Source organism: Bufo gargarizans, chromosome 9, assembly GCF_014858855.1.
Source record: "Bufo gargarizans isolate SCDJY-AF-19 chromosome 9, ASM1485885v1, whole genome shotgun sequence".
Classification (NCBI taxonomy): Eukaryota; Metazoa; Chordata; class Amphibia; order Anura; family Bufonidae; genus Bufo; species Bufo gargarizans.
The window spans coordinates 186,129,231-186,233,219 of NC_058088.1; the positions used below are offsets into that span (position 1 = coordinate 186,129,231).

General features: G+C 46.4%; 6 protein-coding genes across 11 annotated transcripts in view; 2 read left to right on the forward strand and 4 right to left on the reverse strand.

Moving 5' to 3' along the window:
- LOC122946373 (ficolin-2-like) overlaps positions 1 to 4,829 on the forward strand; it is a 6,642-nt gene extending 1,813 nt beyond the window's left edge. The window contains exons 4-9 of the mRNA XM_044305949.1: positions 125 to 160; positions 283 to 321; positions 2,153 to 2,280; positions 2,663 to 2,792; positions 3,451 to 3,585; positions 3,665 to 4,829. Coding sequence (XP_044161884.1) covers positions 125 to 160; positions 283 to 321; positions 2,153 to 2,280; positions 2,663 to 2,792; positions 3,451 to 3,585; positions 3,665 to 3,915 — 719 coding nt within the window. The 3' untranslated portion in view covers positions 3,916 to 4,829. The remainder of the gene's footprint in view (positions 1 to 124; positions 161 to 282; positions 322 to 2,152; positions 2,281 to 2,662; positions 2,793 to 3,450; positions 3,586 to 3,664) is intronic.
- Positions 4,830 to 29,041: 24,212 nt separating this feature from the next.
- Positions 29,042 to 38,899, reverse strand: LOC122946863 (rho guanine nucleotide exchange factor 3-like). The gene is made up of 12 exons (XM_044306724.1): positions 38,222 to 38,899; positions 38,058 to 38,115; positions 37,207 to 37,260; positions 36,306 to 36,413; positions 35,952 to 36,113; positions 35,800 to 35,862; positions 34,593 to 34,689; positions 32,712 to 32,788; positions 32,341 to 32,598; positions 32,086 to 32,256; positions 31,176 to 31,365; positions 29,042 to 31,022 (listed from the first exon to the last, which is right to left on the reverse strand). The coding sequence occupies exons 1-12, from the start codon at positions 38,287 to 38,289 to the stop codon at positions 30,784 to 30,786; spliced, it is 1,545 nt and encodes a 514-aa protein (XP_044162659.1). The 5' UTR covers positions 38,290 to 38,899; the 3' UTR covers positions 29,042 to 30,783.
- A 134-nt stretch (positions 38,900 to 39,033) lies between these two features.
- CCDC115 (coiled-coil domain containing 115) lies at positions 39,034 to 44,318 on the reverse strand. 2 transcript variants are annotated; one of them, XM_044306730.1, is made up of 6 exons: positions 44,174 to 44,318; positions 41,408 to 41,553; positions 41,191 to 41,294; positions 39,817 to 39,929; positions 39,482 to 39,643; positions 39,034 to 39,402 (listed from the first exon to the last, which is right to left on the reverse strand). In XM_044306730.1, exons 1-6 carry the CDS (start codon positions 44,268 to 44,270, stop codon positions 39,290 to 39,292), a joined length of 735 nt encoding a protein of 244 aa, XP_044162665.1. In that variant the 5' UTR covers positions 44,271 to 44,318; the 3' UTR covers positions 39,034 to 39,289. The 2 variants fall into 2 exon arrangements, with proteins under 2 accessions (XP_044162665.1, XP_044162664.1); XM_044306729.1 differs by having other exon boundaries at positions 39,817 to 39,932.
- Positions 44,306 to 52,934, forward strand: IMP4 (IMP U3 small nucleolar ribonucleoprotein 4). 3 transcript variants are annotated; one of them, XM_044306726.1, is made up of 10 exons: positions 44,306 to 44,423; positions 45,019 to 45,127; positions 45,199 to 45,282; positions 46,310 to 46,419; positions 47,887 to 48,019; positions 49,973 to 50,127; positions 50,213 to 50,307; positions 50,385 to 50,458; positions 51,445 to 51,534; positions 52,696 to 52,934. In XM_044306726.1, exons 1-10 carry the CDS (start codon positions 44,421 to 44,423, stop codon positions 52,719 to 52,721), a joined length of 879 nt encoding a protein of 292 aa, XP_044162661.1. In that variant the 5' UTR covers positions 44,306 to 44,420; the 3' UTR covers positions 52,722 to 52,934. The 3 variants fall into 3 exon arrangements, with proteins under 3 accessions (XP_044162661.1, XP_044162662.1, XP_044162663.1); XM_044306727.1 differs by lacking the exon at positions 52,696 to 52,934 and having other exon boundaries at positions 51,445 to 51,606; XM_044306728.1 differs by lacking the exon at positions 51,445 to 51,534 and having other exon boundaries at positions 44,307 to 44,423; positions 52,696 to 52,932.
- On the reverse strand, positions 51,602 to 58,534 carry TUBA3E (tubulin alpha 3e). The gene is made up of 5 exons (XM_044306725.1): positions 57,594 to 58,534; positions 56,896 to 57,118; positions 56,115 to 56,263; positions 53,550 to 54,230; positions 51,602 to 52,042 (listed from the first exon to the last, which is right to left on the reverse strand). Exons 1-5 carry the CDS (start codon positions 57,594 to 57,596, stop codon positions 51,749 to 51,751), a joined length of 1,350 nt encoding a protein of 449 aa, XP_044162660.1. The 5' UTR covers positions 57,597 to 58,534; the 3' UTR covers positions 51,602 to 51,748.
- Positions 58,535 to 62,001: 3,467 nt separating this feature from the next.
- On the reverse strand, positions 62,002 to 103,744 carry PTPN18 (protein tyrosine phosphatase non-receptor type 18). 3 transcript variants are annotated; one of them, XM_044305507.1, is made up of 17 exons: positions 103,552 to 103,744; positions 83,650 to 83,758; positions 82,278 to 82,354; positions 81,515 to 81,610; positions 79,098 to 79,136; positions 77,799 to 77,867; positions 77,655 to 77,717; positions 77,079 to 77,221; positions 76,841 to 76,907; positions 74,907 to 74,984; positions 74,600 to 74,686; positions 72,984 to 73,072; positions 70,676 to 70,764; positions 66,811 to 66,866; positions 66,698 to 66,725; positions 65,874 to 65,948; positions 62,002 to 62,283 (listed from the first exon to the last, which is right to left on the reverse strand). In XM_044305507.1, the coding sequence occupies exons 1-17, from the start codon at positions 103,645 to 103,647 to the stop codon at positions 62,219 to 62,221; spliced, it is 1,326 nt and encodes a 441-aa protein (XP_044161442.1). In that variant the 5' UTR covers positions 103,648 to 103,744; the 3' UTR covers positions 62,002 to 62,218. The 3 variants fall into 3 exon arrangements, with proteins under 3 accessions (XP_044161442.1, XP_044161440.1, XP_044161441.1); XM_044305505.1 differs by having other exon boundaries at positions 70,451 to 70,764; XM_044305506.1 differs by having other exon boundaries at positions 70,451 to 70,764; positions 72,984 to 73,049; positions 74,598 to 74,686.
- Between the last annotated feature and the right edge of the window lie 245 nt (positions 103,745 to 103,989).

Below are 103,989 nucleotides of genomic sequence, written 5' to 3' on the forward strand. Positions count from 1 at the left end.
CTAGTCTACTTTCTTTCTTCTCTGTCACTGTTTAACCACATCATACTCCTCCATGTTATGTCTTGTACCTTCACATTTACATGGCTCTATGCAGATATCATTTATAATGTATTTTTTAATGCAGGAGACCCAGGTGCTCCAGGGCTTCAGGGACCAAAAGGTAAAGTGATAGACTCTGATATTTAGAATTTTCAAGGTATTACAATTTATTAAACTATGCAAGATGTAAGCAATATCAAACTATGAGAGGCTCCTAAAAATTTTCTTTCTTTTTGAACACAGGAGATAAGGGAGATCCAGGCTCTCCAGAAGCTTTGTATAGTGAGTGAGATTTCTTTGAGCATTAGTCCTTATACCTACAAGTAAATTGCATGATAATTTTGCCATGTCTTTGTATTTGAGGATCTGTTGGTTGTTCCATCACATTTGACAGCAAGAACACTGCAGGACGTAGTGCTGTTTTTGCTATAAAAATGATTGACTGTACATTATAAGTCAATGGGGTCTGTTAGGTAGCGTTTTTATCCTTCATATGACACAGTAACTTGGTTTTAGAGCTGGATCTATCTCTAGAGTCAGAATTTTTCATAATATACAACTGAAAATATGTGTTCTGGAAATAGCAGCCCCATGCTGCTACAATGTAGAAACCGTACTGAAACACAGAATGCAAGGGAACAATTTAAAAGTGGAGTTTTTTGTGGCCTTTTTTGTCAAAACGTAAGGCAGATGAGCTTCAGCAATCAGTAAGTATGAGCAATGAGCCGGACCGTGGTACGGTTACACGGACGCCAAATTATGCAGTGGGTCAGGATATATGTGTAATAGTCTATTGTTTGTTTGTGACACCAATAGCAGCGTGCGCAGGGTACTAACACAGGGCCCTTTAAGGTGTTGTAACTCACGTACAAGATTAGGAATGCCAGAGTGGTGTAATGTCTCTGTGTGGTAATGGCAATAGTGTCAACGGCGTCTCCTACCTGGGTACGGCTTGACTCCTGGATCCTGGCTCACTTGCAATAAATTGAGTGTGGTGCTAGTAGGAGTAATAGAGGGATTTGCAGCAGTAGTTGAGATCCAGACCTTGGGTAAAGTTCAAACTTGTCTTTACTAGTTGCAGCTTTCATCCAAGCGAGATACAGCATTAGTCTTTGGTCCCAGCAGGTATTGGCAATGTGTGGCAGGAATATATCTTCTGCTCTATCATGTGTCTGGAGCTTGCAGGAAAAGGACGTCTGCTTGTGAGCTCTGTAATGTGGCAGGAATTTGGCTTCTGCACTATCTATCTTCTGCTGTCTTGGGGACTGACTAGCTGAGGAGGAATATGTCTTCTCCTGGGGTTTCTCTGGACGGTACTCACAGTTATTGCCTCAGGGTATGCTTCTTCCTGTAACTGGAGGTGGCTGGTTGCTTTGTTCCAGCTGAGGCTGCAAGGCTCAGGCTGGGGATGATGATCAATGTCTCAGCCGAGACAAGATCCTGGCTTTGGATCCCTATATCTGGGAGCTCCTACTCGCACACCCTACCCCTAGCAGGTGTGGGTTACACACTCACCTAACTTCCTTATCTCCCCATGAGGCAAGACATGGGCCAGCCCACTTCTGCTCATAGAGGGGGGAACTGAACTGGAATGAACTATTCCAGTGCAGAAACACTAAACTGGTTAAGTCCTTGCTGAACACATTGCTGCCACCTGCTGGTGAACATAGAAACTACAGCAATATATATGTACCAAGGATTTTCAATGCACATTTGTGAGAATATGATGTGAAATGACATTAGATGACCAGGTAAATACACTTAACAGGTTGTAGCGGGGTAAAAGAGTTTAGTAACACAACTCTGGGGCGTTACATATGTAGTAGGGTTCTCCTTCTTGGTGGGAACTTCTTGGTGGGAACTCCAGGGAGGGGAAAGTGTTAAAGGTGAGGTGGATAGTGGTTAGATTAGAGATTATTGAAAAGCAAATTGGATGTAAGGATGATGAGAGAGCCAAGATGGTGGAGATGATTGTGTACAAATCAAATTCTTCATGTGTCTACTGCCAAACCAAATTCCAAACTACCTTCAACCCTGTTAGAGAACTGACATATAACATATTGCTTTCTCATAGCTTGCACCTCTTCCTTTTACTTCTTCTTGTGTCTTACAGCTGCACGGGACTGCAAATCACTGCTGGAGAAAGGTTTTACCTTCAGTGACTGGTACATCATATATCCAGATGGAAACCGACCGCTAAAAGTCCTATGTGATATGCACACTGATGGAGGCGGCTGGATTGTACGTCTTCAATTTTCATGAATTGTTGGGTATCTTTTCTATAAATAGAAATTACATTTATTGGAACTGTTAGTTAGAGGGGAGAGAGTAAGAATTGGGGCTGTCCTATAAGTGGGGCTGTCCTTCTTCTGTCTACCATCAAAGTCGACATCAAAGTCGTTCTTGGCCAACCACCAAATAGGAACGAACATTACCACCATCCAAAGATGAGATAGTCAATGCTTCAGATGCTTTCAGTACATCATGAGCCCATGGTGGGCGCTATCTATGAACCGGTTATCTTAGTTTGGTGTAATCAAACAATAAAAAATTAAAAAGTTGGACATGAAACTTTCATAACCTTAATACGATTGTCCAGGTTTCAACCTCTGTTCCTTTTCAGATTCTCCAGAGACGTTACGATGGCTCAGTTGATTTTCAACGTGATTGGGCGTCTTACAAGATGGGATTTGGCAACCATCTATCTGAGTTCTGGCTGGGGAATGATAATATTCACAAGATCACTTCATCGGGTAAAGGATTATTAGGCCTTCCTATGACTATGCCAGTGGGAGGTGCCAAGCAGGGTCAAGATGCCCCATCATTGGCAATTCTAGGTCCTTATAATTACACCTATTAAAATTAAACTTGAAGAATTTGCTAGACTTTAGCATTGATGGATTTACGTAATGTCTCGATCACGGACTAGAGTCCCTATGTTTTCAAGGACTGAAGAAAAGCAGGAATCATCATATCTAAAGTGATGGTCCACCCTTGAAAGTATTTTTAATCTTAATAGATCATATCTCCATTGAGCTCCATTTTTCTCATACAGAGCCCATAATCTCCCATATAGACACAAGCTTAAATGGTTACGCCGGTCAATACAAGATAACTGTTATATCTGTGGGGGTCTGACTGCTGGGACCCCCCCACTGACCATGAGAACAGAGGCACGTGTCCCCCATTTCAATGGAACAGCAGAATAAGAATGTTTCTTGTGATTTATGGATGTCCCAATGGTTGAGCCCCATAGATGAGACATTTGATCAGTGGGGGTGCAGAGTGTTTGACTCCTACTGATCTCATATAGATGACCTACCCTGAGGATAAGTCATTATTAGGTAAGTCCCAGAAAACCCCTTTTAAGTGAAATATTTTTGTAAATCAATTCTTCTGCTTTCGTCACAGGTACATGTGAGCTGCGTATTGACCTGCAGGACTTTGATAGTGTAAACTATTTTGCTAAATACAGTTCTTTTAAAATCATGGGAGAGACCGAGAAATACAAGCTGGTACTTGGAGATTTTACCAGTGGTAACGCAGGTGAGGAACGGTGATATGATAATGCCTATGTGGTAGACTTGTCATGGTTGTCACTATCATGTATTGTACCCTTCTCCAGGAGATTCTCTGTCGCCTCAGAATGGGATGATGTTCTCCACCATGGACCAAGACAATGACGCCGATACTAGAAGTTGTGTGGATTTGTATAAGGGAGCCTGGTGGCATAATCAGTGCCACCAATCCAACCTCAATGGACTGTACCGACCTGGGAAACATGAAACTTTTGCTGATGGAATTAATTGGTATTCAGGAAAGGGTTATAATTATTCCTACAAGAGATCTGAGATGAAAATCAGATCTGTGAAGTGAAAGAAAGTGCTCAGAACTTGAGTTGTCCTCTTTTCTGAACATCTAAAAAGTCTGTCTAGATGTTTCTAATTTATCTGTTACTTCGGAAAGCTGGGAGACAACTAACATGGCCATTGTTATATTTACTGTAGGGGCTGCCACCCAACTAATGTCATAATCTGCTTAGTTCTGCACCAGATAGGGAAAGCTTGACAAAGGGGTGAATCAAGGCTTGTATTTACTGCTGATTGTAAGGGAATTACTCATTAATGAGGTTTTCCACGAGGCAGCGAGTCCCACAAACCCATCTTTATTACACTAAGAACACACGTAGGAGAAAGTTTGTAATATACTTACTGTTCTATAGTTGTGTGGATCAGCCTCTCAGGAACCCAGTAACATAACACGGGAAGATCCTGCTCCTGCCAACTTCACATCCTTTACCAGGCTTCCAGCTGGGCTACGGACGGGTCGTTGTGTCTACGTTGGATGGGTCCAGAACTTATCTTGTCCTTGGCTCCTGTGCAGATGAGGCAGATTGGGAAGTTTGAGCATTTTCCAAGGAGAACAATAGTTCTGGCCCCAACCAGAGCCAAAGGGATCCTGGCAAAAGGCATCTCATCAGCCATCAGAAACAGGAATTTCAGAGGAGTAACTTCTCATGTTCGATTTCCTGAGCGGCCGATCAACGCAACTTTGAAATACTATATTACAAACTTTCTTCTACAAGCAAGTTATGTGTAATTAAGGAGAACTTGTGGGACACGCTGGAACCTGGAAAACCCCTTAATCTACAATCTATTTAATATTTACTTAAGCCAGTATATTGCGCGGACACCTCCTCTGTATAGATCTGATTGTATCATAAATATATATATCTTGACTGTGAGCATTCTTCTACAGAAATAAATAAAAATAAATATATCACAAACCTCTTTTCTAATTACTGTAATCTCTAAAATCAACTCCTTTGCCACAATCAGTTATTCTAGCTTTACTGTCCCTTCCAGGGGACTACTTAAAATTAGAGCCACTTCTGTCATGCCTGCTGCACGGCACAGGAGACCAAAGAGTACACACTATGTAAAGTACCGGGCTGCTCTCAGATGATTGGATGAGAGGGATCACCTGGCCTCCTCTATTGGAAATTAGTAATATTGGTACTGAGGATAAACTACAATGAGGGGTGGCAGGAGGCAGGGAGATGCCTGTGTAGAATGAGCCCGACAGAAAATGATTTTACACAGTCTAAAAAAAACACAAACAAGCATCAATTCTAATGTAGCAGGGACAGTGTAGGAACAGAATTGAAAGAAATAATTGAGGGACTTTGATCAGGGAAAACTTCGAGAGAGGGAGGGAGTGGCTGGGGCACAGTGCTTAATAATACAGCTGCTGCAGAATCTCACATGACACAAGAGGACCAGATCGCTGCTGCTTCCTGTGATTGGCAGCAGCAGTCACATGTCCCCCTATCAATGGATATTATTTTCAGAGCTGCAGGGAGAGGAAGCGCAGGGCCAACAGACACCGAACCCAGCGGGGCAGAGAAGATAAGTATGATGCCCACTATAGGTCGGACAATCTGGGAGATCTATATTAGTCTTGGATAACCACTTTAAAATAACACAGTAGGCAGAAATCTTACACCAATACTGCAATATTCCCAAAGTAAATTGTCAATAGCAGTGTTCAGTGTGTTTGTAGAAGAGGAAGGACGTTTAATTACACATCTGTCTTTAAATTACAGAAAACACACTTGCAGTTTGACTATAATATTCCATAATTTGTGTGGCTGTGTTCAAAACCCTTTACTTTTCATTTAGGAATATTGTGAGTTTTCATTTGGTCTCATAATAAAGCGTCTGGAATACGGAAGAGTTGAAAACGAAAGACCTAGACCTTGGCCAACCAGAGCTGGAATGTGGGTAGTAGCAGCACCAGCCATCTGGCCAGAAGTAGTAGTACGCAGTTCTCCCTGGCTTCTGAAAGGCACAACATTATTATTATTATGGACAAATAGGATAAGATTGTGGATTGGATGGAACATTCCTCCTCTGTCACAGCAGGATGAGGTAGATGCCACTTCTTAGTCTGACACCGCGCCTTGGAGCCAGGGATCACAGCATTCCTCCTTCTTCTCCTCCTTGCTGCCCCAGAGAAGCCTTTTAGGAGCATCCGCTTTGTCTTCACTGCCCCTTCCTAGTGGTGTACCTTTTTTTTCTAAGAAGAGGCAACAAAACCCCACCATGCACTACGGCAAATAGTCAAGACAGTCTCTATTTTGATGTGTGATAGCAGTCAGCATTTGGACTTCCATTAGGAGGAGGTTTCAGGGGAGATGGGAGACCCCATGCATAGCTGTGTTGGTGGTAGTGGTGATGGCACTTGTAGCCCCTTTGGTGGAGTTAGGGGCGGTGGTAGCTACAGTGCCACTCTGTGCAGGTAAAGAGCAGAAAATCGGGAGGGGGGCAAGGAGTCCACCATGAGATATCATAGTCTGATAAAAGTGGTTGGGATGGTGAGAACTGTGGCAATGATTGTGTATTGAACAGGACTTTGGAGCCAGATTGGGGTGGATTGGAGCAGGAGAGATGTCAAAGGAGAAGGGTGGTGGCCACGGTGGCAATGAAGAGTGGAGGCAATGCACGGCCAAAACCTCTAAAAGAATAGGTAGGGCCAGATCTGCTTCTATTGTTGTCAGCTCAGGAACTCGTAATGCCTCTAATACTGTGGGCACTGTGTCCCAGACCTAGGCCAAGCTCAGCTGCATCTGACTCTGTGCAAGAGCTGCAGGATTAAAATAAGCCGTGGGCATTCAAACACAAACGCAGGTACCAGGACTCTATTGCAGCACACAAGGCATCATCACCAAATCTTGTAAGAAAATAGAAATGGCCAGCATTCTCAATGAGAACAAGTCTGTCTTATGGTCTTCTTTGTGGCAGCCAGCCCACATCTCCAAGCAATACAGTGTTCTTGTCATGATCATCAGCTGCTTCTTCTACGCAGACTCCTTCTCCTCCACTCCATTGCAAATCATCTGTAATGGAATGTGTGGCCATGAGAAAACTATTCACGACCAGCAATTCGCTTATGTGCAAGCTGAATCCCACCTGGCCAAGTTGCTGACAGTTCAGTTGTGGTAAATGTAAATGCGTTGCACTTCCGTGCCTTCACCCAAATTTAATTTTTTTAGGCTCTGGCTAGGGCGGTGTCGTGGAACTTTTTAACGGGAAAGCTAGAGTACCACTGCATTTAGAAATAATTGGCTCTCGTTGATATGCAAATGTTTCCTTCTGTGATCCTCTTAGTTCCTATAACCAGAGGATAGCGTTTTTTTCGTCCCTGGAAGAAGACCAAGCTAAAGAGAGACATCAATGATAACAGCCATTACTTAAGGCTTAATGGGCACCTTTGCACATGGTGGAGGACAATCTAGCTACAGGCAGCCTCACCATAAATTGAAGAATACAGATTAGCTACATGTTTTAAGGGCTTGGAAGATACAGAAGTAATAGGACTAAGCATACCAATAAGCATTACAGGCAACCTCACCAAATTACTGAAGGGACCTGAAGCAAAGTCACCTACCAGAAACACTTATACAGAACCACAAGCTAAGTCTAAACCAAGCCAAACCTATTAATAGTGGATCAACAGAATTCCTCTAAATTGCAAAAGACTGTATTCTGTCTGGATGTATATGCAACTGGAACCAACATCAGTAAAAGTTGTGAGTTGTATCCTACCACTGTCTACTTCATTCTTATAATTGGTTGTACCACCATTAACGGTACTGGCGTCACGACAAATACCACCAAGCGACCCAGCCGCCACAAGCACCCTAAACACCACTCCATCTAGGCTGGTGCTTCCCTACCACAGAGTGTGCCCCGGAGGATTTCGTGCTGCCGGCCCAGGGAGGCTTTCTGCTAACCGTGAGTAAACCGATGAACTGTGTTATTATTTGGCCCCTCATCGGCCCACCGTGCACCTCACGTGTTGCCCCTGCGGTTCTGGCTGGCTGCACATTGGTAAATGCAATTGACAATATATGGGTAAACCCTCACTCTGATATTAAAAATGAGACTTTTGCCAATATATTCTTGTATCAAGAACATACCGGAGCCCGCGCACCGCGTCAAGGTCTCTCATAGTGGCACGGAACCTAACGCTAACCTACCTGTGCCGTATGGGCAATTACAGGGGCATAAGGTCTGACACACAGCAAACAACTGCCTCTTAAGACCAATTTGTTCTGTTATTTTGTTTATCAAGAAATCTCACCCTTGGCAGCTGATATCTAATCTTTATATGTAGTAAATGCCAGACATTCTTATTTCAGTTGACAGATGATATCACAATTTTAAATTGGGATCCATATAAAATTACAAGATAAGAAACTATTTTCATAAATCTTCGTCAGCGCATAAATAGGGAGATCGTCTTACTACAGACCAGATTCTGGGCCTAATACAGATCTCAAGTTTGAAGCTGCGATGGTCTCCTCAATATGTATGATCCTTTTCTTTGTCCTCACCCTTACTAATAATGTCAAGGTAAGTTAGGCTATGTTCATAGTCTGAATGGATAATACTGCTTAGAAAGTCATAGTCCATGCTCACAGTTATATATTGTATAAAGCCAACAAATATCAATATATTACGAGATATTTTGGGAATTTACAGATGGCGGAGAAAAATTGACCTTTCTTCGAGGATGTCCTGGTGCCCAAGGAGATAAAGGAGAACGTGGATCACCAGGAGAGAGAGGTTAGTGTCATTAAGGCTACTTTCACACTAGCGTTCGGCTGTCCGCTCGTGAGCTCCGTTTGAAGGGGCTCACGAGCGGACCCGAACGCTTCCGTCCAGCCCTGATGCAGTCTGAATGGATGCGGATCCGCTCAGAATGCATCAGTCTGGCGGCGTTCAGCCTCCGCTCCGCTCGCCTCCGCACGGACAGGCGGACAGCTGAACGCTGCTTGCAGCGTTCGGGTGTCCGTCTGGCCGTGCGGATCCGTCCAGACTTACAATGTAAGTCAATGGGGACGGATCCGTTTGAAGATGCCACAATATGGCTCAATCTTCAAACGGATCCGTCCCCCATTGACTTTCAATGTAAAAGTCTGGACGGATCCGCTCAGGCTAATTTCACACTTAGCTTTTTTTTTGCCAATATAATGCAGACGGATCCGTTCTGAACGGAGCCTCCGTCTGCATTAATATGATCGGATCCGTTCAGAACGGATCCAATCGAACGCTAGTGTGAAAGTAGCCTTATACTGGCTGGACTGACAATTAATAGTTCTAAAACAGGGATAACAAAAATAAAAACTTACACAATTTAGTTCTATGTATTGTATTATAGATGAAGTACAGGATAGTTGAGGGTACTAGGTTAAGACTTCTCCAGGTACTATTTACTGGAACATCTTCATGTAGTATCTACTGAGACTTCTCCAGGTAGTGTTTACTGAGACTTCTCCAGGTGGTATTTACTGAGACTTCTCCAGGTGGTATTTACTGAGACTTCTCCAGGTAGTATTTGCTGAGACTTCTCCAGGTTGTATTTACTGAGACTTCTTCATGTAGTATTTACTGAGACTTCTCCAGGTTGTATTTACTGAGACTTCTCCAGGTGGTATTTACTGAGACTTCTCAAGGTAGTATTTACTGAGACTTCTCCAGGTGGTGATTACTGAGACTTCTTCATGTAGTATTTACTGAGACTTCTCCAGGTGGTATTTACTAAGACTTCTCCAGGTAGTATGTAATGAGACTTCTTCATGTAGTATTTACTGAGACTTCTTCATGTAGTATTTACTGAGACTTCTCCAGGTGGTGATTACTGAGACTTCTTCATGTAGTATTTACTGAGACTTCTCCAGGTGGTATTTACTAAGACTTCTCCAGGTAGTATGTAATGAGACTTCTTCATGTAGTATTTACTGAGACTTCTTCATGTAGTATTTACTGAGACTTCTCCAGGTGGTATTTACAGAGATTTCTTCAGGTAATATTTACTAAGACTTCTTCTGGTGGTATTTACTGGAACTTCTCCAGGTAGTATTTACTGAGACTTCTTCATGTAGTATTTACTGAGATGTCTACAGATGGTATCCATGAAGACTTCTTCAGGTAAAATTTACTATGACTTCTCCAGGTGGTATTTACTGTGACTTCTTCAGGTAGTATTTGTTGAGACATCTCCAGGCAGTAACTATGCTATGTTTGTTTTTTCATTAAGGTCCTCCAGGAAGTCCAGGAATGGATGGGCCACGAAGGATAAAGCGTGAGTGTCAGCTGTCTGTCTTTAGAGTGCATAGATAATTGCTCCAAAAACACACAACCTCCAACCTTACCGTACCAGCTACTATCATAACAATAGACATCATGGAGGCTTGTCTTCACTGATATCTTCACGTGTATTTCTTTTGATGGTGTCCCCTAGACTACTTTACTTCTAATCTCTACTAATTAGCCACATAGTAATCCAGGTACTTATTTTATGCAGTGTATCTTTCATCTACATGGTTTTATACTGATATAAATTGTAATTTATATTTTAATGCAGGAGATCCAGGACCTCAGGGCCCAAAAGGTAATGGGATGGACTGATATTTTGTATTAGCAAAGATTTTACTCTGAACTCTGTAGAATGTAACCGATAGTAAAGCTTCTAAAATATTTTCTTGCTTCTTGAACACAGGAGATACGGGAGATCCAGGTGCTCCAGAAGCTGTGTATGGTGAGTGAATGTAATCAATTTTGTCATGTCTCTTGCTTGGGAACTCCTACCATGAAGCTGGTAATTTAAAGCAACTCCAGGTCTTTGTCTACTTTTAGGGTTTGTGTGCAAATCTGAAGTAGTTTTAGGTCAAATTTATGCAGAAATATATAAAATTCTGAAGGGTTCACAAAATTTCAAGCACCACTGTAAAAAACATACTGTAACAGAACACAGGGGAAAAGTTTAAAAGAGGAGTTTTCAGTAGTCTTTATTGTGTTGAGGTTCTGTAATCAGTAAGTATGTAGTAGATGGGACGGCAAAGAAAAAGTCTTCAAAGTGAGAGGACTTAAGAAGGTCGTGGACAATGGAGGTTCTGGTTAGGCTGGAGGTTAACAAAGAATAGGTTGAAACCAATGTAAAGATGGCCAGAGGGCCGAGACGTGGACAGAGAGGGCCGGTGTACTGATCAACCATAATACCCATCCCAAACTCTATCTGACTCTGTCAGAGAACTGAGCTATAACATATTATGTTCTCATAGTCTTCCATGTCCTCCTTTTTGTGTCCTTCTTGTGTCTTACAGCTGGTCAGGACTGCAAATCACTGCTGGAGAAAGGTTTTATCTTCAGTGACTGGTACATCATATTCCCAGATGGAAACAACTGAGAAACATCTCTCCTGACGTCAGTGTCTCAAACCAAGGTTGTCGTAGAGATAAAACTGAAAGGATTTGGACCTTTCTGAAACCAACTGCAAAAAGTCCTATGTGATATGCACACTGATGGAGGCGGTTGGGATGTATGACTTTTCATGAAATGTTGGGTAGCCATCCTTCAAGTAGAAATAGAGAATTATTGGAATTATTAGTTGCTCATAAAACTGAAAATGGGGATGTCCTATATGTGTGAACCTTCTTTGGTCTACCATCAAAGTCAATCACTCATCTCGCCTTTGGCCGGCTACTAAATATGAACAACTTCACTACCATAAGATGAGATAATCAGTGCTTCAGATGCTTCCTCCAGTTAGCATGCTGGGTGGTACCAAACCAAAATTCAGCCCTTACACATGCTGATCCACGTATCCATGAACCAGCAAGCTTGGTTTTCTGTAATTAACTAATGTAAAAAGATCAGATGGATCATGGTGGAATTTTCATAAGCTCAATACAATAGTCCAGGTTTCATCCTCTGTTTCTTTACAGGTCATCCAGAGACGTTACGATGGCTCAGTTAATTTTCAACGTGATTGGGAGTCTTACAAGGTGGCAGCCGTCAGTCTGAGTTCTGGCTGGGGAATGACATTAATTATAAGATGACTTCATCAGGTAAACGATCATCAGGCCTTCCTATGACTGTACCAATGGAAGGTGCCAAGTTTGGTCAAGTTGACCCATCATTGGCAGTGCTGGGTTCTTATCAGAAAACCCATTCAAAATGGAACCTGATCCATGTATATTAGAATTTAATCTTGAATAACTAGTCAGACTTATCTAACTTGTTAGCGTTGACGGGTCTATGTAATGTCTCGACCATGGTCCCTGTGTTTTGAAGGACCGAAGAAAAGCCGAAGCCATCATATATAAAGTGATGGTCCACCCTTAAATTTTTTTTTTTAAATAATATTAATAGATCATAGATCCTTTTAATCTATCTCCATAGAGCTTCATATTACTCCACTATGTAGACACAAACTCAAATGGGTATGTAGGTTAGAACAGGATAACTCTTAGATCAGTCAAGGTCCGACTACTAGGACCCCTTACTGGTGAGGCACGTGTCCTCCATTTAAATGGAATGGCAGAACAAGAGTGTTTTCTTGTCATTCATGGGGTCCCAATGGTGGGGCCACACAGATTAGACAGTTGTTCACTATCCAGCTGATCGGTGGGGGTGCAGAGTGTTTGGCCCCTTCCAATTTAAAATCAAAGACCTATCCTGAGGATAGGTCATCAATGTCTAAATTCTGAAAACTCCCTTTAAGTGCAATGCTTGCAGCAAACTTGTGTCTGTGTGTCCGTTTTTTGCTCTCCGTGTTTCACTGACACTGACCAGCTGAAAAGTAATTTTCAAAGCATCTCTTCCTAATGATCCGTGAAACGCGGATGATACACGGATGGCATGGACCCATAGTCTATAATGGACGTGATTGACGGACAAAACAGAGCATGCATCCGTTCTGAAAACACGGCCCCACGGACTGATATCTGAATACGCACACTGAAATAATTGGTGACGTGTGCTGTCCGTGGAGAACACGTACAGCACACATCCGTGGAACACTGACGTGTGCATGAGGCTTAAGGGAAATACTTACTATTGGGGTTCTCCAGGACCCAGCGAGTCCCACAAACCCATCTTCATTACACTAAGCACACACGCAGGAGAATGTTTGTGATATATTTACTGTTCCGTAGTTGTGTGGATCAGCCTCTCAGGAACCCAGACACATACTGTAACTGTCACGACCCCTGGTCATGGTCGTGACTCCTTGGGAGCCGCATGCAGTTATCCGCGGTCTGGTGTTGTCGCAACCGCAGCTGGGGGCACTTAGTGGTTTGCCTCAGGCGCGGTTGCCGCGAATAACAGGCATGCGTGCGGTTGCCCTTGGCAACGTGTTTTGGTGTGCACGTCCTTCGTCTGTGTTTGTGTGCACTCCCTGGTCTGTTTGTTGTGCACGAGGTTGTATGCACTTGGACACCTCCCTTCACCTGCGGTTGTTCCGCGGCAACGTCTGGTGTTGTGCATGTGGTGGCAGGGTCTCTGCCTGCTGGTTGTTCTGCAGGACACGGTGACCACGCATGCCGTTGCCAGCGGTGACAGGTGAGTGAGTGTGTGTGCTATTCCCCTTTAAGTTGGTGTTTTCCCTTCTGTGGTGTAGGAAGGGTTAACTCCCTTCCCAGTGTGTGTGTTGTCACTGGGTGTGGTTGACTGGTGGGTGTGGCCTTTTGGCCTATATAGCCTGAGTCTCTTGCAGGCTTCAGTAGGTTGCTCTCAGCCATGCTGGCTGGAGCAGCCTCCTGTCTCCTCCATCTGCCTGGTGAGGACCATCCTTCTGGTCATAAAACCTTGTTAGTAAAACCTTTGTTACCTTGTCTGATGTTATGTTTATGTTTATGTGGTTCCTGGTAGTGTTGTCTGTGGCAGGTGAGTGATGAGTTGTTTCCATTTGCCTGCCACTGCCATAGCTGTTTTTGTATCCCCCTGTGTTGCTTGGCCGTTGAGACTCCTGCTCCCCCGTGCCTAGGAGGAGCAGGTCGTCTCACTCTGTCCCCTAGTACAGGGCCGACTTGAGGGCTCGTAGGGACTTTAAGGTTCCGGCGTATGAGTCCTCCTACCACCAAGGTCGGCTCATACAGATAGGAGACAGGGTCAGCGTTAGGGACGCAATAGGAGGTGACCTGCTCCCTAACTCTGTAGTCCCGGCCAAGGGGTAACCCTACCATCTCCTGGCACCGCACGGCTGGGGGTTTCCCCCACCGCCAGCCGTGACAGTAACTCTCGTGTTCTGAAAATTCACGTCTTTCACCAGGTTTCCGGCTGGGCTATGGATGGGTCGTTACTTCTGCTGTGGATGGGTCCAGAACGTCTCCTGTCCCTGGCGCATGTGCAAATGAGGTGTAGTCAGAACTTTGAGCATGTTCCAGAGAGGACAATAGTGCACAGGGGAAGGGATGTCCTGTCCCCATCCAGACCAGAAACCTGGCAAAAGACGTGACGTCAGCCAGCAGAAGCCGGAGTTTCAGAGGCGTAGCTTCACATGATCGAATTCCTGAGCGGCTGATCTACCAAACTTTGAAACGGTAAAGTATTTTACAAACTTTTTTCTACAGGCAAGTTATGTGTCATTAAGGTGGGACCCGCTGGATTTTGGAAAATTCCTTTACTCCGCAATATATTTAATTTTAAAGGGGTCCTCACACTTCAGAAAGTGGCATTTATCATGTAGAGAAAGTTAATACAAGGCACTTACTAATGTATTAGGATTGTCCATATTGCTTCCTTTGCTGGCTGGATTCATTTTTCCACCACATTATACACTGCTCGTTTCCATGGTTACAGACCACCCTGAATTCCATCAGTGGTGCTTGTGCTTGCACACTGTAGAGAAAAGCGTCAGCCTCTCTGGTGGCCAGGACCATGGGAGCGCACGTAGGCTGGTTCTTTTTCCTATATTGTGCAAGCGCGGCCACCACTGCTGGATTACAGGGTGGTCGTAACCATGGATACAAGCAGTGTATAATGTGATGGCAAAATGAATCCAGCCAGCAAAGGAAGCAATATGGATAATAACAATACATTAGTAAGTGGCTTGTAGTAACTTTCTCTACATGTAAAATGACACTTACTGAAGTGAGACAACCAGTATATTGCACAGACACCTCCTCTGTATAGATCTGATTGTATTTACCCTTGGACACTCCAAGTTTTTGGATATTTTTCTATCTCTGCAGAAAAAAAATAATATATATATATATCATCACAATCCTCTGTTCTAATTGCAAAAATCGCTACAATCTTCTCCTTTGCCACAGTCAATTACCAGTATTCTAGCTTTACTGTCACTTCCAGAGGCCTACTTTAAATTAGGGCCTCTATTGTCGCACCTGCTGCACTGCACAGGGGACGAACAAGAGCACAGGGGACGAACAAGAGCACAGGGGACGAACAAGAGCACAGGGGACCAAAAAGAGCACAGGGGACCAAAAAGAGCACAGGGGACCAAAAAGAGCACAGGGGACGAACAAGAGCACAGGGGACGAACAAGAGCACAGGGGACGAAAAAGAGCACAGGGGACGAACAAGAGCACAGGGGACGAACAAGAGCACAGGGGACCAAAGAGAGCACAGGGGACCAAAGAGAGCACAGGGGACCAAAGAGAGCACAGGGGACCAAAGAGAGCACAGGGGACCAAAGAGAGCACACACTATATAAAGTACCGGGCTTCTCTCAGATGATTGGCGAGAGGGATCTCCTGGCCTTCTTTTTGGCACACTAGCAATATTGGTACTTTGATACGATTGAAAGCTGTGGCATCAGGTACCAATTTAGCTTGAGAACATTGATGATCAGCTACCTCAGATCTGAAGCCTTCTTTCCAGCCTACTCAGACCAGCAAGGTGACTCAGAAAAGCTGGGTACTAGAATCCAAAAAGCACCAGGCTAAACTGCACATTTTAAATCTGACGCATTTTGGGCTACACTAGCCCCAATTAAATAATGATGATAACACTTGAACCAGTGAGGGTAGTCAACCAAATATGATGTCACGTCAACCAGATATATGGAAGGAGAAAAACGGACTGATAATGAAAAATAAAATAACGTCGACATGCTCCTCCAATACATGGAAACATAAGGAGAAGGTGCAGAAATATCATTATTGAACCGGTACCATAAAACTGACCATTGTAATGAGAAGCTATGCATATATATGCGGAAACACTCTTACTAGACTGAGTATATATTACATCCTGAAGACGGTTTGCTAGGGTTAAGATCCAGAAGGTTTCCCGATCTAACAACTTATGTCTCTGATGACCACCCCAGGGGATTTCATGCAGTGGGGCCACCCCAACCCTAAGCTGGGTCCACCAGACACTGTTGAGGTGTCGCCATGTGTTGTTGCTATCCGGACCGGAGGGAATGGTGAGGCGTGGTGCACCCAATGGGGAATAAGTCCAGAGAGTCAGGATTTGCAGTAAACCAGGGTGCTTCTTTACTGGAGGAGCTCAAGTGCAAAACAATACAGGAAGTGCACTGGGCTGGCTTCTCCAGTCTCCTCCCGGGCAGAAGAAGGCTTTGTGCTGAGCAAAGGCCTGAACTTGCTGTCCCGGTCTCTCTCGGTAGGCTGGCACCCTGGCTGGTGGTCCAGAGTCTGTGGCTCAGTCGTCCAGCTAGTGGACTTCTGACGAGTCCCACACGTGTACAGTGCTTCGGTAGATTAACATAAAGCTGAGGAATGATAGAGCGGGAAGACTCAATATTTGGTAGACCACCCGTTCTTCCTGCATTATGAATGTAGCACCGGATGCAATCTATGAAACAGACAAGATGAGCAGTATGATGTGCCCGAGATTCATGGCAGGAGGTAGAACCCAGGGTATAAGAGCTGTGAATGAAAAAGGAGATGTCACACAGACAACCCCAACAACTAATGAGCAGGTCGTCTATGTAACAACCAAACCACTCTAAATCTTAATAATGGGTTAAAGGCTATGGACACCTTTAGGAGCATTTTACTCATTTCGGGTAAAAATCATTTTTTCATTTGGTCTTTATTAAAAATGTTCAGCAATTTTTGAGATACAAGGGTTAAAAAAGTCAGTCTGTTTGCAGAGTATCACTTCTCAGTCCTATCCTGAAGCCTTATGGCTGACCTCCTAAACACTCCTTTAAGCAGTATTCTTATCAGTTTGATAAGAGTTTAGCTACCATGAGTGTTTATGTGGTCAGGAGGTCAGAGATAAGGCTGAGAAGTGATACTCTGCAAACAGATTGACTTTTTAACCCTTGTACCTCAAAAACCGGTTTTGATAAAAAAAAAATAATATTTTTTTTGTAGCTCGAAATTAGTCAAATGCAATCATAAAAAATGTCCTCAAAGGTATCCATAGCCTTTAACTTTATTAAATATCTTTGGTCCTCCTTCATGCCATGAAGATATTAGCTAGTGACTGATAATCTATTGCACTTTGTATAATCCTTCTAAAAACTGTAGTAAGATAGCACCACCATCGATGAATATTGCGGAATTCTAGAATAAAGCCATGAAACTGTTGGGGCAAAACCCCTACTTCTATGACCTGCTGGGGTCCAAATCAGGTAAAGGCGCGAGTACTCGGAAAAAATAAACGACACAGACTCAAGGTTGTATCAGAATAATCTCTTGACTTTATTGACTGATTCTGTAGTTTACAGAAACACCCCATATGTGGTCGTAAACTACTGTACGGGCACACGGCAGGGCGCAGAAGGAAAGGAACGCCACATGGTTTTTGGAAGGCAGATTTTGCTGGACTGGTTTATTTACACCATGTCCCATTTGAAGCCTCCCTGATGCACCCCTAGAGTAGAAACTCCATAAAAGTGACCCCATCTAAGAAACTACACCCCTTAAGGTATTCAAAACTTATTTTACAAACTTTGTTAACCCTTTAGGTGTTCCACAAGAGTTATTGGCAAATGGAGATTAAATTTCAGAATTTTGATTTTCCATTTTAATCAATTTTTTTCAAGTAACAAAGCAAGGGTTAACAGCCAAACAAAACTAAATATTTATTGCCCTGACTCTGTAATTTATAGAAACACCCCATATGTGGTTGTAAACTGCTGTAAGACCAAACGGCAGGGCGCAGAAGGAAAGGAACGCCATATGGTTTTTGGAAGGCAGATTTTGCTGGACTGGTTTATTTACACCATGTCCCATTTGAAGCCCCGCTGATGCACCCCTAGAGTAGAAACTCCATAAAAGTGACCCCATCCAGGACGCAGAATGGAGGAGAAGAGCAGAGCTGGGGGAGGTCAACCCGCCCGCCCGCCCGCCCGTGCAGCCAATAGGAAGCGATCCTGAGGTGATGTCACCATCACCTCTCAGGATCTAAGGATGGTGATTGGTAGTGTATTATCACACCACCGATCACATCCTATTTCGGGTTATCGGGTCACCAGAGACCCGAATAACCCGGAAACGCAGCAAACCGCAGGTCTGAATTGACCTGCCGTTTGCTGCGATCGCCGATACGGGGGGATCAGAGGACCCCCCTCGGCATTGTCACAGAGTGCCTGCTGAATGATTCTCTCCTTGTTCTCTTTCCTTCCTTTCAGCTCAGTAAAGCTACAACAGCCAAACAGGTGGTCAACCAGGCTCCGAGGCTGTTACTTCTCACTAGAAGACCCAGACTGGCTGCTGCCTCCCTCTCTCAGGTTAAACTAAAACTAAAGAGGCAGATGCCATACTAGCTTGAAAACTCCTGCCTCAGAGGGGAAAGCTAGTTCCCTCTGCTGAGTCAGATCATAATTAACCCACACCTACAGACAGTTTATGGGAATACATACAAAGCATGAACAGATTAAATAACATCAAATCAAGAACAAATTGCAAGGACCCTGTTCTGGGGTACTGTATGTCCGATAGTAGTGTGTCCCAGAGGTGAGGCCAGCACCTATCTCGAGAATGGTGCTCTGTCACTTCCAGCTGGGAATGGAGAGGTGGCCATGTATGCACATCTGTCTCTGTTCACTACTAAAGCAGGGCCACCTATCCATTCTCACCCTGGAATGACATGGCTGTGTTCTGGAAATAGGAGCAGGTCCCAGAGTTGGGGCCTGAACATATTAGAAATTTATGGTATATCCTGTGGATAGGTCAGAACTGTTCCAGGTTGGACAACCCCTTTAAGGATATTTAATTGTCTAGGCAAACACATAAACTATGCTGGTGGTATAGACAATAAGAGCCTTCATCATCTTTGTATCTATTCATAATAGGCGTTGCTAAGGTCTCAAAAGATCCGGGGCCCAAGCCCTAATGCATATGGCCCAATTCTCTAAGTCATCCAACCGACCCCTAAGCCTGCTATAGCTATACAGCAGCACATACCTCTCACATCCAGGGCCTACCAGGTGACGCCTCCTCTGATGTAGATCTTCTCTGTCATCATCTTCTCCATTCCGTCCGGAATACTTCTCTCAGCCGCGCCTCGTCTCTGCAGAGTGTGACACATGGACATCTTAGCTTCCTCATTTTTCTGTACCCCCAAATACTATCCTGAAGAAAAAAAGAGTGCCCCCCATAGTAATAGTGCTCCTCATAGTCCCACCAATAGTAATTCACTTCTAGAATGCCCTTATTAGTAATACTGCCCCCTACAGTGCCCCTAACTGTGATAATGCTCCCCAAGAGTGCCCCCATTAGTAGAAGAGCCCTCCAGTATTAATAATGCCCTTATAGAGCCCCTAGTAGAAATAAGGCCCCCCTATTGTTCCCCCAGTGGTAATAAAGCTATCTACTGACCCCTCAGTAGTAATAAGACCCCCACAGTGTCCTTAGTAGAAATAATGCGGATCTATAAGTCCCTCCTATAGAGCCCCTAGTAATAATAAGAACGTCTAATGTCTCCTGGATTTAAAATGCCCCCACAGTGCCCCCAGTATTTATAATACCCCCTACTGTTAATGCTCACCCTGAAGTGCCCCAGTATTTATAATACCCCCTACTGTTATAATGCTCGCCCTGAATCCCTCCTAGTATTTATAATGCCCCCTGCAGTGCCCCCTGTAGTTATATTCCTCTGTTTACTGTCCTCAAAAATTATAATTCCTCAGCCCGTCCACCATACAGTCCCATGTAAATAACATTATTTCCCTTCTCCGCCATAGAGTGCCATGTAAATACCATTACACCATCTCTCCAGCCCCCTCCAATATACAGTCCCATGTAAATAACATCCCTTTCTATCTACAGCCCCCTCTAAAACACAGTCCCATGTAAATAACATCACAACATCTCCCCTGCCCCCTCAATATACAGTCCCACGTAAATAACATTACCCCCTCCCCAGCCGTCTTCAACATACAGTCCCATGTAAATAACATCACCCCCTCAATATTCAGTCCCATGTAAATAACATCACTTCCTCCTCCAGTCACTTTCAACATACAGTCCCATGTAAATAAAATCACCCCCTCCCCAGCCACCTCCAACATGCAGTCCCATGTAAATCACATTACCCCTCAACATACAGTCCCATGTAAATAACATCACCCTGCCCCAGTCACCTCCAACATGCATTCCCATGTAAATAACATCACTCCCTCAACTTTCAGTCCCATGTAAATAACATCACTCCACCCCACTGTCCCATGTAAATAACTTCCCTCCCTTCAGCCCTAACATACAGTCCCAGTTAAATAACTACAACTCCCAGCATTGCTCTGCCTCTCCCGTCACTTACCTCTCCTCATGTAGCAGACCTCACCACAGCTTCCTCCCAGGACTTCTCATCACTGCTGAGCCGTCCTCTCCTGCACTGGTCACATGATGGTGACCTCATCGCAGGTCTTTTTCAGCTACTGCATTTAACACTGATCACATGACCTGTGATGTCATCACAGGTCCTTCAGCTCTTGCAGGGCATTAGATTCAATTGTATTGCCGTCCTGAGGATGGCAATACAGTTGTATCTAGCAGGCAGGCAGTACATTCGGGGCCTGGGACAAAACATCAGGGGCCCAGGCCCCAAATGTTTTAACCTAGCAGCGCCCCTGCTATTCATCCATCCAATGTCGCCTTCCTAAAGTTGTAAGACCGAACAGACTTGAGATCCTTGAGGCAAGAGACAGCAGGTAGATAAAGTCCACTCCAACAATGCAGGGCTGGTTTTATCGACGAATGGCCCCCACCTCTACTTGTTAGGGTTTTTTTCTTCATCAGTCATATCTATCTATATTGTGGTGATGTGTACGGTATGAGTGCTGGAAGGGGTGTATATCCCACCCAGATACCTCAGCTGGGGGAGGTAAATTAAAATACAGAAAGCTGTATGCCATCCGTCCCCCGGGGAATAGATTCGCCATCAGGTCACATTAATGATTCAATCAAAAAAATTTTTTTCGTTTTGTTTGGTTTTCCCAACTTTATGGATTCTTAATTATACACGAGGGGCAGAACGTCAGCCAGGACGGAGGTGGGGAACGTATAAAAGATCCCAGAGAGGATCACTGAATGGAGATCTACCCTCCATAGAAGGAACATCACAGACTCCCTGCCCCTCGTACCAGTGGCGAAAGTGAATGGTAACATCATGGACGTGGCCAAATTCTCGACTTAAAATAAGGTAAGTTCATAGAAAATTGTTTATATCAAAAGATGATTATTACTATTTTATACCTTTTTATCATTATTACCATTGTTTAAAATATCTTTACTACTACTGCTATTATTTATACCAGTCATGCTCAACCTACGGCCCTCCAGCTGTTGCAAAACTACAACTCCCATCATTCCCAAACAGCCTACACCAGACCATGGTGGGAGTTGTAGTTTTACAACATCTGGAGGGCCACAGGTTGAGCATCCCTGATTTATATCATTCTTCTTATTGTATATCTGCCACGAATATTGCTGTTATATTAACTATTTTTGCTATTTTGACTCTAACTATTGGTTTTATTACTTTAACTAACATTATTACTGTTGTTATTTTTACTATTTCTATTATTATTGATTTAAATGCATTTTGGGTTAAAAAAAAACAAAAAACATTTTGATTTGGTAAAAAATCAGCTTACAAGATGATTCAGGTATATAGCAGCTATATACTGTGAAACATAGACGATGAAGCAATTTTTTGTTTCTTTAAATGTATTTATTTGGTTTTACAACCGTTTTTTACCCAAACCAAGCCATCAAAAAACAACACAGACCCTAATCTAACAAAAATGTATTTACCTGAAATTTTTATTACATAGTTAAATTATTATTATTATTTATTATTAAAGCGCCATTCATTCCATAGCGCTGTACATATGATAAGCGGTGCACATACATAATACATACAATTGCACTAATCATAAACAAGAGGAGTTACAGACTGGTACAGAAGGAGAGAGGGCCCTGCCCGTGAGGGCTTACAATCTACATGGTATGGGAGAAGGACACAGTAGGTGCGGGTGAAGTTGGTCATGGCGGTATAGAGGCAGCAGGGTCACTGGTTGGAGGCTTGTCTGAAGAGGTGGGTTTTCAGGTTTCTTTTGAAGGATTCCACTGTAGGTGAGAGTCTGATATGTTGGGGTAGCGAGTTCCAGAGTATGGGGGATGCACGGGAGAAATCTTGGAGTCAATTGTGGGAAGAGGTGATAAGAGGAGAGGAGAGAAGGAGGTCTTGTGAGGATCGGAGAGTGCGTGTGAGGATGTATCGGGAAAGAAGAAGTCTATTCCACAGATTCTCAGTTCTTACAGTAAGGAAGCTTTGACGCTTCCGGACACTAAACTTCTTCTTCTCCAGTCGGAGGCAGCGCCCCTTTGTCTTTTGAGGACATTTTACATGGAACAGTTTTTCTCAGTATTTTTTGTATGGCCTATTTATATACAGTCATGTGAAAAAATTAGGACACCCTTTGAAAGCATGTGGTTTTTTGTAACATTTTTAATAAAAGGTTATTTCATCTCCGTTTCAACAATACAGAGAGATTAAAGTAATCCAACTAAACAAAGAAAACTGAAGAAAAGTCTTTTCAAGATCTTCTGTAAATGTCATTCTACAAAAATGCCTATTCTAACTGAGGAAAAAGATAGGACACCCTTGTCCCTAATAGCGAGTGTTACCTCCTTTGGCTGAAATAACTGCAGTGAGACGGTTCTTGTAGCCATCTACCAGTCTTCGACATCGGTCTGAGGAAATTTTACCCCACTCCTCAATGCAGAACTTTTTCAGCTGTGAGATGTTTGAGGGGTTTCTTGCACGTACAGCCCTTTTCAAGTCACCCCACAGCATCTCAATGGGATTCAAATCTGGACTTTGACTTGGCCATTCCAGGACTCTCCATTTCTTCTTTTTCAGCCAATCTTTGGTTGATTTACTAGTATGTTTTGGGTCATTGTCATGTTGCATGGTCCAGTTCCGCTTCAGCTTTAATTTTCTAACTGATGGTCTCACATGTTCTTCAAGCACCTTCTGATACACAGTAGAATTCATCGTGGATTCTATGATGGTGAGCTGACCAGGTCCTGCTGCAGCAAAGCAGCCCCAAACCATGACACTTCCACCTCCATGCTTCACAGTTGGTATGAGGTTCTTTTCTTGGAATGCTGTGTTTGGTTTACGCCAAACATGTCCTCTGCTGTTGTGTCCAAATAATTCAATTTTGGACTCATCTGTCCAAAGAACATTATTCCAGAAGTCCTGGTCTTTGTCAACTTTATCTCTGGCAAATGTCAGTCTGGCCTCGATGTTTCTCTTGGAAAGCAAAGGTTTCCTCCTTGCACACCTCCCATGCAAGTTAAACTTGTACAGTCTCTTTCTGATTGTAGAGGCATGTACTTCTACATCAACAGTAGCCAGAGCCTGCTGTAGTTCTCGAGATGACACTTTAGGGTTTTTGGAGACCTCTTTTAGCATCTTGCGGTCTGCTCTTGGGGTGAACTTGCTGGGGCGACCAGTCCTGGGCATGTTGGCAGTTGTTTTGAAAGCCCTCCACTTGTAGACTATCTTCCGGACAGTGGAATGGCTGATTTCAAAATCTTTTGAGATCTTTTTAAATCCCTTCCCAGACTCATAGGCTGCTACAATCTTTTTTCTGAAGTCCTCTGACAGCTCTTTTGCTCTCACCATGGTGCTCACTCTCACTTCAACAGTCAGGAGCACACCAAACTAAATGTCTGAGGTTTAAATAGGGCAAGCCTCATTCAACATGCAGAGTAACGATCTACTAATTATGTGCACCTGGTGTGATATACCCGTGTGAGATCTGAGCCAATTTAAGAGGGAATACATGTGAGGGTGTCCTATCTTTTTCCTCAGTTAGAATAGGCATTTTTGTAGAATGACATTTACAGAAGATCTGGAAAAGACTTTTCTTCAGTTTTCTTTGTTTAGTTGGATTACTTTAATCTCTCTGTATTGTTGAAACGGAGATGAAATAACCTTTTATTAAAAATGTTACAAAAAACCACATGCTTTCAAAGGGTGTCCTAATTTTTTCACATGACTGTATTTGTACAGGTTAATCATGTCCCCCCCTTAGACGTCTCTTCTCAAGACTAAATAAATGTAATTCTTTTAATTTTAATCTTTCTTCATAACTAAGACCCTCCGGGCCCCTTATCAGTTTAGTCGCTCTCCTCTGTACTTTTTCCAGCTCCAGGGCGTCCTTTCTATGGACTGGTGCCCAGAACTGAACTGCATATTCCAGATGAGGCCGCACCAACGCTTTGTAAAGAAGTAATATTACATTCCTGCCCCGCAGGTCCATGCCTCGTTTAATGCATGACAATATCCTGGTGGCCTTAGAAGCAGCTGATTGACATTGTATGCTGTAATTTAATCTACCATCCACAAGGACACCCAAATACTTCTCTATAAGTGACTCTCCCAGTGTTACCTCCCCTAGGACACATGAAGCACAGAGATTATTACTACCGAGATGCAGAACTTTACATTTATCCACATTGAACCTCATTTGCCCAATTACTCAGAGTATGTCACACTTCGGTGTGGGAGGGAAACACCACACTGAGCATAAAAGGGAAGGGGGGAACAGGGAATCAGGCCTGAGAACTAAGAAAGGAAGATGGACACCTCCTAGTGAAAACCCTAACCAAATCCTGACTGACTACCAGTATGAACAGACCCAAAGGTAGGTGAGTTCATATGCAGGAATACCTAGAGTCCTATCTAGCCCTATAGGACCCAGGTACTAATGGCAGGGACGAGACTACCTGTTCCTCCAAAAGGAAGGACGAACAGGAGTCTCCTTCAGGCCTAATACAAACAATATGGAAATGCAACACACAGAACCCAAACAAATACAAAAGGGAAAGGAAAGACTTAACTTCAAAAAAGCAATGGAAGCACCAGGAACTCAGCCGAGATCCAGCCACAATCTATCCAAAGGTCCAAACAGAAGCTATAAACCGCACAGCATTGTGGGAGAAGCAACTATAAATAGATAAGGTCAAATTACCCTAATAGCCACACCTGGGGAAAGAAGGTGAGGTAGGCACCAGAAACAACGCAGAAGTTATTTGATCCAAACGGGAAACATGTCAGATCACACCATGTGTTGCCAGACTTGGACATCTTCCATAGACTGTACAATACTACATAGCTTAGGGTCATCTGCAAAAATAGAAATGTTGCTTATAGTCCCATCCTCGATATCATTAATAAATAAATGAAATAACAGAGGGCCCGGCCCTAATCCTTGGGGTACACCACTTATAACCCAGGACCATTCTGAATAAGAGACATTGACCACAACTCTCTGGACACGGGCCTTCAGCCAGTTTTCAATCCAATTACAGACTGTACTTTTCAAGCCTGTAGACCTTACTTTACCTATTAAAGATCTATGAGGGACAGTATCAAAAGCCTTTGCAAAATCCAGAAACACTAGATCTACAGCCGCCCCTCTGTCCAGGCTACTACTTACCTCACTACATCCACAGCTGCCCCTCTGTGCAGGCTACTACTTACCTCACTACATCCACAGCCGCCCCTCTGTCCAGGCTACTACTCACCTCACTACATCCACAGCCACCCCTCTGTCCAGGCTTCTACTCGCCTCACTACATCCACAGCCGCCCCTCTGTCCAGGCTTCTACTCGCCTCACTACATCCACAGCCGCCCCTCTGTCCAGGCTTCTACTCGCCTCACTACATCCACAGCCGCCCCTCTGTCCAGGCTACTACTCACCTCACTACATCCACAGCCACCCCTCTGTCCAGGCTTCTACTCGCCTCACTACATCCACAGCCGCCCCTCTGTCCAGGCTTCTACTCGCCTCACTACATCCACAGCCGCCCCTCTGTCCAGGCTACTACTCGCCTCACTACATCCACAGCCGCCCCTCTGTCCAGGCTTCTACTCACCTCACTACATCCACAGCCGCCCCTCTGTCCAGGCTTCTACTCGCCTCACTACATCCACAGCCGTCCCTTCTGTCCAGGCTTCTACTCGCCTCACTACATCCACAGCTGCCCCTCTGGGCAGGCTACTACTCACCTCCTCATAAAAACAAATCAGGTTAGTCTGACAACTTCTGTCCTTCGTAAACCCATGCTGGTTATCACTTATTATTTATAGTCACACACTCTTGTATATAGTCCCTTAAGAGTATATAGTCCACAACAGAAGTTAAACTAACTGGTCTATAATTACATGTAGAGGACCTAGATCCTTTTTTGAATATGGGCACCACATTTGCTTTGCGCCAATCACGTGGCCCTGTACCAGTACCTAGAGAATCTTTAAAAATTATAAACAGGGGCACAGCAATGACTGAACTGAGCTCTGTAAGCACTCTTGGGTGTTATCCATCTGGACCCGGAGCCTTGTTCACATTTACCTTATTTAACTTCTCTTGGACCATATCTACAGTTAGCCAATTGAGTATGTTACAGGATGTACTAACAGCCCCAGCACCACAGATATCAGCTCCTTTCTCTTGTTTTGTATACAGAGCTAAAAAAAACATTTAGTAACTGTACCTTTTCCTTATCTTCAGTGAATAAACCCCCTTTACCATTATTTAGGGGACCTACCTGCTCAGACCCTGTTTTTTGGCATTTATATATTTAAATAATTTTTGGGGATTTGTTTTGCTCTCTTTTGCCACCTGCTGTTCGTTTTGTATTTTTGCTAATGTTATCTTCTTTTTACAGATTTCATTAGGCCCTTTGTAAACTTCAAACCCTACACCTGACCCCTCAGATTCGTTTTTTTCAAATGCCCTTTTTTGTGTCTTTGCTCTGCCTGATAGAGTTTGCTTCTTATAATTTAGGGGGAATATAATTATATTGTGGTCACTATTACCTAGTGTTTCTCGAACAGTAACATTTCCAACAAGCTCGGCATCATTAGAGATTACCAGATCCAACAGAGCATCGCCCCTAGTGGGAGCTTCTACAGACTGGCCCATAAAGTGGTCCTGGTGCAAGCTGAGGCATTTCCTGTAGTTCATCCAGGAAAGCAAAAATGTATTTTATTTATCTGAAATTTTTATTTCCTTTAGTCCATAGACAGCACAACTTTTGTGACTGTGCTGCTGTAGAGTCTACAGGAAATTAAAATTTGAGGTAAATATATTTTCATTTTCCTGGATGTCCTACAGCAGCAGAGGCTCAAAAGTTGTGCTGCGTATGGACTACAGGAAATGAAAATTTCAGGTAAATAAATTTTTGTGTTTCCTGGATACTCTACAGCAGCACAGTCACAAAAGTTAGCGGATGATGAGGAGGTAAAGAGATTGCAAGGTTCCAGCTAAAGGCAGAAACCCAAGATTTGTATAGTATAAAACATACGAGTGTACTGTAGTTGTACTATATTATGCATAGTTGTTAAAAGTGCTACATCAATATTGTCACTATTCAGGAAAGATGCATATTACTGAATAAAAGACCTAAATATTGATTTCAGAGGTACCTTTAACTCTCCGATTGAATAATTTCAATCCATAGTCAATACCAGGCATGATAATTTATAAGTTGTGTGACCATCCTACCCGATTATCCGAGATTTGTCATGGTTTGTGCAGAGCAAGCGTTCGTATCTATCCTTTAACATTATTACGTTTTTATATCGAAAAATTGTTGTCGAGACGGATTGTATTATATTCTTCTGTCTGAGAGGTACTGTGTTGTACACGCTGGTATTTGTGTTGGTGCCATCTAGTGGCAAATTTTGGGTACTGCATATCACTGTGTATTATTGAACTTTACACTGATTAAGCTATGATTGTATTTAAGTTATTGTATAATAAATAATTTATATTTTTGCATAGACACTTGTACCATGATTTACTGATTGCACAACATAATTAAATTAACAAAGATCTATTTTTGAGGTGTTTTATATGTCCACCTCGAGGATCAATACCCTTTGAAATTTTTCCTTTGATCCTTTCTTTTATATAAAGCCATTTGCTTTATATCCCCGACAACTAGCAGTCACGACACATCGCTGAGGCCAGTGAATGGTTGCAGTGGTGCACATGGTCACAGACGGAATGTCAGACTTTAAGCCCACAGGAAGCAGCGGTGACGAGACACTCGCTCGGCCGCTCCATCCTCAATGCGCCTGCGCCGATGACGTCACATCTACACCCGGCGCAGGCGCACTGAGGAAGGAGCGGCCGAGCGAGCGTCCTCCTCTCAGTGCGCCTGCGCCGACTGAAGACCGGTACGGTGCAGGCGCCAGATTTTGAACGCAGACAGGGCTAGCCAGAGGACGAGTGCGTTCGCTGGCCCTGTCAATCAACATGAGGAGGGGGCGTCTTTATGAAAGGAGGATGCAGCTGCTACCAGCAAGTAACCGCCCTACTTGCTGGTAGAGAGGTCATTTGCATATTATAAGAGTCAGTTTTTTTAAGAAACTGCTGAACGAAAATGAGTAAGAGCATTTTATATTGATATATCGCAGTAGAAGGAATTTAAGTAGCCCAAAAAAAAATATTACTTTAGTGGGGTGACAGAAGCCCTTTAATGGTGTTATTAGAAAGTACAACTTATGCCGCAAAAAATAAGCCCTCATACAGCTATGTGACTGGAAATATAAAAAAGTTATGACTCTCGGAAAATAGGGGGAAAAAATTTGAAAACGAAAAAAAAACCTCAGGTATCTTATAGGGTTAAGAGTGTAAAATTTGCGTTTCTTCTGAAATAACAATAAGAAAGAGCACAGAAGACAGACAGTCATCATTCCCGCGTCTTTTATTGACTACAGTAGGCTGTAACGAGATCGTATCAGCGTATACAGACACATTGATAGAAGTACATGTATAATGCCATCTAATATTCCAGATGTAGGTCTTCATCTGTAACTTTGCAATTTGGATCCTGGGTGGTCCTGTATTTGAACTGTTTATGTAATAGTTGTCCATTATTGGTTCGCATCCTATGAGTTTGCGACTTTTTACAAAATTGTCGCATCTCCCGGACTTTACGCTGCCCTTGCCATTTTCCCAGGTGAGCTAGATTCTTTAGTTTATACGTATTCCTGGCCTTAAGGAGGTTTTCTGTGATTATAATTCATGACCTACGCTCGAGATCGGCGGGGGTCCGACTCCTGAGCCCCCTGCCAATCAGCTGTTGGAAGAGACCGCAGCTCTCCGGTGAGTGCCGCAGCCCCCTCCTCTCTACCTACTAAGCACAGCGTCGTCCATTAGATAGTGGCCGTGCTTGGTGTTGACGCTCAGCTCCGTTCACTTGAACGGGGCCGAGTTGCAACTAGGCCACGTGACCGATGAACGTGATGTCACATGGCCTAGGAAAAGGCCACAGCACTCACCGAGCACCGCAGCTTCCTCATACAGCTTCATCAGCAGGGGTCCCGGGAGTCAGACCCCCCACCAATCTCATACCGATGACCTATCCTGAGGATAGCTCATCAATATGACAATCCCAGATAAACCCCTTTAATTAATTTTATCTTAGGCTACTTCCACAGCTGCGTTTTTCCTTTCCGGTATTGAGATCCGGCAGACGGAGAACAACGCTTCAGTTTTGTCCCCATTCATTGTCAATGGGGACAGAACTTCACGGAATGCTCCAGAATGGATTCCGTATGGTTCCTTTCCCATACTGGAGAGAGAGAACCACTGCAAGCATGGGATACGGCATGACACGCAATGCAAGTTAATGGTGTCAATGGATCCGTTTTCTCGGACACAACAGAAAACGGATCCGGCACCCATTGACTTACAATGTTTGTAATGCCGGCCATTTTAAAAGATAATACAACCGGATCCGTTCATAACGGATGCAGACGGTTGTATTATCAATAACGGAAGCGTTTTTTGCTGATCTCTTCCGGATCAGACAAAAACGCTAGTGGGAAAGTAGCCTTAGGGGTCCACAACCTGTCTAATGTTAGAGTCAAAGGAAAGGATACCTACCGGTGCCTCCGATGCTGCCCATAGGATGGCGCTAATCTATCTGGGTTAGTGATGTTTTTATCTATTATTCATCCTATCTGCTCCCTGTAATTCATTCTACTCAAGAGAGGATGAGGACTGGAGTTGTTTGGGGCAGGGATGGGCTGTTGTAATACTACAACTCCCAGTATGCCCAGTCTGCCTACAGCAGGGCATGATGGGATTTGTAGTCTTACAACAGCTGGAGAGCCGCAGTTTGCCCAGCACTGGTTTAGGGGCATTAAACAACAACAGGTATCACATATGATATAAAGGATGTAACCCCCGAGTAAAGTAACAAATTCACATCGAAATCCAATCTACTGGGATTAGGAACTATCCCATAATGCATCCTGCCATCAAAGAGCCCAACATTAGGATGTGGGGAAAAAAAACTAAAAAGTCAAAAACTATTTACATCATTACAGTAAGAAATATGGAGGAATGGGAGGGGGGCTCCAAGTCCTGATGGAGCGACTCATACGTCAGACATTGCAATAGGTCCTTGTCCCACATATGGTCCTCTATCTATCTTCCATCTGGTCACGGTCTTCACGGCAGTTCAGACTTAGGTCTGAGAGGTTAATCAGAGTGCTGGGCGTGTCCTGGGAGGTGGCGGGGCTGGCGTTCTGCTCCCTACTTGCCACCATAGCATGTCGGATGCAGCTGACCCACTGCTGTTTGTTAAAGGAATCGTTGGCTTGTAAGGTGTGAGCTTGTCCCCTGGAGCGATCTCGGAAACTCACGCGGAAAAAGTTTTTGGCTGAAAATAAAAATGAGACCCTATAATTAAAAACAACACGCTAAAGCACCGATACCCCAAAATATACATGTTCTCTCCAGGCATAGAAGGACAGAGTGACGAATGATTGCATCCAGTTCATGCGTCATTGACCTGAACAGGCACATGGTTTACCTCGCTCGTTGGCCGTAGTGAAAGCCCCTCGTATGGAGCCTCCCACCCGCACCTCTCCATCACAGAGATCCTCCAGGACAAGTTCGGGCAGCGGGATGGGCTGACGGTAAACTTGGAACTCGAGCTGATCGTTGTGCGTCACCAGGCGTGTGAGGACAAGGGTGGTCTCAAACAAGAAGACATGGAGCCTCTAAGGGAGGAATATGAAGGGGGGTCATACATAGGTGATCTGTCTGGGGTGCAAAAACTTTAGCCTCTACAAGAAGCAGCGTTTTGGTTTCCACCTCCAAAGCGGAATGGAGACTGATCGGAGGCAAACGGATGCGTTCTGAGCGGATCCTTTTCTATTCAGAATGCATTAGGGCAAAACTGATCCGTTTTGGACGCTGGTGAGAGCCCTGAACGGATCTTGCAAACGGAAAGCCAAAACGCCAGTGTGAAAGTAGCCTAAAGCTGGCTTTACACATTAGACAGCTCTCTCTCCAGACACATGCATCTTCGGCTCAGCAGAGCATGCATGTGTCCTGAACAGGGAGAGGGGTGAAAGCCACTGGCAGAGGCCTACACCGAGAAGAAAAAGGATCGGGCAGCTGAAATCCAACTGACTAATCCCTATCGACCCTACCGGACATTGAGGGAGAGTCGGGAGTCTCCATACACATTAGATGGTTGGTCAGTAGCCTTATTGCGAGTCAGGAGGTCCCATACACAACAGGCCCTGCCGAAATCAAATGTGTATGGCGAGCTTCAGTCCAGAGCTTGCAGTCCGATGTGACCATGTGTTGGATCTAAAAGTGCCCATACACCTTCAATAGCAGTTGGCTGGCATCTACGTAAGACAGCGCCAAAATCAGCACTTTCAGCCAACGATAATCTAATGCACCTGTGAGGTTGATGATGGATCACTCACTTGGCTTTTATTGTTCTTCAGCTCTCCATGACAAAGTAGGAGCCGTGAGCGAGACACGTCCTCTTCACCCTGGTTTTCGTACAGATAACACAGTCTCTTCCTGTAATATTCGCATTCAGCCTCCCCGGCTTTGCAGTTTATCATACTAATAATTGCCTGGACGACGGACACCTGGACAAAGAGTAGATGGATGGGTAACAATGTCCATCACCTAAATAATCTATTAGCTATGGCCCCCCAGAAGATCGGACTCACCGCCTGGCTCAGGGCGGCATGGTCGGGGTGCTCCGGCACGGTGTGCTTCTGCAGTTCTTTCAGCAGTAGAGGATACTTCACCAGTCGGCTCCGCGGCAAGTCAAGGAAGCTCCACACATCTAGTTTACGACTGAAAGCGGATTCTTGACACAGCTGGAGGAAGTTGTGCACGGCTGGATTACGTCTCTTGTGGTCCAGCAGAGCTTTGGCAGCTACTTGGTTACAGCAATATGCTTTGTAGATGTGAAGATGAGGAAGCTGTAGAGCAAAGAACCACATCTGTATGCCGCATGGAGCCTCATGCTGGTGCAAGCTTAGCAATCAAGCCTGCTGTTGGAAATATATATGTGAAGAATGCAAAGTATACTCACCCAATCCAACATGGTGGGCCCCACCTGCTCTACGGTACCATCCTCATGTCGTAACTTTACCAGGCGATCAAAGAGGTCTAAAAGGAATTATTGAATAAGCAGTCAGTGACGATGATTGACAAGGTTCTGCTACCAGAGACTGCGGTTTAAGGGTGCTTTCGTCTGGGTAGGTCATCAATATCTGATTTTCAATGATGTACAGATCAGGGAACTGTGAGGGGCATGGTAACACCTTCAGTTTGCGCCTTTTGAGGTTGTTTCATGCTGCCATTTCCTCAGTTTGAATTGTAATTACGAAATGGCATTTAAGAAGAAGAATAGTGAAGGTCAAGAGAAGGTCTGAAAGAAAAATATCAGAGACAGCTGCTCGTAGGATTGCTAGAAAAGCAAATCAGAACCCCTGCTTGACTGCAAAAGACCTTCAGGAATATTTTGCAGACTCTAAAGTTGTGGTATATCATTCTACTGTTCAGTGACACCTGCACAAATATGGCCTTCATGAAAGGGTCATCAGAACAAAATCTATCCTGCGTCCTCACCACAAAATTCTGCATCAGAAGTTTGCAAAAGAACATCTAAACAAGCCTGATCCATTTTGGAAACAAGTCCTGTGGACCATTGAGGTTAAAATAAAACTCTTCGGCCACGATAAGAAAATTTATGTTTAGAGAAAAAAGGGCACAGAATTTCATGAAAAGAACACTGCTCCAACCATTAAGCATGTCAATCAGGCTTTGGGATTGAGTTGCAGCAAATGGCACGAGGGACATTTCACGGCTAGAGAGAAGAATGGATTCAATGAAATTTCATCAAAGTCTGGAAGCAAAAATAACATCAACTGTAAAAAAAAAATGAAGTTAAAAAGAAGATGGCTTCTAGAAATGGATAATGATCCTGAACACACCTCAAAATCCACAATAGACAACCTCAAAAGGCGCAAGCTGAAGGTTTTACCATGGCCCTCACAGTCCCCTGATCTGCTGAAGGTTTTACCATGGCCCTCACAGTCCCCTGATCTGCTGAAGGTTTTACCATGGTCCTCACAGTCCCCTGATCTGCTGAAGGTTTTACCATGGCCCTCACAGTCCCCTGATTTGCTGAAGGTTTTACCATGGCCCTCACAGTCCCCTGATTTGCTGAAGGTTTTACCATGGTCCTCACAGTCCCCTGATCTGCTGAAGGTTTCACCATGGCCCTCACAGTCCCCTGATCTGCTGAAGGTTTTTACCATGGCCCTCACAGTCCCCTGATCTGCTGAAGGTTTTTACCATGGCCCCCACAGTCCCCTGATCAGATGAAGGTTTTACCATGGTCCTCACAGTCCCTGATTTGCTGAAGGTTTTACCATGGTCCTCACAGTCCCTTGATCTGCTGAAGGTTTTACCATGGCCCTCACAGTCCCCTGATCTGAACATCATTGAAAATCTGTAAATACAACTCAAAAGAGCAGTGCACACAAGATAGCCCAGGAATCTCACAGAGCTGGAAGACATCTGCAAGGAAGCACAGATGAAAACCACTGAAGCAAGAATTAAAAGATTCTTGACCAGCTACAAAAAAACGTTTATAAGCTGTGATACTTGCCAAAGGGGGTGCTACTAGGTACTAACCATGTAGGGGGCCCAATTTGGCTTCGGGCCCTTCTCCTTTTTTGTTATTTTGAAAATGTAAAATATAAAAATATATATGTTTTCCTTAAAATGCAAAGGGAATGTGTCATCTTTAACCTTATGCCTTTTAGAGATTTTTTTTAATCTTCAACTTGGTTAACTGCTCACAGTAACTTTAACCAGGGGTGCCCAAACTTTTGCATGCCACTGTATATCAGGTAATGTACTGCTTCCAGGGTGTGAGATCATCCCAGACCTGCAGAAGACTGACCTTGGTGCAATGGAGGAAGGGTGTCCAGGATGCCAAAGATCTGGTTTAGTTCATGCTGGGTCATGATGGCCAACTTTAACATTGGTTCATAGTAATTCTAAAAATACAAGAAATAAAAAGTTAACAAACATGAAAGATGAGATAAATCAAAAGGTCTACACATGAATAAGCTTATATACCGGTCATGAGACCAAAACCATAAAGAATCTGGCCCCGTACAGAACATGTTCATGGTTGTTATACCCAGTAGGGTCATTATTGTTATGCCTATGGCCAGCTCTATTAAGATCTTCCATCTCCTGGGTCCATAATGGTTTTAGATCAGTTACTCTTATGCCAGCAGAGCTGTAGATCCAGAGGTTAAGATTTGGCTCTCCGACATCTCCGGATCTAGTCAAGGATGACCGACATCTCCGGATCTAGTCAAGGATGACCGACATCTCCGGATCTAGTCAAGGATGACCGACATCTCCGGATCTAGTCAAGGATGACCGACATCTCCGGATCTAGTCAAGGATGACCGACATCTCCGGATCTAGTCAAGGATGACCGACATCTCCGGATCTAGTCAAGGATGACCGACATCTCCGGATCTAGTCAAGGATGACCGACATCTCCGGATCTAGTCAAGGATGACCGACATCTCCGGATCTAGTCAAGGATGACCGACATCTCCAGATCTAGTCAAGGATGACCGACATCTCCAGATCTAGTCAAGGATGACCGACATCTCCAGATCTAGTCAAGGATGACCGACATCTCCAGATCTAGTCAAGGATGACCGACATCTCCAGATCTAGTCAAGGATGACCGACATCTCCAGATCTATTCAAGGATGACCGACATCTCCAGATCTATTCAAGGATGACCGACATCTCCAGATCTATTCAAGGATGACCGACATCTCCAGATCTATTCAAGGATGACCGACATCTCCAGATCTATTCAAGGATGACCGACATCTCCAGATCTATTCAAGGATGACCGACATCTCCAGATCTATTCAAGGATGACCGACATCTCCGGATCTATTCAAGGATGACCGACATCTCCGGATCTATTCAAGGATGACCGACATCTACAGATCTATTCATGGATGACCGACATCTACAGATCTATTCATGGATGACCGACATCTCTAGATCTATTCATGGATGACGTGCTGTGTGAACGCCTTGGGTTAGATACATTTCTACACTTACGTTACCTTCTTTACCAAGTGCAGATCTTCGACAAGCATGCGCTCCCCCTGCATCAGCTCGAAGATCACCTGCAGGACATATAGAAGGATACTGATGTCATGTAATATATAGACAGCTGCAGTATACAGGGGCCGATATATACCGCAGCGCTCCGTACCTCTTGCCTCTTAATCTCACGCGCACACAGTTCCTCCCCCGCGCTGTCGAATGTTTCGCTCCACAATTTGCTGCTTCTCTTCTTTGCGGAGCCGCTGTCTCGGCTCCGTGTCCGAGGAGAGAAGCTGAAGAGGCGGTTTTCATTCCGGCTGCCTATGGAGCGCTATAAAGATGGGAGAGGTTAGCCGTAGGGTGAAGGTGGGTCAATGCAGAACATAGAAAGCCAACAAGGAAATGCTCGGCCACCACCCAAGGCCTACTCCTCGGAGGGCAACGAGGACGTCAAATCTGTGCTCTCCGTCCTGAGGCATCATGGGAATTAAATGAAGAATAAAGCAGCAGAATCCGCCATTACCTGGATGGACAAGCTGAGCTTCTTCAGTGGGGTGACTTTCACTTGTTGGGGGGTGCTGTTTGCAGACAAAGTCTTGGTGACGGGTTTGACTCTCTTGTTGCTGGGCTCCTGCAGGGAGGATGACGAACAATTCATTGATTCCTATCTGCAAATGCAAACTCTCTCACCCCCGACCCGCAGCAATCACATGTGATTTATAAGATAGGCGTCAATGGGCCCCGTGGGACACCAGGGCCCCGGCCTGACTACCACCTATGCTCTACTGAGTGCCCACTACAGGCCATTATTCCACACAACGCACCGGTGCGGTCAAATACCCTACAGGAAAATAATGAGGATGCGGCACAGGTTCGCTGTAACACTACAATTATACCGCAATGCTGTGCCACATGGCGCCAAAATCTATGAAAATGTTAGCAGTGTACAGCTATGAGGGTAGAAGCTTGTTGTCTCCAACCTGTGGCTCTGAGGGCATGCTGGGAATTGTAGTTTCACGAGAGCCACATTAGGGTAAGGCAGAAGTGACTGATCAGGTCTACCAGGTCTGATAGCGAACTCCCGGATCTGTCCCCTCAGAGTACCGGGTACGATTTGGTCGCCCAGTTCTAATATGCACTCGCTGGGTTCGCGCTGGTTAAAAAGGAGGAGGATGTGGTTTTCAGGTGTCCTAAAATTACCGAAACTAACCCTCATACAGGAAGTCCCAGAGCTCGAGGAGCTCAGCAGAATCTTCTCCACCAATATTCAGATGACAACCCAGAAATCTACAAATCACACTCATCAATGGCTTTGTGGAACGACGATTCCACCTTCATTCACTTATCGGTCTGCATCTCGCCCATCTGCCAGTGAGATCCCTACATTACAGGAGGGAGGCCCAGACCCAAATTCAGTGGCTCACCTTCTCCTCTGCCACCTGTGCCCGAGCGCGATCACCTTGGTTCCTTCTCTTCAACTGCAACGGAATAGAAAAAGGATCACTAATGGGATTTCAGTATCACACAAGACAGGCTTGGATACGCAACCGTTTAGCAGACAGCATCACACACAATAGGCTTGGATACGCAACAGCTTAGCAGACAGTATCACACATGGCCGGCTTAGATACAGAAGCTCAGCAGACAGTATCACACATGATAGGATCAGATACCGCAGCTCAGCAGACAGCATCACACATGACAGGCTTAGATACAGCAGCTCAGCAGACAATATTACACATAAAAGGTTTAAATGCAGTGGATCAGCAGACAGCATCACACATGATAGGCTTAGATACAGCAGCTCAGCAGAAAGTATCACACATTATAGGATTAGATACCGCAGCTCAGCAGACAGTATCACACAAGATATGCTGAGATACAGCGGCTCTGCACATAGAAATCAAAATGATAGATTTAGATACAGGGGCACAGCCAATAGAATTACACACCAAGCTTAGATACTCCAGCTCAGCATAAAGTATCACACATGATATGTTAGAAAGAAGGACTCACCAGACAGTATTACAGATTATAGGCTTAGATACAGGGGCACAGCTGACAGTATTACACACTAAGCTTAGATACACAGCTCAGCAGACAGTATCACACATGATAACCTGAGATACAGCTGCTCAGCAGACTGCATCACACATGATAGGCTTAGATACAGGGGCACAGCTGACAGTATTACACACCAAGCTTAGATACTCCAGCTCAGTAGTCTGCAGTCCCTGCAAGGACTGTCAATACACCAATAACAAAATGGCCTCACCCCTGAGCTCTCGGATAGAGACCCGGCCGTGAAGGAGCGTTCTCTCTGCACAGGGGTCCTGTAAGAGGAAGGAAAAGTGTCACAGACGTATCTAACCCCGCACTGCACCCCCACAGTCACCGGAACCTGCCCCGACGGGACATCACGTTCTCATAGAATCCTACCAGGGCTCCCCTTCATCCAGAGCTTCAGAATTTCCCATCATGTCCATGGTCATCGCACTGGGTCCCATCAAGTCTGGTCGTCATGGTAAACGCTGCTCCATCGTCGGTGATTGTGAAGCTACTTTACTGACATTTCCGTCCCTGACCACATCTTCCTGTCATAGGTGGCCGCCAGAAACATCACTTCCCGTAGCGAAGCTGCCACCCTCGGGTCTGTGGGCTGCTCGGTGACTTCCTGACTGAAGGCGACAGCCTTGTTGCATCACACGGTATTAACACTACATCATCTCTACTACTCCACTATAGTACCAGTACTGTGACCTCTTGCCTGCCGGACTCTTCACGGGAAAACAATGAGCAACTAGTAATGAATTCTGTAGAATCTCCAAGAACGTCTCAGATAGACCAGGTGTTTCTGTTCCTCAATTTTAAGATCTCTGCTTGCAGTCAGTGCTCCATATATGGTCCTAACGACCATATAGCGAGTTTATTGACGCAGGTTTACACTGGATTATTATCAGGAGTCAACGTTCATAACCTACCAGGGTTTGTGCGATCATTCGTTCCCATCGTTGCCGGCAGCGCGTCTTGCTAAAGATTCCTTCACCTGACCAATGAGTGTTCGCTCATTTGTCAGGGGGCCGCAGAGCCTTTTACATGGTATGGGCGCCCCTACAAATGCTGGACCGATGGTCAGCCTGCTCAAGATCTAAGGACCCTGAAATTGGTCACGCTTGGGCCATCAAAAGCTCAGCCTAAGGATACCCACTACGGGACCATAAAGTGCCCAAATAATTCCACCCCACAGATCATACAAGTGAATGCAAGTTTATTAAAGGAGCTCTGAACTTGCAGCTTCACAAGCCGGTCTCGAAAATGATCAGACAATACAGAAATCACCCAAACGGTAGATACAGCGTCATCGTGAAAAGAACAGACATATCATCTCCCAGACCACTAAGCAGTGCAAACCCACCACTGTGAACGTCCCCAAGTCTAACGCCCCCTATTGGTAGGTTAAATTTTTGGTCCTCCATCAAGGTTTTTGGAAAAATTTATGGCCGACCCTCAGCCGGACTGAACTTCTTCCCGTTTCTTCTGGGCAAGCAAAGCCCGATACTGCTTGCGGGTCTCATCGATGCCGCTCTGTAGAGAAGCCATGTCAGCAGCCAGAAGGATCCCTGGAGGGGAAGAAACGAGATTGTTGATACCTCGGCAGGGGCAGGACTGGGTTCACAGTCGCACAGTCCACTGACGCACCTTGCCGGAAGTTACTCTGCGCTTGTCGTAAGCTCTGAGGGACCAGGACGCCAAACCAGCGGAGGGGGTCATTGGTCGAGGGTGGTTTGGGCTTCTCAGGTTCTTCTGTGGTAGTGGGTTTAGGTGCCTCCGTGATGCCTTTACGACCTCGATGCCTCAGGACTAGAAGAAAATGAGACAAAATAGGAAAAAAAAAAAAAAAGTATAGACTCTGGAAAGCTGGGTGGCAACGGCTACGGCAGATGACTGAAGCCTACAGTCTGCTGCTTGTTCACCCTCTTCCATCACCAAAGCGCAGTCCATCATCTGTATCATTCAATAAAACATGGACGCACCTTGATCCGCAGCGCCAATGTTTTCCACTTCCTGTAACGTCTCTTCCTTCCCTTTGTCCCGATTCCCCGGCTGAACACGTTCTACGGTGAAGGTCGTCACTCCATCCTCCGCACTGCTGGTGAAGAGACATGGAGGAATTACTGTATCTGCTGTATACACAGGGGTGTGGGATGGGACGAGGTCCCACTGAGGGTCCATTCGCACGTCCGCAAAACACGGACACCGGCCATGTGCGCTCCACATTTTACGGACCGCGCATGGCCAGGCCTATGATAGAAAGGCCTATTCTTGTCTGAGATTGCGGATAAGAATAGGACATGCTCTATCTATTTTGCGGGGCCGCGGAACGGAACTACGGATGGGGACGGTACACGGCGTGCTGTCCGCATCTTTTGCGGCCCCATTGAAATGAACGGGTCCGCACCTGTTCCACAAAGATGCGGAACGGATGCAGAACCAGAACGACGAACGTGTGAAGGGACCCTGAGAATAACAGGGTGATGTTTGCTGAGCCAGCTGTATCTAAGTCTATCATGTGTGATCCTGTGTTCTGAGTTACAGTATCTAAGCCTATCATGTGGCATCCTGTCTGCTGCGCTGCTGTATCTACACCCATCATGTGAGCTATTTTGTCTGCTGAGCTGGTGTATCTCAGCCAATTATATATTATACTGTTTTCTGTATCTAATCTTATCGTATATGATACTGTCTGTTGAGCCGCCATATCTAATCCTATTATGTGTGATACTGTCTTCCGAGTCTGTGTATCTAAGCCTATCATGTGGGCTATTTTGTCTGCTTAGTTGGTGTATCTAATCCTATTATATACGATACTGTCTGCAGAGCTGGTGTATCTAATCCTAATATATATGATAATGTCTGCTGAGCTGGTGTATCTAAGCCTATTGTATAGATACTGTCTCCTGAGCCTGTGTATCTAATCCTATTATGTATGATACTGTCTGCAGAGCTGGTGTATCTAATCCTATCATATAAGATACTATCTGCTGAGCTGGTGTATCTAATCCTATTATATAAGATACTGTCTGCTAAACTGGCGTATCTAAGCCTATTGTATAGATACTGTCTGCTAAGCTGGCGTATCTAAGCCTATTGTATAGATACTGTCTCCTGAGCCTGTGTATCTAATCCTATTATATATGATACTGTCTGCAGAGCTTGTGTATCTAATCCTTTTATATAAGATACTGTCTGCTGAGCTGGTGTATCTAAGCCTATTGTATAGATACTGTCTCCTGAGCCTGTGTATCTAATCCTATTATATAAGATACTGTCTGCTGAGCTGGTGTATCTAAGCCTATGAGATAGATGATACTTCCTACAGCAGGAGATGGAAGCGGTGCAGTGCTCACCTGTCCTGGACACGCACAGAGGGCGCCATCTCTGGCTGATACTGCAGGGAGGACACCGAGTGATTCCCCATGGAATATCGAGACTGGGAGAGGCAGAACCATCCCTGCAACAGGACACAGAGCGGCCGGTTATAGAGGAGACTCTGCAGGGGGGCTGAGTACACAGAACGGGGCAGTGTCCCAGAATGCTTTGCAGTGACTCGGGCCCAGGACTCACCTCCTCCACCAGGGCGTTCAGACTTTGTCTCTTCTCCTTCAGAGCTTCCAGGTCGTCCAGGAGTCGCAGCAGCAGCTGGTCCAGACGCCGACTCACGTCCACCGCGGTCTCGTCCACAGACGGCGCCATGTTTGTGGTTGGAGAACCTGGGGAGAGACAGAACAAAGCGATGTCACGGTCACATCTCTGCTGAGTATCTAAGCTTCTCATGTGTGCTGAGCCGCTGTATCTAAGACCAACTGCTAAGCCAGTGTATCTAAGACCAACTGCTAAGCCAGTGTATCTAAGACCAACTGCTAACCCAGTGTATCTAAGCCGCTGATAACATCTGCTGAGCTGGTGTATCTAAGCCTAACATGTTTGACACTGTGTTCTGAGCCTGGCATGTTACATCCTGCCTGCTGAGCTGCCGTATCTAATCCTGTCAAATAGGATACTGTCTGCTGAGCTGTGTATCTAATCCTATCCTGTGTGATACTGTCTGCTGAGCTGTGTATCTAATCCTATCCTGTGTGATACTGTCTGCTGAGCTGTGTATCTAATCCTATCCTGTGTGATACTGTCTGCTGAGCTGTGTATCTAATCCTATCCTGTGTGATACTGTCTGCTGAGCTGTGTATCTAATCCTATCCTGTGTGATACTGTCTGCTGAGCCGTGTATCTAATCCTATCATGTCTGATACTGTCTGCTGAGCTGGGTATCTAATCCTCTTCTGTGTGATACTGTCTGCTAAGCTGTGTATCTAATCCTATCCTGTGTGATACTGTCTGCTGAGCTGTGTATCTAATCCCATCCTGTGTGATACTGCCTGCTGAGCTGTGTATCTAATCCCATCCTGTGTGATACTGCCTGCTGAGCTGTGTATCTCATCCTATCCTGTGTGATACTGTCTGCTGAGCTGTGTATCTCATCCTATCCTGTGTGATACTGTCTGCTGAGCTGTGTATCTAATCCTATCATGTGTGATACTGTCTGCTGAGCTGTGTATCTAATCCTATCCTGTGTGATACTGTCTGCTGAGCTGTGTATCTAATCCTATCCTGTGTGATACTGTCTGCTGAGCTGTGTATCTAATCCTATCCTGTGTGATACTGCCTGCTGAGCTGTGTATCTAATCCTATCCTGTGTGATACTGTCTGCTGAGCTGTGTATCTAATCCTATCCTGTGTGATACTGTCCTGCTGAGCTGTGTATCTAATCCTATCCTGTGTGATACTGTCTGCTGAGCTGTGTATCTAATCCTATCCTGTGTGATACTGTCTGCTGAGCTGTGTATCTAATCCTATCCTGTGTGATACTGTCTGCTGAGCTGTGTATCTAATCCTATCCTGTGTGATACTGTCTGCTGAGCTGTGTATCTAATCCTATCCTGTGTGATACTGTCCTGCTGAGCTGTGTATCTAATCCTATCCTGTGTGATACTGTCTGCTGAGCTGTGTATCTAATCCTATCCTGTGTGATACTGTCTGCTGAGCTGTGTATCTAATCCTATCCTGTGTGATACTGTCTGCTGAGCTGTGTATCTAATCCTATCCTGTGTGATACTGCCTGGTGAGCGGTGTATCTAATCCTATCCTGTGTGATACTGTCTGCTGAGCTGTGTATCTAATCCTATCCTGTGTGATACTGTCTGCTGAGCTGTGTATCTAATCCTATCCTGTGTGATACTGTCTGCTGAGCTGTGTATCTAATCCTATCCTGTGTGATACTGTCTGCTGAGCTGTGTATCTAATCCTATGTGATACTCTCTGCTGAGCTGTGTATCTAATCCTATCCTGTGTGATACTGTCTGCTGAGCTATGTATCTAATCCTATCCTGTGTGATACTGTCTTCTGAGCTGTGTATCTAATCCTATCCTGTGTGATACTGCCTGGTGAGCGGTGTATCTAATCCTATCCTGTGTGATACAGTCTGCTGAGCAGTGTATCTAATCCTATTATGTGTGATACTGCCTGGTGAGCTGTGTATCTAATCCTATCCTGTGTGATACTGTCTGCTGAGCTGTGTATCTAATCCTATTATGTGTGATACTGTCTTCTGAGCTGTGTATCTAATCCTATCCTGTGTGATACTGTCTGCTGAGCTGTGTATCTAATCCTATCCTGTGTGATACTGTCTGCTGCTGTGTATCTAATCCTATCCTGTGTGATACTGTCTGCTGAGCTGTGTATCTAATCCTATCCTGTGTGATACTGTCTGCTGAGCTGTGTATCTAATCCTATCCTGTGTGATACTGTCTGCTGAGCTGTGTATCTAATCCTATCCTGTGTGATACTGTCTGCTGAGCTGTGTATCTAATCCTATCCTGTGTGATACTGTCTGCTGAGCTGTGTATCTAATCCTATCCTGTGTGATACTGTCTGCTGAGCTGTGTATCTAATCCTGTCCTGTGTGATACTGTCTGCTGAGCTGTGTATCTAATCCTATGTGATACTCTCTGCTGAGCTGTGTATCTAATCCTATCCTGTGTGATACTGTCTGCTGAGATGTGTATCTAATCCTCTCCTGTGTGATACTGTCTGCTGAGCTGTGTATCTAATCCTATCCTGTGTGATACTGTCTGCTGAGCTGTGTATCTAATCCTATCCTGTGTGATACTGTCTGCTGAGCTGTGTATCTAATCCTATCCTGTGTGATACTATCTGCTGAGCTGTGTATCTAATCCTATCCTGTGTGATACTGCCTGCTGAGCTGTGTATCTAAGTCTATCACGTGGGCTATTTCGTCTCCTGAGCGCTGTATCTAAGCCCACTATACACCGTACCGTCTGCGGAGCCTCTGACGTGAGGTGCCGTCTCCTGGGCCGGTGTCTGACAGAACTCCTCATACATCACCGCTCCCCACTTCGCACCTTCTGACATTTACTTCTCACACGACCTTCCCAAACCCGGAAGTACTTCTCGTCTCCAGCCTGGTACCCGGAAGTGGCGCGGCGCCATGTTTAGTGAGGGCAGCTGATCTCACCGGCGGGTTGTAGTGATCGTCTCCACGTGTGACACCCGGCCGCCACCATGGTGAGTAGTGGGCTGTGGGATTACATGATAGCCAGAGGGTATATAGTGAGGGAGTCAGGGGTGGACACAGTGCGGGGCTGTGTATATATATTCTCCTATTAGGGTGCACTGCATGTGTATCACGGCCTCTCCTCAGTACTATCATTCATATAGATGTAGCAGAGCCAAAGTTGTTATTTAAAGGGACAGTCCCTTTTAACCCATTAGGTCCAGTCCTGGCTAATAGAGGCGGGGATCCTTTGTGGGATCCATGTTATCTTGAAATTCACTAGTAAAGTAAAGGGTATGTCAGCAGGGCCTATCGGTGTATGAGCACGTAGAGGAGGCGGCGGCGGTTTGGAAGATGGCCGCCCGTACGCTATGTGTTGGGGGGGTACCGTGTGTTACACCACCATTATACACGCCGCTATTAGCAGAGGTATCCATAGGTAAATACCAGACTGGTCAGGGTCTGACTGCCGGGACTAGCCCGGACCCCCCGACTAGAAGTCTGGCATGTGCCACATCGCTCTGATGAAGACTGCTGGGGTGGGGGTCAGTCATCGGACCTTGTGTGTGAAGGGGGCACGCCCCTGATTCTGTGGACCTTCTGTAGCTGCGCAGGGAGGCTCGTCTCCGGAGGGAATACCTCTACAAGAAGGCTCAGGAGGCCAAACAGCACAGCATAGAAGACAAGAAGCAGCGGTTAAAGCGGGCGCTGGAAGGTAGGTGGCGGGGTAGCAGATTACGGGGAAGGTGCAGAATACAGACGCTGACCGACCCTCTGTGTCCACAGAAAACCGGCTCATCCCCACCGAGATCCGCAGAGACGCCCTGTCCCTGCAGAAGCAGCTCGAGTTTGATGATGAAGGCGGTGAAGGTAAGAACAAGGGGCCAGTGGGACTACAAGACCCAGCATGAGGTCACTGCTCCCACAGACATGGCACGCCCACATCTGTCCCTTGTACGTCTTGCCTTCTGCTGTTTTAACGGGAAGAATATGGCGTTGCCCCCAACACAGATGTGATCTCAGACTAAGGGTCCATTCACACGTCCGCAATGTTGCGGAAGAGGTGCGGACCCATTCACTTTCAATGGGGCCGGAATGTGCTGTCCGCACTAACGTTCCGCAAAAAAATAGAACATGCCCTATTGTTGTCTGCAATTGCGGACAAGAAAAGGCATTTTCTATGAGAGCGCCGGCGATGTGCGGTCCGCAAAGCACATACGGACGTGTGAATGGACCCTAATATAGCGGCCCGGGTGGAACTCTGCATTGTACCGTGACGCATGCGGATCAGCTGTGGTCTGTTCAGAGCAGTATGATGTATAGTTAAAGGGGTATTCTGCTCAGGCCTCTTTCTCACAGGCGTGTGCGCCCCGTGGTCGTGCTGCGGCCCGCAATGCACAAGCACAGTCCGTAGGGCAGCGGATCGCGGAACCATTCACTTGAATGGGTCTGCGATCCGGCCGTTCCGCAAAAAGATAGGACATGTTCTATCTTTTTGCGGAAGTACGGGACGAAACCCCACGGAAGCACTCCGTAGTGCTTCTGTTCTGCATCTCCGGATTTGCGGACCCATTCAAGTGAATGGGTCCGCATCCGTGATGCGGAATGCCCACAGAACGGCAATGCCCCAGATGCGGATCCGCAAAACGGCAACAAGGCGCACACACCCGTGTGAAAGAGGCCTTATACAGATTTATAAGCAGTGTACACCCACCCCCTAAATGGGTGATCATTGCTCGATTGTGTGTGTGGGGGGGGGGGGTGACCATTGGGACACACGTGTCGCCTGTCGGGAAAGCTCGCTGCCACCCCGTTCAGCAGAGTGGTCGGGCCCCTCCGATCTAGCAGTTATCACCCCCTTTAAGCCCGCTTTCCTTTCCCCCTTGAATCCTCCCAGGCGTGTCCTCACATGTGGATGATGAGTATAGGTGGGCCGGTGTTGAAGACCCAAAGGTGATGATCACAACGTCGAGGGACCCAAGTTCACGACTGAAAATGTTTGCCAAGGTATGAAATGGCGCAGGACAGTCCGCCCCCCCCCCCAATCTGTGTCCGCCGGCTGCGACTTGTTGGGCCTCAAGCGTTCCGTGCGCTTGCTGCGTTTTGTTGCGGATCCACTGACTTCCGTGTGCTTTCCGCAAAACATTTTAGAAACAAAGACCCATTTCGGCCCAGAATATTTTAGGCTCTCGTATTTCAGTAGCTACATCGATTCTGTTTGTGGCCTCTTATCTAAAGAGTAACTGTGACCGTAAAACACTCGCAGCACACGGGTGTCACTTCCTTTATCTTTTTTATTATTGATTTCTTGAGATATTAGTGTATTGATTCTGTGTCTATACTGTAGATCTGCCTCATAAAAATGGAAGCATTGGCCGCGCATGCGCCCGGCACGCTCCCATTCACTTCTATGGGAGAGGCGGGGATTAGCGCTTGGTGGTGGACGGACCCCGGGAAATCTGGGGTCCTCCAGCCACAGCGCTCCCCGCTCCGTTCTCGATATAAGTGTGGGACCCGCACTTATCAGACAATGGGGGCATATCCTAGCGATGGGAATACCCCTTTAATGCATTTCAATGTAAAATAATTCCGCATGCAAGTGTTGGACGGAGAAAATACCGCAGCATGCGGTCCAAAAACCGTACAGTGACTGAACTGTATAATGAACGGATTTGCTCTCCATTCAGAATGCATTAGAATAAAACTGATCAGTTTTTTTCCGTTTTTGGGCCCCGAGGACGGAACTCAATACCGGAAAAGTTTAAAGCAAGTGTGAAAGCGCCCTTATTTTTCTACAGATTTTTATCTTTTATTTATTTAAAGGGTTTCTGTCACTAGAATTTTCGGTATTAAACTGTCTGATTATCCGCGCCCCCGTTACTGTAGAATTCTTCCTTTTATAATATGTAAATGAGCCTCTAGGAGGAGGGGGGGGGGGCGTTGCTCCTGCACCTAAAAGCTCCCACCTCAAGTCCTCCTCCCAAGTGTTGATTGACAGGGCCGGGCATCGTTCTGCCTGCCCTGTGGAAATCTCGCACCGTTCAGCATTCTGCGCAGGCGCGGTGAGTAGGCTGCCGGAATCCAGCAACGCAAGCGTGAAAAGAAAACACATCTACGGTATAGACACTGAATCAATACACTAATATCTCAAGAAATCGGTAATAAAAAAAAGAAAAAGACAACACACGTGCTGTGAATATTTTATTGTCACACAAGGCTTTTTGAAACACAAACATAAATTTCCTTCATTTTGTCTTTTAATGTAAAAAAAAATAAGTAACTTTTTAGATAACAGGCCACAAACAGAATCAATATTGCCTGAGGCTATGGAAATGAGTTCTGCTAAACATAGAACATGTACTTTATTGGTCCACAAGGGGCTCCACACCAGAATGTGGCGTGCCTGTGGACCGCGTCCATATTTTGCGGACGCCGTGCCTGAGGCCTTAGTGTGACGTTCTTGTCATTGTCTAGGAGTTAAAGTTGGTTTTTCCCAACGCCCAGCGCATGAACAGAGGAAAACATGAGATGGGATCGCTGGTCCAGGCTTGCAGAGCCAACGACGTCACCGACTTCGTCATCGTCCATGAGCACAGAGGCATGCCAGGTTGGTGGAGCCTTCCTTCCGTCTGCCATAGGTTATAACAGTCACATATATGGAGGATCTCAGCATGTGTCATGTAGTAGGGATGATGGGGGTCATCGGGATCTGTCCAGCATCCCACTGAAATATGAATACTTAGAAACTGGGGTGGTGGTTGGTGATGGGCGCATGCGCAGTACAGCATCTGGTTCAAGAGAACTGTACGGCCACAGGATAGGGGATAAGTATTAGATCAGTGGGGGTCCTACCACTGGGACGCCCACTGATCACGAGAACGGAGTGGCTGGTCACACACGTGCGTGGCTGCTCCATTTCTATGGGAGTTCCGGAGGCGATCAGAGCGCTCGCCTATCTCCAGAACTCCGTAGCATTTTCTGACCTCATAACATTTTTATATTTCGGCCTACAGAGCTGCACGAGGGCTTGTTTTTTGCAGAATGAACTAGTTTTTATTGGTACCATTTTTGTGGTCTGTACACCTTTTTGATCACTATTATTCCGTTTTTTGGGGGGTAAAAGGTGAGAAAAAAAATGACTAATTGTGTTTTAATTTTTTTTTCCATTACAGCGTTCACTGTGCAGAATTTATTTATTTATCTTTTTGGATTTTGATAGTTCAGACATTTTTTGACACGCCGATACCTAATCAGTTTTTTATTATTGCTTATATATTTTTATATGTAAAATTGAGAAAGAGGGGTGACTTAAACTTAATATATTATTATATATTTTTTAAACTGATCCCTTGTCCCACTCACCCTAATAGAGATCACACAGTAGGGATTACACTGTGCCTGCCGAGTTGTATCTCGTGCACCGAAGGCTTCAGAAGCGTCCAGGCTGCCATGGTAACCGATTGGAGCTCCACAATTTCACTGATGTGGGGGCTCCGATCGGAGGACAGAGGGAGCCGCATCCCTCTGCCTTACCTCACGGGCGCTGCTGCGAACGCATTTGTTTAAAGGGAGTCTTTCACCTAATCTGAGCGTTTTAGACCGCTCCGATCCGGTTATAGACTCTTTAACCCTCATTACGATCATACCTTTCTCTTATGTGTCCCTCGCCCAGATAATGAAAATAACACTTTTTAAACTTATGCAAATTACCTTCTGAAGGTGCCCAGGGGCGGCGTTACCGGGCGATGTGCCCAGAAAAACACACCTCCAGCCGGCGGACGTCACGAGCGGCACCAGAGGACGGCGGGCTGGGAACTGGCCCGCACCTGCGCACTGCTCTGCCCATTATGGGCAAAGGAACATCCTTTCATATTGTGCATGCGCCGGCCGGCTGTCTTTAGTTGGCCGGCGCATGCGCAATATGAAAAGCTGTTCATCTGCCCATAATGGGCAGAGCAGTGCGCAGGTGCGGGCCAGTTCCCAGCCCGCCGTCCTCTGGTGCCGCTCGTGACGTCCGCCGGCTGGAGGTGTGTTTTTCTGGGCACATCGCCCAGTAACGCCGCCCCTGGGCACCTTCAGAAGGTAATTTGCATAAGTTTAAAAAGTGTTATTTTCATTATCTGGGCGAGGGACACATAAGAGAAAGGTATGATCGTAATGAGGGTTAAAGAGTCTATAACCGGATCGGAGCGGTCTAAAACGCTCAGATTAGGTGAAAGACTCCCTTTAAACGCGGTGCGATGCCGCAGGATCAGTGTAGCAGCCCACTCCATACTATTCCAGGCACTTAATGCTGTGCATGTACGGCATTATGCGATAAGGGGTTAAGCTATTGATAGTCGTGAGAGCCTGGTCACTGAGCAGAATGCAGCATAGTATGAACTGGTGTTTATTCTCTTTTGGAAATGTATAGATGCAGCAGAGCTGTTTGTCATCTCATTACATAAACCAGTTATCAGATTCCACACTGAGCTCTATAACATCTTCAGCTCTGCTATATCTGTATGTATTAGGCTCAGTGTTGGATCAGATTTAGGATGTTGCCGTTTCCATCTTTCAGATGGGCTGATCGTGAGCCATCTTCCTTTTGGGCCCACTGCATATTTCACCCTTTGTAACGTGGTTATGAGACACGATATTCCAGACCTGGGCACCATGTCCGAGGCTTACCCACACCTCGTCTTCCACAACTTCACCTCCAGGCTCGGACGGCGGGTAAGGCCAGCTCTGTAGGCAGATATATATATATATATATATATATGTCATGCCTTTTTATATACACTTGTTTTACTGCCCCCAGGTGTCCGATATCCTGAAGTATTTGTTCCCTGTGCCCAAGGACGAGAGCAAGCGAGTGATGAGTTTTGCAAATCAGGATGACTACATCTCCTTTAGGTAGGTCCTGTGTTCTGGGCTGCGCCCGTGCCGACACCCTTCTGTCCCAGTGCTATAACTCAGCTGTGTTACTGCAGGCACCACGTCTACAGGAAGACTGACCACCGCAATATCGAGTTGTCTGAAATTGGGCCCCGGTTTGAGATGAAATGTAAGTGATGATGGAGAAAAATGAATTATTTTGCCAAAATCCTCTTCCAGGATAATATCTGCACTCCCAGTATAGACCAGGGGTCTGCAAGCCATGTCTGTCTTAGTAGTGAGACAGAGACTCCCAGGCCATGCTGGGAGTTGTAGTTTACAACTGGAGAGTGCCTTGGCCCTACACACTAAGGCCTTGAAAATAATATAGCTTTAAACCTGTCAGAAGGCTTCATTGTTGAGGGCCTGCAGGCTACTCCCTCCATTATCTGCTTGGGTTAAAGGGTTGGGTTTGCTTTCAGATTAAATGCCCAAGATGCCAAACACTGACCTGTGAGGTGCCGTATGTAAACAGGCTGCTGCATCTATAGCATCTTAAAGAGGACCTTTCACCAGGATACATGTATTGAAATAGTTATATTACCTTACAGTGCGGCCCCCAGTGATGTCTTTCTGTTTTTTTTTTTCAAAGGTCCCCCCCTTTCGTTTGCTGTAGTCCCCGTTTGTTTTGCGGCCTCATATGCTAATGAGGCGATTCGGTTCAATTAGGCGATTCGCTCTTAGCCAGGGAGAAGGAGCTCAAGTTCTCACAAGAATCGCAGCTCCTTCTCCCTGGCTAAGAGTGGGGCGCTCTGATTGCATGCGCTCGCAGCCAGGGAGAAGATAACCGCGCCCAGGGCAAATTCAAGTCCCCGCCTAGTTGAACCGAATCGCCTCATTAGCAAAACAAACGGGACCACAGCGGACGAAAGGGGGGCTCCTTTGAAGGAAAAAAAAAAAGAAAAGCGGAAAGACATTACTGGGGGCCGCACTGTAAGGTAATATAACTATTTCAATACATGTATCCTGGTGAAAGGTCCTCTTTAAGATGTCGGTGGTCATGTAATTTACCCATGTGGCGCCTCCTCTTCTGCATCCTGTGCTGCCCAGGTGCAGGAGAGTCTTTTAAGTCGTCTTCGGTGCTCCTCACTTATAACTGGTTGTACATCTTTGCAGTGTATATGATTAAACTGGGCACCCTGGAGAATGAGAACACAGCAGAGGTGGAGTGGCGCTGGCATCCGTATACAAACACCGCCAAGAAGAGGAAGTATCTCAGCGATGAATGATTGTTCCTGTGTGTGATGAGTGTAAATAAAGATCTTTTGTAGAACCAGACGGCGAAGTGACATCAATTCAGTGAACACAGCGTCTGTTTAATGGCTGTAAAATGTAACTGGATAAGAACAAGTAACTGAAAATATGAATGATAACGTAACAGGACTAACGGTTCTAACATCTGCCGGTACCGTCTAGAAGCTCAGTATTCCTCGCCCTCCGCTTCCTCCTCCACTGAATCTATTCCCACTTCTTCATAATCCTTCTCCAGCGCTGCCAGATCTTCCCGGGCCTCTGAGAACTCTCCTTCCTCCATGCCCTCTCCAACATACCAGTGCACAAAGGCACGCTTGGCATACATCAGATCAAACTTGTGATCTAGCCGGGCCCAGGCCTCTGCAATGGCCGTAGTGTTGCTCAGCATGCATACCGCACGTTGCACTTTGGCCAGATCTCCTCCGGGCACCACTGTCGGAGGCTGATAGTTGATTCCGACCTGTACAGAGACAAAGCAATGGTTCCTTAAGCACTAAGGCCTCATCCACATCTGTTTGTGGATCCAGAAGGCTGTTTCTGCACATAGAGGCCTGCTGCATCCTCAACTTCACTGCCGGATCCCCATCTGCTGCAATGAGGTCTGGCCAATTTCTGGCAAAAAAAATTAAAATATGGTTTCAGCTGGATATAAACTGCTGCAGGCAATGGTTTTCTTCCAGCCGAAACCCAGTATTTTTGCCGGATCACCACCGGACCTCATTGCAGTCGAAGGGGATCCGGAAGGGAAGTTGAGGATCTGGCAGGCGGCTCTGTGCTGAAACAGCCTTCTGGATCCACCGAGATGTGAACGAGGCCTAAGCTAGACTGATTGGTCTGTGTGTGAGGTAATGTGACTGTGATTATTCAAGTTTTCATTTTCTTCCATTTTTTTTTTTAAATATAATTGAGGGAAGAGAAACTGAAAGAGAAATTACAGAACTCGCTCTAATAGCCGTTCAGAGACTCTGGCCTAAATAAGAGCAGGTGCTGAGTATCGTGGCATCACACTGAACACAAGGGGGCAGTCACAGCACCAGATCGGTTTTGTGGATCAGCACCTTCTGTCCTTTTTGTAGACAATAGGAAATTATTATTATTATTATTTTTTTACAGGGGCTGCAAAACAGACATGTATGTGAACACATGGTCTGCTGTTCACAGCCCCATTGGAATAAATAGATGAAAATGCGGATCCCATGTAGACTGAAAATACGTTGTGTGAATGCCCCCTCAGATCTACTCTGCTGCCAGAGGTCTCACTTCTATGATGTCCATATGCCCCACCAAGTGATACAGAAGGGGGTTATGGAGTAAATGACTACAGGCCCCATTTCTTCATAAAATGTAATGGATATTGACTAAAGGGGTTGTGCAAGAATAGGGGGGGGGGGGGGGGGGGTGTTATCCTGCCAAAATCGCACCCATTCTTTCACAAGCCCTTTCATACAGAAAAATAAATAAAATCGCCCGTACCTCTTTATTGTATGTAACAAGTGAGGTAGAGGGCGGCACCACTATCCCGGCCGCATACACAAGGATCATATGCTGTTAACGGCTGGAGAGGACAACACACGATCGGTGGTGCTCGGCTGCACGGGTAAGATTCAATGTGAACGTGGTGAGAGGTAAATGAAAACAGCGGCACTCACCCGTGTGTTTCAAAAGACTTCGGCAGCTTTATTCATTCAAAAGTTTCATCAGGCAGGGGGCGGATATTCACAGGCACGCATTGATCAGCGGCGGCCGTTTCGCACTACATGCGCTTCTGGCTGTGCGTCCAGCCAGAAGAAGCGCATGTAGCGCGAAACGGCCGCCGCTGATCAATGCGTGCCTGTGAATATCCGCCCCCTGCCTGATGAAACTTTTGAATGAATAAAGCTGCCGAAGTCTTTTGAAACACACGGGTGAGTGCCGCTGTTTTCATTTATCCCTCTTTATTGTATGATCTTGTTTTTTGCAGTACCAACCTTGAATCCTGTCGGGCACCAGTCTACGAACTGAATGGTGCGTTTTGTCTTAATGGTTGCAATGGCAGCATTGACATCCTTGGGTACAACATCTCCCCTGTATAACATGCAGCACGCCATGTATTTGCCGTGGCGAGGGTCACACTTCACCATCTGGTTTGCTGGCTCAAAACAGGCGTTGGTTATTTCAGCCACAGACAGCTGCTCATGGTAGGCCTTCTCTGCGGAGATGACAGGAGCATATGTGACCAGCGGGAAATGGATGCGCGGATACGGAACCAGGTTTGTCTGAAATTCGGTGAGATCCACATTCAACGCTCCATCAAACCTCAGAGAGGCAGTGATGGAGGACACGATTTGCCCAATGAGACGGTTTAAGTTTGTGTATGTTGGACGCTCAATGTCCAAGTTTCGGCGACAGATGTCGTAAATGGCCTCGTTGTCGACCATAAAAGCGCAATCTGAATGCTCCAGAGTTGTGTGAGTGGTTAATATGGAGTTGTATGGCTCCACCACAGCTGTGGAGACTTGTGGTGCTGGATAGATTGCAAACTCAAGCTTGGACTTCTTGCCATAATCTACGGAGAGTCTCTCCATGAGGAGTGAGGCAAATCCTGAGCCTGTGCCTCCTCCAAAACTGTGGAAAATGAGGAAACCTTGTAGGCCCGTGCACTGATCAGCCTGCGAGAAAGATGACACTTCACATCACTACATTGCTCAACAATACAAAATATGAAGCTTGCAGGGCGGACACAAAACCAAACCCGCAGCTTTTCACATCACATAAAAACCTATAAAAGGGCTGTAAATGTGTAAAATCCTGACTCTTTACCCCAACGGGTCACTAGAAGGTCCCAGCTGCACATGTTGGGGCTGTGCAAACAATTGGCAAGATTTTATGTTGGCTCAAGTTGCTCAAAAAATCTGGTGACCGTAGTTTTTTTTTATTTGGGATTTTTTGTTTACTTGACACTTAGTGCTTTTTATTAGAATGTTTTTTTTTTCTTTTTTAGGTTTAATTTGAAGGAAAACTGCTAATTATTATTAAAAAGTAATTTTAAATTATAGCTTTTTATTTCTTAAATATTAAAACTGACAAAAATTAATTATTGCAATGGGTTCTCTATTTTGTGACGATCGTTTTCATACATAACATGTATAGGTTTGAGAGAAGGGGGCAACTATGGTGACGGTTTCTGTTAGCGACTGCATTTTTAATTTGTTTTATTTGTATTTTTTTTATTATTATTTTTTTTTTTAACTTATATTTTAATTTCTTTTTGGCACATAATATGTTGCCCAGGAGGTCATTGAAAGATCTCTGGAGGACACTGACTTTTTTTTTTTTTGTTCAAAGACACAAATAAAATTTCTGTGTGATACCAGGAACAATTCAGCACCAGTCCCAAAAGGTTGGAGTAAGTCCCTTCTACAATATAATTCAAGAAAGTACATACATATGGGTCCGCGCTAGACTTCAAGGGCGAGTGTTTCACAAACAAGAAGTATTCCTGGAGATTTCACGGCTCCACCGATGCATCCCCAGTGTAAGGTCTCGATACCCACCAGCAAAGCAATTTCCTTCAAGAGGAACAAATCATAGTGCAATACCCGAATCTTTTGTTAAACATATGATTTATTCTACTCACAATAAAATGACTTGCATGGAGCATGTAAAATAGCCCGACCCGGGTTTCGCCTTAACTTCGTCTGGGTCGTCACAATCTGATCCGCCCGAACTTTGATCTTATGCGCTCAGGATCCGTTCAGTAGTTCTAAAACTAGTTTTCTTCCACTGCTTCCCACTGTGTTTCCTCATAAATTACCACGGCATCGACCTGTTCTGAGCCTTTGTTAGGTCGAGCATGCTCAGTGTGTTGCTATCAGTTCTCTAGCTAAATGTCTTGTGAAACCTTTGTTATTTTTAACTTTTTTTTTTTGTTCACTGTTTCCACTGTAACTGGGGCATCCACAGGAGCCCAAGTTACAGGGGAAAACAAACCCCTGTGGGGGCATGACACACAGGCAGAGCTTATCAGGATCTCTATAGACCCTGCAGCTCTGCTCCAGACACCGCCGGGACCAACAGAGGAGGTGGCTCTGCCGTTTCCTGCTCTCCACCCTGCCAGCACAGGAGAGGGCAGAAGCGGTAATAAACCACTCCTGTCTGTCAGCCGGGACTCGACCTGCTCCTGCTACAGGAGCTTTAATCCCAGCGCTGATCAGCTCTGGGATTAAAGCGCTGCCTGCATGTGTATATACGTGATATCTGCATGGGGCATGTGCAGATAGTACATATATACACAGTAGGCAGTGGGGATTAGTAAATCTGCCTCTTTGCGTTCAACACGTTCACAGATAGAGGCAGCAGAATTTTCTGCACATACAGAAGACTATTAGCTACCGAGATGCAGAGACCACGGCTCTACAGTGTATAGGTGGTTCTCACGTGGACAGCTGGGGGGGTAAAGTGTCATGACTTTCACTGATGTATTTCTCTACCAAAGAAGTTCAAAAAGAAGTAAAGGAGCGTTCAGAAGAACCTCAGTTTTTATAGGCACTCACCAACTTGCGTATGCGATCTAGGACCAAATCAACTATCTCCTTCCCGATGGTGTAATGTCCCCGAGCATAATTGTTGGCTGCATCTTCCTTTCCTGTGATGAGCTGTTCGGGATGGAAGAGCTGCCGGTATGTGCCGGTGCGCACCTCATCTAAACAGGAACACATCTGTAATAAGCAGGATCCCCCACAGATCCCCTAATGTGATGACGTGCAGATAGTGAGCAGCTCGGAGCTAATCATAAGCCCCCCTCCAAGAACAAGTCTATATTATTCTAAAAACTTCCTGCAATATTAAATTCCTGTCCCAAGTGTTCCGGAAAAACAGCGCTCGGCTATTTTTGGCGGCCCCATAGAAATGAATGGAGGGCGGCTGCGCATGCGCAGTGTGCCCTCCGTTCATTTCCCTGGTCTGTTCTCATTGTAGGTGCGGGTCCCAGCGGTGGGACCTGCACCTATCAGACAATGGGGGCATATCCTAGCGATATGCCCCCATTGTCTGAGATGGGAAAACCTCTTTAATATAGAAACTGGTACTAGTCAATGTGGATTATGGGGGTCTTTTATCAAACTGGTGCAAGATAAAACTGGCTTAGTTGCCCATAGCAACCAATCAGATTCCACCTTTTATTTTAGACAGCTCCTTTGGAAAATGAAAGGAGGAATCTGATTGGTTGCTATGGGCAACTAAGCCAGTGTCACTTCACACCAGCTTGATAAATGACCCCATATGTTCCAATCTGATCACACAGCATCAGTTATCAGCCTCACATCCGCTACTTACCAACAACCGTGGGCTCCAAATCCACAAACACAGCCCTGGGGACATGTTTCCCGGCTCCTGTCTCACTGAAGAACGTGCTGAAGGAGTCGTCTCCTCCGCCAATGGTTTTATCGCTGGGCATCTGTCCATCGGGTTGAATGCCATGCTCCAGGCAGTACAGCTCCCAGCATGCATTGCCAATCTGAACGCCAGCCTGACCAACGTGGACTGAAATGCACTCGCGCTGCAAGAACAACACAGTGTCTGTAAATGTCAATATCCAGGAGACGTGGAAATGATATTACTTCTGATCTCTTGTCTGCCAGACCTGGAAAATCAACACCAGCTGCAATACACAACTCAAGACAATGCAGCAGCCTCAGTAAACCTGCCCAAGGTTCCTTAGGGGAAGGCTGAGCATGTTACACATCACACCCGGCTTCTCCAAGAAGTCTGGTCAGCATAGAGGAGACAGTCAGCCAATCACACGCAGGGATCATGACACGTGACGCTGGCTTTCCTCCCACCAACTGTCAGCCACGCCTCCGCCCAATCACAGCCTAGCTCTTTCCCCCGCTCTCAGCAATCAGGCTCCTCACTCATCGTTTACCCAACCCCAGGCGTGGACTTCGGACTGCGCGTTTATCCCTTCCAAAACGGACCCCGTATTGCGCACCTTGGCCCCAGGCGTCCCTCTGTGGAGTGGAACCTTGTCTTACCATTGTTATTTCCGCAGAGGTAGGTCTATCGTAAGATTCTTGCGAGTCCAAGCTCTCTGGAACCCAGTCTCTCTTGCTACGCAGCTCCGCGCCAACTGCCGCTTCTCCCGCTGGCCGCTGTTTATATGACACCTGCGGTGCGCTCGAGCTTGTCTTCCACTATTGATTGGATGAGAGTGCAAAGGGGGGCGGGGCAAGTCCAGTCAGTTGTCCCTGCAATAGCTTATTGCCATCTCTAGCGGTGCCGCGCGCAGGTTGTGATTGGTTGCTAGGCTGCTGGGGACAGTTAATGATTGGTTGGCTGGTCATGGACCACTGCGCGGGAAGTTGGCTTGTAACGGTCGTTTACAGTAGTGATGTGGGAATGGCGGGAGTGTGCGTTACCTCAGGTCTCCCTCATACAGGGCTGAGGACATAACTGTGAATCCCCTCCATACATTTATCATTGATGAAATAAGGAATATTTCCTCACAATACAATGTATTAGTAATAGGGCATGAATAAAAGTTCTTTCTCTTTCCTCACAGCAGCCATTTTAGTCACCGCCATTTTGTTTGTTTTTCCATGACTGATGAGGACTTTTCTCAGTAGTGTGAACATGGCAGAAAGTGTACCACCAGTGCTCTGCTTCCTGAAGGATGCCATACAATGTGCACATCTTTGGGTGCATCAACACCTCCCCAATCCAGGCAGCCATGTAAATTACCTCACAGTGTGCTAATAGGGCCCTGTTCACATCATGTTTTGGGTCCATATTTGGCGCATTGATTCAGCATATATACTACAACCATAGGCAACATCCTGTAGGACATTTTAACACTTCTGTCCATGTTTTTGTTGCTTACATTAGGCTACTTTCACACTCGCGTTTGGTGCGGATCCGTCTTGGATCTGCACAAACGGATCCGTTCAGACAATACAACCGTCTGCATCCGTTCAGAACGGATCCGTTTGTATTATCTTTAACATAGCCAAGACGGATCCTTAATGAACTCCATCGAAAGTCAATGGAGGACGGATCCATTTTCTATTGTGCCAGATTGTGTCATAGAAAACGGATCCGTCCCCATTGACTTACATTATGTGCCAGGACGGATCCGTTTGGCTCAGTTTCGTCAAGCGGACAGCAAAACGCTGCAGGCGGCCTCCAGAGCGGAATGGAGACGGAAAGGAGCCAAACTGATGCCTTCTGAGCGGATCCTTTTCCATTCAAAATGCATTAGGGCAAAACTGATCCGTTTTGGACCGCTTGTGAGAGCCCTGAACGGATCTCGCAAACGGAAAGCCAAAACGCGTGTGTGAAAGTAGCCTTAAATGTATAGGCACACGTCGCATCTGTTGTGTATAATTTAGCAGTAAAAAAATAACATTTATTTTTATTTTTTTACAAAAAAAAGGGCGTTTCACCTGTGGTAATATACAGAATTACATCTGCATACGGTACGTCTGTGGAGGACAGGCCAGCATGGCAGACGCCGGGTGTTGCGTAAAGCAGGTTAAACGTAGTGAAAAATAGTAATTTGGAATAGTTTGGGCTTATTGAAGTTAATTACGCCATCGGAAAACGTTTGAAATGTCATAGGGTTTGATCGGAGGGGGTCTGATTCCTGAGACCCCCCAACGATCACTAAAATGAGGAGGCAGAAGCCGTCTGAAAGCGCCTCATTTAAGTGATCGGTGGGGGGTCTCAGCCCCCGGACCCCACAGAACAAAACCTTTGATGGTCACTATGACGTATCAAAAGCTTTTTGAAAGTGCATCTAAACATTAAAGGGGTGGTCAGAGATAAAAATTGGAGGGGTTAGGGTCCATTTACACGTCCGTATGTGTTTTGCGGATCCGCAAAACACGGACACCGGCAATGTGCGTTCCGCATTTTGCGGACCGCACATCGCCGGCACTCTCATAGCAAAAATGCTTTTTCTTGTCCGCAATTGCGAACAACAATAGGACATGTTCTATGTTTTTTGCGGAACGGAATTGCAATGCAAATGCGGATGCGGACAGCGCATTCCGACCCCATTGAAAATGAATGGGTCCGCACCTGCTGAATGGATGCGGACCCATTTTGCGGACGTGTGAATGGACCCTTAAAATGAGAAAACAAGTTAGGCCTCCTGCACACGAACGTTGTGCATCTGTTCCGTGCATTGGGGACTGCAATTAGCGTGCGGCGGCCTGGACAGATCGAGACCCATTCAACTTGAATGGGTCCGTGATCCGTCCGCACCGCAAAAAATAGAACAAGTTCTATTTTTTTTTTTGCGGTGCGGAGGCACGGACAGAAACACCACAGAAGCACTCCGTAGTGCTTCCATGGGGTTCCGATCCGTGCTTCCATTCCGCATCTCCGTGATTGCAGACCCATTCATGTGAACGAGTCCACATCCGTGATGCGAAGTGCACACGGGCCGATGCCCGTGTATTGCGGACCTGCCGTATGCAGACGGCCATGTTGTAGCTCGCTGCCATAGAAAATCTATTTTTCAGTGTGCTATGGAGACGATATAATTTTTTAAATTTTTGGGCTAAAACCTTTTCTTTTGCAAAAGTTTTTCTTGTGTTAGACACCAATTACACAACATTATATTAGCGGTGCTACAAGTCAGACACCTCTGGGACCTTGAGGTCTCATGCACACGACCATAGTTTCACAAATTGCAGAATGCACATGGCCGGTATCCGTGTTTTGCAGATCCGCAACTAGCAGACCGCAAAAACGGCTACGGCCATGTGCATGAGCTCTAAAGGGGTTTTCTCAGGTCCCACCTCTTGGACCTGCATCTGTCCCCAGAATAGTGGACACCTCACCACGTGGGACAGGGGAACGTGGTGAGGTGGACCCCAGCTGCTGCATCCAGGCCGGACCGGAATGGAGAAGTGGTCGCAGACAGCTGTGTCCAGGACTCCTATGAAGTGAGTAGAGAGGCGGCGTCCATTCATCCTGTGCCTGTAATACCGCAGCTGAAGGACACCGCACCAGGCGGCATCAGTTTGCTTCCTTCCGCCTTTATTGCGGCCCCATTGAGATGAATGGCTCCACATCCGATCCACAGAAAACACCGCCTGGATGTGGACTGAAAATACGCCCGTGTGCATGAGCCCTTGTTGTATAGCGCCGTCTGCTGCTAGTTTTTTTTTTCCTTAGGCTGGGATGACATTGGCGTTTTTCCCATCCATTTAACGCATACGTTAAATGGATGCCTCTGACTGATTTCATACAGGGGCATCTGTTTACTATTTTTCTAACATATACATCAAATGGATGGCAAAAATGTGATGTGAGCCCAGCCTTATTTGTTTTTTCTATTTACTGAGATGCTCGCACATGCTCAGTTTCATCCTTTAATTGCCTCCTGAGCTGCAGCAGAAAGGACACGCCCCCTGAGCTCCAGCAGAAAAGATGCTCTCTGAGCTGCAGATGAAAGGACACGCCCCCTGAGATGCGCAGAAAGGACACGCCCCCTGAGATGCGCAGAAAGGGCACGCCCCTGAGCTGTCAGCTTGATATAAATCTAGCAGAGCAATGAATGGGGAGATCTCTGGATCCATGTGAGGTACAGGGCTGGTTCTAGCTTTGTTAGAAAGAGGTTGACATGTGCTATATGATGTTGTACATTAGTCATGTGATAACCCCTTTAGCTGCAGCCACTGTCCTTGTCCTGCGGTTTTACCTTTATTTGGGACATAAGACGAGAGGCTTTAGAAGATAGTTCAAGTCCTGAGGCGGTCCTGTCACACTATGCCGCCAGTGTGTGCACGCCCTGCAGTTATTCTCAGCTCGGTGGGATCCGCTGCCCCCTGACCTAATGGAAGGCTTCTTGTTTGCCGTTTCCAGGCAGAGATCCCTCGACCACAGATGAGGGGGGTCCGGCAGGACGGAGCTTGTTCATCTGTTAACTCAACCGGTAAACTAGACGCTTCATGAAAGGTAATAAAACAGAAACCATGGAACACCTTGCGGCGTACTTCAGTCGGCGATAACCTCCAGGCGCCATACTGCTCCACGGCAGAAATAAAACGAGGGTCCTGAACACTTAGGACTGTGCTGATTCGCTTTACGGAACCAAATTTATTTTCTTTAGTCGCACTTTGGCATTTCAGTTAAGGGCTCATACACACAACGGTCTGCAAAACACGGATCCGCAAAAAAAAAAAAACGGATGACATCCATGTGACTTTTTTTTTGCAGATCCATTGAAACAATGCCTGTCCTTTTCCGCAAAACGGACAAGAATAGGACATGTTCTACATTTTTTTTTGCTGCAGGTCGGGGAACACCTGGGAAATAGTGACCATATATTGATAACCTCCGAATTATCATTCAAAAGAGCGTTTCTTCAGGGAGGAACAAAGATACCTATGTCATGGCCAGCGTCCGCCCCCCGCCTGACAGTGTACACAGCACTACAGATACATCCGCCAACATGTATTTCATGCTCCGTACATGGCAGCACACAACCATCACACACACAGACAATCCATTGATGTCAGCTCAGGACCCCCGTCCATCTTCTTAGGCACTTCACATGCTGTTTGTCCATAAGGGTGACCAGTCCGTGGAATATCACACAGCGCGAGCGAACAGCCTGAAACGCCTTTACGTTATATAGTCTAGTGATGGCTCATCGGCTCCATTCAGCGGGGGGGTCACGGGGTCCTTTAGGTTTACCTATACGGCAGTTAAATCCTGTAAATGAAGAAATAGCGTTTTAGTGGGAGAACGCTGCAGGCAGGCGAATATCATGTCCACCACGTCCACCCCAGGCAAGCCTTAGGCCACCTGCACACGCTGCGCAATACGCACGGTTTTCCCGTAGCGCAGTACAGGTTCCAGCATAGTGTATGAGATGACACAAATCTCACCTACACTTTGCAGATCTTTTCTACGCGGATTTTCTAAATCTGCAGCGCGTCACTTATGTTTGCAGTTTTATCTGCGGATTTCACCCTTTTCCAATGAAGGGTCAGATCGGCGGCAGAACCCGCACCAAACACTGCTGTCAGAAATTGTGAATTTGGGTGCGGATATGGTTCAGAAACGCACACGGAAAAAAAGAGGAAAAAAATAAATGCCGGATCCGTTTCTTCCAGATGACACCGGAAAGACGGATCTGGCATTTCAAAGCATTTTTCTGACTGATCCTGATCCTGATCAGTCTTACTAATGCCATCAGTTGGCATACGTTTTGCCGTATCCAGCAGGCAGTTCCGGCGACGGAACTGCTTGCCGGATCACTCTGCTGCAAGTGTGAAAGTAGCCTTAGGCCTCATGCACACGACCGTTGTCCGTGATTTTCTGCGGATCCATTGACTTTCAATGGGTCAGTTGAAAACTCGGAAAATGCACCGTTTGTCATCTGCGTCCGTGATCCGTGTATCCTGTCCGTCAAAAAAATATGACCTGTCCTATTTTTTTGACGGACAACGGTTCACGGACCCATTCAAGTCAATTGGTCCGTAAAAAACACGGATGCACACAAGATTGGCATCCGTGTCCGTGATCCGTGGCTGTAGGTTACTTTCATACAGACGGATCCGAAGATCCGTCTGCATAAAAGCTTTTTCAGAGCTGAGTTTTCACTTCGTGAAAACTCAGATCCGACAGTATATTCTAACACAGAGGCGTTCCCATGGTGATGAGGACGCTTCTAGTTAGAATATACTACAAACTGTGTACATGACTGCCCCCTGCTGCCTGGCAGCACCCGATCTCTTACAGGGGGCTCTGATCAACACAATTAACCCCTCAGGTGCCGCACCTGAAGGGGTTAATTGTGCGTATCATATTCCCTGTAAGAGATCAGGGGCTGCCAGGCAGCAGGGGGCAGACCCCCCTCCCACCCCAATTTGAATATCATTGGTGGCACAGTGTGCGCCCCCCCCCCCTCCTTCTATTGTATTTATAACATTGGTGGCCAGTGTGCGTCGTCGTCGTCCCCCTCCCCCCCCCGGCCCCCGGCCCCCCTCCCTCCCTCTATTGTATTTATAACATTGGTGGCACAGTGTGCGGGCCCACCAATGTTATAAATACAATAGAGGGGGGGCCGGGGGGTCCGCACACTGTGCCACCAATGTTATAAATACAATAGAGGGAGCGGGGGCTGGGGGGGGGTGCACACTGTGCCACCAATGATATTCAAACTGGGGAGGGAGGGGGGGTCTGCCCCCTGCTGCCTGGCAGCACCCGATCTCTTACAGGGGGCTATGATACGCACAATTAACCCCTTCAGGTGCGGCACCTGAGGGGTTAATTGTGCTGATCACAGCCCCCTGTAAGAGATCGGGTGCTGCCAGGCAGCAGGGGGCAGTCATGTACACAGTTTGTAGTATATTCTAACTAGAAGCGTCCCCATCACCATGGGAACGCCTCTGTGTTAGAATATACTGTCGGGTATGAGTTTTCACGATGTAACTCAAATCCGATGGTATATTCTAACATAGAGGCGTTCCCATGGTGATGGGGACACTTCAATTTAAAATATACCATCGGATTGGAGAAAACTCCGATCCGATGGTATAAAAGGGACTCCTGACTTTACATTGAAAGTCAATGGGGACGGATCCGTTTGCAATTGCACCATATTGTGTCAACGTCAAACGGATCCGTCCCTATTGACTTCCATTGCAATTCAGGACGGATCCGTTTGGCTCCGCACGGCCAGGCGGACATCAAAACGACTTTTTTTTCATGTCCGTGGATCCTCCAAAAATCAAGGAAGACCCACGGACGAAAAAACGGTCACGGACCAACGGAACCCCGTTTTGCGGACTGTGAAAAAATACTGTCGTGTGCATGAGGCCTTAGAGTGATGTTTTATACGCCGGTCTTAATAAAGCCCTGCGCTGGCAGTGAAGAGGCGCCGGCCACTACATAACTTCAAAGATCCGCCGCCGCGTCCTTGCTGTCTTACATTTAGACCCTTTTCTACGCCTAAAACAGGCGTAGAAAATAGTAAATAAGACGGGTCTGCCTCCCCTGCCCACGCCATGCCCACTTTTTTTGTCACAGATTACAGTCCAAATGACAATAGCACCAAAGTTTGTGCCAGGAATACGCCTAATTTAGGCAGATTTCTGTTTGATAAATGACCCCCAAAGTTTTCTTCTATGGCCCTATTTTTTCTTAAGTAAACGGTGGAAGAGCGCCCCTTTAAGCACAATCTACAGTATCTCCGGGAAGCTCTTTGGCATGGTCTGTAAATCAGAAAGCTGCTTTGGATTCCATATTAATTGATTCCCAGCACAGCCACAGGGTAAGGCCCCATGCACACGACCGTACGTGCCCCCCAAACAGCGGATCCGAAAATCATGCAGCAGCTATTTTTTTTAACTGTAGAACTTAACTGTAGAAGTTAGGGTGGGTTCACATCACGTGTTCCCCATCCTTTTAACGTATACGTTAAACGGATGCCTCAGACTGATGCCATACAGGGGTATCCGTTCACCAGAGTTCCATTGTAAAAAAAAAACATATACCGGTAAGTTTTTTTTACCGGACTTTGCAGAATACTAGAACGTGGTGTGCTGCATTTTTGTACCCTTTTTTTTGTAACGTATACGTCAAGCGGAGGCATAAAACGTGACGAGAAGCCTCCCTTAAGGGCATGTTCTATCTTTCTGCAGGCCGGCGGCGGATGGACAGACAGATGTGCTGTCCGCATCTTTTGCAGACCCATTGAAATGAATGAATCAAAAAATGCGTATCGCATGCGGACTGAAAATACGGTCATGGGGCCTTAGGGCGCGTTCATACTGATTTGTATAACCCTGCTCAGGCGAAAAGGACACCTTTTTGGCCTCCGTTGAAATGAATGGGGTCCTATGGATGTTGGACCTCTGCAATGGGAGGTTTCCGAGCGCAAATGGCAAGCAGACACTGCGATACACAGTGTGAATTCAGCCTTAGGGCTCATGCACACGACCGTATGTATTTTGCAGTCTGCAAAAAAAACGGATCCGCAAAAAATACGGATGACGTACGTGTGCATTCCGCATTTTGTGGAACGGAACAGGTGTCCCCTAAAAGAACAGTCCTATGCGGACAATAATAGGACATGTTCTATTCTTTTGCGGAACGGACATACAGAAACGGAGTACCTTCAGGTTTTTTTTTGCGGACCCATTGAAATGAATGGTATAAAAAAAAACGGAAAGAAAATACGTTTGTGTGCATGAGGCCTTAGTGAGCAGGCTGTGTGCTATACCGGACCGCTGATTAGACTTTGTGAAAACTAGTGGGTGACCCCGATAGTTAGGGGGTCCGTATCCTGAACTCACCTATGCCGGATATAGCTGCTGGCATACATCCTTTGGAAGAATCCGTCACAGTCTCGTAGTTGTCAAGAGATTTATCTGCAAGGATGAGATCTGTTTAATACGGGTGACGTCCAGAACAGTACGCCCAAGGTAAAAATGTACATTCTCTGCAGACAACAGTAACAAGTTATTGGGGGCCTATATGGCCAGTTTAAAGGGGTGGTCTGTATTATACCGCCGCTAGTCACATACAGTATTAGGGCATTGGGGGAGAACAGGGCACAGTGTGCCATAATAACGTAATGTGACCATATAATAAAGCGGTCATCAGCGCCAAGCTATTTATCTGGAACCCTAAAGACTGTGAACACTTTCAGGACATTTTTTTTGCGACTGCATTTTACTCATTTGGGGCTAAAAAATTTTTTATTAAAAATGTTCTACCGTTTCAGGGATACAGGGGTTAAAAAATCAGTCTGCCAGCTGTCACTTTCTGTTTACTTTGAATTCCCCTCATCTGACGGCTCATGTAGAGCTCTTATCCTGACCTCACAAACACTCATTATAGCTCAACAGATAAGAATATGGCTTATGAGGTCAGGAGATCAGAGATAAGAGCTGCACATGAGCCGTCAGATGACGAGATTTACAGCTTGCAAACAGACTGATTTTTAACCCTTGCACCTCATGAACGGCTGAATATATTTAATAAAGACCAATGAAAAAATTATTTTAGCCCAAAACAAATGAAATTCAATCATAAAAAAAATGCTCCGGAAGGTGTCCATATCTCCAGCCGAGATATGGAATGGTGCCCCAATAATCTGTAATTTCCATACACTTACCTGGCCTGTCTGATACCTCCGCATACGCCTACAATAAAACAGGAATATTGTCACCGTTTATGATCACCATGGTGGTAGTAGTTGTACTTGTGAATAATGAGAGTAGTACTCACACTGGATACGGGCTGACTCCACTTGTTCTCTAACTTCTGATGGTTATAAGATGGGACTACGGCAGGAAGAAAGTCAGAGAAAGTTAAAGACTCTTATGGCACCCGATCCATAACCCGCCACCGTCAGCCGGTCACAGGACGGCCGGCACGTCACAGGCAGCAGTGACAACAGACAGGTACGGGTACAGACACTGGTCTACGAGATGTGCCCACGTCACATCCTTCTCCTGTTCTTAGGTGGTACTAGCGCCCATACACCTCTCTTGACTGCCCCCGTACACGTACATGCTCAGCTCAGCCGAGTGTGCGTGTATTTTCAGTGGCTTATCTCCTGGGAGTAAAAAGGACAGGCCGCTGAACTTTCAAGATGTCCGATCCTCCTCTTCCCCAATAAAATCTCTCGCCATACACAATATACTGTTAGACCAGGGCTATACGGCGACATGTGTCGCACAACATTCATGTCGCGCAACAATTTTTACAGTGATAGTCAATGGTATCACGATGCGACTGCGACGCAACAGCCACACAAAAATCCAACTCGGATGTATTTTTTGCGAATGTTGTGTCGCAGTCGCAGCATGCAAAACTATCGCCGTGTAGCCCTAGCCTTAGGGTACGACCACACGGAGCGGCCGCGTGGTCGTACTCTTAGACGGTTTGAAAGAATTTTCAGAGATTTTTATACTGATAACCTGTCCTCTGGATACCTGTTTTGAGCGCCGCTGCCTTCTCGTACCTCACCAAGCCCAGCGCCATTCCTGCCCCTAGGCTACGTGATACATGAACAGGAAAAGCTGAGCTGTGAGAGCCACTGCCTTCTCAAATAGGTGTTGGACCCCCACTGATCAGATACTGATGACCTCGGATCTTGAGGATAGGTATAAAAAGCTCGGAAAACCCTTTTAAAGTGTATGGGGCCTTTAAGTCCAAAGCTACAGCCACTTTGCCCGGATATATCTATAGCAGTTTGGGCTGGGTACCTCACAGTGGTGGCATGATATACAGCATACCGCTACATGGAGTCCTAAGAGCATTTGTAAAATCCCCCCACATTCTCCCCAAGAGGTCACTGCTAGAATATCCTCTGTGATTATATATAATGGCCACTTAAAGGGGCATCTGTCAGCAGATTTGTCCCTATGACACTGGCTGACCTGTTACATGTGCACTTGGCAGCTGAGGACGTCTGTGTTGGCCCCATGTTCATATGTGTCCGCATTGCTGAGAAATATGATGTTTTATTATATGCAAATGAGCCTCTAGGAGCAACGGGGGCGTTACCATTACACCTAGAGGCTCTGCTCTCTCTACAGTTGCTGCAGCATCTCCACTTTGACTGATGATATTTTCACTGCCTGGCCTTGTGAAGGAAAGAGCAGAGGGCGTGGCAGATGCAGAGAGAGCAGAGCCTCTAGGTGTAATGGTAACGCCCCCGTTGCTCCTAGAGGCTCATTTGCATATATTAAAACATCATTGTTCTCAGCAATGCGGACACATATGAACATGGGACCAACACGGATGCCTTCAGCTGCCAAGCGCCCATGTAACAGGTCAGCCAGTGTCATAGGTACAAAACTGCTGACAGATGCCCTTTAATAGGAATCTTTTAATGTAAATGAGGTCTGATGACTCCATCCACTAATTGTGGTGAGGCGCTCCAGCCATACAGTAACATTACTCCCCCCCCCTCCCCGGACCTCAAACCTAACCTAAGACACAGACACACACTGAGGAAACATGGTTTATTAACAGACAGACATGACAGAAGACCTGCACAAAAAACATGTAAAACATGAAAAACAATTAAAACATGACATGCACCAAACACGGGAACTGTACGTAGCATTTCTCTATTTTCTATAGGACGGATCAGAAACGGTCCCTGTCAAGTGAGCCAGAACACAGATGGCGGCTGACAGGTCCAGGAGCCTAAATGACCTGTTATAAAAGGGTAGGCTCCCCAACCCCCATGTCCATGAGCGTGACATTAGTTCCCACACTCCTTACATACCAACCAGATGTTGAGGATAGCGAATGCAGCCAGAACAAGCAACAAGAACCCGTCACCAGTGTGCAAGCAGCAGCCATACCGTAAGAGCATGTAACACAGCCCCCAACATACCGCACACCACCGATATACCAGTATGCTGGGCATTGCCCATTTAGTATACCTTGCAACACCTATTTACCCAGTATGCAGTAAAGTGCCCACTTGCCCAGTATGCAGTAAAGTGCCCACTTGCCCAGTATGCAGTAAAGTGCCCACTTGCCCAGCATGCAGTAAAGTGCCCACTTGCCCAGCATGCAGTAAAGTGCCCACTTGCCCGGCATGCAGTAAAGTGCCCACTTGCCCGGCATGCAGTAAAGTGCCCACTTACCCAGCATGCAGTAAAGTGCCCACTTACCCAGCATGCAGTAAAGTGCCCACTTACCCAGCATGCAGCAAAGTGCCCACTTACCCAGCATGTAGCAAAGTGCCCACTTACCCAGCATGCAGCAAAGTGCCCACTTACCCAGCATGCAGTAAAGTGCCCACTTACCCAGCATGCAGCAAAGTGCCCACTTACCCAGCATGCAGTAAAGTGCCCACTTACCCAGCATGCAGTAAAGTGCCCACTTACCCAGCATGCAGTAAAGTGCCCACTTACCCAGCATGCAGCAAAGTGCCCACTTACCCAGCATGCAGTAAAGTGCCCACTTACCCAGCATGCAGTAAAGTGCCCACTTACCCAGCATGCAGTAAAGTGCCCACTTACCCGGCATGCAGTAAAGTGCCCACTTACCCAGCATGCAGTAAAGTGCCCACTTACCCAGCATGCAGTAAAGTGCCCACTTACCCAGCATGCAGCAAAGTGCCCACTTACCCAGCATGCAGTAAAGTGCCCACTTACCCAGCATGCAGTAAAGTGCTTATTAGTTAGCAAACATTCACATGACCGTATTTTCGATCCGCGTCCGATCTGCATCTTTAGACACATAAATGTCATGCGTGTGCTGTCCGCATCCGTGCTGTTCTACAAATCACAGAACGTGTCCTAGTCTTGTCCCTTTTGCAGACAAGAATAGGTATTTTTTCAGTGGGACCCGCAGAGAGTGCACGACCACATCCGTATTTTGCGAACCCAAACCCATGGCGGATACGGTCACGTGAATGCTTCCTTACGGTGCAGTACGGGGCCTGGCACAGTAGTGAATAGCGGCTATCACCTATGTGAGTAAGGAAAGTGTCTCCTGGCTCATGGACGTCTGGGAGGTCATACACTCCATGTGGTCCTGCTGCCTGACAGGGCTGATATTATGGGCTCTTCCCATCTCGGCAGGTGGACGTCCAAAATGATATTCCGTATTGTCACATGGAGAGGCAATAACCTGTTATCACCTTACTACAGAGCGTCATTGATCACGTAGGACAAATCAATAAGAGAGGTGACGAGGCCCTCAGATCCTGTCCTGCACCACTGACAGCTGCCATTGCTGCCTCCTCCTTCAGTCAGGCTCTCAGTCTTAGGAGCATTTGTAGTTTCACAGACATGTGCCCGGTGGTCTTACTCTAATTCCCCAGAAAGAAAGCAGCACCAGGATCTGATCCCTGGGGTGGGCCATAACGCTGGATAGCTGCCCCTGCTTGTCCGTTTACCTGCACTCGGTGCGGTGACCTGACTGTATTCGTCAGGGTCCACCTCGGGAGGAGACGGGTTTCCAGCCAAAGAATAGGAAGAAGAAAAGGGACTCATGTTGGACGTCCTGTTGGCTTTAGGAATATACAGTGGATCCACGGACGTAGCGGTAGGCGACAGACGTAGTCTGACATTGTCATACTGGACATGAGAGGACGTCTGGCTCCGTAGATCCAGGGACTTACTTCCAGGAGAGGACACCTGAGCGGTGGCTTTTTTATTCACCACAGCGTATATGTTGCTCATTTCGGGCTGAGCCGGGGGCAGAGATACACTGTACAGAGGGGAGAAGAAGGTGTAAGGTATGCATCGTATACGGGGCACAACATGGAGGCCGCCAGGACCACGGTCATCTACAGGAAGGGTAACAACAAAGCATCCTGAGACTCATACGTGTATACTTCATGTATGCTTTTACAGGGATTCACCCATCTCGCATGCCACCAATGTCCAATTGGTGCGTGTCCTAGAGGTGGGATATGCCACCAAAGTGCGAGATGGGCCAACCCCTTTAAGGGTATGGCAGCAGTCAGTAAAGGTCACGGCCTGCCCACTCTCTGCACTGTTAGGTGCTGCTTTTTAGGAAGGACGGTTTTGGAAGTGCAGTCAATGGAAAAAGTGGTTTATCGTTAGCACGTCCATCAGTCACCATGGCAACGAACTTAATTGCATAATCAGTTATCTCATGTTATTACCACTTCCTTAGAAATACACTAAGTCAGAATTTAAAGGGCATCTGTCAGCAGTTTTGTCCCTATGACACTGGCTGACCTGTTACATGTGCGCTCGGCAGCTGAAGACATCTGTGGTGGTCCCATGTTCCTATGTGTCCTCATTGCTGAGCAAAATGATGTTTTAATATATGCAAATGAGTCTCTAGGAGCAACAGGGGCGTTACCATTACAGAGAGAGCGGAGCCCATTGCTCCTAGAGGCTCATTTGCATATATTAAAACATCATTTTTCTCAGCAATACGGACACATATGAACATGGGACCAACACAGATGTCTTCAGCTGCCAAGCGCACATGTAACAGGTCAGCCGGTGTCATAGGTACAAAACTGCTGACAGATGCCCTTTAAAGGTGGATTTAGAGCAGGTGCGAGCAACGTTTTGTGGTTAGGGGCCACATTGCCAGACTGAACCAACAACAAGGGCCGAAAATAAATGTAAAAGGGTATTAACAACTGAAATACTGTAATTTATGGCGTATTGTACAGACACCTCCAGGATTCATGAAAAATGCATGTGAGCAGCCACAAGACATAGACATACGTGTCTGTTACCAGATGGTTGGGGGCCGCACAGAATGGTATCAAGGGCCACATGTGGCCCCAGGTTGTGCACCCATGATTTAGACAGACCAATAATCGTCCAGATTATTGGGAATGACTGTTCCTTAGAACGCTCGTTCCCAATAATCTGGCCATCTAAATGGGCCGCCGATCACCCGATGAACCAGCAAAAACGCGCGTTCATCAGGTAATCCTGTCGATCGTGCAGGCACCACCGATCATCGTTTCTGGGCAGCAGATTGTGTGGTCTAAACAGCGATCTGCTGCCCAAAACAATGATTCTGTATGGCAATCCCTCGTCCACATACTGTGAAGGAGATCTCTACATGTCAATGCAGCGGTCTCCTTCACTGAGCGAGCAGCCGACTGCCGGGAAGGAACAAGGCGCAAAAGCCTCTAAAACAGGCGCAATTTCAGTAGTAAATTCAACCAAAAAAATAAGACTGTCTAGAAGAGCATTTTTTAGACTAAAACAGGCACAAACACTTCAGTAAACGTGCCGCTGTCAGCGTCCTTATGTCACAGGGCTGACAACGTCTGATATCAGGGCTCATGCACACGGCCATAGATTCTGTCCACCTCCGATACACTTTTTTTTGCAGGATCGGATGCGGACCCATTCATTTCAGCGCACGTCCGTCCGTCCACAAAAAAATAAAATAGAACATGTCCTTGTCCATTTTGTGGACATTTCTACAAAAGTTTGAAAATAAATGGTGGCTTGCACTTGGCGGGGATCTGTGTTTTGCGGACCACAAAACACGGCCGTGTGCATGAGCCGCATATGGCGGGTCCGCAATACACTGGGCATCGGCCGTGTGCACCCAGCATTACGGATGTGGACCCATTCACTTGAATGGGTCCGCAAACCCGGAGATGCGGTGCGGAAGCACGGATCGGAACCCCACGGAAGCACTACGGAGTGCTTCCATGGCGTTTCTGGCATGCACTACTTTTTTGCGGTGCGGACTGTTGGATGCAGATCGCAGACCGCATTCAAGTGAATGGGTCCGCGATCTGCATGCGGCTGCCCCACGTTCGGTGCCCGTGCAAATTACGGTCTGCAGCACGGGCCCGGCCAGCACACGGTCATGTGCATGAGCCCTAATGCAGTAATTGCCTGGTCCTGAAGGCCAGCTATAGGCCGTGTCCTGATGGGGTTTCTTTGTGTTTAGATCAGGCATTGCAGGTCACTTACCGTAAACCGACGTCCTTCTGCCTGGTGTGGATCTGGATCCGGTTTGTTGTTTTCAGGGCTCCCGCGTCCGCGTAGAACGGGGCTTTGTACTGCGTGGACAGCAAACTCAGAATGAGGACACAACAAGCAGCAGATGGTAGTGTGATGTCTCTGTCAAAATCAGGAAGTTCCTCTTCCTGTTTTCTCATAAAATAGACATAAAACATGAACTGTTTTGTCAGTTCTGGGCGGCACGGACATGATGCTCCATCTGGTTCATGAGGCGGCCGCAGCAGGTCTTCTTCTGGTCGCACAGTTTTTGCCACTTAGGTTAGGGGACACCGTATGGAGACTTATTTTCAGGCAGTGCTCCATGGGAAAAAGTATGCAAATAAGCTCATGTCAGTGAAATCAGAGTCTCTGGTTTGGCTGATTTGAGCCAATTTGCATGTTGGTCACCGTGATATACAGTCCTCAACATTGAAATTGCAGCACAAAGAAGGACGAGGCGTAAGGTTCTGCAAATCGAGGAAGTAGCAGCTTTTTGCTAAGATCTGCAGATGGTGACATTTTCCAGCACCTAGTTCCAATCTGGGGCATAAAAGATTGAAAGCAAAATATTTAGCCACATGAAGCCTCAAAAATCAGATCAGGTTGTGTGGGATGGTTGTGAGATGTATCCTGTTCATTAATGTATCAGTGATGGCCACTTGTCCCAAACTGAGAGACAGAATCCTTGAGCTGAGAGGCCTTGGTTTATCACTCCGGCAGATCACTAGACGCCTAGGCCGAGATGTCAGCACTGGTCAACGCTGCGTGTCCTGGTGGTTGGGAGAACAACAACAACGAACTGGAAGGACAGCAAGAGGTGCAGAGAGGAGAACCTGTGCCCGGACGGATCGTCTGATTAGAAGAATGTCTTGTAGTGATCCATTCTGTACTGCAAGTGAAACTGTCACATCCCAAGCCTAGGGCGGCAAACATCTACACAAACCATCAGAAGACGTTTGCACAACATTGGGCTACAAGTGTCCACTGACCTCACACCTCTGCCCTCAAAGGCTATCATGGTGCACAGCAAGACTGCAATGGAGGCTGGAGGTCTGTCCTCTTCAGCGATGAGTCCTCACTGTCTTACAATGATAGCCGGAGATTGGTCTAGAGAGCACATGGGCAACTCCATGAAGAGGTCTTCACAAGCGGGCATCACACTGGTCCTACTCCCGGGATTATGGTGTGGGGTGGTATAATGTACGGTAGCCAGACTCTAGTCTTCATTTCAGGTACTAACAGATCGGTATTACATAAATTCGGTAGTGGACCAAGTGGTGTGGCCATTTTTGAACAGGACAACACCAGGCCGCATGTTGCTTGTCCTACCATAGCCTGCAGCATCTCCGGACTTGTCTCCCATCGAGCTCATCTAGGACGTCCTTGGTCAGCAATCTGGAGCCACCAGCAGCAGATCTTGATGATTTGTGTACCCAAGTGCTTTCCTCAGAAACAATGATTAAACCTCGCTGATATACATGATTACATGACTTCTTGGTGTTGCAATTTCAATGTAGTTTTTTAGAGAGGACACGTAACTTCTATCCTCTCCGTTTTTCCGTCATCCAGGATTGTGCCGTACTCACCTCTTGCAGGTTTTCATAGCTGTAATATTCTTTTAGCTGCTTCTCAAACATCTCAGTAATGGCGTGGTAGAGGAAGTCGTACTGTTCCTGCGGAGAGAGTGGGGTCATGTACCGTTCCATGAAGAGACTGCAAAATCTAGTGGCCGACCACAGAAACCAGTGGCTCCAGTGCATCCTGTACTAGAAACCACCAGGACGTGGTCATACGCTTCTCCTCAGGCCCGTGCTCATGGGTGTACACACGGGGGGCATCTTACATTGCACACTGGGTGGATTAGGTATTTTTTTAGCTCTGGTGCTCACGTACCTTGGTCTGCACAGCGGACGGTCTCTGGCGTCTCATTTCCATGACCACTTCAAAGATGCTGAAGTCACTGGGGACCCTCTGAAATATAAGAACGCAGCAAAGGTAAAAGAGACACGGTCTTAGACATTGGCTGGCGCTCAGCAAATCGCATGGACATCTTTTTTTGGCTATGAGAGTGTAGGTCATCTATTGTCGCTGTTGTCAGCCATATTTATACTTACAGGGGTTATCCAACCATTATAAGGACCTCCCTAATGCCCGTGCCCCTCATATAGTTTATACTTACCCCGCTTCCCAGCACCCACTTCGATTTCGATACCAGCACGGCACCACTGCGTCAGGGGAGAGCAACCAATAGCAGGTTGCAACGGGGACTAGCCTTCCTAGCGTCACCCGTGATGCTAGGAAGGCTCGTCCCCGTCGTGGCCTGCTGTTCGCTGCGCGGATGTTTTGATCCACGCAACAGGGATATGCAGCGGCGGCTGTGCAGGGATCAGAAGGTGCCACCGGTGCCAGGGTAAGTATAACCTATGTGAGGGGCCCAGGCAGTAGGGGGGTCATTATAGGGATTGGATAACCCCTCTAATAGCAATGTTTTTTACTGGTAAAATCAGGACATCTAAGTCCCTGCCCCTGAGACCACCTGGGAATGCCCACTTTCGGGAAAGGTTGACGGTAGCCCCCGCCCATTTTCGGCCCAAAAATTTGCTATTAAAAAAACAGTAATGGGCCTTGGGATGCAAAAACATTTTTGTGCATCTCTGCATTCCAAGGCCCATTACTTTTTATGATTTTTCTTTCCACTGAGCTGTGTGAGGGCTTGATTTCTATTTCGTATCATTTTGGGTTGCCTATCACTTTTTGATCGCTTTTAAATTATTTATTTTGGTCACAAATAAGCAAAAAACAACAATTCTGTTGTGTTTTTTTTTGTTTTGTTTTTACTGCGTTCACCGTATATAGGATAAATTACAACATAATTGTGCAGTGTACGTTGTTATGGATATGATGATACCAAATATATGGAGGGGATATTATTTTTGCTATTGTAACTTGGAATTTTTTTATTTAATAAATAACTATTTATTTTTTTTTACTATTTATTAGTCCCACAAGGGGAATTTAATAGGAGCCCCTATATAATTCTGTATTGCTTATGAACTTCAGAGAATTATACTGTCAGTGCTATACCAGCAGCCACCAGCAGGCTGCGCCAGAGAGACGCGGCCTGCTAGGATAGACTGCAGGCAGGGCTGGGGTCAGTGAAGCAGGCGCTCACCTTTCATGTCATGTCCGTTCTGGTTTATTTTGCGGACCAATATGCGGAACCATTCATTCCGTATTTCCGTTACGCAAAAAAATAGAACTTGTCCTATTATTGTCTGCATTACGGAGAAGGATAGGAGTGTTCTATTAAAGGTCAGCTGTTCCGTTCCGCAAAATACGGAATGCACACGGACGTCATCCGTATTTTATGCGGATCCGCAAAATACAATATGGTTGTGCACATAAGCTCTTAGGGTGAGAGGGCAGAAAAAACCTTGGCTTTGGACCCATTGAAGATATCAATGTCCCCATTATATGTGTGCTGTCTGTGAATATCTGTTTGCTGTCAGTGAATCAGAACATTCAGAGGCAGTGAACTTGTCTATAGCTAGCCCTGCCGAGAAGCACATAACATCTGTATCCAGTGTAGACAATGCTCGGCGAGCGAAACAAGTCAGCTGCAGGTAGGTCTCTCTGCTGGTTTGCTGCAACGTATCAGTCAATATAGACAGTGTTGTCATTCACTGACTGCAAACGTGTATCCTGATAATGGTGAAGAATTGAAGGGATTCATCAGATTTCATTTCTCAGAGTAGAAATCATTCAATGAGGTCAATAATCCTGCGCAGCGAAGTGCTGCCCTCTGGTGGAAATGTTTGATACTTCACCTGCTTATCTAGAAGGCTCTGGATGTATTCCACCGTACAGATAACGCCGGTGCGGCCACAACCTGCACTGCACAAGAGATACAACACGGGTCACACTAAATAATCACGTAACAAGGTCGTGCCGTCGCCGTACAGCAATCATGGCGCCAATCGCGGCCCCCACTGTGATTGTCACTGAGCTGTCTCTGGCTCCTAATGTGAAGTACACAGTAGAAGGTTCCTTCATGGCTGTATTCACCTGCAGTGGACACACATCGGGGCCTTGTGTTCTCCTTGGTGGCGACGGACCAGCTGGATCATTTTGAGGAAGCAGGTGTACGAGTCGGGTATCCCGCGGTCAGGCCAGGCTATGTACTGGAAGTGTCCCACCTCTCGGACTTCCTGCATAAAGACGGGAGAGCACGTCATCCCAAGGGAAGGCATTGTAATGGCGATCCAGGGGCGTAGCTATAGGGGGCCCTGACCCAAAAGGGGGCCCCTCCAGGAGGAGGACTCAAAGATTTTGTCAGGGCCCCCTCAACCGTATTACACGATGAAATTATACACAGTGACAGTATAGACAGTGTAGAAAACGGATGGAGCAGCTGCCGGGCCTGGTCTGAGAGAGCGATCTTTACTAGCCACAGGAACGGGGGCGGCATGAAAGGAAGGGGTTGCGAAAAAATTACTGAGGGATCAAAAATTTGCAGTGGGGCCCAGTCATTTCTAGCTGCGCCACTGGCGCTATCCCTCCCTGCGGAAGCGGTCAGAGACTGCGCCTGCCGGACGGGGACCGTTGGTCTAGTCTCCTGGATATTATATACAGGGCACTCACCTCCTGAAAGTAAACCGCCAGATTACGAAACACCACCTCCGGGTTCACGATGACTTTTGACACCTGAAGACGGGACGACAGATCAAAACGTAAACAGGAGTAGTCAGCGCCGGATACAGATAGAGGCGGAGGGCGCATACTGACCGTGCTGACAGTGAACACTCCGTACTGGACGGTCTCTTGGTCTAACGGCCAGTAGCGCTCACATTTTTTCTGCAAGAGAAATCCCAGTCGAGTGAATCCATTATATATACGCGGACATCGGCAGGGTCCTAATCACTGGGGCCCCCACCAGTCACTAGAACAAAGGGGCTGGGGACGCTTCATTGAAAGTCTATGGGACTGATGGAGATAGCTGAGCTGTACTCCTGCCCCTCATCGGATCCTCCCATAGCCATATCTTGACAGGTCCAGGTGTGACGATGTTTACACTCCCTGGTCTGTCAATCAAAGTACAGGGGGCGTGGCAGTTGCAGAGAGAGCGGCGCCTCTAAGTGTAACAGCAACGCCCCCGTTGCTCCTAGAGGCTCATTTGCATATAATAAAACATCATTTTTTTTCTCAGCAATGCGGGCACATATCGAACATGGGACCAACACAGATGCCTTCAGCTGCCACCGGGTCAGCCAGTGTCATAGGTACAAAACTGCTGACAGATGCCCTTTAATATACATGAGGTCCTGCATGCTGGCCGTCATGTATGTGGTCTAGCCAAGTCTTGTGTTATCTGTCATATTATAATAATATCATCCTCATTTTTGATAATTTGTCCGCCTCCGTCCAGGTGAATGCGCCACTTCCAGCATTCGATGCGTCTCAGCCCTGGTAGGAGAAGAGGAGAAGGACGGTTCCCAGAACTTCCCCTTTATGACTTCTGTTCTGATGTCACCGTACGTTTAGTTCAACAAACCATGAAAGGGTCACCCTAAATATAAGAAATGGATGTAGCCGCAGGAAGTGGTATCAGAAGCAAAACTTACCATTTAAAGGGGCTCTCCGGACTGAAAGGGAGTCTGGCATCAGGCACCATGACTGGTAAGGCTACCTCAGCTAGAAGGTAATGATACCTTATGCAAATGAGCATTTAAGTGCACCGAGAGTGCTCCCAAGCCTCACTGTGCGGCTTTGCTCCTCCTACTTCTTCCGCCAGCCCCTCCCCTCTCCTTCTTGGTTGACAGGACCTGTTTCTTGCATCACAATCAGGAAGGAGAGGGAGGAGGCTCCGCCCCCGTTGCACTTAAATGCTCATTTGCCTATACTTTCTCTGCATAATGAAGCACCGGATTGTCACACGGTGGATCCGGCAACAACTCAAGAGCGAGTGGAGCCAGTTGGCTTTTGCCCAGGAGGGTCCTGAGCCGCCATTTTTTCCTGCGATTTAATATTATGATGATGTTGCCGGTCGATAACATAGCCGTGATTGTATGCGTAAACCGGACTCACCTTTCCCAGTTCCACCTCTCGGCACGCCATGACGATCACCTGGAAGACACATCACCATATGAATGGGTTTGCTGATCATTTGCTTGTAAGTCTACATGCGGCGAATGTGACTGTACAGAGACAGAGACACAGTTACGCAAAACCCCGAGAGCAATTTCCTTACGCTGTCTTTCAACATAAAATAAACCAAGTGTAAAAAACAGCACATTAAGTAATCCGCATATTACGTAAGACGTATGGAAATTTACCGTTCGCATTACATGATAATGGGCGTGTGCGCAGTCAGGCTACTGCATGCTGATATTCAGGACGTCAAGTGCCCTAACACCACTGTGCCAGTCCATGATGTTCTTCAGATCCATAGGAGATATCTCAACCTATGTCCATAATTTGGCCAGCTGCGTGTGTACTCAGCGCACCAGCCCCACTACAATAGTAATGAGAGCTCTCCTGATGGAACAGGTTGGAATCGCACATACAGTTTTTAGAGCGAAAGTCGGTAAACAATGCAAGAGTTTTCCAGGACTTAAATGATGATGACCCTCTTTCCCCGCCTGAAATCAGCTGATTGGAGGGATTACAGCATTCTGAAAGTACCACAGCGCCGTACACTTTATAGTGGCCGGTAAAGGTACTGCACACTCAGTCCAAAGCTGCATGTCACTGAGCTGAGAGGTGTCTAGCACTGAAGAACATTAATGGCAGCTAGGCATCGTCCAAGGTGGCAATAAAGTTCACTACCTGTCTCCTGACAGATCCTAGATCAGTTCATATGCAATATACAGGCTAGCTGGTGTTAGGCTGGAGGTCCATGTCCACCACTGTCCTGCTTTCTCTGACCCTGTGTGTATTGGAGCTAGGGCTCAGTGAACATCCTTTGCTCTCTGTCCAGCTGCTGACTATGGTGCTGATCAGCCTTCCGTTCCACCTCTGTCACCGCCACAGACATCTGAGAAGCTCTGACAGACTTTCTTCAGAACCTCCTGCTTGAGGTTCTTTTGTTTTGCTTTCGTTTTGTCATCTCGTTTCCCTCTCTCAGCTGTCATCTAGTTGCACTGATTGCATCCCTTTAAATCCCCTCCCATACTGCATCACTTTGCGGTTTATACAACTTCCTGGAGTGTGTGCATGCTGAATGCTACAACCGATGCTTTTACGGATAAGTCTGTTCATTTATTTGTGTTTTCCTGTTTGCTTGATCCTAGGTGACCCTGACTCCCTCCGTATTAAGTGTAGGGAGCCGGTGGTCGTGTCCCCTCACTATTATAGAGTGTTCAGGTGTCATACAGTCGAGGAACGAGGGTATGCAATTATCTACCATAGAGATTTTTGCATGGGCTGAGCAGTAAGGGAGAGAGCTAGGGCTGTTACAGGGCTTACCCTTTGGTTCCTTAGTTTTGGATCAAGTCAGTCGGATCTTCATTTGTGTCTTCTAGTTTTCTGTAACACCTTCCGTGACAACCTCTTTGCCTGAGCTTTGGGTTTTCTAGTGTGAAGGCGTGATCTCTTGTCTGACTACCCCGTGTACTTTACCTTGCCTGACTACCAAGTCTGCTCCTTGCTGCCTGCCCCGACCTTGGAATTGCTATCTAAAGTATGCACTTACTCAGCCTGCCCCAACCTTGAACTGTATTCAGACTACGCCTTTTGCCTAATCCCTTGGTGCTTTGCACCGGTGTCTCTGCCCCCAGGGGATCAGCAGGCCAGGACTAGTCCAGGAGGAAGAGGCTTTGCTTCCCTGCAGCGAATTCCAGATCCCTGTATAGGGGTAAATAGAAGGAAACTGCCAGGACCACGCCCTTAGGTTTAGCCCAAAGTCACTGGTTAGTTGGCACGGGGGGGGGGGGCACACCCACTGCTTTTACAGCTGGGGGGGAAGGAGACCTCTGATAACGCGACGGCCCGTAAGCCCAGTACAGTTCTCTCATGAAAATAACAATGTTGTGTCTGTCCTCTCGCTATCCTCCATCACACGGAGTCCGCGGTGCACGGAACATAAATGCAAATGTAATTGCACCTCACAGGCAAATCACTAATTACACCATATGGCGGGGCGCTAGTGGAAAGCAAAACCCTGGGCGGCATTTTAGAGGAAGAACACTTTACTCGTAGTTAGGCTACCATGCACACGACCGTACGCGTTTTGCATCCGCCCAAAAAAAAACACGTAAGAACGCAGAAACAAAATACGTTCGTGTGCATATAGCCTTATGGTGAGTTACAGGCGGTAATATTTAGCTGTTTGGGTGTGTTCTTTCCTCTGCTATCGGCAGGTACGTCAGAGTGACCGCAGTGTCTAAGCACCACGTAATGTCAGTGCGGCCCCGGACAAAGCTCAGAATTAGCATCCAACACATTATATAGCGTATAATAATATATTGTGGACCAGAAAGACAGTGTTGAACCGGCATGCTTACCTTAACATTGTACTGCCATATCATCCTCCAGAAGTCCAGCACGGTGTGGCTCAGGGGCCCCTGCGTGGCGATGTACCGGGGCTGCTTATCTACACCCTGTGGACTGTAAATCACGTGCGTCATAGTAGACATGGAGCTATGAGTATAGGGGGTGGTATAATGATCTGTAGGGTCCTATCATAAGGTGGGGACCAGTACAGCGTATGTACAGTATAGTGTTAGAAGATGGATGGTATCATGGTGTAGAGCAGGCATCCTCAACCTGCGGCCCTCCAGCTGTTGTAAAACTACAACTCCCACAATGCCCTGCTGTGGGCTGTTCGGGCATGCTGGGAGTTGTAGTTTTGCAACAGCTGGAGGGCCGCCGTTTGAGGATGCCTGCTGTAGAGTATATAATATAGTATCACAGTTTACAGGAGATCCAGTGGATGTGCCATGAAAGTCCGTAAGTCACCATTCAGACATGTGGGTAGTAAAGGGAGGGCTGTGACCACACATCTACTGAACATCTATCATGGACCTATGGACATCAAAGGGGGTACCAAGCTCAGGACGCCCCTCTAGGTACCAACCAGGGAAGCCGCTCACTAAGCGTTTCTTGCTTTAGCGGATGTGAACCGTCCGTTTATCACATAGCCAGACATGCAGTATAATAGCAGCCACTGAACGGGTCCTTCCCAGCGGTTTCAGCAGCCGATCGCTGGATGAAACCTTTCAGAGCAGGCGGAATAAACGGAAAATCTGCGTCCACTCAGTGGTTTACCTGTATGAAGCTGGCATTAATGTAATCAGATCCAGCGTCCTCCTCAAGCAGCGTGACCGGAACACGGGTCTGATCATCTGAAACAGATAGAAAATCATTGACGTGCTCCTGAACCTGTGTGCTCCAGCTATTGTCAGCCTAGGAGGTCAGGGTATGCTGGGAGTTGTAGTCTCACAACGTCATGAAAGCCGCAGTTAGAGAGTCAGTCTTGGCCTCTATGATCAATGTCATCTGTGGCTTTACCGGACTATATCATAAGGAAAATGTACATCGAGTCACATATAGAGTTAACCCTCTCAGTGCTGCTGCCATATATTGGATTCTGTCAGTTCCTTGCTATTGAAATGCATGAGAATGTAAACTTAATTTAATTAGAACTAATTATTTTACATATAAGACTGGTCTCATGAATAGTAATCAGCTTTCATGAATAGTAATCAGCTCTCAGGAGCAGTAATCAGCTCTCAGGAGCAGTAATCAGCTCTCAGGAGCAGAAAACAGGTCTCAGGAGCAGTTATCAGGTCTCAGGAGCAGTAATCAGCTCTCAGGAGCAGTAATCAGCTCTCAGGAGCAGTAATCAGCTCTCAGGAGCAGTTATCAGGTCTCAGGAGCAGTTATCAGCTCTCAGGAGCAGTAATCAGCTCTCAGGAGCAGTAATCAGCTCTCAGGAGCAGTAATCAGCTCTCAGGAGCAGTAATCAGCTTTCAGGAATAGTAATCAGCTCTCAGGAGCAGTAATCAGCTCTCAGGAGCAGTAATCAGCTCTCAGGAGCAGTAATCAGGTCTCAGGAGCAGTAATCAGCGCTCAGGAGCAGTTATCAGGTCTCAGGAGCAGTAATCAGCTCTCAGGAGCAGTAATCAGGTCTCAGGAGCAGTAATCAGCTCTCAGGAGCAGTTATCAGGTCTCAGGAGCAGTTATCAGCTCTCAGGAGCAGTTATCAGCTCTCAGGAGCAGTAATCAGCTCTCAGGAGCAGTAATCAGCTCTCAGGAGCAGTAATCAGCTCTCAGGAGCAGTAATCAGCTCTCAGGAGCAGTAATCAGCTCTCAGGAGCAGTAATCAGCTTTCATGAATAGTAATCAGCTCTCAGGAGCAGTAATCAGCTCTCAGGAGCAGTAATCAGGTCTCAGGAGCAGTAATCAGCTCTCAGGAGCAGTTATCAGGTCTCAGGAGCAGTAATCAGCTCTCAGGAGCAGTAATCAGCTCTCAGGAGCGGTTATCAGGTCTCAGGAGCAGTAATCAGCTCTCAGGAGCAGTAATCAGGTCTGAGTCAGACCCTTTCCCAGTGCTCTTCTCTGTCTGATGTATAACGGTACATCATAAAGATGGTTTCCGTCTCTGGTCGGGGTCATAGGTTCTCTGTAGGACACTCACATGGCAGGATGTCCTTGTATCTGTTCTTTTTCAGGTTTTCCTGGCTTCCCCCCGTATCTGTGGAATAGCTGCCCTCCTGCCGAAAAGCTGCGGAGCGATTCTTGATTTCCTGCAAAAAAAAAAAAAACCAACAAAAACAAGTGTCAGAAATGTGGTGATTTCTGGACTTGGCTTATTGCCTGTTGTCAGGGGTCCAGTGAAATTGATGGTGTCCATGGGAATTCCCTAAAAAAAAAAATCCAACCCCAGAGCATGCTGCCATAAAAAACGCCAGGGAAGCTATTTTCAACCACAACTACAAAAAATAAGTGATTTAGGTCATTTTAATGATCATTTCTGAAATGATGATGTCTGGGGGTTTATCTAATCTATCTATATGTAAAGAAGGACGTATATACTGTATGTATGTGTGTGTTCCGCAGTCACTCAAAAACACAACCATCGATTTCAACGATTCCTTGCTCCCTGGAAATAAATCTTGTGGGGGTCTCAGCTCTAGCACACACCGCTCTTGAGATATTCCCAAAAAATGCAAATATGGCACATCACATGACCTACATTAGCCAATAGAAGCCTGCAGGTCTTTCTCTTCATATCCCAACTTTCATACACACGGTCACATGACCCTTATCAGCCAATAGAAGCTCTCAGGTCCTTAGTCTCCACATACACACAGTTTTACACCAGGTTTCCATAACAACCCAACCATTTTTCTTCACTGCTGCAGGTCAGCTTTAAAGGGGCAAGGCGCTGTGGATGACGGACTCAAAGGGGTATTCCCATCAAAATGATCCCTGTTTAATGACGTGACAGTGATCATTTTTGTAAATATAATGTTTTAGCCAATTGCCACCCTTTTTGATAAAATTCTTCCCCTCCTACCTCATTCATGTTTTATGGGAGTCAAAATCACCGATCATATGGCTAGTGGCTGACATGCTTGTGGGCTGATGTATAGTAGTGAATTATTGTTTTGCTGCACAGAATGGGTTTGTAAAAGATAAGACGGGCTCTGTGTGTAAAACTGTATTAGGGCACTTTCACGCTTGCGTTTTTCTTTTCCGGCATAGTGTTCCGTCCTAGGGGCTCCATACCGGAAAAGAACTGATCAGTTTTATCCCCATGCATTCTGAATGGAGAGTAATACGTTCAGTTTGCATCAGGATGTCTTCCGTTCAGTCGTTTTGACTGATCAGGCAAAAGAGAAAACCGCAGCATGCTACGGTTTTATCTCCAGCCCAAAAAACTGAAGACTTGCCTGAATGCCGGATCTGGCATTTTTTCCCATAGGAATGTATTAGTGCCGGATCCGGCATTCAGAATACCGGAATGCCGGATGCGTCCTTCCGGTCTGCGCATGAGCAGACTGAAAAAAAGGTGAAAAAAATAAATGCCGGATCCATTTTGCCGGATGACACCGGAAAGACGGATCCAGCATTTCAATGCATTTTTTCGACTGATTAGGATCCTGATCAGTCTTACTAATGCCATCAGTTAGCATACGTTTTGCCTGATCCGGCAGGCAGTTCTGGCGACAGAACTGCTTGCCGGATCTCTCTGCCGCAAGTGTGAAAGTAGCCTTAGACTGCAGGACAGAACATGTTACTGTCCACTGAGGTCACTGACCATAGCTTTCTGAGTCAGTGGCGGATTATAATTGGGGCGTGCGTGGTGACGCCATCGCGCGCCAGTATAGTGTCGCGCGCAGGGCTTTGATGTACACGGGCCTGCCTCACCATTCCAAATTACTCTATGGGGCAGTGTGGGGGAAATTGCTATATGGGGCTAGTGTGGGGGAAATTGCTATATGGGGCAGTGTGGGTGAAATTACTATATGGGGGTAGTGTGAGGGAAATTACTATATGGGGTAGTGTGGGGGAAATTACTATATGGGGTAGTGTGGGGGAAATTACTATGTGGGGCAGTGTGAGGGAAATTACTATATGGGGCAGTGTGGGGGAAATTACTATGTGGGGCAGTGTGAGGGAAATTACTATATGGGGCAGTGTGAGGGAAATTACTATATGGGGTAGTGTGGGGGAAATTACTATATGGGGTAGTGTGGGGGAAATTACTATGTGGGGCAGTGTGAGGGAAATTACTATATGGGGCAGTGTGGGGAAATTACTATATGGGGCAGTGTGGGGAAATTACTATATGGGGCATGTGGGGGAAATTACTATATGGGGCAGTGTGGGGGGAAATTACTATATGGGGCAGTGTGGGGGAAATTACTATATGTGGGCAGTGTGGGGGAAATTACTTCATGGGCAAGTGTGGGGAAATTACTTCATGGGGCAGTGTGGGGGGAAATTACTATATGGGGCAGTTGTGGGGGAAATTACTATATGGGGCAGTGTGGGGGAAATTACTATATGGGGCAGTGTGGGGGAAATTACTATATGGGCAGTGTGGGGGAAATTCCTATATGGGGCAGTGTGGAGGGAAAATTACTATATGGGGCAGTGTGGGGAAATTACTATATGGGGCAGTGTGGGGGAAAGTACTATATGGGCAGTGTGGGGGAAATTGCTATATGGGGCAGTGTGGGGGAAATTGCTATATGGGGCAGTGTGGGGGAATTACTATATGGGGCAGTGTGGGGGAAATTACTATATGGGGCAGTGTGGGGGAAATTACTATAATGGGGCAGTGTGGGGGAAATGACTATAATGGGGCAGTGTTGGGGAAATTGACTATATGGGGCAGTGTGGGGGAAATTACTATATGGGGCAGTGTGGGGGAAATTACTATATGGGGCAGTGTGGGGGAAATTACTATATGGGGCAGTGTGGGGGAAATTACTATATGGGGCAGTGTGGGGGAAATTACTATATGGGGCAGTGTGGGGGAAATTACTATATGGGGCAGTGTGGGGGAAATTACTATATGGGGCAGTGTGGGGGAAATTACTATATGGGGCAGTGTGGGGGAAATTACTATATGGGGCAGTGTGGGGGAAATTACTATATGGGGCAGTGTGGGGGAAATTACTATATGGGGCAGTGTGGGGGAAATTACTATATGGGGCAGTGTGGGGGAAATTACTATATGGGGCAGTGTGGGGGAAATTACTATATGGGGCAGTGTGGGGGAAATTACTATATGGGGCAGTGTGGGGGAAATTACTATATGGGGCAGTGTGGGGGAAATTACTATATGGGGCAGTGTGGGGGAAATTACTATATGGGGCAGTGTGGGGAAATTACTATATGGGGCAGTGTGGGGGAAATTACTATATGGGGCAGTGTGGGGGAAATTACTATATGGGGCAGTGTGGGGGAAATTACTATATGGGGCAGTGTGGGGGAAATTACTATATGGGGCAGTGTGGGGAAATTACTATATGGGGCAGTGTGGGGGAAATTATATGGGGCAGTGTGGGGGAAATTACTATATGGGGCAGTGTGGGGGAAATTACTATATGGGGCAGTGTGGGGAAATTACTATATGGGGCAGTGTGGGGGAAATTATATGGGGCAGTGTGGGGGAAATTACTATATGGGCAGTGTGGGGAAATTACTATATGGGGCAGTGTGGGGGAAATTACTATATGGGGCAGTGTGGGGAAATTACTATATGGGGCAGTGTGGGGGAAATTACTATATGGGGCAGTGTGGGGAAATTACTATATGGGGCAGTGTGGGGGAAATTACTATATGGGGCAGTGTGGGGAAATTACTATATGGGGCAGTGTGGGGATATATGGGACAGTGTGGGGGAAATTACATATGGGGCAGTGTGGGGGACATTACTATATGGTGCAGTGTGGGGTAAATTTCTATATGGGGCAGTGTGGGGGAAATTACTATATGGGGGTAGTGTGGGGGAAATTACTATATGGTGGCCAGTGTGGGGGAAATTACTATATGGGGCAGTGTGGGGGAAATTACTATATGGGGCAGTGTGGGGGAAATTACTATATGGGGCAGTGGTGGGGGAAATTACTATAGGGGCAGTGTGGGGGAAATTACTATATGGGGCAGTGTGGGGGAAATTACTATATGGGGCAGTGTGAGGGAAATTACTATATGGGGACAGTGTGGGGGCATTGTTATTAGGGGCATTATTTTTCAGGGACACTATACAGGCATTATTACCTGGAGCACAATATAGGGTGTTATTATTACTGGGGGAACTCTAGGGGACATTATAATTGCTGTAGACACTATAGGGCCATTTGGGGGTCATTTATCAAACTGGTGTAATGTAGAACTGGCTTAGTTGCCCATAGCAACCAGATTCCACCTTTCATTTTTGACAGCTCCTCTGGAAAATAAAAGGTGGAATCTGATTGGTTGCTATGGGCAACTAAGCCAGTTCTACTTTACACCAGTTTGATAAATAACCCCAATTATGAGAAATCTAACGTGTCTGTGTAACAAACTCTGTAAAGACTAAGGGCCAGATTTATCATTAGCTCAGGTCAGAATAATGGAGTGAAAAAGTCCCAAACGCTAAAACTGCGCACAAATTTGCGACTTTTTTCTGCTCTGCACTATGCTCGCCAGTTTTCTGAAAGTGGGCGTGTTTTCTTATGTAAATAAATCCCTAGACAGATTTACTATTGGGACTATTTAAAAAGTCGCAAAAAAGTCTCAATTTCACTCCAGTGAGGACCATGCTTATCTTATGAGACTTTTTAATAGAACATGCAACTTTTTCATAAAAACGTCCGACTTTTTCGTAAAGATGTGCGACTTTTGTAAAGCTGCTTACTGACGGATAACTGCTACCGTCAAACCACATTTATTACAGTCTTAAAGGGCCGATCATAAATCTGACTTGGCTAAAACTGACTTTAGCCATATGTGAAAGTGGAGTGAGCTGTCAGAGTCGTGATAAATCTGGCCCTAAATGTGGCTGAAAGAATTTGTCATGGCGGTCTGGGTCAAACGGAGGAGAAGAGGAAAGAGAAGATCTACATGACAGGAGATGTCCCTGGATGTAAGATGTATGTAGTGTTGTATTGTCACCTGCAGTCTGTGGATGACACTGTTGAGGGAGCGGAGTGTTGTGGAGGTCACAGTTCAGGGGGCAGGTAGGGTGGCCATTCAGGCCACCCTCAAAAGACAGCAGACGGGGATTGAAAAAATTAAGGTAAAAATCAACTTCTGTCAGCTGCAGGGGTGGGAGGGAGGGTGACTTTCTCCCTGCAGCTCACACTCAGACAGCACAGTGCTGCTGTCTGAGAGTGAGCTGTTCAAAAGAACATCCCTGTGTCCGTCCAGGCCCTGCACTGGACAGAGGACAGGGAGTCTGAAAGCTGGATTGTGCGGCCTAAAACTGGCCACCCTAGAGGCAGGCTGCTGTGGAGGTCACAAAGGCAGATTGCTGTAGAGGCCACTGTTAAGGGGACGGGGTTTGTGGAAATCACTGTTAAGGAGATGGGGTACTGTGCAGGTCACTAATGAAGGGGCTGCTGCTGTGGAGGTCACTGTTAAAGGGGCAGGCTGCTGTGGAAGTCACAGTTAAGGGGACGGTCCGCTATAGAGGTCAGTGTTAAAAGGCAGATTGCTGTAGAGGCCACTGTTAAGGGGACGGGGTTTGTGGAAATCACTGTTAAGGAGATGGGGTACTGTGGAGGTCACTAATGAAGGGGCTGCTGCTGTGGGGGTCACTGTTAAAGGGGCAGGCTGCTGTGGAGATCACTCTTAAGGGAGCAGGATGCTGTCGAGGTCACTGTTAAAGGGGCGGGGTGTTGTGGAGGTCACATTTTAAGGTAACAGAGCTCTGTAAAGGTCACTGTTAAAGGGGCGGGTTATTGTGGAAATCACTGTTAATGAGACGGGCTACTGTGGAGGTCACTAATAAAGGGGTGGCTACTGTGGAGGTCACTAATAAAGGGGTGGCTGCTGTGGAGGTCACTAATAAAGGGGTGGCTGCTGTGGAGGTCACTAATAAAGGGGTGGCTGCTGTGGAGGTCACTGTTAAAGTGGAGGGCACTGTGGATGTTACTGTTAAGGGGGCGAGGTGCTGTAGATGTCACTGTTATAGGGGATACTGTCGATATCTTTTAACGACACACACAAACATTATATGAAATAGATGAAATATACCTGTGCGAAGCCGGGTCCTTCTGCTAGTAAGAGCTAAAAATGAAACAAAGGGGATCTCTGTGTCCGAAAGGAAGCAGAAACCGAGTTCTGGTAACACTCACCCCATAGATATATATATACTGTATATAAGACTTCCCTATACAAAGCTCAAAATACATTTGATGATTTTAGTTAAACAACAACCACAACAAAGGTGTAAAAAGGGTAGTGGTGGGCCGTGAGGACAAATGTGACATAAATGAGGTGTTATTCTCAGGCCACCAGTTCCACTGGCCCTAAAGTCAGCAAGATATAGTACATTTGTGATATATCATTACATTTTTGCAATTAGGCAAGTGCAGTGTTGAAAAAAAAAAAACAATCTAGACTGGAAACCATCAACAAGCAGTATTAGGCTACATGCACACGACCGTATGTGTTTTGCGGTCCACAAAAAAACCGGAACGGACACGGAAACAAACAACGTTCGTGTGCATGTAGCCTTAATCTTGCTTTATCATCTGGGATGTAGGAGGCGTTCAGGTTTAGGCTGCTAGACAGTTTTGTGATGACATTTTTTCTTAAATTTTTTGACATATTTGTGTTTATTAAAGGTATTAATTGTGGTCACTTTTGGCCAATGCCAGTTTTCCACTAAATTTCCCAGTTATCACAGGGGGGGCACCCATTGTACGGTGATAGGGGACACCTTGAGGATCGCGTCCCTAAGTTTTTGTTTAACTTTGGAAGTGATTTGCTTTAGTTATAGGGCAGTGAGTTTTTTTATTACGTGTCCAAGAAGGCAGTGCATTGTGGGAGGTCGGATGTGACATTTCGTAACAGGGTGAAATGTCCACTTCATGAAAAAACAGCAAAAGAGAGTGGACATAATGTGTTTTCCTTTGCGGACTATAGAGCCAATGTTTGGGTTGTCCCACAAAAAGTATTTTGCATTTTCCCCACCAGCGTCTGGATCTGAATAGTTTTATAATAACATGTAATTAAAAATTTGGGATAGCCAAAGAGTTATTCAATAAAATGGATCTGTATAGCGCCACCTGCTGTTTGTTCTTTTGCTTATTTCTCTGTCCACCTGACTGAGGTGGTCGCACATGCTCAGTTCCATCCTTTAACAGGGATAAATCTGTAGCAGTAAGGACACACTCCGTTAGCTGCCAGCTTATATAGGTTTAGCAGAGCAATAGATCTCTGGAGCCATGTGAGGTACAGAGCTGGTTCTAGCTTTGTTAGGCCTCTTGCACACACATGTATTTTCTTTCCGTGTCCGTTTTTAACATAACATTTTCTTTCTGTGTAATTTGGTACAAATAAGCACACATGCATTAGGAGGGAGCACGTAGAACATTTAGTGCTCGACATAGTGATCCACGTAACAGCCGAGAAAAGAACATTAAATCAATACAGAATCAACTGTTTAAGAGAAGACATAAGACAGTGGGAGGGTGAAAATGTCTAGATATGTGGAATTTACAGTTGTATGTTTCAAAAAGTTTCCGAGGAGCGGAACGTGTCCCATGGGCCCCACGTCTTCAAGTAACGTGAGGTGTCCAAGGACGTCACACTAATAAGGTCCTCCATTCTTTGATATAGGGCAATCTCCTCAAACCCCTCCTCCGGTGACGGGGGAGAAATGGGTTTCCAATGAGGTGGTATTACTGTTTTCTGCTGCCTGGATCATATATTTCAAAAGGGAGTTTTTGTAGGCAGGGATATTCAGGTCAAGTATAAACAATAGAAGAGCTTCCGGGGAATTCTGGATGGGGAGGCCCGTTACTTCTCCGATAACCTTGTGTACAAGGTTCCAAAAGGGACGTAGAATAGTACAGTGCCACCAGATATTCATCATCGTGCCCTCCTCCGTGTGACATCTCCACTGTGGGGAACCATTTATGGAGCAACGCAGGTACTCTGTACCATCTGGATATAATTTTGTAACTCGTTTCTTTGGACTTAGTAGAGATCAGTGCTTTGTGAGATAGAAGAAAACTTCTGTTCCATTGGACTGGGGTGAGATGAATACCCAAGTCCTGTTCCCAGCCCTGACAGAATGGAGGAGGGCACGAGGAGCGTTGATGTATCAGGTTGATATGTTTCTGAAAACAGCTGAAGGGGGAGATGCACATCGGCTCAAATGTTGTGAGGTTTCGAGTCAGTGTGTGGGATTTACACATGGATGAGTGTAGGAGCTTTAGTTGTAAATATTCAAAGGAGTTGCGGGTTGATGGGGTGGGGATCCCAAGTAGTTGAGATAGAGGTTTCAGTGAGGATCCCGAGAGGACATGTCAAAATCTGATTGGGCTGGTCTTCGTGCCCCAAAGGAAGAGACAAGCGTCCCGGAGGGAAACGAGGATGGTCCGTTATTGGAACCAGAGGACCCTTAGGGTCAATTAGTGAGGTGTGGCGACTTATGGATGCTAATGTTGCAAACGTATGATGGGCTGTAAAGGGTAACTTAGAGGGAGTAGGACGTGTAATGCCTGTTAGCCATGGTAGGACCGTTATAGAGCAGGAAGAGAAGTCACGTGCAATGTGAACCCAAGACTTAGATGTATCAGTGCGGATGATGTCTAAAAGCCGGGCACAGGCAGTCGGCAATCCGGGATACCTACCAACCCCCCCGCCGTCTCCTTAGAACAGGTCATTATTTCCCATTTAATTCGTGGCTTACCGGGTGACCACACAAATTGCGTGAAGCATCAGCGTATGTGAGACCAGAATATGGATGGAATACGGAGGGGGATGGTCTGCAGGAGATGGAGTGGTTTTGGTAACATAGTTATTTTCATGATGCTAATCCTGCTGAACCAGGAAAAATCCCTTTGACGCCAGGTTTCAAGGTCCTTCTGGATTTGTTGGAGGAGAGGGGTGAAGTTTAGTCTAAAAAGCTGTGTTAGGTCAGTGGTGATTTTTATAACTAGATATGTAATTCCATTTGGTGGCCAGGAAAAGGGAAAGGAGGTTTTGAGGGAAGAGACCAGTGCACTGGATAGGGAGACATCCAAGGCCTCCGACTTGGACATGTTGATTTTGAAGTTGGTCCACTCACCGAAACGGGAGATCTCACGGAGCAAAGACGGCAGAGAAATGCGGGGATTAGTTATATAGAGCAGGAGATCATCTGCGAAAGCCGCACATTTGTATTCACTTTCTCCGATCTTTATTCCTGAGATCTCCGGATTGGCGCGTCCTGTTATGACTAGGGAAGGAAGGGGAAAGAGTGCCATTGATCTTAACTCACGCCGAGGGTTGTTGGTACAGACTGAAAACCTTTGACAGAAAACCCGGGCCCACGCCCAAATGAGAAAGAACGGCGTGGATAGAGTGCCAGGAGATTCGGTCAAAGGACTTCTCGGCGTCTAGGAACAAGATCACTAGGGGAATTTTTCTTGCTTTGGCATGATGGATGATTTCTAGAGTTTTAAGGGTATTCTCCCGGGCCTCCCGCCCCAGCACGAACCCCACCTGGTCAGGGTGGATAATTGAGGGTAAGAGTGCATTTAACCTGTTGGCTATCAACTTGGCAAATATTTTGAGATCTACATTCAGGAGCGAGATCGGACGATAGCTAGCACATAAGTGCGCGACCATACCGGATTTTAGGATGACTGCAATGAGGGCCTCAGTGGTCTGCGTCGGGAAGGGAAGCCAGGAGACACCACGTTAAAGACCTGAAGCATAAAAGGGGAAAGAGAGGTTGCAAAGGACTTGTAGACCCTGGCTGTGAGCCCATCAGGGCCTGGGATTTTTGCGCCCTGGCAAGGATCTGAAAACCGTTTGGAGCTTGACTTCCGTGAATGGCGTCTCCAAACCAGTAGATTCTAGTGCAGATAATTTGGGAAGCTGAGAGGAAGGTTCAGGTGTGTGATCTGCCTGTGTTGAGGAAGCTCGGAGCAGGTTGTAGAGCTCTGAATAAAAGTAATGGAAAGAAGACGCAATATCTGTGGTGGTGTGTACCATGCGATCCACAGGGTTTTTGATCGCAGGTATGCCAGTTTTCCCCTAAGAGCCCTTGCTAACAGGCACCCACTCTTGTTTCCATATTCGTCGAATTTGCTACGACAGATTTATATTGCACGTTTGTAGAACGCTTTTAACAAACGTTTGGCATCCAAACGTGCGTTTTGAAGATCATGGAGAGTCGGCAAGAAGAGTGCTCACTTGTGGGTAAGTTCCAAGGAGGCGACCTTTTGTAGTGAAAGTTTGAGGTAGTGTGCTTTCTTCTTCTTGAGATGGGAGCCATGTTTAATAAAGACTCCGCGCAAGACACACTTGAGGGCTTCCCATTTCATTGGAAGAGGAGTGGCATCCGCACTGTGATCCGACAGAAAGTCTGACACAGTGCTGGTAAGATCGAGTGTGGGGTCAAGAGTAAGGTTCCTCAGATCAGGGGAAGGGCTTTATCAACTAGGTCCAGAATATAGGTTGGGGGCATAGGCTTTGAGAAAAGTGAATTCACGTCCACCAATTAGTAATGAAAGAATCAAGTATCTGGCTTCAGGATCAGCAGTATAGCCCAGCACCTGGTGAGGCAAAGATCTATGTATCGCTGTGGCGACACCTTTCGTCTTGTTCACTGGGTTATTTGCGAAGGGCCAGGTTATGTAATGCCAATGCCGTATGGCAGGGGCACCACCCTCTTTAAAGTGCGTTTCCTGGAAACAAACAAAGTGTAGCTTCTGATGATAGAGATGGTGGCGTACCCGAGTTCTTTTTTCAGAGGTGTTGAGGCCCTTCACATTGAAAGACGCTGTAACGGATCACCTGGCACCCCGACTGGGTACCTCCGTTGCTGGATGCTCCTAGCGTTTCCTGAGGTCTTCAAGCACTCTGGCAGACACCACCATCACCGAACCGAAGAAGCAGATAAATCCTCTCCCAAGAATATGAATGCTGTAGACAGTGAAATAGGAAACCATACGAACAGGTTTACGCTCCTAGCAGTCAAACTGGAACAGCATACCATGAATCCTCCCCCCCAAGAATGAGACGACACTTCACTTTGAGGGTTAAAACAGGAACTGCCTGTACTTCACGTACAGCCTCTTTTATTCACAAACCACAAACATAGTACTGCCCACAGGGTTTTGAAATACAACCAATCAGTATATTACAACACATACAATGTAAGTACAGCAACCAATCGTTCACGCCCCTAGGGGACCAGAAGGGAGACTGCGACACAGGACAGATACAACACATCCCCACAATGCATCATGGTTTCCTCCTCTCTGCCCTGGAGACAACCGAGGAGCAATCCAATTATCTCTCAGGACAAAGGGAAATCGCCAATACACATGTGGAGACAACAGGACAGACATCACCATTTAAACACACAATGGGACAATAGAAACACACCCAGCATATTCCTCCCCTCTGTCTATCCACTCAACTATCTCCCAAGCTGACAAGTTACACTTATTATAAATTGTAACAACTTTGTGAGTTTACATTGTCCATACATATAACTTACATCAATTTAACCAGTATAACTTGGGGACAAACCTATCCAAAATTAACTTGAATAGGTTCAGGGGTTTAAAAGTTAGTATGGGCCATAATCCTGAGGCAAGAGGCTTTTAAACAGGCCTCTCCAAAACCCAGTGGCGAGGTTGGTTTCGCCACAGACGCTATCTTGAGTGACGTCATATCTGTAGGGAGTGAAGAACACAAGGAACACAGGAAAGGGTAACTTATAGAAAGCGAGAAAAGAGTAAGGAAAAATAGGAAAAGGAAGAGAGAAAGAGGACGCAAACAAGAGAAAGAGCTTGCGTCACCAAAAGGTCTAGAGAGACAGTCACCAGGGTCAATGTAGTCCCGAGGGAGTGTCTCAGACTCTTGGGGGAAAGTAGCAGCCAGGAAAAAGCAGGCCTACCACATCTCCTATCAAGTCGAACTGACAGTCAATAATAGCAGCCACTGAGAAAGAGCAAGTGAACGGAACAAGGTGGCATGAGAAGAAGAGGAGCCATCGCAGCTGTGAAGTAATAGGCTCAAGTAAAAACTGCAGGCAGTCCTTCAAGTGACGAAGTTAGGTGGGGACCCACGTCTAGGACCAGCTGATCCTCGTCGTCTCTGATCCCATGGAGTTGATGTAGTTGGTCCAGGTGCCTCCTTGGTGACGGCATGAGGAGGACGAGGTTGTCTCGATGATTCAGAAGTAGGAGGAAGGATAGATGGCCATGGGCCCAGATTGACCGGTAGCAAGACTGGCTGTTGCAGTAGATGTGGTAAGTCCGAAGGAGTACAAAGAGTCTCAACATGTCCTTTAGGGCCGGCAAATAGAGCGAATGGGTAACCCCAGCGGTAAGGAATGCCTCGGTCCTTGAGAAGATCCAATAGTGGACGTAAGGCAGCTTGCTGCAACAGAGTGTGGCGTGAGAGGTCCTGTAGCAGGATGATTGGGACCCCGTCAAAGGATAGAGGGGAGGACTGTCGTCCTTTATTCAGGATCTGTTCCTTGATGCCATAAAAGTGGATTCTGCAAATGATGTCTTGTCTCTTGGTTTAGCGCTATCAAGGTTAGGAGGTCTCAGGGCCCTGTGTGCTCTGTAAATCTCTATGTGGGAGAATTCCTTTGAAGATTCCCACTATCGTGGGTAGTAGGCCCGCCGCTGGTATGGACTCTGGAAGGCCTCTAATCCGCAAATTGTTGCGATGACTGCGGTTTTCAGTATCGTCTAGGTGTTGCTGTAGGACATGTAGTTCTGTTTCGTGGGCTTGGACTTTGTCTTCTAGAGCTTCCACAGTAGCTGACAAGGTTGCATGACAGAATTGACTTTGATGTCGAGCGAGGCCATCTCAGATAGGACCTGGGAGAATTCCCGTTTACATTCTTGTAGGATATTGGCTGCGAAGCTGGATAGATCTGCCTTAGATGGTAGAGAGCATATAAGAGTGCGCAAATCCGCCATGGTGGGCATCCTGGCATCCTCATCAAATAAAGCAAAAGAGGATGGCTGTCTCAGGGAGGAGTGTATAGGAAGTCCCTGGGGGGTATATCCGCAGGTTCAGTCGTGGCCCCTGTGCCTGGTGGCGTTGCTCCAGACTGTGGTGGACGGGTATCGTCCCATGAGGAGCCTGTAGACCAGCGTCAGGAAGGAGGACGAAAGGGGTCTTGTGCAGCAGGGGAAGAGAGGTCACGGGGTGCCGGTTGGTTGGGGGACCTCTGTGTCAGATCCTGGAGCTGCTGCAGGAGATGAGGACCATGATGTGGTGAATATTGGTCACGAGGGGGCCCCTGATGGATGTCTAGGGTATCCAGCGCCATGGGTAGTTGGGGAGTATATCCCCTGGGCCAAAGGGCGTCAGCTGAGGTCCTCAGTGCAGAGTTGGGGGACATTTGGGGAGCCTCTTGTGAGGAGGGTGAGCCCTCTGAACTGACCTGCGGTGGTGTATAAAGCAGCAGTGAGGCGGTGGATTGCTGAGGCTCGAGCCAGTGGGGAGAGTCAGGGCCGCGGTGTGTCTGTAGATATCGCGGTCTGGTGGTGGCAGAAGGACTTCGGTCTGGACTGTGGGTCCGTGCAGGCTGCTTTGCAGGAGCAGGTAAGGAGGGCACTGATTAGCGCCTGCCCACTTGCAAGGGAAGGCTGTCGGGCACTGCAGGGAGCGCTTTCGATGTCCGCGTGGCATGAGTGCCTGCGCCATCTTGTAAGCGCATGGCGCGGCCGTTGAGAGTGGGAGCCGGTGAGGTGGACTGCCGGACGTACAGACGCGGCAAGTCGCCTTGGGAGGATGCCAGGGGAGCCGATGGTCGGGCTCTACCCTTCTTCAAGGTTTTGTCCATTAGTGGCGCATCTTTACTCCTCCATGGCTGGCAACGCCCCCCAGTTCCATTTTTTTTGCGGACCGTATGCGGAACCATTCACTTCAATGGGTCCGAAAAAACAAACAATTTACTCGGTGTGCATTCTGCTTCCGTATGTCTGTATTTCCGTTCCGCAAAAAAATAGAACATGTGCTATTATTGTCCGCATTAAGGACAAAAACGATAGTATTGTTCTATGAAGGGCCAGCTGTTCCGTTCCGCAAAATACGGAATGCACACAGATGTCATCCGTTATTTTTGCGGACCGCAAAATACATACGGTCATGTGCAAGAGGCCTTAGAAAGTGATTGTCATGTACTATATGATGTCTGGTCTTCATTCTTTTACAGTACTCATGAGAGAACCCATTTAATGGATTTGTTTAGTTCCGATAAACCAGGGATGCCCAACCTGCAGCCCTCCAGCTGTTGCAAAACTACAACTCCCAGCATGCCTGGACAGCCTACAGTTATTAGGGCATGATGGGAGTTGTAGTTTTGCAACAGCTGGAGGTCCGCAGGTTGAGCATCCCTGCGATAAACCTACCCCCTCTCTAGAGGTCACCCTGTAATATTCTGAGCAGCAAAGTCCTCTTTCCACCTCAGTTATTTTTATCATCTTCTCAGGCAGCCCTGAAGAGGAAACCGTGTAGGAAGTGAAAGGGGTTGTTCAGGAGAAAAAACAAAAATCACATGTGATCCACCTGTAATAAAGAATAGACTGTTACGTACCTGACAGCTCCCACACTGCTGCCCTGATACTCCTGGCTGTAGCAGTGGCATCACATGTGACTGCTGCAGCCAATCGCTGACCTCAGAAGTGCACCGAAGAGGCCAGTGATTGGCTGCAGTGGCCACATGTTGTCGACATGACATCACTGCTACAGCCAGGTAATAAAAAAAGATCTACAGGGAGAACCGGAGCGACACAATCTATTCCTTACTGCAGGCGGATCGTATATCGATGAGCAAACGAGGCATATAGGCTTCTATACATCGCTTCCTTTCAGATCTGGGAACCGTTGCACCCACTTGATATGCTACTGTGCCCATTTACATTACCTGCGCCCTTCAGTTGACATTTGTGTCAAACATTTAGGGGGTCATTTATTAAGAACGGCGTTTAATAAGGCCCTGCGCTGGCGGTGGATCCGCCGAAGTTATGTAGAGGCGCCGGCCTCGAGTCCACAGCCTGCGCAGAGGCCACTTCCTCTCATCTCATAGTCTGCAGCCTTAGGGTGCGTTCACACCACCGTAGTTCTGGGTCCGCAATTTATTCATTTAAAAAAATATAGAGCATATCCTATTCTTGTCCGCAATCGGGGACAACAATAAGCATTTCTATTATAGGGATATCAAAATGCCGAACGCACGCAGCCGATACCCGTGTTTTGCAGATTCGCACTTTGCACTTTGCAGACTGCAAAACATTTATGGTTGTGTGAATGCACAAAATACATAGCCCTCTAGATGACTAATAATGATACAAATAAACAAAAAAAAGGAACGTAACCCAAAGCTTCTGTCACAATAAATCATCACAAAAGACCGAAAGCTTTTAGGTAGAGATAGTAGTGCACGGCGGCACTTCAAATGAAAGCCATCTGACCGCACACGCCATTGTTAGGGTCCAAAGCGCATCAATTCTCCCAACAGACAAGATGAGGGTGTCCATGGGAAACAATGGGGCTTAGTTGCAGATAGGACGGGGGCTGGGACTACCTGTCCCTGATATTGCCCTAAAAATGGGGGTGCTACGCTGGCCCTAATAGCCCAACCACAGAGCACCCACCCTGACAAGGGCGACCCCGTCCGCAACCTTACCCTAAATAATGACCCTAGTTCGCCCTATCCTTGTTAATCCCTACATGCATGTTTCGCCTTAACGGGCTCATCAGGGGAAACATGGGGGAACTGGGCGTATCGGGAAAAATGTGGAAAAAAAGGTCTAATAATGCACGTATGTATGGAAAGAACTCAGCCTATGGTGTGGCCTGGGTTCAAAAAAAGGTACAGGGAGGGGGTGGTAGTGATAAATGGACGCCCCACTCCTCGGTGAACAGGGGCCTGATGATACCCGCCGGCTGTATGTGGCCTCAGCTGAGTGCCCAGCCCGCCAGTACTGCGTGGCATGTAGTCGGGGATAACATCCGGTGTATATCTCAGGCATTAACTAATAGGATATGAATATTGATGCCATTATGTCAGAAATCTGCTATTATACTTGTACTAGACTGTACTATACTATACTGTACTGTAATATACTATGCTGTACTATACTATACTGTACTATGCTGTACTATACTATACTGTACTATGCTGTACTATACTATGCTGTACTGTACTATACTGGTGTAGTCTTTTTTTTTTAAATTCTGTTTATTTGAAGCAGATTCATCAAAAAGAAACAAGGCACGGGTCATGTACCCACATATCAATCATTACACACACTTTCCCCGCATGGGTTCCAGAGAAAACCAGGGGGCACAAACAGTTACATGAGGAACATGAGTATAGTATACATGAATCTGACTGCATTTTCCAATTTTTCTGAAAGAAGTAAAAACAAACAAAAGAAAGAAAAGAAAGGAAAGAGGGGGGAGGGACAGAAAAGGGGGGAGGAGGGGGGGGAGGCAGGACTATACTGCCAGGGGTCCCAGGGTATTACCCAGAGAAGCTTTAAGATACCACGAGGTATACTGAAAGGGCTTCACCAATTCCCTAGTCTCCGGCGGACTAAAGTGCGCGGCAATAAAAGTACGCCATTTATTAAAGAATTTGGAAGCTGAACCTTCTTTGTGCCTAGACGCTTCAATCCTTTCAAATCCCAAAAGAACTTTCAATTCAGAGACCACAGCAGGAATGTCTGGCATGGCATCCGTAAGCCATCTTTGGAGCAAGACTCTTTTGGCTACTAATAAGACTGAGTGCAACAAAATCGGGATCCGAGTCTGGTTCACCGGGCGGATATAATGAAAGACCAGGGCCTGGGGTTCCATAGACAATTCCACCGACCAGTTCTCCTTAATATAATCTATCACAGCGGCCCAGAATTTGACTACCTCAGGACACGTCCAAATGCCATGCCAGAAATCCGTAGCCGCCAACTTACAATTGGGACAATGTGTGATACGATCCGGAAACTGGGGAGAGGCCGGAAAGTTAAAACCATAGATTGCCCGGTGCATCATCCTAAAAAAGGTTTCACGCCAAGTCTCACCTACCACGCACTGGCGTACCTTACCCCAACCTTCCAGGATCTTAACCCCAATCTCCTCATCCATGGTGATGTGTTCCCATTTCTTAAAAAGTGTGGAAGCCTTGACCTTCGTGAAATTTCCTGAGAAGGCCCTATACAGCCTAGAGAGTGAAACCGTTTGGGGGGAGAAACTGAGGACTTCATCGAAGGAATTTTTGGTCGCTTCCTTTGACAAATCACGCAATCTATGTGAACAGAAACCCACAATCCGCATTATTTGCAGGAAATGGGAATCCGGCAGAGCGTATTACTGGTGTAGTCTTATAGCAGTGCACTGGAGCGGTGTAGGATTAAAAAAGATTTCCAATACAGATCTTGTATCACAGACAAATGAGAAAGAAGAGATGTGACGGACTGGTTGTAGCAGGAAAATGTGTTAAGATAACATGACCTGGTTTACGGTATTATTCCAGTATGCTAAGTGGCCAGAATTATAAATACTGTGTGGGAGTAGTAGTGATATCTACAGTATAGTATATACCGGGCTGGTGTAGTAGTGATATACAGAGTAGTATATACCGGGCTGGTGTAGTAGTGATATCTACAGTATAGTATATACCGGGCTGGTGTAGTAGTGATATACAGAATAGTATATACCGGGCTGGTGTAGTAGTGATATCTACAGTATAGTATATACCGGGCTGGTGTAGTAGTGATATACACAGCATAGTATATACCGGGCTAGTGTAGTAGTGATATATACAGAATAGTATATACCGGGCTAGTGTAGTAGTGATATATACAGAATAGTATATACCGGGCTGGTGTAGTAGTGATATATACAGCATAGTATATACCGGGCTGGTGTAGTAGTGATATCTACAGTATAGTATATACCGGGCTGGTGTAGTAGTGATATCTACAGTATAGTATATACCGGGCTGGTGTAGTAGTGATATATACAGCATAGTATATACCGGGCTAGTGTAGTAGTGACATATACAGAATAGTATATACCGGGCTGGTGTAGTAGTGATATATACAGAATAGTATATACCGGGCTGGTGTAGTAGTGATATATACAGCATAGTATATACCGGGCTAGTGTAGTAGTGATATATACAGAATAGTATATACCGGGCTGGTGTAGTAGTGATATATACAGCATAGTATATACCGGGCTGGTGTAGTAGTGATATACACAGCATAGTATATACCAGGCTGGTGTAGTAGTGATATATACAGAGTAGTATATACCGGGCTGGTGTAGTAGTGATATACAGAATAGTATATAGCAGGCTGGTGTAGTAGTAATATACACAGAATAGTATATACCGGGCTGGTGTAGTAGTGATATACAGAGTAGTATATACCGGGCTGGTGTAGTAGTGATATATACAGCATAGTATATACCGGGCTGGTGTAGTAGTGATATATACAGAATAGTATATAGCAGGCTGGTGTAGTAGTAATATACACAGAATAGTATATACCAGGCTGGTGTAGTAGTGATATACAGAATAGTATATACCGGGCTGGTGTAGTAGTGATATATACAGCATAGTATATACCGGGCTGGTGTAGTAGATCATGGCCAGATGTCAGATCAGATCAGAGCTAGGAGTTTGGAGACAAGTCATAATCTCCTTCTCTTTTTCCTGTTCCTCATTCCCGAGCAGTTCCTGCAGTGTGGCGAGGTGTTCTCCTGCTCTAGGAGGGCACTGCCATCAGGGGGCATCGCTGCCATGAAGAGGTACAGTACTTGTCTATACCAGGTAGGTAGGTGGTACATGATGCCAGGACCCAAGGTTCCAGCCGAAGACTGACTCCACCAGCTTGTCTTCTTCCCATAGGGCACGCTGGTTCCATCTCTACCCTAGGCACACGCGCCTGTCCGTCCACACAATGTAACCTGATCTATCAGACCACCTTCTGGTAGGTCTGGTCTGATAAAGTACTAACTACATACTAGTTTGGAGATGATCGACCTGACCCAGCAAATAGAATGGAGGTGTCCAAGATCCTTACACTTGTGAATAGTAGGGACAGGCTCCTGTAGACCGTAGTGATGAAGGCCCCTTTATATGCGCTGCAGGCAATTATCGGGAATGAACTGTTCATTATAGCAGGTGAAAGCTGCATTGACATGCTGCAATCTCGCTGTATGGAGATGAGCGATCGCTAGAGGGATCACTGATCCCCATACACACTAGGCCTGATGGCGAAATGTTTATTGTCTAGTCTGGTTTATTTGTGGAAATCTTTAGGGCCTCATGCACACGACCGTATCCGTTTTTCAGTCTGCAAAGTGGTCCGTGTGACGTATTCATTTATTTTTTTTGCACGGACCCATTGACTTCAGTGGGTCATTGGTACGCATTTTGCTTTCCGCATCTATACGTATAGAACGTGTCCTATACTTGGCCATAGAATGAGGACCATGGAACCATTGAAGTCAATGGGTCTGCAAAAATATGGTTGTAACATAGACGGTATCTGCAGTTTGTGGACCGGAAAATACATATAGTCGTGTGTACGACGCCTTGTAGAATAATTAATCTATAGATATTCGGATGTAGCAGAGCGTCATTGTCTGGTGTAGTAGTGGAGTATTGGAGGGCGCTGTCCAATCAAATTATGACCTAGAATAGCAGAGCTGTACTATCCAGTCAGTGGCGGTGTTATATATCAGCTCGCGTAGCAGAGTGTCAGTACACGAAGAGATGTAGTGTTGTATATTAGCCGGAATAGCAGAGTGACAGTCCCCATTCAGTCCTAGAGCTGGAGGAGCCGAGTATTAAAGTACAGTAGTAATAATAGTACCGTAATCACCACCTCACCTGAAACTCCTTGCCCAGGGAATCCTCACCCCCATTGTATTTTGCAGACTCCACTCTGGCCAAGAAGCCCCTCAAGTTTTCCACCACCTGATTCATGCTGTTCCCCCGTCCTGTGATCGCAGCCGACCTGGGACTCCAGTCATGAGAGAAGCAGCTGCAGAATGAGGAAGTGTCCTGAGAACAGAGCGGCCACTCCTACCTGTCAGTCCAGCACAACCGGAGGAGCACCTAGGCTGCCGAAAACTGCCGTCACACTGTGACCAGAGAGAGGGAAGCGAAGGGGGACTGCAGCGACAGGCATGCACAGCGCTCGTCAGTAGGGTGTGCACCTTGGAAATGCTGGTATTAGTAGATATTTTACTGTAGGTAAGGAACGCCCAAGAGGCACGGCTTGTTCACCTTCTAAATTTAGTAGTCAATTACGATGTTTACACATGA

Coding starts and splice junctions, on each gene's coding strand:
- PTPN18 (XM_044305505.1), bottom strand. CDS start 103,647: ATGAATCAGGTGGTGGAAAACTTGAGGGGCTTCTTGGCCAGAGTGGAG. Junction 76,908..77,078: donor CCGATGTGTGTCCACTGCAG/GTGAATACAGCC, acceptor TCTCTTGTGCAG/TGCAGGTTGTGGCCGCACCG. Junction 62,284..65,873: donor AGCAGCTATATCCGGCATAG/GTGAGTTCAGGA, acceptor CTTCATTTACAG/GATTTAACTGCCGTATAGGT.
- TUBA3E (XM_044306725.1), bottom strand. Junction 56,264..56,895: donor TTTGGAGCCCACGGTTGTTG/GTAAGTAGCGGA, acceptor GTTCCTGTTTAG/ATGAGGTGCGCACCGGCACA. Junction 52,043..53,549: donor GGTGCCCGACAGGATTCAAG/GTTGGTACTGCA, acceptor GTCTCTGTACAG/GTCGGAATCAACTATCAGCC.
- LOC122946863 (XM_044306724.1), bottom strand. CDS start 38,289: ATGGGACCCAGTGCGATGACCATGGACATGATGGGAAATTCTGAAGCT. Junction 35,863..35,951: donor GTGAGATTAAGAGGCAAGAG/GTACGGAGCGCT, acceptor TATGTCCTGCAG/GTGATCTTCGAGCTGATGCA. Junction 34,690..35,799: donor ATCTGCACTTGGTAAAGAAG/GTAACGTAAGTG, acceptor TTGTATTTTTAG/AATTACTATGAACCAATGTT.
- IMP4 (XM_044306726.1), top strand. Junction 46,420..47,886: donor GACTGAAAATGTTTGCCAAG/GTATGAAATGGC, acceptor GTCATTGTCTAG/GAGTTAAAGTTGGTTTTTCC. Junction 48,020..49,972: donor TGAGCACAGAGGCATGCCAG/GTTGGTGGAGCC, acceptor TCCATCTTTCAG/ATGGGCTGATCGTGAGCCAT.
- CCDC115 (XM_044306729.1), bottom strand. CDS start 44,270: ATGTCAGAAGGTGCGAAGTGGGGAGCGGTGATGTATGAGGAGTTCTGT. Junction 39,933..41,190: donor TCTGTGCGTGTCCAGGACAG/GTGAGCACTGCA, acceptor TCTCTTCACCAG/CAGTGCGGAGGATGGAGTGA. Junction 39,403..39,481: donor GCAGAGTAACTTCCGGCAAG/GTGCGTCAGTGG, acceptor CTTCCCCTCCAG/GGATCCTTCTGGCTGCTGAC.